We start from the raw sequence: 137,271 nt of genomic DNA, 5'->3' as shown, positions 1-137,271 counted from the left end.
GAAATCTAATGCTATGGGTATTGATGGTATCTCTGCTTACATGATTAAATTATGTTGTCCTAATATAGTTCAGCCAATTACTCACATTATTAATTGCTGTCTGGAGACTGGATACTTTCCAGAATTATGGAAAGTGGCTTTAATTCATCCTATTCCCAAAATCGACGAGGTAAACTCTCCACAAGACCTAAAACCAATAAGTATTCTTCCAACATTATCTAAAGTCTTAGAAAAATGTATCTATAATCAAATCTTTAATTTTATAGTAAAAGAAGAGATATTATCTGAAGATCAATCTGGTTTTCGCAAGGGATGTAGGATATAGCACAACAACAGCTCTAGCTTCTGTTATCGATGATTGCCTGATTGAACTTGACAAAAACCACGCAAGTATTGTAACTCTTTTAGATTATTCAAAAGCTTTTGATACTTTGGACCACCAACTCCTCTGCACAAAATTGGAATATTATGGGTTCGATCAAATTTCTGTTTCGTTTTTTAAATCATATTTACAAAATCGACATCAACAAGTTGTAACCGAGTCTGGTAAATCTAAAATTGGCTTAATAACATCAGGCGTACCGCAAGGCTCGGTCTTAGGCCCATTTCTTTTTACTATATATACTTCCCAATTGTTGCAGATACCTTCAGTATCTAAAAAGAGAGCCTTTGCAGATGACACCCAAATGCAGCATCATTTCCTACCTAACGAAGTTGATATAGCATCTAACCATATAAATAATGACTTACAAAATATAGCAAATGTTTCATCTGATATTAACCTCCAACTGAATATAAATAAATGCAAAGTTATTTGCTTCGCTCCCCGAAAATTTAAAAATGTTGTTTTTGACAATATTAATGTTAAATTTGATAACATAAAACTACCAGTTTTACATACTGTAAGAAATTTGGGATTGGTGATTGATGACGATTTTCGTTTTAAGACCCATATTTCTAACATTATTAAAAAATCTTATGTAGCATTGAAACTTCTTTATTCAAATTACCTTTTACTCAATTTTAAATTGAGGAAGAAATTATGTGAGTCTCTTGTCTTGTCATATATAAATTATTGCCTAGTAATATATTACCCATGTCTTGACAGTATTGATAAATACCGTCTTCAAAAAATCCAAAATAATTGTTGTCGTTTCATTTTTGGTTTGAGGAAATTTGATCATGTGTCTCAGAAAATCTGTGAGCTTGGTTGGATGAAAATTGACAAATTGTTTCAGTATCACCTATCTATCTTTGCTTTCAAGTTATTTTCCTCTAACTCTCCGCCGTACTTGCGTTGTAAATTTCATACAAGAAAAAGTATGTTAAACTCAAGTCTCCCATTAAGGAATCTTAAAGAACTGTCAATGCCAAAGCATTACACATCTATCTTTCAGAGATCTTTCACGTACAATATTATCAAAGTTGACAATAAATTTTTATTAGAGTTTAATTCAAGTTCTTCCATCAATTGTTTTAGGAAAAAAATTAAAAAATGCTTGATTAATACTTAGGTTTAAGTTTATTATTGTGGTTCTCTTGCTTGTTGTTAACTTTTTGTTATTATTATTATTATTATTATTTGTATAAATTTAGTTTCTAATTATGGATTATTTAATTTAATTTAATTTAGATTTAATTAGTTTAAATTGTTTAATTTGATCATTACCTAGCTGACTCCTGTCTAGATATTTAATCCGTTTTTCTGTACAAACTGTTTGGTTAGTTTTATTTTCTTGTAAATCTAAGGTTAAGTGGAATAGCCTATGGCTAGACTTCGCCTATTATTATTTAATAAAGTCCTATTATTATTATTATTATTAATTATATTATTATTATTATTATAAACCAAATAACTCTTTAAGTTTGTGCTAGGATGCTGCAAGAAGAGATTATGTGCTGGATCGTTTCAGGTTTTGCTTTGCAGAGGCGACAGCAGTCGTTTTTTATGTTCGGATCTTTGATGATGTATTTTTTGTAATTCTTGGTATTGATTACTTGGTCTTGAATAGCAAACACAAATCCTTCTGTTTCGGCATACAAACCTGATTTTTTTAACCAAATCAATGACATCTTCTTATTAACATGAGTTTCTTCTAAGTCTTTGTAGAATTTTCCATGTAGTTGTTTTTGTTTTAGCCCACTTATTATTTTATCTATTGTGTGGGGGGTGTGGATTTCTTCGGTGTTCGACAGATTTAAGGGTGTGTGGTTCAAATCTGCTCTTGTGATGGTGCGAAACATTTCATTTCTTTCCGCTCGTTTCAAGAAATACTTCTTCAAATCTGAGATTTGTCTCTGACATAAGTTTTCTAGGTTCTGGAAACCTCTTCCTCCATTCTGTCTTGGTAATGAGAATCTTTCAATCGACGATTTTGGATGATGCCTTCTATACTGTGTGAAGATTTTCCTTGTTGCGATGTTTAAATTTTCAAGATCAGTTTTGGACCATTTAATGACTCCAAAAGAATATGTTAGCAGTGGAACGCAGAATGTATTTACTGCTTTCATTAAATTTTTTCCATTTAACTGTGTCTTCAATATTAATTTTAATCTCGCTACGTATTGATCTTTCAACTGTGTTTTCGTTTTGGTATGATTGATGTGGGAGGATTGACAGAAACCCAGATATTTGTATGTATCGTTTCGTTCTTGGGCTTCAATTATTTCCTTATTCTGTGTTATATGTGGTACTTGGTGAAACACGCCTTTTCTGATTGCTTGGGTCTTACATTTCTCAATACCAAAAGACATACCAATATCACCGGAAAATTGTTCAGTCAGATTTAATAGGTTTGTTAACTGATTTTGTGTACTTGCATATATTTTTATGTCAGCCATATACAGCAAGTGACTTATTCTGTTTTCTCTTTGTTTGTTAATGCTTATATTGAACCAATAATTGCAGCTGTTCAGGATATCGGAGAGGGGATTTATTGCTAAGCAGAACCATAACGGACTAAGAGAATCGCCTTGAAAAATTCCTCTTCGGATCATTATTGGATCTGACTGAATTGTTTGTTCATTTAAGGTTAATTGGAGGGTGGTCTTCCAAAATTCCATGGAACATTTGAGAAAAGTGCAGATTTTAGTATCAATTTTGTATAATTCCAGAATTTTGCATAGCCAGGAATGAGGGACAGAATCGTAAGCTTTCTTATAATCAATAAAAGCAGTATATATGTTTCGGTTTTCTTTTCTAGCTTGTTCACAGATGATGGAATCTATGATTAATTGCTCTTTGCAACCAAAAGATCCTTTAATACATCCTTTCAGTTCTTCATTAATGATGTTAGAGTTAAAACAGTGTTGATACATTTTTTGTGTAATGCATGAGGTTAATATTTTATAGATTGTCGGTAAACATGTGATTTTGATGGATTTTTTGCGTCGTTATCTTTAGGTTTTAAGTATGTTACACCATGACATAAGAATGTTGGAAAAGAGGATGGGTCAAGAAGGAACTGATTTAAGTGATGTAGTAAATGAATATGTACACAATTTAATTTTTTATCCAAAAATTATGGATTTTGTCTGGTCCTGGTGATTTCCAGTTGTGTGTCTTATTGATGGTATTTATTAATTCGGCAAGTGTTATCTGATGATTATTATTATTATTATTATTATTTGAAATTGAACAACAGGTACATGACCCAATTACAGTCCAATTATTAATGAAACTGATATTACCGGCAGCTAATATAGCACAGCTATCATACTGTGGTGCCCTAAAGGTATATTATTCAGCTAGCAGGTGAATATTAAAACTGTTAAAACAGTTCAAAGGTATCACAAAACTGGTGGTAGTTGTTGCACATCTCGCTAATGGGAGAGTATTTCAGTACATTAAGACGAGGAGTGGGTAGGTAAAACAAGTTTGGATGACGTAATGTTAATAGCTGTGAGTGGAAATTAATCTGACCGAGTAAAGGAGGGCAATCAATATTTGAATTAATAAGTTTTTTCAAAAAATTTAGCGAGGCTTTGATGCGCCTAGATTGCAAATCCTGAAACCCAAACCTCTCAAGCAGTAAGTTTTGAGGGTAACCCCTAGGAGGATAAACTCCATCCAGTCTGAAAACCAGGAATTTCAAAAAACGCCTCTGAATTTTTTCAAAGATATCAATGTGAATATTCGCCGACGGAGCCCATACAACACTACCATACTCTAGCTTTGATCTTACAAAGGCAAAAAATAGAGATATAAATGTACTTATGTCTTTAAAATCTTTGCAGGATCTAATGATGAATCCTAAGTTCTTGAGAGATTCATTAACAACGGCATCATAATGCAACGAAAATGTAAGTTTGGGATCAAACATAATGCCCAAATCTTTGATGTAATGAACGCGTTTTAAGACTGTACTGCTGATGGTATAGTTATTGGTTATAACAAAGTTTTTGTTTGAGAAGGTCATTACATGGCATTTATCCAAATTAATGGGAAGGTTATTACAAGCACTCCAGTTATAGAATTCAATGATATCTTTTTGAAGTAAATAGCAGTCATAGTTGGAAGATACGCGCCTAAACATTTTTAGATCATCAGCAAGCAATAATACTTCGGAACCGATTCTTTTTACTACATCATTAATGAAGATGGCAAAAAAGAATGGTTCTAAAACAGAACCTTGTGGAACGCCAGATAAGACAGGAACTTTGTCAGAAACATGACCAAGGTACTTAACACATTGCATTCTTCCCGTTAAATACGATTTAATCAGCTTCACTAAGCTATCAGAAAATCCAAAATTGCGTAGCTTAATTAATAAGATAGAATGATCAATCCTGTCAAACGCCTTTGAAAAGTCAGTATACACCACATCCAGTTGCTGTTTAAATTCAAACGACTCAGATACATATTGGGTGAAACAAACTAAGTTGGTAATAGACGACCTTCCTTTGATAAACCCATGTTGTGAATTACTTAAGCAGTTGCGTACATGAAAGAATAAGAACTTATGAAGAAAAATTTCAAAAACTTTTGAAAAATTAGATATGAGTGAGATGGTACGATAGTTAACAATTTCATCGCGTTTACCCTTTTTAAAAACAGGAGTAATAATAGAATATTTCCACATATCAGGAAATGATAAAGTTTTAATTATTAAGTTAAATATAATAGATAACGGATAAGCAAAAACGGCCGCACAATCATTAAGTAAAAAACCAGGAATATTATCATAACCAGAAGTTAAGTTAGGCTTAATTTTTTTCAACGCCGCATAAGTATCTGACTCATTTACAAAGGCTAGATGAATGGTAGTATTCACGGACCCATCAACAAACTTATTCGAATTGACATTGGCAGCGCTAGTGAACCCTGAACTAAAGTGATCAACAAAAGCATTAAGGATATCTTTTGGATTATCAATTAATCGATTTAAGTAATTCATCTGCAAAGGTATTCCAGATTGTTTCTTTAAGTTGCTAATGTGACTCCAAAATTTATTAGGATTTTCTTTAATATCAGTTTCCAGATTCTCAAGATATCTGCGATGTGCCAACTTGATGTCATTCTTTAATGAAGAGCGAATAGTCTTAAAATTGCGAATGTTATATTCAGATCTGTTGGTTCTAGACAAACGCCATAATTTGGACTTCAATTTAAGTTTCTTTCTAATGTCATAGGAGAACCAAGGTGGATACGAGCTTAAACGAGAGGAACGAGACTTGGGAACATGTACATCCAAAAGGTTGTTTAATTTACTATAAAAACAGGAACATGCTAAGTTAACATCAGTGATGCTTTTAAGAAAGGACCAGTCAATGCATAATAGATGCTCATACAACCCAGTAACATCAGCTCTGCGAAAATTCCAACGCTGCAAGGAGGGATGACCGTTAATGGTTATAGCTTTAGATTCACGATTTTTAAAAGAAGCTAACAACGTTGGGTGATGTGAATCCTCTTCCAGAAGAGGATCTTCACAAGAGCTAATAAAACAATGAAAGTTAGACAGAACCAGATCAAGATATCTCCCAGATTTATTAGCGATATTATTATATTGATTAAGTTCAAAAAAGTTCAAAAAAGACATCAACGAAGATAATTTACTATTGTCACATTTATCACACAAAGAATCTTTGTCATAATCAGGAAGATTGAAATCACCAATAATTATTACACGTTGGTTGAATAGTTCTTCTAGATTACCCAGTAAATTGAACAGTAGTATGTATTCATCAACCGTAGATTTAGGTGGAATATAAACAATGAAGATTTAGAAACTGAAATAGCCAACACTACATTTAGCCCCAAGAATGTCTGTGAAAATAAGCATGTCAAACCCTTTAGACGCCAGGTCAAGTTGGATAGTTGAAAATTGCAACTTGGACGCAAGAAGAACTCCTCCTCCTCTAGTTACATTAGTTTTATCAAAATTTCTGTCTGATCTGAGGACTATATAATTGTTAGGGCAAAATTCAGAGTTAAGCACAGAACTAGAAAGCCAAGTTTCTGTAAGGCAGATAAAATCAAAATCGCAAGACAATAAAGATTGATAAAGTTCATTAAATTTAGAGTTAATACCACGAGTATTTTGATAATAAAGTGTGATAAATGCATCCTCAACAGTTTTAACTACAGAAGGAGAGACAACAACAACAGAATTGTCGGTTGATATGTCGCTACTAGACTGCAATGATGATAAATTTAGGGAGTGGAATGAATCTGCAAGGAATAATTGCTATGAAGATAAGCCAAAAACATCACATTTTATTTTGTTAATAGCAGCACTATATGAATGGCAGTTATCTCGGTCCCAAGCAGCATGATCATCATTTATTTGATCGTGATTACCAGACGATTTCATGTTGGTACAATTTATACAACGCAGCTTCTCGGCTTGACACTCTTTAACACTATGGTTCCCAGCACAGCGAGGACAGATAACATTACTTTTGCAAGAGCTGGATGAATGGTTAAAACCATTACAAGTGAAACACCGGAAAATATCAATACCACAAAAGATATAACATCTGTCTAAACCTATTAGGCAGTGCCCTATGCTAATGGCTTTTTTATAGGAGGCGATGTCTACTTCAACAATTACTTGAAAACGGTCAGACTTATGTTTCACAGGCAAAAATTTAATCAACTTGTATACATTCTCTTCATCGTTGCTAAAAATAAACTCATTTTGTTTGACCAAAAAATCCAGGACACTTGATTCACTAACATCCTTGGAAATTCCAGCAATTCTGATACGAGGCTTAAGTGTACTAACTTCTCTTATATCATACGCTCCCGCAAGTTTATCATCAGCTAGACGTTTAAATCTAGTTATATCCTGACATCCAAGAAGAATACCGCCATCTTTAAGATTTTTTACTTTGCTAACAATGGATGCAATAGAATCAATATTTGCCATAATGTCAGATTTAGTCTTATTGATGGTCTGAGATTTATCTTGGGGACGAACAATAACTGTATTATTTATGCTCTTAGCTACTGTTTCCGCATAAGTTTCCCTGGCTGAAGTAGCAGAAGACGTGGACACATGATCAGGAGTTTTATTCGAGCTACCATTATCTCTGGCAAGTTTTACATCTTCCCGGAGCTGAGTATTCTGATTACTTAATTGCTGGATCTCAGACTTAAGAGAATCAATTCGCTGAATAAGTGGCTGCAATTCCTGATTTATAATGTTGGTAAACAAATGTTTTAATTCAGCAACAGAAACGGTAACTATTTCGTCATCAGCAGAATCAGTTTGTATACCAGTAGATGAAGTATTTTTTTTCAGTATACAAAATGAGCACAGCCAATTATTAAGTAACTCTTTTTCATCCATACTTTGATAACTTTCTACTGTTAAGCCACCGCATTTTATGTGATAATAATGATTCGATCTTCCCAACGCCACACTTTTTCCTCCCCTTTTCTCCCTTTTTTTCTAAACACCATCATTTTTGTTTTTTCTACATTTACCTCCAGTTTCTTTCTTTTAAAGTATCTTTGCAGATTTTTTTTCATCTCATTCATTCCACATTCATCCTTCGCCAATATTACCAAATCATCTACAAATGCCAAACACCATACTTTTTCTCTCCCCACCACAATTCCTCCCGGTTGTACTTCTCTAAATATTTCCTCGATATCGCTTATGTAACAAGCAAACAGAATGGGACGACTTAATGCGCATCCCTGTCTCAATCCTTTCGTCGTCCAAAACTTTCTATTCCTCACACTCTCACACTAGTCACTGTCTCTCTATAGATCTCTCTTGCTGCTACAATTAACTTTTCACTCAGTCCTCTTCTTCCCATGCATTCCCGCAAACATTCTCTGTCCACCGTATCAAACTCGGCTTTTAGGTCTACAAACAGTGCATATACCCGCCCTCCTTCCTTTAGCAACTCGTTTTCTATTAGATGATGCAGGATATACATTGTCCATAGCCCCTCTACCTCTTCTAAATCCCGCTTGACTTTCCGGTAATATACTCTTTTCGTTCATCTCTGTCACCAACCTTTCATTTAACACCATTGCGTAGAGTTTATATGCCGTATTTAGGAGAGTTATTCCCCGATAATTCTCTACTTTTTCTTTACTACCCTTTTTATGAATTGGGCATATTTGTCCTACTCTCCATGCCCTGCCAAAACCTTTACCCGTCCACACATCATTCATTAACTCGCTCAATCTTTCAATCATCCCATCCGTCCCAAATATCCACACTTCGTTTACCAACCCATCCCTCCCCGGTGCTTTTCCCCTTTTCAGTCTTCCTACTTGTTTTCCTACTTCCTCTACTCGAATCTTCGCTTCCCTTTCTCTACCACCAATCCCGGTTTTACTATCTTGCACTACAATTCTCTTTTCTTTTCCATTCAACATTTCCATAAAATGTTTCTTCCACTGTATTATAGGTATGTCTTCACTAATCGTGATTTTGTTCTTCCGTTCTTTATTTATATACTGCCATACCTCTTGCTCAGTTCTTATGGCTTTAATTTTTTCTTCTTCTTCTTGCTGTATCTCTTCTTTCTTTTCTTTGCATCGTTTTCTATAATTATTTTTTGCTTGCCAGTACTCTTCTTTTATACCTTTCCCCTTTTTCCACCTTCGTAAACATTTTCTTGCTTCTGTTTTTAAATCTCTGCATCTGCTATCCCACCATCAGTTTCTATTTTCTGAATTTGTCGTTACAATTTCTTTTCTTATGGCTGCTTTTTCAATTTCTCTTTTTAATTCTTCCATTTTCTTTTCAGTTCCTTTTTCTTTAAATTCCACTTCCAACATTTTTTTTTTATAATGCTCAATTCCTTTTTCATTCCATACCCATATCTTCTTCTCTTTTCCTACTTCATTCCTTAAGCATCCGCTCTCTCTACTTATGCCCCTCACTTTTACTTCTAGTGGCATGTGATCGGAGTCCACTCTTTCTCCTATCTTGAATGTTTCTATCTCTTCTTCTGCTAATCCGTTTACTATTACCATTGTTTAAGTATATTATAGTTGGACAACCTATACGGATAATCACTTTCCCATGTAGAAAAGAATGAACATATATTTTACATCTCACTCGCTTCACTATGAAGTGGCGGTACCTTACGAAAGGGAGTAAAAATAGTCCGTAAGTACGTGATATCGATAAGGTAGTAAACGGACGTATTAGTCAGTACGTTGTACGGGTAGCAGTCACAAAATAAGCAAACGTACGTGTTGAGGACTTTACATATATGTAATAAATATATCGTAATATGTAACGCAGTAAATCCTCGAAATCGAATAATAAAAAAATCAAAAAAATAAAAATTGGAAAATCTAAAATTTAAAAATCGAGAAATTGAACAATCGGTTAATTCAAAAATCCAAACATCGAAAAACTGGAAAATCGAAAAATAAAAAAAATTGGACAATCGAAAATTTAAAAATTCCGAAAATTGAAAAATTGAAATATAGAAGAACTGAAAACTCAAAATATCGAAAAAAAACTAATAAGTAATTTAAAAATTGAAAAGTTAAAATTGAGAAATCGAAAAACTGAAAAATCACAAAATTGAACGAAATATCCAAAAATTAGGAAATTAAAAAATTGAGAAACAGAAAAGTCAAAAAAGCAGAGTCGAAAAATCGCAAACTTAAAAAATCGAAAAATTGAAAAATCAAAAACATGAATAATCGAAAAATTGAAGAACTGAAGAACTGAAAAATCGAAACTTTGGGAAATGGAGAAATGGGAGTATATAAAAATAAGATTAATTGAGAAATCCGAAAACTAAAAATTCAGAAACGTCAAAATTTGAAAAATAAAAAAATATTGAAGAACTGAAAAATTGAAAAATCTAAAATTTAAAACATTGAAAAGTTAAAATATCCTAAAACTGAAAAATGGAGAAATCCAAACATCAACAAATCAAAAAAATAAAAATTCGAAAATATAAAATTTAAAAATCGAAAAAGTGAAAAATCAACGAATCGAGAAGTCGAAAATTGAAAAAATTGGAAAATTGAAAAATCGGATAAATCAAAAATCGAAACATCGAAAAATCTAGAAACCGAAAAGCAAAAAATCGAAAAACCAACAAATCGAAAAATGGGAACATCGTAAAATTCAAAAATTGAGACATCCAGAAATCGAAAAATCAAAAGACCAAAAAATCTAGGAGTGGAAAAATCGAAAAATTGGGAAACCGAAATAGGCCAAATATATGGAAAAATTGATAAAGCGAGAGATTGAACAATCAAAACATCGAAACATCCGAATCTCAATAAATTGAGATCTCAAAAAATTTAAAAATTCGGAAATTTGAAAAATTAAAATATAGAACTGGAAACTCGAGAAACCGAAAAATCTAGAAATTTAACAATTAAAATAAGGAAAAGTTGAAAAATTGAGAAATTGAATTATAAAACAATCGAAAAATTGAAAAATCGAAAGTATAAAAAATGAAAAACTGAAAATCCAAAAATAAAAAATCGAAAATGTAGAAGTCGAAAAATCAAAGAATCGAAGTATTGAAAAGTATCAAAACTGAAAGAAAATCGAAAAACCAATAAAGCGAAGTCGAAAAATCGAAGAATTGAAGAACTGAAAAATCGAGAGAAGTGGGAAAATCAAAAATAGAAAAATTTAAATACTGAAGAACTGAAAAGTCAAAAAATCGAGAAATCGAAAAATCTAAAATTTAAAACATTGAAAAGTTAAAATATCCTAAAACTGAAAAATGGAGAAATCCAAACATCAAAAAATCAAAAAAATAAAAATTCGAAAATATAAAATTTAAAAATCGAAAAAGTGAAAAATCGACGAATCGAGAAGTCGAAAATTGAAAAAATTGGAAAATTGAAAAATCGGATAAATCAAAAATCGAAAGATCGAAAAATCTAGAAACCGAAAAGCAAAAAATCGGAAAACCAACAAATCGAAAAATGGGAACATCGTAAAATTCAAAAATTGAGACATCGAGAAATCGAAAAATCAAAAGACCAAAAAATCTAGGAGTGGAAAAATCGAAAAATTGGGAAACCGAAATAGGCCAAATATATGGAAAAATTGATAAAGCGAGAGATTGAACAATCAAAACATCGAAACATCCGAATTGAGATCTCAAAAAATTTAAAAATTCGGAAATTTGAAAAATTAAAATATAGAACTGGAAACTCGAGAAACCGAAAAATCTAGAAATTTAACAATTAAAATAAGGAAAAGTTGAAAAATTGAGAAATTGAATTATAAAACAATCGAAAAATTGAAAAATCGAAAGTATAAAAAATGAAAAACTGAAAATCCAAAAATAAAAAATCGAAAATCTAGAAGTCGAAAAATCAAAGAATCGAAGTATTGAAAAGTATCAAAACTGAAAGAAAATCGAAAAACCAATAAAGCGAAGTCGAAAAATCGAAGAATTGAAGAACTGAAAAATCGAGAGAAGTGGGAAAATCAAAAATAGAAAAATTTAAATACTGAAGAACTGAAGAGTCAAAAAATCGAGAAATCGAAAAATCTAAAATTTAAAACATTGAAAAGTTAAAATATCCTAAAACTGAAAAATGGAGAAATCCAAACATCAAAAAATCAAAAAAATAAAAATTCGAAAATATAAAATTTAAAAATCGAAAAAGTGAAAAATCAACGAATCGAGAAGTCGAAAATTTAAAAAATTGGAAAATTGAAAAAGCGGATAAATCAAAAATCGAAACATCGAAAAATCTAGAAACCGAAAAGCAAAAAATCGGAAAACCAACAAATCGAAAAATGGGAACATCGTAAAATTCAAAAATTGAGACATCGAGAAATCGAAAAATCAAAAGACCAAAAAATCTAGGAGTGGAAAAATCGAAAAATTGGGAAACCGAAATAGGCCAAATATATGGAAAAATTGATAAAGCGAGAGATTGAACAATCAAAACATCGAAACATCCGAATCTCAATAAATTGAGATCTCAAAAAATTTAAAAAATCGGAAATTTGAAAAATTAAAATATAGAATGGAAACTCGAGAAACCGAAAAATCTAGAAATTTAAAAATTAAAATAAGGAAAAGTTGAAAAATTGAGAAATTGAAATATAAAACAATCGAAAAATTGAAAAATCGAAAGTATAAAAAATGAAAAACTGAAAATCCAAAAATAAAAAATCGAAAATCTAGAAGTCGAGAAATCAAAGAATCGAAGTATTGAAAAGTATCAAAACTGAAAGAAAATCGAAAAACCAATAAAGCGAAGTCGAAAAATCGAAGAATTGAAGAACTGAAAAATCGAGAGAAGTGGGAAAATCAAAAATAGAAAAATTTAAATACTGAAGAACTGAAAAGTCAAAAAATCGAGAAATCGAAAAATCTAAAATTTAAAACATTGAAAAGTTAAAATATCCTAAAACTGAAAAATGGAGAAATCCAAACATCAAAAAATCAAAAAAATAAAAATTCGAAAATATAAAATTTAAAAATCGAAAAAGTGAAAAATCAATGAATCGAGAAGTCGAAAATTGAAAAAATTGGAAAATTGAAAAATCGGATAAATCAAAAATCGAAACATCGAAAAATCTAGAAACCGAAAAGCAAAAAATCGAAAAACCAACAAATCGAAAAATGGGAACATCGTAAAATTCAAAAATTGAGACATCGAGAAATCGAAAAATCAAAAGACCAAAAAATCTAGGAGTGGAAAAATCGAAAATTTGGGAAACCGAAATAGGCCAAATATATGGAAAAATTGATAAAACGAGAGATTGAACAATCAAAACATCGAAACATCCGAATCTCAATAAATTGAGATCTCAAAAAATTTAAAAATTCGGAAATTTGAAAAATTAAAATATAGAATGGAAACTCGAGAAACCGAAAAATCTAGAAATTTAAAAATTAAAATAAGGAAAAGTTGAAAAATTGATAAATTGAAATATAAAACAATCGAAAAATTGAAAAACCGAAAGTATAAAAAATGAAAAACTGAAAATCCAAAAATAAAAAATCGAAAATCTAGAAGTCGAAAAATCAAAGAATCGAAGTATTGAAAAGTATCAAAACTGAAAGAAAATCGAAAAACCAATAAAGCGAAGTCGAAAAATCGAAGAATTGAAGAACTGAAAAATCGAGAGAAGTGGGAAAATCAAAAATAGAAAAATTTAAATACTGAAGAACTGAAAAGTCAAAAAATCGAGAAATCGAAAAATCTAAAATTTAAAACATTGAAAAGTTAAAATATCCTAAAACTGAAAAATGGAGAAATCCAAACATCAAAAAATCAAAAAATTAAAAATTCGAAAATATAAAATTTAAAAATCGAAAAACTGAAAAATCAACGAATCGAGAAGTCGAAAATTTAAAAAATTGGAAAATTGAAAAAGCGGATAAATCAAAAATCGAAACATCGAAAAATCGAAAAACCGAAAAGCAAAAAATCGAAAAACCAACAAATCGAAAAATGGGAACATCGCAAAATTCAAAAATTGAGACATCGAGAAATCGAAAAATCAAAAGACCAAAAAATCTAGGAGTGGAAAAATTGAAAAACCGAAATAGGCCAAAAATATGGAAAAATTGATAAAGCGAGAGATTGAACAATCAAAACAACGAAACATTCGAATTTCAATAAATTGAGACCTCAAAAAATTTAAAAATTCGGAAATTTGAAAAATTAAAATATACAACTCGAAACTAGAGAAACCGAAAAATCCAGAAATTTAAAAATTAAAATATGGAAAAGTTGAAAAATTGAGAAATTGAAATATAAAACAATCGAAAAATTGAAAAATCGAAAGTACAAAAAAAGAAAAACTGAAAAATCAAAGAATCGAAGTATTGAAAAATATCAAAACTGAAATAAATGTCCAAAAATTGAGAAATCGAAAAACCAATAAAACGAAGTCGAAAAATCGAAGAATTGAAGAACTGAAAAATCGAGAGAAGTGGAAAAATCAAAAATAGATTCTTTGAGAAATCAGAAAACTGAAAATTTAACGTAAAAATTTGAAAAATTGAAAAATTTAAATACTGAAGAACTGAAAAGTCAAAAAATCGAAAAATCTAAAATTTAAAACATTGAACAATTAAAATATCGCAAAACTGAAGAATCGAGAAATCCAATTCAATTTAAAAAATTAAAAAATCGGGACATTGAAACATTGGAAAATCCAGAAATTGAAAAGTTCAAAAGAAAAATATCGAAAAACCGAGAAATCCAAAAATCGAAACATCGAAAAATTCAAAAACTGAGACATCGAGAAATCGAAAAATCGGAGGATCGAGAAATGGAGGAATCGGAAGCCGAAAAGGAAAGTTAAAAATTGAAAATTTGATAAATTGAGAAATTGAACAATCAAAACAACGAAACATCTGAATTCGATAAATTGAGAAATTAGAAAATTGAATAATCGAAAAATTTTAAAAAAGAAAAACTGGAAAATCGAAAATTAAAATTAAAAAAAATCGAAAAATTGAAATATAGAAGAATTGAAAACTCGAGATATCGAAAAACCTAGAATTTTAAAAAATGAAATATTAAAATATCGAAGAGTTGAAAAATTGAGAAATCGAAGTATAAAACAGTCGCAGAATTGAAAAATCTAAAGTTTACAATAAATTGAAAATCCAAAAAGTAAAAAATCGAGAAATCAAAAAAAAATCCATCAACTCAAAAATCGAAAAGTCGAAAAATTGAAATATTGATAATCTCGTAACTGAAAGAAATATTCAAAAAATTGAGAAATTAAAAAATTGTAAAACTGAGAAATCGAAAATCAAAAAAAGCAAAATCGAAAAATCGTAAGCTTAAAAAATCGAAAAATTGAAGACTTGAAGATGTGAAAAATCGAAAAACCGAAAATTTAGAAACGTGAAAATTTGAAATATTTAAAAACCGTAAAATTGAAGAGGACAAAAATTGAGAAATCGTATCTTTGAAACATCGAAAAATAAAAAAATCGAGAAATGGAAAATTTGAAGAATGGAAGAATTGGAAAAGCCCAAAATTGAAATATTGAAAAATTGAGACATTTAAATTTGAAAAATCGAGAAATCGAAAAGTCGAAAAATCTCAATATTCTGAAGTTTATAAACTGCACATTTTATTTATTTATTTATTTTATCTTGTTTTCGAAATATAATAAACATTTCAAACAATGTCTGTTACTTATTTTAATATAAATTATATTCATGTGGTTGACAAAATTAGATGTAATATTAGTCTGATTTTGACCTTATTCTAGATTTTACTAGGGCAGAACGGCGTATCCTTTTTAAATTTTAGAAGTTACGGAAACTAGTTCAAGAAACAATTAGTTATCTCGTATTTTTGGAACAAAATCTACCAAAACGTCGGATAACAGCAATTGTTTTTCATAAAAACAAACAGTCTTCAAAGCAGCCTTTAACAACTCGATATTACAAACATGCCTCTTAAGTTCTTAATGCGTGTTGTCTTGTAATTATTTGTAATGTCATTCTGTTATTTACTTTGAATATATATTTTCATTTTGTGTTAATATTTTTGTAACACCACAAATCTAAATTTTACTAAATCTTGTAAAACTAAACAATTATACCAGTTTAAAAACCCTTGGAAAGTTTCTGTCAGTCTTCAGATATAGTCAAATAAAAATAGGCGTCAAATTCATTTAAATACAATTCTTTCGTATCACGTTACAACGCGTTGCTTCATATTTTTAATGTCAAGTATATTTTCATATTTTGTACATATACGTTTATACACATTACTGTTTACGGAACAATGTTAATTATGGATTTATGGATAACTCCTCGTATAAGAGCAGAATGAAGGGTGTTTGCCTTTGCTAATGTTTGATGGCGCCATCTGACGTAGAGTAAAATAAACCTAATACATTGCCTCACTGTAGTGAAAATGCGCGTTGATGAAAAATTTGTCCCACGCCTCCTGGATTCCTTGTCCTAAAGCTCACTATTTAGTCGAAGTAAAATTTGTATTAGATTGTCCAACTATAATATACTTAAACAATGCTTTACGTAGTCTATTACCGATTCCCCTCTTTTACCAATCCAGGTAAATTCCCCCTCCTCGTCCCCTTCCTTCACCCCATTCAAGACTTCCCAACCTCTTTCTTCAATTAATTCCCATAGCAATTTTCCGTCTTTGTTTTCTACTTTATCTTTCAATTTTCGTGTGTTTTCCCCGTCTTTTTCCCTGCTTTTGTTCCCTATTCTGGCATTAAAGTCCCCTCCTAACAATAGAAATTCTTCTTCGGACTCTTCGATTTTTTCTTGTATTTCTTGTTTCGTGTTTCTCATTCCTCTACTATATATTGTGCAGATTCTCCACCTTTTTACTTCCCGAGCGTAAGCAAAGGAAGTATTGTAATCGAGTCCGTCGGCCGACTCTCTACTTTTACGTTTTCTCGATCTTTCATGACCCCTAGAAGACGAAGAAATAGGTCTCCCATTTCCGTCTGTCTGTCCGTCTGTCCGTCTGTCCGTCCGTCTGTCCGTCTGTCCGTCTGCCCCCGGATTTTTATTAGACAGATAATCTCCGAAAGTACTCGACCGATTGTTGTGAAATTTTGTACTTATATTAAGAATATCATGTAGATGGTAAAACGCTAACCAAAATTTGTCTAATCATCCCCACCACTAATGCGATGACGTCACTTCAAAATTGTACATAGTAAATGGGTTTTCAATTGTATAAAATAACATAGTCCTACACATGTAGTTTACAACTCTGAATCGACTTTTCACCCGAAACGTCCAGATTTTTGGAAAAAAAATCAAAATTATAAAACAACATTTTGAAATTTAATTTTTAATCTGCTAACCAGAATGCTCTGAAATGTTGCAGATGTTTTAAGGCTATAAAGAGCATCATAAATCTTTAGTCAAAATATATTTGTTTATCCCCTCCAAAAACTTGATGACGTCAGCTCGAAAGTTTGCCGAATAAATCATATCTAAAATATACAAAATATGATGAGCCTGTACTTGTCATTTATCACTCCATTCATATTTTTTGGATTTGCGTATACAGAGTGACTCAAAAAAAATAATGAATGCGTAAATATATTTTATTGATTTAATCAGGAACTACAAAACGGAATGCACTGACATCTTGCAGATGTTTTAAGGTTATAAAGAGCATAATAAATGTTTAGTCAAAATATATTTGCTTATCCCCTCCAAAAACTTGATGACGTCAGCTCGAAAATTTGCCGAATAAATCATATCTAAAATGTACAAAATATGATCAGTCTGTACTTGTGATCAATCACTCCATTCATATTTTTTGGATTTGCATATACAGGGTGATTCAAGAAAATAAATGAAAGCGTAAATTTATTTTACTGATTTACTCAGGAACTACAAAACCGAATGCTTCGAAATCTTGAAGATATTTTAAAATTATCATAAGCATGGTAAATTTTTGATCAAAACGTATTTGGTCGTTCTCCCTAAAAAATTTATGACGTCACCACAAAATTTTGCCGAATAAATCCTATCTAAAATGTACAAAATATGGTGAGTCTCTTCTTGTGATTTATCATTCCATTCAAATTTTTTCGATTTGCATATACAGGGTGACTCAAAAAAATTAATAAATGCGTAAATTTATTTTATTGATTTAATCAGGAACTACAAAACCGAATGCTTTGAAATCTTGCAGATGTTTTAAGGTTATAAAGAGCATAATAAATTTTTAGTCAAAATATATTTGGTTATCTTCTACAAAAAACTGATGACGTCAGCTCAAAAGTTTGCCGAATAAATCGTATCTAAAATGTACAAAATATGATGAGTCTGTACTTGTGATTTATCATTCCATTCATATTTTTGGATTTGCATATGCAGGGTGACTCAAAAAAATTAATGAAGGCGTGAATTTATTTTATCGATTTAATCAGGAATTACAAAACCGAATGCTTTGAAATCTTGGGAATACTTTAAAGTTATTATAAGCATGGTAAACTTTTGTTCAAAATGTATTTGTTCATCCCTCCTAAAAAAATTGATGACGTCACCCTTAAATTTTGCTGAATAAATCCTATCTAAAATGCAAAAAATATGATGAGTTTGTACTTGTGATTTATCATTCCATTCATATTTTTTAGATTTTCTTAAGAGGTGGTTCAAAAAAATTAATGAAGTCAATTATGACCCACCACTGACCCGGAAATGACCGGCATTCAGGCAAGACTTCTATCATTACGGGTACTAAGACCAAGTAATGATATGCATTGATTAGATTAACAGAACAACTTTCGAGATTCTAGAATTACAGCATACAAATTAGTCTGCTATTATTCTCTAATCTCACCCCATCCCCAAAAGTCTAGCGTAACTACCGACCATTTATCCGCGCATCACTTGAAAATTGACCTACACTACTCTGACCTACTGGTGCTAACCTAATCTGACTAACATGATCAGACTGTTCAAGAAACTTACGAACAATATGACATGTTCCTAACAAAACAGCTTTTTGAATTTTGATAATTATTGAATCATTCAAATGCAAAGACTTTAAATTCTCAACTAAGCTATTTGGAACTACACCTACATTAGAGATAACTAGAGGTACAATTGAAATTTTTTTAAGATTCAACATGGATTTCATTTCTATCGATAACTGTAGATATTTTGAAATCTTGGTGTGGTATGTTTGAATAATGTTGTTTGTGTTGGGAACAGCAATGTCAATGAGAATGGCTTCGTTCGTGTGTTTCTTGATAAGTATGATGTCTGGTCTGTTAGCTGTAATGTTTAAGTCTGTAAGTATTGTGCGATCCCAGTATAATTTGTATTTGTTATTTTCAAGGAACGGAGATGGAATGTAAGTGTAATAGTGTGTCGTATCTTCGATTAAGTTCATAAGTGTTGCTAATTCTTTGTGGATGATTTTGGCGACGTTGTCGTGTCTAGCTTTGTAGTCAGTTTGTGCTAGGATGCTGCAAGAAGAGATTATGTGCTGGATCGTTTCAGGTTTTGCTTTGCAGAGGCGACAGCAGTCGTTTTTTATGTTCGGATCTTTGATGATGTATTTTTTGTAATTCTTGGTATTGATTACTTGGTCTTGAATAGCAAACACAAATCCTTCTGTTTCGGCATACAAACCTGATTTTTTTAACCAAATCAATGACATCTTCTTATTGATATGAGTTTCTTCTAAGTCTTTGTAGAATTTTCCATGTAGTTGTTTTTGTTTTAGCCCACTTATTATTTTATCTATTGTGTGGGGGGTGTGGATTTCTTCGGTGTTCGACAGATTTAAGGGTGTGTGGTTCAAATCTGCTCTTGTGATGGTGCGAAACATTTCATTTCTTTCCGCTCGTTTCAAGAAATACTTCTTCAAATCTGAGATTTGTCTCTGACATAAGTTTTCTAGGTTCTGGAAACCCCTTCCTCCATTCTGTCTTGGTAATGAGAATCTTTCAATCGACGATTTTGGATGATGCCTTCTATACTGTGTGAAGATTTTCCTTGTTGCGATGTTTAAATTTTCAAGATCAGTTTTGGACCATTTAATGACTCCAAAAGAATATGTTAGTAGTGGAACGCAGAATGTATTTACTGCTTTCATTAAATTTTTTCCATTTAACTGTGTCTTCAATATTAATTTCAATCTCGCTAGGTATTGATCTTTCAACTGTGTTTTCGTTTTGGTATGATTGATGTGTGATGATTGACAGAAACCCAGATATTTGTATGTATCGTTTCGTTCTTGTGCTTCGATTATTTCGTTATTCTGGGTTATATGTGGTACTTGGTGTTGGACGCCTTTTCTGATTGCTTGGGTCTTACATTTCTCAATACCAAAAGACATACCAATATCACCGGAAAATTGTTCAGTCAGATTTAATAGGTTTGTTAACTGATTTTGTGTACTTGCATATATTTTTATGTCATCCATATACAGCAAGTGACTTATTCTGTTTTCTCTTTGTTTGTTAATTCTTATATTGAACCCATAATTGCAACTGTTCAGGATATCGGAGAGGGGATTTATTGCTAAGCAGAACCATAACGGACTAAGAGAATCGCCTTGAAAAATTCCTCTTCGGATCATTATTGGATCTGACTGAATTGTTTGTTCATTTAAGGTTATTTGAAGGGTGGTCTTCCAAAATTCCATGGAACATTTTAGAAAAGTGCAGATTTTAGTATCAATTTTGTATAATTCCAGAATTTTGCATAGCCAGGAATGAGGGACAGAATCGTAAGCTTTCTTATAATCAATAAAAGCAGTATATATGTTTCGGTTTTCTTTTCTAGCTTGTTCACAGATGATGGAATCTATGATTAATTGCTCTTTGCAACCAAAGGATCCTTTAATACATCCTTTCTGTTCTTCATTAATGATGTTAGAGTTAAAACAGTGTTGATAGATTTTTTGTGTAATGCATGAGGTTAATATTTTATAGATTGTTGGTAAACATGTGATAGGTCTGTATTTTGATGGATTTTTTGTGTCGTTATCTTTAGGTTTTAAGTATGTTACACCATGACATAAGAATGTTGGAAAGGAGGATGGGTCAAGAAGGAACTGATTTAAGTGATTTAGTAAATGAATATGTACACAATTAAATTTTTTTATCCAAAAATTATGGATTTTGTCTGGTCCTGGTGATTTCCAGTTGTGTGTCTTATTGATGGTATTTATTAATTCGGCAAGTGTTATCTGATGATCGTTCATTGGTGTAACTGTGGATAGTTTATGGGATATATGAGGAATCCATTTGGCAGATTGGTTAAATTCAAATTCTTCAGACCAAAGTTTTGACCAAAATGTTGTTACATCCTGTGAACTTGGAAGTTCACCGGATAATTGAGTTTTGTTTGAATTAGTTAAATGTTGATAGAATAGTTTTTCGTTGTTTAAAAATTTAGTGTTATGAATTTTTCTGAGATGTGATTGTTTGTATCTTTTAAGTCGTTTGCTATATAAGGAAAGTTTTTGTAATAGGGTATCTTTAATTTGGGATAATGTTGTGTTGTACTCATTGTAATCAGTTTGATGAAAATTATTGTTGGTCAGTATCGAATGCATACATGTCATGATATGTGGTGTTTTAACTCCTCTAAGGTACTGTGTTATTTGACCTAGTTGTTTTCTAATGTTATTAATTTTATAATTTAACCGTGTTTCCCAATGAGGGGTCGAAGGTATACGATTGGTGTTTGTATTTATTATGTTATCTTTACATGTGTTAATTTGAATACAAGTTAAAGCTGCACAGTAGATAATTGTATGAAGTTTTTCAAAAGAGATCGAGTTTGTGAGATATTTTGGTAAAATGAAGGAGTTCATTATTTCTACAATTGCTAGAAACTTTTTAGAATAATACTGGCGGGGAAGTGAATGTCTATCATTTGGTTTTAATTTGGAACATGTTTCGAAAGTTAATTTAAATTTGTCTTCAATTTCATTTTGGAAATTAATGTGAAATTTAAAATTGTTGTTTACAGTTTTGATTAATGTGTCTTCGTTGTTGTAGTATGTGTTTTGTAGATTATCTGTGATGTTAATTTCGTTTTGGATTGTTCTTGATAAATTGTTAAATGATTTGTCAGTTAATGTTTGGGATCTGTTTGATATTGTGTTTGTAATTTGTGTTATGGTTGTGATCTTATTTTGAGGTGTTTTGTTTAATAAATCTTTAGTAAATGCGTCAGTCGGTGTCTCTGGTGTATTTGATAGACTACTGTTACTATTTTGTGGTATAATTGGTATCTTATTTTGAGATGTTGTTTTTGACAAATTGGTGACAGATGTGTCAGTTAGTAATGTATTTGGTGGTGTCTTGTTGATATCTTCAGGAAGTGGATTAATGGTTTTGGAAACTTCATTTTTTAATTGTTCTAGAGTAAGTTGAGGTATGTAGTTATTTTTAACAATAGCTCTACGTTGATCTGCTAAATTTTGAATGGTAACTGGAAAATTTGGGTACTCACGGCTGAAGGCTTCGTGTAGAGCTGTACGATAATTACTTACATCAGTTTCATTGTTTGTAATTTTATAATATAAGCGCATAATATGTAAATTCATGTCTAGAGACCACTTTTTACGCTTTTTTATTTTATTGATTAAATTAAAGGCAACACTTATTATTAGTATTACACCCCAACCAACCCAATTTGGTAGACACAAAATTTGTTAAAGGAAAAACTCGGTTGAAACATAAGGGTAGCACGCTTATTTACATCGACTTTAACATTACAGACCTGCATTTGTTTTATGCGCTCACTTGATTCCGCGAATGTGAAATAGACATGTTTATAATCAACCAATTGTGAATTTCACCGTCAAGAATTAAAATAAAACCCAATGTTTTATATAATAAGCGGAAGTCGAAGCAATAAAACCGATGGTCGTTTTGTTTACAGTTTCTCTGTTTGACTCTCACGTATGCTGTTACGCCTGTCATCTTAAATTAAGAATGTTTATACATACACGATTTTCAGTTGCCTCTGATACGTATACGTGAGTAAATTGTTTCGTTATTTTATTTATTATTACAAATCAATATTCAAAACGACCCAATTCATTTTCCCGAAAATTTGAGAATATAATAATTTTATTCTTAGTATTACACTACATCTATCCCAACTGATATACGTGTCCTTGCAAAAATGTTGATGACGTCATCGCAATTTTTTTTAAATTCCCACTACAAAAATGTAATGAGAAAAAAAACACAATAGGCATGCAGTCGTCAAGTTTCCGACAGCGAGGGAAGTACTGTCTAAACTCTTTAGACCAATTTTTTTATTTACAATCAGTTTTCTTTCAACTAAGCCTTCCATTTCTATTGCCCCCTCTCCTATTTCTTTTATATCTTTCTTCACTCCTGTTATGATTCCACCTTTTGCTCTACCCTTGCGTTTTTCTTTTTTTGCCCCTTGCAATTTCCACTGAAATTCCTTTGGCAACACGTCTTTCAGTTTGTTCCACTCTCTCTCTAGTATCCATGTTTCTGTTAGTCCCACAAAATCAAAATTTTTCACGTATTAAATAAACATATTTCTGTACGAGTCAAGGATGTTTATGTAATTTGTGCATTTTTTTCCAAATTCCGTGGACGCTGCAGTTTGGCCGTGGATCAAATCGCTCATGTGACACTAACACAATTTCCACCAACTTATGACATATTTTGATAAACCATCTGTCACACTATGGCACTTAAACTTTACTTCGGACCATACGAAGCCCACGGGGTCATAAGACACAAAACCCAGAAACTAATCGGAGTTGTAGGTAACCACACCACCATCTTCCAATTAGACAAACCCAGTTGAAGTCTTTTTTTCTGTAGATGAATTGGTCACTCGCGGCTACAACGTCCAGCTCATCCCAACTAAGCGCCTCAACAGTCTCATCATCCACTACAAAGACAAAGAAATCTACCGTTGCGATATTCGCTACCTCATGTTCAACATTCAGTACGAGGAAGATCCGGTGGCCCAAAATGTGGTGACAGCCGTAGAGGAGGCAAAAGCTTTGTTCGATGCCGAGCACAATCCTGCTTTTGATATCGACAAAAATATCATAATTACATCATGCACCCAAGAGCATTTTTGTGAGAAATCAAGCGAGCCCCAAACGGGCTATGAACACTTGCTAAGACCTGATCCGAAGACGCGAAATGAGGAGCCTCAGCCGTCGGCTAAGCCGCCGCCGAAAAGACTCTCGTTCGGGACACTTGCAGAGGACGCAGAGTCGGCAAGTTTATATGAACAAACTACTAAACCAATAAACGATGAGGTATAACAAGGTTTTCTTTTTATTTCCGTCGGCCGACTCTCTACTTCGACATTTTCTCGAGTTTTCATGACCCCTAGAAGACGAAGAAATAGGTCTCCCGTTTCCGTCTGACTGTCCAACTGTCCGTCTGTCCGTCTGTCTGATGATTCTTGAAAATTTTGTATTTATATTAGGAATATCATGTAGATGGTAAAACGCTGACCAAAATTTGCCTAATCATTCCCTTCCAATAATGGGATGACATCACTTCAAAATTGCATATAGTAAATGGGTTTTAGATTGCATTAAATAACATAGTCCTATACATGTAGTTTACGACTCCGTATTGATTTTTTACCCGAAATGATCAATGATCAATTTTTAATCAAAATATATTTACTTCAACTTCAATCGTTTCGAAAATTTCCACAAAATTTAAACTTTGTCGAGTAAACGAATCACGGAACCTGATAAATTAAAACTTCGGTCGGAAAAATATCCACTTTCGTTCCTGTTCACAGTACCAACACAACACATTTTTACTAATATTTATTAATAATAAATTAGAAATTCGCGAAATTGCTCTACTTTTACGCCAAAAGGATGCGACGATCTTGTCGCCATCAAACAGAAATTAAAACTGAACACAAAGGGCCGAAAAACGCGACTTTTAGAAAGGTAGGTCACGTGACAGTGACGTCATCGCACGTCACGATGAGATTGCAAAAATTATTTTTCATATTTTGGGCCGGAAATTAAGACATTTTCAGGATTAACTTAACAATATTTAAACAAATTCCTTTGTTTTTAATACCATCGTGTTTTTAGCAAAACGGTTTTCGGTTTGATTATCATATATTAATAGTTACTTACCATATTGAGCATTATAAATAATATTAATTATGTCTAAATTTTATTTAATTATATCGTGAAAATGTATAGCTTTGAACGATCAACTTCAACCGGTTCGAAATTTTTTTCCAAAATTTAAACATTGTCGAGTAAACAAATCAAGCCAAACCGGAGCTCCAATGTTGCTGCCATCAGACCGAAATCTAAACTGAACACAAGGGGCCGAAAAATGCGACCTTTGAACAGGTAGCTCACGTGACAGTGACGTCATCGTACGTCACGATGAGATTGCAAAAATTATTTTTCCTATTTTGGCCAGAAAATTGCACATTTTCGGAGTTAAAAAAACTGAAAAATGAAACTTGAAATATCGAAACATTTAAAAATTGAAAAATCGAAAAAATTGTGAAAATTGAACAATGGGATAATTGGAAAATCGAAAAATTGTAATATTGAAACCTGAAAACCCTGATTAATTAAAAAACGAGAAAGTGAAATATTGAAAAAACGAAAAACAAAAACTTCTATAAATTAAACAATCAAAAATACAAAAAAAATTCAGTTCACAATACAAAAATTTTAAAATGATAACCGAAAAACTAAAAAATTAAGAAATTGTAAAAAAGAAACATGGAAAAATTGAAAAATTGTAACATGGAAAAGGTCGAAACACTGGAAAACCGAAAAATTTAAAAATCGGGAAATAGAAGATTTGAAAAAAATACAGAAACTGAAAAATCGCGTAATTGAAAAGCCAAGAATCGTTCACTTGAAAAAAAATCCTAATTATAATTATTTGAAAAGAGTGAAAAATTAAAAATCGAGAAATTTAAATATGAAACAATTACGAAATTGTAAATTTGAAAAAAAAATAAAAACCTAATATCGAAAATTTGTAACATTGGAACCTGAAAACGTGATAAATTAAGAATTGAAAAAATAAAGAAAAATTGAAAAACCGAAAAAATGAAACTTCAAATATCAAAAAATTTTAAAATTGAAAAATCTAAAAATGAAAAAATGAGAAATTAAACAAGTGGATAATTCAAAAATACAATTGAAAAATCGAGAAATTGAAAAATTAGAAAAAACGAAAAACAAAAATTTCATTAAATTAATTGATCAAAAATACAAAAATTTTTAATTTCAAAATCCAAAGATTTTAAAATGATACTCGAGATATCGAAAAATTGTAATATTGAACCCTCAAAACCTTGATTAACGAAAAATCGACAAAACGAAGCAATTCTGCAATTTTTCGGTATAAAATTTTTCAAATTCTCGATTTTTATTTTTTTTCAATTTTCTCGATTTGTCATTTTTTAATTGTTCAACGAAAGGACAAATTTTTTCGAACCGAAATTTTGAATTGACTTGAAAAATCAAAAAATTGAGAAATCGAAGAATTGAAAAAATATAGAAAACTTGAAAAAACGAAAAAATGAGACTTAAAAACTGAAAAATGAAACTTGAAATATCGAAAAATTTAAAAATTGAAAAATCGAAAAATGAAAAAATTGAGAAATTGAACAATGGGATAATTGAAAAATCAAAAAATTTAAACATTCACAATTGGAAGAATTGAAAAAATAAAGGAAACTTGAAAAAAACGAAAAAACGAGAATCAAAAATTGAAAACTGAAACTTGAAATATCGAAAAATTTAAAAATCCAGAAATAAAAAATTTGAAAAAATACAAAAACTGAAAAATCGGGTAATTGAAAAGCCAAGAATCGTACACTTGAAAAAAAATCCTAATAATAATTATTTGAATAGAGTAAAAAATTAAAAATCGGGAAATTTAAATATGAAACAATTACGAAATTGTAAATTTGAAAAAAAAAATAAAAAAGTAATATCGAAAATTTGTAACATTGGAACCTGAAAAAGTGATAAATTAAGAATTGAAAAAATAAAGAAAAATTGAAAAAACCGAAAAAAATGACAATCAAAAATTGAAAAATGAAACTTGAAATATCGAAAAATTTTAAAATTGAAAAATCTAAAAATGAAAAAATGAGAAATTAAATAAGTGGATAATGGACAAAACAATTGAAAAATCGAGAAATTTTAATGCAGAAACCTGAAAACGCGGATTAATTAAAAATCGAGAGATTGAAAAATTAAAAAAAAAGGGTCCGTTAACTTGGCACCACCAAGTTAATGAATTTTACTCAAAAGCTAGCACCTCGTTGTTCTAACCTAGCACCAGCTAGCACCACCAATCAAAAAGCTAGCACCACCTAATTATTGAAATAAAAGCCTTTTACTTTCGGGGGGGGGCAAGTTAACGCTAGCCCCCCGACATTATTTAATTCTCATGAAAAGTTGGTCCGAGGTAGTTTAGACCTAGCACCAGCTAGCACCACTAGTCTCATAGCTAGCACCACTCTGCAAGTATTAAAAAAAATTAAAAACCAAAAAAAAAAGTAGCCCCCACTTTTTTTTCTTTAATAGTAAAAATCAGTAGGTTAATAGTCTAGAGCTAGCACTCGCTGGATCCATTAAAAAAAAGTGTATTTTTATTCAATAAAGCCATGTAATAAAGGGTTATTTTCGGGGGGGGCTAAGTTAACGCTAGCCCCGCAATATAATTTAAAGACAATGAAAAGCTAGCACCTAATAGTTTAGAGCTAGCACCAACTAGCACCATTAGTCTTATAGCTAGCACCATTAAACAAACTAAATAAAATAATTGAAAAGCCCTGAAAAAATAACTCGCATCTATAATTCCCAATAGTGGCCGGAAATAAACTATCTTTGAAAATTAATACATTACAATCATCCATTACTTATAAAAAGTCATCTTTTCTGCATTTAAGAGAACTTAATATCTACATTATCTACATATTTAATTAAATTATATCACTTGCGTTCAAATCGTTCTTCATTTATTTCAACACACTAAAAATTAGGCCATGATAAATGTGATCATTTAATTTTTTTCCACAGTCATACATTTGACTGACATTACGTAAATAACAAATTTGAAATAACAAACGAGACTATAAAATTGAAGTCATTTGTAATTTATAAATCCGAGGTTAATGACGAAAACCTTTGTAAACTCTAAATTCCTAGAAATATTATTAAAATAATTTAAAATCCTAGAAACTTAACAGACAATGTGTCTAGAAGTCAAGTACAAATTATGAAGTTTTACTATCCGTAATAATAATCCGTATTTTGGGGCAAGCGTCTATTCTTTAGTTTCGCGCTTAGTAATACTTCAGGTATACGGACAAAATAGCATTTGTGAACAGTTTGGTGGGCCTTGTAGATCCCTACTACACTTATACAATGAATATTTGTTTGAATAACACGCTTTAGAAGCAGCTTATTTTCAAGTTAATGCAAATTCATTACTTATTACTAACAAACACATTATTCATTTTAATAAGAACTAATTTAGTTTTTTGTATCGATAGTGGTTTATTGGAGTTAACACTTTAACCATAGTTTTATATAGTAAATTTGTAATAAAGAAGCTCTAACTTTGTTGTTGCGACGGTAATATTGTTATAAGATCGTAAAATTAGCATCATATTGTCCAGTAGTCGTCTTGTAGTGCAAACTGTCGTCGTCAAAACGGACTTTTCTTAATCAAGGAAACTGTAATTCTTCCATTAGTTCTACTCCGTGCCGATATACACGGTGAGTCACTAAACGGGTGCTCCTCGATATCTCAAATAACTGCACAACCTTAGTGTTTGATTTTTTTTTTCCAATCACTAATAATAATAATAATAATATAATTAATGAGATAGTGAGGACCGCGCGTTTAGTGATTCGGAATTGGAAAATGGTACAGCCAACGAGCTGTGAATTTAAAAACCGGCTTTTTTTTCTAGTAGTGATAACTATGGATGGTTCTAATTAACATTAAAGTTCGTATTAGTTTTCAGAAAGGGATTGTGAAGACACGCTTCTTTCAGAGCGTAGTCAGACATCTACTCCCCTCAATGCCGGGTCGGATATCCCTAATTACAGACACTGCATACTGTCGGTACTTTTCTACTATGACTAGGGGACAGTAAATAAAATAAATAATTTCCAGAAAACATATATTGTAGGTAAATATTTAAAAATAAGTTCGACTTAACTGTAACTCCATTTTTTTCTTTTAAGTAAATATAGGGTCATTATTTTTATCTGTTCACACCTGAATCACAGTATAGATATCTATACTGTGCCTGAATACTTTGATGTAGGCAACATGTAATACACATCAGAAGCATCTTTGATCAATCTGTTAATCTTTTTAAACTAATAATTACAGCACAAAACAACAACACAAAAATCATACTATGTCATAAATGACAACAAAGATGAATACAACTAATAATGGAAAATTCAAACAAAATAGAACGTAATTTATTCAATCCTTTGACGAATATAAAGAAAAGAAAATAAATAATATGTTTCTTAATAATAGGGTGGTATGGTTCAAAATGCTCGCCTTTTCTATCTTCACACAGCGCTATCCTGTGTTCAAAATTTCTACGTAGTCTATTTAGAATCTCGGGTGTTAAATTAAGATCTGTACGACACCACACGATCCTTTTGCGCAAATGATCTTCATTTTGAATTGGAAGGGCTGAAGTGGTATGGATGAAATCAGTTTGCCCTCAGGACGTTAAAAACCGAACTCTGAGTAATCTGCATTTGTCTTCCGATCTGCTTTTGACTCACGTGAGGATTTTCTCTATAATTTCAAACAAGGCAGCTTCATTTTCTGGCATTGTTACTGTAAGATGCCTAACTTTAGTTTTCTTAAATTGATCAACTTCTCTTAAGCTTTTTTCGAGTTTAATAAATGTTTGGTTAGAAGGAATTGTATCGCCTGGCATATAGATGAACGACAGCCTCAAAATTTCCATAACATTTTGCCAAAGTTAAAAGCATATTGGTTTTTTTCGGAATTCAAAAACGTTGTTAGCAAAAGTTGAAAATAATTTGACTGCTACAAGAAATTTAAGAGGAAGTTATTTATGAAAAGTAAAATGTGTTGCCTATTCAGACTTATCCAGGTGTGAACAGATAAAATAATCACACTTTAACTTAAATTTGTTTTACGGCAGCTATAAAGTAATACAAATTTACAACTAGTTCCAACTTACTCATCTAATGTAATAGAGGTTACCACTTTAATAATACTTGTGATTTAAAAAAGAGATAGAAAGAAAATAGGAAAATACTGGGTACAGCTTAACAAAAAAAAATGCACTTATAAAAACAACATTCGTGATTCCTTTACAAAACTATAATGTATAAAAAAAGCAACATGCAACATAATAAATGTCAAACATCTTCAAGTTTTCGTTGTGAAGAAATGCATATCCTACAAAAGGTCCAGAAGAGCTGGGTTTCGACTCCCTCGGTATCCAGTAGCACTGCATTAATTATAATTTTGATTTTTATGGAAAATTTGTTAAGAATATCCGGTAAACGTGACGTCAGTTCATTTGTGTGAGTATGTACACTTAATGGTTAGACTAATAAATATGGACTTTTTAAATCTATAATTCTTTATAAATTTCTGGTTTTACATGAACCACATCATTGTTGTACAATATGTTGGTCCACACAATTTGTTAGTTAATATATATTAACTATGAGATATGTCAGAAAATAATTTGCATTTTAACCAATAGACACTATATTTCGTCTATTTCGAAACTAAAGAATAGACGCTTGCCCCAAAATAGGGATTATTACTACGGATAGTAAAAATTAATAGTTTGTACTTGACTTCTAGACACAATTTTTGATAACTTTCTAGGATTTTAAATTATTTTAAAAATATTTTTAGGAATTTAGCGTTTACAAAGGTTTTCGTCATTAACCTCGGATTTATAAATTACAAATGACTCAAATTTTATAGTCTCGCTTGTTGTTTCAAATTTGTTATTTACGTAATGTCAGTCAAATGTATGACTGTGGAAAAAATTAAATGATCGCATTTATCATGGCCTAATTTTTAGTGTGTTGAAGAACGATTTGAACGCAAGTGATATAATTTAATTAAATATGTAGATAATGTAGATATTAAGTTCTGTTCAATGCAGAAAACATGACTTTTTATAAGTAATGGATATTGTAATGTATTAATTTTCAAAGATAGTTTATTTCCCGCCACGATTGGGAATTATACGAGTAGATGCGAGTTATTTTTTCAGGGTATTTCAATTATTTTGTTTAGTTTGTTTAATGGTGCTAGCTCTAAGACTAATGGTGCTAGTTGGTGCTAGCTCTAAACTATTAGGTGCTAGCTTTTCATTGTCTTTAAATTATATTGCGGGGCTAGCGTTAACTTAGCCCCCCCCGAAAATAACCCTTTATTACATGGCTTTATTGAATAAAAACACACTTTTTTTTAATGGATCCAGCGAGTGCTAGCTCTAGACTATCAACCTACTGATTTTTACCATTAAAGAAAAAAAAGTGGGGGCTACTTTTTTTTTGGTTTTGAAATTTTTTTTAATACTTGCAGAGTGGTGCTAGCTATGAGACTAGTGGTGCTAGCTGGTGCTAGGTCTAAACTACCTCGGACCAACTTTTCATGAGAATTAAATAATGTCGGGGGGCTAGCGTTAACTTGGCCCCCCCCGAAAGTAAAAGGCTTTTATTTCAATAATTAGGTGGTGCTAGCTTTTTGATTGGTGGTGCTAGCTGGTGCTAGGTTAGAACAACGAGGTGCTAGCTTTTGAGTAAAATTCATTAACTTGGTGGTGCCAAGTTAACGGACCCAAAAAAAAAGGAAAAACAAAAATTTCATTAAATTAAATGATCACAAATACAAAAATTTTTAATTTAAAAATCCAAAGATTTTAAAATGAAACTTGAAATATCGAAAAATTGTAATATTGAAACCTCAAAACCCTGATTAATTAAAAATCGACAAAACAAAGCAATTCTGCAATTTTTCGATATAAAATTTTTCAATTCTCGATTTTTATTTCTTCATTTTCTCGATTTGTCATTTTTTAATTGTTCAACGAAAGGACAAATTTTTTCAAACCGAAATTTTGAATTGAATTGAAAAATCAAAAAATTGAGAAATCGAAGAATTGAAAAAGTAAAGAAAACTTGAAAAAACAAAAAATGAGACTCAAAAACTGAAAAATGAAACTTGAAATATCGAAAAATTTAAAAATTGAAAAATCGAAAAATGAAATAATTGAAAAATTGAACAATGGGATAATTGAAAAATCGAAAAATTGTAATATTGAAACCTGAAAACCCTGATTAATTAAAAATCGAGAAAGTGAAAAATTGAAAAAACGAAAAACAAAAACTTCTATGAATTGTTAAACAATCAAAAAGCCAAAAAAAATTAATTTCAAAATCCAAAAATTTTAAAATGAAAACCGAATAACTAAAAAATTAAGTAATTGTAAAAAAGAAACCTCAAAACCCTGATTAATTAAAAATCGACAAATCGAAGCAAATCTGCAATTTTTCGGTATAGAATTTTTCAAATTCTCGATTTTTGTTTCTTCATTTTCTCGATTTGTCATTTTTTAATTGTTCAATGAAAGGACAAATTTATTCAAACCGAAATTTTGAATTGTATTGAAAAATGAAAAAATTGAGAAATAGAAGAATTGAAAAAATAAAGAAAACTTAAAAAAACCGAAAAAATTAGACTTAAAGACTGAAAAATGGAACTTGAAATATCGAAAAATTGAAAAATTGAAAAATCGAAAAATGAAAAAATTGAGAAATTGAACAATGGGATAATTGAAAAATCAAAAAATTTAAACATTGACAATTCGAAGAATTGAAAAAATAAAGGAAAATTGAAAAAACCGGAAAAACGAGAATCGAAAATTGAAAACTGAAACTTGAAATATCAAAAAATTTTAAAGTTGAAAAATCTAAAAATGAAAAAATGAGAAATTAAACAAGTGGATAATTAAAAAACAATTGAAAAATCGAGAAACTGTAATATAGAAACCTGAAAACCCTGATTAATTAAAAATCGAGAAATTGAAAAATTAAAAAAGAAACGAAAAACAAAAATTTCTATAAATGAAATAATCAAAAATACAAAAATTTTTAATTTAAAAATCCAAAGATTTTAAAATGAAACTTGAAATATCGAAAAATTGTAATGTTGAAACCTCAAAACCCTGATTAATTAAAAATCGACAAAACAAAGCAATTCTGCAATTTTTCGATATAAAATTTTTCAATTCTCGATTTTTATTTCTTCATTTTCTCGATTTGTCATTTTTTAATTGTTCAACGAAAGGACAAATTTTTTCAAACCGAAATTTTGAATTGAATTGAAAAATCAAAAAATTGAGAAATCGAAGAATTGAAAAAGTAAAGAAAACTTGAAAAAACGAAAAAATGAGACTTAAGAACTGAAAAATGAAACTTGAAATATCGAAAAATTTAAAAATTGAAAAATCGAAAAATGAAATAATTGAAAAATTGAACAATGGGATAATTGAAAAATCGAAAAATTGTAATATTGAAACCTGAAAACCCTGATTAATTAAAAATCGAGAAAGTGAAAAATTGAAAAAACGAAAAACAAAAACTTCTATGAATTGTTAAACAATCAAAAAGCCAAAAAAAATTAATTTCAAAATCCAAAAATTTTAAAATGAAAACCGAATAACTAAAAAATTAAGTAATTGTAAAAAAGAAACCTCAAAACCCTGATTAATTAAAAATCCACAAATCGAAGCAAATCTGCAATTTTTCGGTATAAAATTTTTCAAATTCTCGATTTTTGTTTCTTCATTTTCTCGATTTGTCATTTTTTAATTGTTCAATGAAAGGACAAATTTATTCAAACCGAAATTTTGAATTGAATTGAAAAATTAAAAAATTGAGAAATCGAAGAATTGAAAAAGTAAAGAAAACTTGAAAAAACCGAAAAAATGAGACTTAAAAACTGAAACATCAAACTTGAAATATCGAAAAATTTAAAAATTGGAAAATCGAAAAGTGAAAAAATTGAGAAATTGAACAATGGGATAATTGAAAAATCGAAAAATTTAAACATTGACAAGTCGAAGAATTGAAAAAATAAAGGAAAATTGACAAAAACCGAAAAAATGAGAATCAAAAATTGAAAAATGAAACTTGAAATATAGAAAAATTTTAAAACTGAAAAATCTAAAAATGAAAAAATGAGAAATTAAATAAGTCGACAAATTGTAATGTAGAAACCTGAAAACCCTGATTAATTAAAAATCGAGAAATTGAAAAATGAAAAAAAAACGAAATACAAACATTTCTATAAATTAAATAATCAAAAATACAAAAAATTTTAATTTCAAAACCTAAAGATTTTAAAATGAAACTAGAAATATCAAAAAATTGTAATATTGAAACCTCAAAACCGTGATTAATTAAAAATCGACAAAACGAAATTTATTCAAACCGAAATTTTGAATTGAATTGAAAAATCAAAAAATTGAGAAATCGAACAATTGAAAAAGTAAAGAAACCTTGAAAAAACCGAAAAAATGAGACTTAAAAACTGAAAAATGAAACTTGAAATATACAAAAATTTTAAAATTGAAAAATAGAAAATGAAAAAATTGAGAAATTGAACAATGGGATAATTGAAAAATCGGAAAATTGTAATATTGAAACCTGAAAACCCTGATTAATTAAAAATCGAGAAAGTGAAAAATTGGAAAAACGAAATACAAAAACTTCTATAAATTAAACAATCAAAAATACAAAAAAAAATAATTTCAAAATTCAAAAAACTAAAAAATTAAAAAATTGTAAAAAGGAACATGGAAAAATTGTAACATCGAAGATTTGAAAAAATACAGAAACTGAAAAATCGGGTAATTGAAAAGCCAAGAATTGTACACTTGAAAATAATGCTAATAATAATTATTTGAAAAAAGTGAAAAATTGAAAATCGGGAAATTTAAAAATGAAACTATTACAAAATTGTAAATTTGAAAAAAAAAACGTAAAACCGAAAATTTGTAACATTGGAACCTGAAAAAGTGATAAATTAAAAATTGAAAAAACGAACAATTGTAAAAAGATGGAAAATCGAAAAATGAATAAGCAACTTGAAAAATCGCAAAATTAAAATAGCTGCAAATTATAAAATCGAAACATACAAAAATTTTTCTGAAAAATAAAAAATCGAGAAATCGAAATATCAACAATTTAAAAAAAACAAAAATTAAAAAATCTCGAATTGAGTAAATAAACGAAACAACTTGAAATTACGTACTTAGAAGTACTTTATTTTTAATTTTTCATTTTCTCAATTTTTCGTTTTTTAATTTTTCAACAAAAGGAGAAATTTATTCAAACTGAAATTTAAAAAAATTAAAAACTGAAAAATCGAAAAAGAAACATTGAAAACCGAACAATTTAAAAATTTGGAAATCGAAAAACTGCAAAAATAAAGAAACTCAAAATCGATTAATTAAGAGGCCAACAATTAGAAAAGGAAAAACTGATTAATTAAAAATCGAGAAATAGAAAAATTCGGAAAACAAAATTTTCTAGAAATAAAAAAATCAACAAATTGTAAAAGTGAAAAGTTGAAGAATGTCAAAATAAACATCGAAAAAACTGTAAAATTCAAAAATCGAAAATTGAACAATAAAAAAAATTGAAATACCGAAATGTTAAAAAATAGCGAAAGTAAAAAATCGGATAACTAAAAAATCAACAATCAGTAAAAAAAAACAATTGAAAAATCAAAAAAAAATATCTTAACTCAGTCTTAACTTAGCAAGCACTAGCCCCGCCCACCCGCCCTCTTCTTATTTTAACGACTAATTTTGTTTCTGTTGAGTGTACGATGCAATCAGAGCAGATAAAAAACATTGAAATGGAGGCCGGGTGGGTGGGTGGGGCTAATTACGTATTCTTCCGCAGAGTGGCAGGAGGGTAAATAGGTGGGGTTAACTATATACAGGCTTATGTAGCTAAGATGACCCATTTGTGTTTTAAAATAGGCAACCCATAACACCGATGCCACTTGAGCCTGGATTACAAAAGATGTTTCAAAATTGAATTGATGATTATATTGTGTCATATAAATAAATAAATAATAAATAAATAAACTTTATTTCCAACAGGTTTTACACCCACTTACAGGAAATAATTTTACACCCACTTACAGGAAATAATAAAATTAAACTATATATAATATAATTACAAAGACGTCCTTAGAAATTTGCATTTCATTGTACAATCTGTACATATATAAAATAAGTGAATTTTTATGCTAATTCGTTCGTGCCCTCGGTCAATTGAAATTTTACGCCCAATTTAGGAACCTGCTTGTGCAAAATTTCCACCAACGCACTCCTGTCTATAATACTACGAATAAATTCGTGAATTTTTCCAGCCACCCAGCTGCACCGCCCGACTTAAAACTAATTGATTTTAGCAAAATTACTCAAAGCAGGTTTTATTTTGATATTACGACTAATTGATATTTTATTACCTACCATTAACGGCCCTATAAGTAAAAAGCAATTCTCCGCTGGTCAATTTCATGCATGATGGCTAGTTTTATGGTTCCTATACTTTTACAACTTGCTTTCTGTAAGTACCTAAATTCATTCATTTTTGGTGTAAGAAAAACAAACCAAATTAAATTTCAGATTCTGTTGCATCTTCCACATCGTGGTCTTACTTGTTTCAAGGTTAGAAAAGTTTTCGGAAAATTTTTACTGTACAGTTTTTATTGGTTTGTTTTGTTCACGACAGAAGACTGGCCCGCCAGCTGCAAAGGAATACAACAATCCCCGATTGACATAAGAACAAGAGAAACCGTCAGGAAATCTTTCCCGAATATTCAGTTCAGTGATGCCATATATCAGGAAAAGATGGCGACTGTGACTAATACTGGTCGTTCAGGTAATACGCTTCTTTGTTTCTAAGAAGTAGTTAACTAATTATTGGAAAATATGTAGTCAAAGTCAAATTTCTGAACGACAACTACAGCCCGACTGTCTGTGGGGGTGGACTTCAAGGGAAGTACGTTTTGGACTCTTTCCACTTTCACTGGAGGTCTGAACATAGTATTGATGAATACAGGTACGCATTGCAGGTTTTATGTCGTTTTTGTTTGTTTTTCAACTACCCGTTTAGAAATTATAAATATTTAAACAAATTTTATTTATCAGCTGAATGATTCTAAGTAGTGTAATAAAACGCAAGATTAACTAATCTCCGTTCCACTTTGAGTTAGCAGCGTATAAATGTTTAAAGTTCTTCCAAAAAAAAGTTCTCGAAAAAATGGCATTATGAGTTCCCAAGATTCTTCTAAATTCTAAAAAAAATTACACTAAGAGTTCCCGAGATTCTTAAAATTACTTTAAAAGCGAATTGTGAAATCCTTTTTTCAAATTTTTTCAAAAATTAAACACCAGTGGACAATGACACTTTTCCAAACCCTTTCAAGATTAAAACATTTGGGGACTCCGATATTATTTTACGCTTTCGAAAAAAATAACATTATGAATTCCCAAGATTCTTCTAAATTCAAAAAAATTAACACCGAGTCCCCGAGATTCTTAAAATTACTTGAAAAAACACCAGCGGAATTTTCAGTGTATTTTTGTTAGAGTTTACTAACAAAAATACACTGATTCCCCGAAATTTTTAAAATTACTTTAAAAAAACATCAGCGGATTGTGAAATCCATTATTCAAATTTTTTCAAAAATTAAACACCAGTGGACAATTACTTTCTTTCAAACCCTTTCAAGATTAAAACACTATGAGCCCTCGAAGTTCTTTTAAACTCTTTAAAAAGTCACTATTAGTCCCCGAGTTTTTTAAAATTACTTCAGAAGTAAAACATTAGGGAACCATGACACTTTTTCAAATCATTTCAAGATCAAAACATTAAGGGACTCCGAAATTGCTTTAAGGTCACCGAAAAACAAGACATTAGGAGCCCTCGAGGTTCTTTTAAACTCTCTAAATTATAACATTATGAGTCCTAGAGATTTTTAAAGTTACTTCAAAAGTGAAACACCCGGGGACACTCTTTCCAACTCTTTCAAGATTAAAATTCTAGGGGACTCCGACATTATTTTAAGCTCTCGAAAAAATGGCATTATGAGTCCCCGAGATTCTTCTAAACTCTAAAAAAATACACTGAGTCCCCGAAATTTTTAAAATTACTTTAAAAAAACAGCGCATTGTGAAATCCTTTTTTCAAATTTTTTCAAAAATTAAACACCAGTGGACAATGACATTCTTTCAAGCCCTTTCAAGATTAAAACACTAGGAGCCCTAGAAATTCTTTTAAACTCTTTAAAAAATATCACTATTAGTCCCCGAGTTTTTTAAAATTACTTCAGAAGTAAAACATAAAGGAACCATGACACTCTTTCAAACCATTTCAAGATTAAAACATTAGGGGACTCCGAAATTACTTTAAGGTCATGGAAAACAAGACATTAGGAGACCGCGAGGTTCTTTCAAACTCTCTAAATTATAACACTATGAGTCCTAGAGTTTTTTAAAGTTACTTCAAAAGTAAAACACCCTGGGACATTGACACTCTTTTCAACTCTTTCAAGATTAAAACTCTGGGGAACTCCAAGATTCTTCTAAACTATAAAAAAAATTACACTGTGAGTCCCCGAGATTCCTAAAATTACTTAAAAAAGCACCAGCGGATTCTCACATTCTTTTTTAAATTTTTCAAAATTAAACACCAGCGCACCTTGGCACACTTTCAAACCCTTTCAAGATTAAAACACTAGGGGACTCCGAGGTTATTTTAAGCTCACCGAAAAACAAGACATTAGAAGATCTCCAAGTTCTTTTTTTTTAAACTCTTTAAAATATAACAGTACGAGTCCTCGAGATTTTTAAAATTACTTCAGAAGTAAAACACAAGTCGACTCTGACACTCTTTCCAAGTCTTTCAAGATTAAAACTCTAGGGATCCGAGATTATCTTAAGCTCTCGAAAAAAATGACATTATGAGTCCCAGAGATTCTTCTAAACTCTAAAAAAATACACTATGAATCCTAGAGATTTTTAAAATTACTTCAGAAATAAAACACCAGGGGATACTGAGCACTGACATTCTTTCCAACTCTTGCAAGATTAAAACTCTAGGGGACCCTGAGATTAGTTAAAGTTCTCAAAAAAAAATGGCATTATCAGTTTCCAAGATTCTTCTAAATTCAAAAAAAATGACACTATGAGTCCCCAGATTCCTAACATTACTTAAAAAAACACCAGCGGATTGTGACATTCTTTTTTAAAATTTTCAAGATTAAACACCAGCGAACCTTGGCACTCTTTCAAACCCTTTCAAGATTAGATAAAACACTAGGGGACTCCGAGATTACTTTAAGCTCACCGAAAAATAAGTCAGTAAGAGCTCTCGAGATTCTTTTAAACCCTTTAAAATATAACACTTTGAGTCCCCAAGATTTTTAGAATTACTTCAAAAGTAAAACAGCAGGGGACCGTGACACTCTTTCCAACTCTTTCAAGATTAAAACTCTGGAGGACTCCGAGATTATTTTAGCTCTCGAAAAAAATGACATTATGAGTCTCCGAAATTCCTCTAAACTCTAAAAAAATTACCATATGAATCTTCGAGATCCTTGAAATTACCTAAAAAAAAACAGCACAGGATTATTGCATTCTTTTTTTAAATTTGTTCAAGAATAAAACACCAGGGGACCATGACACTTTTTCAAACCCTTTCAAGATTAAAACACTAGAGGACCCCGAGATTATTTTAAGCCCACCGAAAAACAACACATTAGGAGCTCTCGAGGTTCTTTTAAACTCCTTAAAACTTAACACTATATGAGTCCCTGAGATTTTTGAAATTTCTTCAAAAGTAAAACACCAACACTGACACTCTTTCCAACTCTTTCAAGATTAAAACTCTGGGGGACTCCGAGATTATTTTAGCTCTCGATTAAAATAACATCAGGAGTCTCCGAGATTCGTAGTTACTTCAAAAACACCAGCGGATTGTGACATGCAACTGTTTCGAAATTAAAACACTAGGGGACTCCGAGATTATTTTAAGCTCATCGTAAAATTAGTTATTATGAGCCCCAGGATTCTTTTAAATCCTAAAAAAATAAGACTAGGAGCCCCAGAGGTCCTTTTAAACTCTTTAAAAAATAACGCTAGGAGTTCCCGAGATTCTTAGAATCACTTCAAAACATCAGGGGACGGTGACATTTTTTAAACTGCTTGAAAAATAAAACATTAGAGGCCATAGATATTTTTCTAATAAAAAAAAAAATTGGGAGACTCCGACATTTTTCACACTTTTCAACCTATTTCATAACTAAAAAAACTTTTTCAAATTGGAAGAATAAGTTGTTATTGGTTATCCTATTTTTTTTTAAATAATTTCAATGTATTAACTATTATTTTGTAATAGACCATTTTCAAAATTCTCAGTAATAAAAAATCTATTTACCGAAACTTTCCGAACACGTTTCGTGCAAGTAACGAAGAAGTGTTGGAGTCAGTACAATTTATGGGTAGTACCTTTAACTATGGCAGAATTTGAAATAGATTTTAAAATATGATGTCACAAAAAATGCAGAAAAATGAAATTGAAAAATGTGAATATTCAAGACAAAATCGACATATGACAAAATCGTGATAAATAAAAATATTTTAGAACCTACAGACTTCAAATTTTTGTAGTACTACTAGATAAAAACCAAAACGTTTTTAAAATTATGAAAATTCAAAAGAAGCAACACTAATTGGTAAGGATAAATCTTCATAACCATGAACAATTTTACCGAAGGTACCCCTTGGAAGGACACTTTGTACACCACTCCGAAAACTACCCTAATCTTGAAAGTGCGATGTCACACCCAGGTGGAGTGGCCGTATTTGCTGTCTTTTACAACGTAAACAAACAACCCAAAATTTCACACCAAAATTTAACACTACTGACGTTTTGTAGACACTGAAAACATCAATACCGAGTCCAGCCTTCAGCTTTGTGCACGAAATCGAAATGGTGGCTAGAAGAATAAACAAATCACTTGTCTCAAACAACCCCATAACCTTAGCAGACTTCCTCCCGCAAAACCTTAACGACTTTTATCGTTACAACGGTTCTCTAACCACCCCGAACTGCAACGAAGGCGTTATTTGGACGATATTTAAAAAACCCCAGAACATTCCGGTATCACAGGTGGGTAGCAAAAATCGAGGAACTAAAGCTGATGGTGGTTTTTCAGTATAAGAAACTGGTCGACATTCGGGACGAAATGGGAGATAGATTGAGAAGTAATTACAGAGATCCACAAGCAGTGAATCGAAGAACAGTGTGGGAGTCGTGTGGAAATGATAATATTTACTACTAAATCTCTGGTTTCTGTACTCTGAATTCTGAATAAAGTGAAATAGTATTTTTTGATCCGTAATAGTACCCATTTCGCACATATTACAACTGACATCAGTGAGAAATGATATGCGAACAATGACCACGTTTCCGAACGGTAGTAAAGATAAAAATAGAAATAATTTATACTTTCTGAAAAAAAAACAACTTTATTACAATACAAAAAAGATTGAGTGCGACTTAATTGTCTGTTATGTAGATTTTTCGGTTTTACATGTTGTTTGTATGAAAAATTATAAATTTAAAAATATATTTGACGTCTTATTACATTTAAAACGTGACTGGGTCCTCTAAACGCTTAATTTGTTTTGTCACTTGATTACAAGCCACTGAAAGTGTATCAGGTTTTGTTTAATACATAAAAATGCTTATTTTTGTGTTTATAACATTCGTCCAAATTCTTTGGTGTAAGTTATACCTAGTTGATAAATATTTCTCTTTCACGAATAAAAGCAAATTTTAGGTTCAGGTGCCTCAGAGTGGTCGTATGAAAATCAAGGTATAAACAAACACTAACGGAGCGTGACATAACGCGTTAACTCACTCGTAATTTACATAATTTTATCTACGACTTACTTAGTTACACGTTTTTTTTTTAATTTTATTCTGTGTTGCAGACGCATGGCCCCCTACTTGCAAAGGCCAAGAACAGTCCCCAATTCAAATAATAACGAAGAACGCCGTGGACTCATGTCTGAAGAATTTTCAATTCAATCGGGCCACTTCTGAAAAAAAGAAGGCGAATGTGACCAATACCGGACATACAGGTACGTACTGAAAAAACACAACTAACTAATGAAAAAAATAGTTGAGGTTAGATTTGTGGATGAATCGAATCCTCCGACTGTGTCTGGAGGTGGTCTTGACGGGACCTACGTTTTTGACAGTTTTCATTTTCACTGGGCTGCTGAACATGTGATAGATACACACAGGTAGAACTACTATTTTACTATCAGCAAGAGTTTTGTTATTAATTTTGATAAGGTATCCTTTGGAGGGTCACTTCGTCTACTACTCTCAGAAGTACCCAAATTTGGAAAGTGCTCTTAGTAACAAAGGAGGAGTGGCCGTTTTTGCAGTTTTTTACCAGGTGACTATATCAAACCCACGGTCCAGTTTATGGAAGGTTTGTTTTTCAGAAAGTACCATTCGTGTTCTGGAATTCGGCTTTCAATTTCGTTCGAGATATACCACTGGTGGCCCATAAAGTGGATCAACCCGTGACTGCACGAAATCCTGTAGTTCTGAGAGATTACTTCCCCAAAGATTGTGGCGGGTTTTACCGGTACAATGGTTCTTTGACCACTCCAGATTGCAACGAGGTTGTTGTTTGGACGGTGTTTAAACGCACACGAGCTATATCAAAGGTCTGTTATTAAATTGAAACAAAACAAAATTCTGTTGGTTTTTCAGTTCAACAAGTTGGTGCAAATCTGGGATGCGGAGAATGACCCTGTGAAAAATAATTACAGAGATTTGCAGCCACTGAATGGGAGACGAGTCTTGGATTCGTGGTGCTAAGAATTTTTTGGTGCTTTTTCTTGTTAATAAAGCATAATCGAAGTAAATAAAAATTGTTTGACTACAATGATATTTATATACAACTATCAATACTATAAAAATTTAAATTTAAATATTCCATGTTTGATTTTCACTTTTGACATTTTTCAAATTTTCATTATATAATTTTTCGTTTTTTTATTTTTTATTTTTCAATTTTACAGTTTCTTGACTTCTAAATTTTTCAATTTATCGAGTTGCAAGTTTTTTATTTTGCAATTTTTCCATATTACAGTTTCTCATTTTTCGATTTTTCACATTTTCGGTTTTTAATTTTTGTCATTTTCAATTTTTCGTTTCCTCAATTTTTCAAGTTCTCGATTTTTATTTTTCATTTTCTCGGTTTTATGTCACAAATTTTTATTTTTTCAATTTCTTGTTGCTTCTTTCGATTTTTCAATTTTTCGTTTCGTCAATTTTTCGAATTTTCAGTTTGTAAATTTTATTTTCTCAATTTATATCACAATTGTCCGTTTTTTCATTTCCTTTATTTTCTGTGTTTTTTTTTTGATTTTAAAATTTTTCATCTGTTCAATTTTCCAAATTTTGAGGCTTTGAATTCTCAGTTCGTCCATTTTTCAATTTTTAAATGTTTACTTTGCAGTTTTTGGATTTCCAGTCTTCCGATTTTCAAATTTCTTTAATTTTCAATATTTCTATTTCATAATACATATTTCTTTTTTTTGACTTTTCACTTTTTTGATTCTTAAGATTTTTCAAGTTTTCATTTTGTAATTTTTCGTTTTTTATTTTTGATTTTTCAATTTTACGATTTCTCAATTTTCAATTTTTCGGTTTGCATTAGTTTTTCAATTTTGGCAATTTTTCAATATTAGTTTTTCATTTTTCTATTTTTCAATTTCACAATTTTTAATTTTACCTTTTCCAATTTTTTGTTTCCGATTTTTATTTCTCATTTTCAAGATTTTTTAATTTTCACTTTTTCGATTTTATATCACAATTTTTCGTTTTTTCGTTTTCTGTATTTTTTGTTGTTTCTTTCGATTTTACAATTTTTCCTTTATTCAATTTTTCAAATTTTCAAGTTTTTATTATACTTACACTTTTTAGTTTTTTTATTTTTGATTTTTCAATTTTACAGTTTGTCGACTTCCAAATTTTCCAATTTTTCAATATTACAATTTCTTATTTTTCCATTTTTCATATTCTCAGTTTTTAATTTTTCCCTTTTTCAATTTTTCGTCCCCTAAATTTTTCAACTCTCCGATTTTTATTTTGCATTTTCCTGATTTTTTAATTTTCATTTTTTCGATTTTATATCACAATTTTTTGTTTTTTCATTTCCTTAATTTTTGTTATTTCTTTCGATTTTCCAATGCATCGATTTTCCAATTTTTAAATTTTTCAGTTTGCAGTTTTTGGGTTTCCACCTCTTTTTTACTTTTTGGATTTTCAATTTTTCCTTAAACTTTAAGATTTTTCCAATTTTGGGCAGTTTTATACTTCGATTTCTCTTTTTTTTCAACTTTTCGATGTTTTAATTGTTTTTTTTTAATTTCTCAATTTTTTTTATTTCTCATTTTATCAGTTTCTCAATTTTTTTTTTTATTTCTCGATGTTTCGAGTTTTGGATTTCTCGGTTTTTCGATGTTTCGATTTTTCAGTTATCCGATTTTAAATTTTTTTAGTTGTCGATTTTTCAGTTTTTCGATTTTTAAGTTTTAGATTTTCAAATTCTTCTTTTTCGGTTCTTTGATATTTGGATTTCCGATTTTTCAATTAATATATATATTTTTTTATTTTCCCGTTTCTCGAATTCGCAGTTTCGATTTTTCAGTTCTTCAATTCTTCGATTTTTGTATTTTTCGGTTGGCCAATTTTTTAATTTCTCAATTTTGGATATTTGTTTCTGTTTTGGAATTTTTCAAAATTTCTATTTTTCGACTTTTTGATTCTTTAGTTTTTGTTTTTTTAAACATTAGATTTTTCAATTTTCGACTATTTTATATATATTTCGATTTCTGAATTTTTCGAGTTTTCAGTTTCTTCAAATTTTCATGTTTCATTTTCACTTTTGACATTTTTCAAGTTTTCATTATATACTTTTTCGTTTTTTTATTTTTGATTTTTCAATTTTACAGTTCCTTGACTTCTAAATTTTCTCATTTTTAATTTTTGTCATTTTCAATTTTTCGTTTCCTCAATTTTTCAAGTTCTCGATTTTTATTTTTCATTTTCCCGATTTTTTTAATTTTCATTTTCTCGGTTTTATGTCACAAATTTTCATTTTTTCAATTTCTTGTTGTTTCTTTCGATTTTTCGATATTTCGTTTCGTCAATTTTTCGAATTTTTAGTTTCTCAATTTTTCGTTTCCACAATTTTTCATGTTCCCGATTTTTATTTTTCAATGTGGCGAATTTTTAATTTTTATTTTCTCGATTTATATCACAATTGTCCGTTTTTTCATTTCCTTGATTTTCTGTGTTTTTTTTTTCGATTTTACAATTTTTCATTTGTTCAATTTTCCAAATTTTGAGGCTTTGAATTTTCAGTTCGTCCATTTTTAAATTTTTACTTTGCAGTTTTTGGATTTCCGGTCTTTCGATTTTCCAATTTCTTTAATTTTCAATATTTCTATTTCATAATACATATTTCTTTTTTTTTTTTCACTTTTTCGATTCTTAAGATTTTTCAAGTTTTCATTTTGGAATGTTTCGTTTTTTATTTCTGATTTTTCAATTTTACAATTTCTCGACTTCCAAAATTTTCAATTTTTCGGTTTGCATCAGTTTTTCAATTTGGCCGTTTTTCAATATTAGTTTTTCATTTTTCGATTTTTCAGTTTCTCAATTTTTAATTTTTCCCTTTTCCAATTTTTTGTTTCCGATTTTTATTTTTCATTTTCCCGATTTTTTTAATTTTCACTTTTTCGATTTTATATCACAATTCTTCGTTTTTTTGTGTCCTTTATTTTTTGTTGTTTCTTTCGATTTTACAATTTTTCGTTTATTCAATTTTTCAAATTTTCAGGTTTTTTCAATTTTTCTTAAAATTTTCAAGTTTGATTTTCACTTTTTACATTTTTCAAGTTTTTATTATACTTACACTTTTTCGTTTTTTTATTTTTGATTTTTCAATTTTACAGTTTGTCGACTTGCAAATTATCCAATTTTTCAATATTACAATTTTTTATTTTTCCATTTTTCACATTCTCGATTTTTAATTTTTCCCTTTTTCAAATTTTCATCCCCTTAATTTTTCAACAAGTGTTTATAAAAAAAAAACATTTTCAAAAATGGAAATTGTGTTTTTTCAAATAGAACACCCGGTATCTTATTACTGCATCTTGTTGTATTTTTTGTTCTCTCTTTGGTCAAAAAGAGACAAGAAAGGGAATTAAAGAAAACGAAAACGACAAAAAACTACATGAAAAGTAACAAAAAAAAGAACAAAGTGGGACAAAAATAGTCAGAAAAAATGACGAAAAAAAAAACACCGACAGGTGAAAGCCAATGAAAAAAGGGAACAAAAATGTGAGAAAAACAGGAACCAAAGGTTCACAAAAAAATGGGACCAAAAATTTTAAGAAAAAAAAAGACAAAAAGTTAACAAAAACTGATTAAAAAAACAACATAAAAGGACAAAATATGACGACAAAAAAAGGTACAAAAATTATGAAGAAAGAAAAAACTGACAAAAGTGAAAAAGCGGGAAAAAAGAATAAGGTAAAAATTGAAAAAAAGGACAAAAATTTAGGTGATAAGTAGGGACAAAAAAAAAGAAATGGGGACAACAGAGGGCATAGAACATTGGCACAAAGGGGCAGAAAACCGACAAAAGGGAGCCAAAAATTCGACGAAAAATGCAATAAAAGAACGATAAAAACTTGACAAAGGGGCCCAAAACGTAACTAACGACAAAAAAGGCGGAAAAAAATGCCACAAAAAATGAAAAAACTGACAAGGAGAAAGACAAAAAATGGAACACAAATTTTGACAAAAAATGCACAAAAGTTCAACAAATGATTTACATGTATTTTTCTTTATACTGATTTCCGTAATTTTTCCGTATATAAATGATTAAATCATTTTAAATAAAAAATAAATAAACAATACTACAAGAGGGACAAAAAGTCAACAAGGAAAAAGTAACAAAAATTCTTCAACAAAAAGATGAGAAAAAACAGACTAAAAGTTCTCAAAAATGCGCAAAAATGGCCACAAAAAAATTAAAAAATGATGACAAAAATGAAAATGCAATAAAAAAGGGGACGCAAAATTGTCAAAAAATAGGGACAAAAAGAGGACAGGAAAAAACAAACAAAATGACAAAGACATTTAAAATACAACACTCGGTATTACATCTCATTCTGGTTCTTATTCTTTGTTGGACGAAAAAGAAACAAGAAGGGCATTTAAAAATATACAACAAAAATATCGCAAAAGGGCAATAAAAGTGCAAAAAAGACGGCAAAAAGGGCGAAACCAAGAGCAGAATAATGTCAAAAACGATGAAAACAGTGCCATGAAAAATTACTAAAACGGAGACAAAAAAGACTAAAAGTAACAAAAATTTTCAAATATTCATTTCTTTTGAATAAAACACACCGTATTTTATTTATGCATCTTATTGTTTTTTTTTTCTGTAAGATGCAGTAATAAAAAACCGAGGTTCCATTTAAAAAAACTGAAATATTGATTTCTGAAAATTGTAACATTTTTAATTTTTTTATGGACACTCGGTATATTAAAATTTTATCTAATGGACACCACAATAAAGCGCATCCCGATTTTAATTTTGCATTTTCCTGATTTTTTATTTTTCATTTTCTCGATTTTATATCACAATTTTTTGTTTTTTCATTTTCTTAATTTTTGTTGTTTCTTTCGATTTTCCAATTTTTCGTTTATCCAATTTTTCAAATTTTCAGGCCAATCGATTCCAATTCGTCGATTTTCCAATTTTTAGATTTTTCAAATTTTCGACAGTTTTATAGTTCGATTTCTCAATTTTTTTTCAACATTTCGATATTTCAGTTTTTCTTTTTTAAAATTTTTCATTTTTTTTTATTTCTCGATTTATCGAATTCAGATGTTTGGATGTTTTGATTGTTCAATTTCTCAATTTTTTTCTATTTCTCGATGTTTCGATTTTTGGATTTTTCGGTTGGCTAAATTTTTAATTTCTCAATTTTGGATATTTGTTTCAGTTTTGCGATTTTTCAAAACTTCTATTTTTCGACTTTTTGATTTTTTATTTTTCGGATTTTCAGTTTTTCGTTTTTTAAACATTAGATTTTTCGAGTTTTCAGTTTCTTCAAATTTTCATGTTTGATTTTCACTTTTGACATTTTTCAAGTTTTCATTATATACTTTTTCGTTTTTTATTTTTGATTTTTCAATTTTACAGTTTTTTGACTTGTAAATTTTTCAATTTTTCGAGTTACAATTTTTTAATTTTGCAATTTTTCGATATTACAGTTTCTCATTTTTCGATTTTTCATATTCTCAGTTTTTAATTTTTGTCATTTTCAATTTTTCGTTTCCTCAATTTTTCAAGTTCTCGATTTTTCTTTTAATTTTCCCGATTTTTTTAATTTTCATTTTCTCGGTTTTATGTCACAAATTTTCATTCTTTCAATTTCTTGTTGCTTCTTTCGATTTTTCAATTTTTCGTTTCCACAATTTTTCATGTTCCCGATTTTTATTTTCTCGATTTATATCACAATTGTCCGTTTTTTCATTTCCTTTATGTTCTGTATTTTTTTTTTGATTTTACAATTTTTCATTTGTTCAATTTTCCAAATTTTGAGGCATTGAATTTTTAATTCGTCCATATTTCAATTTTTAAATTTTTACTTTGCAGTTTTTGGATTTCCAGTTTTCCAATTTCTTTCATTTTAAATATTTCTATTTCATAATACATATTTCTTTTTTTTTTATTTTTCACTTTTTCGATTCTTAAAATTTTTCAAGTTTCATTTTGTAATTTTTCGTTTTTTATTTTTGATTTTTCAATTTTACAATTTCTCGACTTCCAAAATTTTCAGTTTTTCGTTCCTTCAATTTTTCGGTTTGCATCAGTTTTTCAATTTGGCAATTTTTCAATATTAGTTTTTCATTTTTCGGTTTTTCAGTTTCTTAATTTTTATTTTTTTCTTTTTCCGATTTTTATTTTTCATTTTCCCGATTTTTCAATTTTCACTTTTTCGATTTTATATCACAATTTTTAGTTTTTCATTTTCTTTATTTTTTGTTGTTTCTTTCGATTTTACAATTTTTAGTTTATTCGATTTTTCAAATTTTCAGGCCAATCGATTCCAATTCATCAATTTTCCAATTTTTTAATTTTTCATTTTGTAGTTTTTGGGTTTCCACCCCTTTTTTACTTTTTGGATTTTCAATTTTTTTTCAACTTTTCGATGTTTTAATTTGTCTTTTTTAAAATTTTTCAATTTTTTTCTATTTTCGATGTTTGGACTTTCAATTTTTTTAAATTCTGGAGTTTCGATTTGTCGATTTTTCAGTTTTTCGATTTTTAAGTTTTAGATTTTCGAATTTCTCTTTTTTGAATCTTTGATGTTTGGATTTCCCCATTTTTCAATTTTCCAATATTTCAATTGTTTTCCGATTTTTCAATTAATATATTTTTTTTGATTTTCTCGTTTCTCGAATTCGATTTTTCAATTTTTCAATTCTTTGATTTTTGGATTTTTCGGTTGACTAAATTTGTAATTTCTCAATTTTGGATATTTGTTTCAGTTTTGGGATTTTTCAAAATTTCTATTTTTCGATTTTTTATTTTTTGATGTTTCGATTTATCGGTTTTTCGTTTTTTTACTTTTCGGCTTTTTGATTTTTGAATTATCCGATTATTCAGTTTTCCAATTTTTAAAATTTTCAAGTTTTGACGTTTCTGAATTTTCAGTTTTCCGATTTCTCAGTTAGTCTATTTTTTGAATAATTATTATTATCCTTGGTAAAAAAAATTTATATCCTTATTAATATTCGTTGAACGCAAAACTAGCTAAAAATAAACCATTTTCGTAATGAAATTTTTTGGAAGCGGCAAGTAATCGCAGTTGAGTTAATTCGACGAAATCGTCTAAAACTGTACTGATTGTGACATTATTTATGTCCTTGTCAAGGATTCTTTAATAATTTATGGTAAAATTAAATATTCCACTAAGTTTGTCTTTGTTTTCTTGACGTCAATTGCCAACGTTACGGTATTAACAATTTTATACAGCGTGTGTATAAATGTTTGTGTAAGATTGTTAAAAAAAAAAAATAAGTCGCGAAATGTACACATTATGTGTATTATTGGTTGCATAACCAACCAAACTTTTTAGAAATTAAAGATCAATAAGAATAGCATACTAAAGTCGGAATAATATTTTTCTTTTTGCGTTTAAATTACTAAACGTGGTTATAATAAATAGTTTTACATAAAAATAAACACAGTATTTCTAGAGATAATATATAAATCCTACTGACCACGCCATCTTCGTTCCACTTACGAATTAAACCATTTTCGAATACTTTATTTGTTCCAATGTACTTAAACGAAAAACCCAACAAGGACTTTTTACTTCATATACTCATTGTTACCATTAATGGTTCGCTGAATAAACTATCATCCAACTCATTTATTGTTTATCCTTACCAGTTATACCAAAAGTAGAAAATAATGGCCTCCTACCCTCCAATTGTTCGACATCAACAATGTAACACTTATCTTCTTGTTGTTACAAAATCATAAAAGATAAAAACACGCATTTGCGATACAACAAAGGTAATTTTATTTTTTAAAATTCGCGTGCCATTGAAAACGATTAAATGATTATAAAACGCTAGACTCATTTTCGTTTTTATTAGTAGTGATCTGTTGTTGGCTGACGATGGCACTTCCTGCAAACCTATTTTTTTTGCAAGTTTTCTTCAGTGAGTATTTTTCGATATCATCGAGTAAATCAGCAAACGTGACTTTTGTCACTACTCTCTGCCAAAGTTATCAAAATTTCTCCTAAATTATGATAATATCAAGTGAAATGTAGACAAATGCTAGCAGTTTCGTTCAAACCGCATTTTTAAATGTTAAAAAATAATATGGGCAAAATTAATATAAATTATTTTTATTTTCAGATGCATATGCACATGAATGGACATATCAGAACCAAAGTAAGTACCAACACTAGAAAGTAGTTGTGTTTTTCAGTTTATTTGTCAAAAATTACTAATCAAGTCATAAAAGAAGATTAGCTTAATCTAAATCCATTATACCACATTACGAAATTATTATTCAATCTTCAACAATGAAAGTAATTGTTGTTATTACATTAATCGCAATTCACATAACAATGAACGCAAAAGTGGATTATTTTTCACAAAAAAATGCTCGAAGGTTATTTTAACAGAACTTCCCTGGCCTCTCAAGTATGGTTTTTTGAAAATAGAAAAACCGGAAAATCGAAATATCCAGAAATCGAACAATCGGAAAAATTGAAAAACGGAAAAATCGAAATGCGAAAAATCAAAAAATTGAAACGTCAAAAAATTAAAACTTCAGAAAATCGTAAAATCGAAAAATGTAAAATTTAAGAAGTCGAAAAATTGAAAAATCAAAAAAAACAAAAATTAAAAATTTTAAAATTCCAAAAATTGAAAAATTTAATTATTGATAAACTGAAAATATCGAAAAATTGAAAACCGAGAAATCGAAATATCAAAAAATCGAAAAACTGAAACACCGAAAAATTCAAAAATTTGAAAATAAAAAAATCGAAAATTGAAAGATCGGAAAATTGAGGAATCGAAAATTTTAAGAATCTAGAAATCGAAGAATCGAAAAATTGAAGAATCCCAACACTGAAATATCTAAAAACTGAGTAATCGAAAAATTGAAAAGTAGAAGAAATTAAAAATCGAAAAATGAAGAATAAAAAAATTGAAAAATCGCCAAACTGAACATCGGGAAGCCGAAAAATTGAAGAATCGGAATAATGAAAACTCCCACAAGGACGAAAAATGGAAGAATCGAAAAATTGGAAGGTCCCAAAACCGAAACGTAGAAAAATTGAGAAATCAATAAACTAAAAAGCCGAAAAATCGAAATGCGAAAAGTCGAAAAACAGAAATATCAAAAAATCAAAACATCAGAAAATCACCAAATCGAAAAACGTAAAATTTAGAAAGTCGAAAAATTGAAAAATAAAAAAAAAATAAAAAATATAGAGTCCGCAAATTTGAAAAATAGATTTAATGAAAAACTAAAAAATCGAAAAATCTAGAAATCTAAAATTTAAGAATTTGAAAAATTAAAATATCGAAAAATTGAAAACCGAGAAATCAAAACCACAAAAAAGGAAAACATTGAAAAATTCAGAAATCTAAAATTTAAGAAACGAAAAATTTCAAATTTGAAAAGTCGAAAAATTGAAAAACCAACAAATCGAAAAATTGAAAAATCTAAAATTTGTAAACATCGAAAGAGTGAAGATGTGAATAACTTAAAAATCGAAACATTGAAAAGGCGAGACATCGAAAAATGGGAAAATCAAAAAATCGGTTAATCCAGAAATTGCGAAATCGAAAATTAAACAATTTGGAAAAATCAAAAACTTGAAAATTGAAAAATCGAAAAACAGAAGAGTTGAAAAAGCGAAAAATCGTAAACAACTGACATATCGGAAAATTGAGTAATCGAGAAATTGAAAGTCAAGAAATTGAAAAATTGAAATATTAAAATTAAACAATCGAAAAGTCGAAAAATCAAAAACTAAAAAAATAAAATAATGAAAATTCCAGACATCGAAAAATTAATAAATAGAAGCAAAATTAAAGAAACGAAAAATTGAATAATCCCAAAATTGACACCGAAAAATTGAAAAATCCGGAAATCGAAATCTAAAGTCGAAAATGTAAGAAATCGAATAAATGAAAATTGAAAAACCTGAAAAATCGAAACATTGAAAAGTCGAGGAATCGAGAAAGGCGACAACCAAAAAATCGATTATTAGAGGAATTGAGAAATCGAAAAATCAAAAATTTAAAAATAGAAAAATTGAAAAATTGAAGAGCCGAAAAATTGAAAAATCGAAACACTGAAACATCGCAAGATTCAGAAATCGAAAATTTGAAGAGTTGAGAAACTGAAAAATCGAAAAATTGAAAATAGAGAAATTGAAAAATTGAAATATTAAAAACTAAACAATCGAGAAATCAATTGATTAAAAAAATTCAAAGAACCAAAAAATTGGTAAATCTAAAACTTAAGAATCGAAAATTTCCAATTCCAAAAATCGAAAATTCAAAAAATCGAAAAGCCAAGAAATGGAAATTCCAAAATTTAAAAAATCAAAAAATTAAAAAATCGAAATAAGAAACTGAAGAATTGATAATCTGAAAATCGGAAAATTGAAAAATTCCAAAACTGAAATGATGAAAAATTGGGAACTTGAAAAATTGAAAAATCAAACAATCGAAAATTTGTTAAATCTAAAATTTAAAAATTGAAACATCGAGTCGAAAAAATGAAAATTTAATAAATTAAAAATTTAAAAAGTCAAAAATCTGAAAATTGAAAAACCGAAAAATCCAAATAGGAAAAGTCGAAAACTCGAAAAACCGAAATGTCAAGAACTCTAAACATCAGAAAATCGTAAAATCGAAAAACGTAAAATTTAAAGTCGAAAAATTTAAAAATCAAAAATAAAAAAGTTAAGAATTCCAAAGATTAAAAATAGTAATTTCGAATAAATGAAGAATCAAAAAATCGGGAAATCTAAAACTTAAAAATTTGAGAAATTTAAATATCGAAAAATTGAAAAATTCAAAAATCTAAAATTTAAAAATCGAAAATTCGAAAAATCGAAAAATTAAATCGAAATCAAAAATCAAAAATCCAAAAACTTGCAATTTAAAAAACAATCGATTAATTGGAAAATGGAAAATTTAAAAATTCGAAAAACTGTAAAATAGAAATATCAAAAAACTGAAAAATAAAAAAATCAAGAAATCAAAATTTTAAATATTGAAAAATTAAAATATCGAATAATTGAAAAGTCCGGAAATTGAAATATGTGTTCCCAAAATTGAAATGTAAAAAACTTGAAAAAACGAAAACACGGCAAATCGGGAGAGAAATCGAAAAATCAAACTCGAAAAATTTTAAAAATCGAAAAACCGAAATGTCGACAAACTGAAAAATCGAAAATTTGCAATATTTGAAAATTAAACAATCGAAATATAGAAACATGAAAAAATTGAAAAGTTGATTAATCTAAAATATAAAAATCAAAAAATTGAAAAATCGAGAAATTGAAGAATCCAAATAATAAAAATTCCAGACATTGAAGAACTGAAAAATTGAAAATCCCAAAACTGAAAAAGAAATATTGAGAAAACTAAAAAGGGAGAAACTGAAAAATCAAAAACTTGAAAAATGAAAAACTGAACAATTGAAAAACTAAAAAACTGAAACATTGAAAAGTCGAAAAGTGGAGAAATGGGAAAATCAAAAATTTCTTTAATCGAAAAAGTGAAAATTCGAATTCAAAAATATGGAAATTGAAAAATCAAAAAATTGAAGAATCTAGGAATTAAAGAATCGAAAAATTGAAAAATCGAAAAATTGAAGAATAAAAAACTGAAAATTGAAAAATTGAGAAATCAGAAGTTGAAAAATGAAAAAATCGAAAAGCCGAAAAATCGAAAAATTGAAGAATCGAAATAATGAAAACTCCCACATCGAAATTTTGATAAATAGAAGATAAATTGAAGAAGGGAAAAACTGGAAAGTCTCAAAAATGAAACAGCAAAATTGAGAAATAAAAAAATTGAAAAACCAAAAAAATCAAAAATTAAAAATTTTAAAACTGGAAAAATTGAAAATAGAATTATTGAAAAACTGAAAAATCCAAGAATCTAGAAATCTAAAATTTAAAAATTTGAAAAATTAAAATGATCAAAGTGAAACATCGGAAAATCGAGAAATCGAAAAATAGAAAATTCGATAAATTGAAAAATCGTAAAACTGTAACATCGGAAAATTGAGAAATCGAAAATTTGAAGAATCTAGAAATCGAAGAATCGAAAAATTGAAGAATCCCAACACTGAAATATCTAAAAATTGAAAAGTAAGAGAAATTGAAAATCGAAAACCTAAAGAATAAAAAAATTGAAAAATCGCCAAACTGAAATATTGAAAAATTGAGAAATAGAAAGTTGAAAAATGGAAACATCGAAAAGCAGAAAAATTTAGAAATCGAAGAGTCGAAAAATCGAAAAATCGAAAAACCGAAATATCAAAAAATCAAAACATCAAGAAACCGTAAAATCGAAAAACCTAAAATAAAAAAGTCGAAAAAATGAAAAATCAAAAAAAAAATAAAAACATTAAGAATTCGCAAATTTGAAAAATAGATTTAAGTATTGAAGAACTAAAAAATCGAAAAATCTAGAAATCTAAAATTTAAGAATTTGAAAAATTAAATATATGGAAAAATTGAAAACCGAGAAAACAAAACAACAAAAAATGAAAACATTGAAAAATTCAAAAATTTAAAATTCAAAAAACGAAATATTTCAAATTTGAAAAGTCAAAAAACTGAAAAATCAAAAAAGTAAAAAATTGAGAATTCAAAACATCGAAATATTGAAAAGTTGAAGATTTGAAGAATCGAAATAATGAAAATTCCAGACATCCAAAATTTGGTTAATGAAAGAAAAATGAAAGAATCAAAAAATTGAAACATGCCAATACTGATTAATTGAGAAATTGAATCGAAATAATAAAACTTCGAAAAATTGAAAAATGGAAGGAAAATTGAAGAATAGAAAAATCTCAAATGGGAAACAGGAACATCGAGAAATCAAAAAGTTGAAAAATCTAAAATTTGTCAACATCGAAAAAACTGAAGATGTGAAAAACTGAAAAATCGAAACATTGAAAAGTCGATGTATCAAAAAATAGGAAAATAAAAAAATCGGTTAATCCAGAAATTGCGAAATCGAAAATTCAACAATTTGGAAAAATCAAAAACTTGAAAATTGAAAAATCGAAAAATAGAAGAGTTGAAAAAGCGATAAATTGTAAAAAAACTGACACATCGGAAAATTGAGTAATCGTAAAATTGAAAAATTGGGAAATCGAAGTCGAAAAAATGTAAAAAACGAAAAATTGAAAAATAAAAAATTTGAAGAGTTGAAAACCTGAAAAATCGAAACATTAAATAGTTGAAGACAATCAGAAAATCTATTAATCGAGAAATTGAAAATTTCAAAAAGTCAAAAATTTGAAAATTGAAAAGTCGAATAATTAAAAAATCACAATTGAAGAGGCAAAAAATTAAACATCGTAAAACTGAAACAACGGAAAATTGTGAAATCGGAAATGAAAAAATTGGGAAATCGAAAATTTGAAGAATCAAGAACATGAAGAATAGAGAAATTGAAAAATCTCAACAATGAAATATCTAAAAATTGAGTAATCGAAAAATTGAAAGTCAAGAAATTGAAAAATTGAAATATTAAAATTAAACAATCGAGAAATCGAAAAGTCAAAGAATCGAAGAATCAAAAACTAAAAAAACCTAAATAATGAAAATTCCAGACATCGAAACATTAATAAATAGAAGAAAAATTAAAGAAACGAAAAATTGAAAATCTAAAAGCTTCAACATCGCAAGATTCAGAAATCGAAAATTTGAAGAATTGAGAAACTGAAGAATCGAAACATTGATAACTGAGAAATTGAGAAATCAATTGTTTAAAAAAATTCAAAAAATCGGAAAATTGGTAAATCTAAAATTTAAGAATCGAAAAATTGAAAAATCAAAAAAGTAAAAATCGGGAAATCGAAAAGTCGAAGAATCAATCAAATCGAAATAATGAAAATTCCACACAATCAAAAATTGAAAAGTGGAAGAATAATTGATGAATCAAAACATCGAAAAATCCCAAAACTGAAACCTAAAAATTGGGAAATCAAAACGTAAAAAAACGGGAAACCGAAGTTGAAAAATCTAAAATGTAAAAAATCCAAAAACTGAAAAAATTTCAAAAGTAAAAAATTTTACATTTGAAAAATGGAAAAATTGAAAAATCGAAAAATTGAACATTCGAAAAATTGAAAAATCGTAAACCTGAAACCTCGGAAGATTGAGAAACCGAAAATTTGAAGAATCAAGAGAAAATCGAGAAATCGAAATATCAAAAAAATCGAAAAATTTGAAATTTGAAAATCGAAAAATTGAAAAACCAAAAAAGTAAAATATCGAAATTCCAAAATTGAAACATAAAAAACTGAAACATTGAAAAGTCGAGAAATAGAGAAATGGGAAAATCAAAAAATCGGTTAATCGAGAAATTGAGAAATCGAAACATCTTAAATATCGAAAAGCCAAAAATTTTAAAACTGAAAAACCTAAAAATTTAAAAATCGGAGAATTGAAAAATCGCAAAATTAAAATATCGAAAATTTGGGAATTTTTATATCTACAATTTTGTTTTATTTTTTAAAAAAATCCAGATTCAAAAATTCAACACTCATTCAGAAACTACAGTTTAGGACTATGTTACTTTATACATACATACTGGGTTAGCGTTTTCCCATCTACACGATGATACAAAATTGACAAAAACCGGTCTAGTAGTTTTGGAGATTATCTGTCTAATAAAAATCCGGACAGACAGCAGACAGACAAACAGATGGGAAAAAAAAGCTTCAATATTAACACTTTTTTGTTTAATTTTCGCAGAGCTCTGGCCTCCACAGTGCAAAGGACATTCACAATCCCCTATAGAACTACCCTCTAAAAATGCCGTCAAGACTCATTTCTCCGACCTCAACTTCGACTCGACCGTCTACACCAAAAACCCCATTATTTTGATAAATTCAGGACACACCGGTAGGACCAAGAAAACTCAGAACCATTAATACAAAAACCAATATTTTAGTTGAAGCTAGGTTCGCCAATTCCAGCATGCACCCCACAGTTTCCGGAGGTGGACTCAGCGGAGAATATGTCCTGGAAGGTTTCCACTTCCACTGGCCTTCCGAACACAAAGTACCAGGTCACAAGTTTCCCCTAGAGGGCCACTTCGTCTTCTACGCCAAAAAGCACCAAAGCATCAAAAACGCCCTCAAAACGAAAAACGGGGTTGCTGCTCTGGGGGTGTTCTACAAGGTGTGAGGTCAATTCTTGCTTGGGGTTGTTTCAGGCGAAAATTTTGGGTTTCAGCTGCAGAAAGGCAACAATCCAGCCTTTGCTTCTCTTAATAACGTAGAGAACATTGCTCATAGGGTTGATGAGGGGATTTATTCGGATTTTGATGTAGCTTTGGCTGACCTTTTGCCCATTGGTAGTAAATTTTATCGATATTACGGTTCTTTGACCACTCCGAACTGCAACGAAGTCGTGGTTTGGACGGTGTTCATGAAGCCGTTGCATATCGGGAAGCAACAGGTGAGGGTTATTTTTCGATTGGTTTATCTTTGAATTGCAGTTTTAGTTTAACCAGCTGAGAAAAATTTGGGATAAACATAATAAACTGTTGAAATTTAATAACAGGCAGATTCAGAAACTAAATGGGCGGAAAGTGTATGTTGGAGTCTAGAATGTTACGTCGTTGCTACTCTAAGATTAAATATGTAGGTACGTTTTGAATACTACTTTTTCCCAATGTATTTTCATGTATACAACATATTGATATGATACGTATTGCTGTTTTTATTTTTTATTAAAAATTATTCCAGCTGCTGTGTTCTTTTTCTTCTGTAGTCTGTTGCACATTATCTAGTAGTTGTTATCCTCATGTTTTCTATTTCCCTTTTCTCATTTCCTCGATTAGGCCCTATTTTGTCTTTCAATCTTCTCACATTCCAGATGCGATGTTTATAACTAGTCTTTATATCACTGAAATTTCGATTTTTGTATTTTCCGGCTTTCTATATTTCTAATTTGCGATTTTCGAATTGTGATGTTTCATTTTCCAAGTCGGTGATTTTCGATTTTTCGAATTTTCAGTTTTTGAAAATTCGAATTTTTTGACTTTCTGAACTTTCGGTTTTTCGTGTATTTGATTTACCGAATTTTCGATTTCTCAAATTTCAATTTTTTGAATATTGATTTTTTTTATTTTGAACTATTTTGGTATTTTCGGCTTTTCGATTTTTAAATTTTTCGAAATTTCATTTTTCCCGATTTTTCAACGTCTCAAATTTTCGATAATTTTATTTCTTGATTTTTTGATGAACCGATTTTCGAATAATCGAATTTTAAGTTTTCGAGAATTTGGATTTTTTGACTTTCCGTATTTTCGGGGCTTTTGATTTTTCGAATTTCTAGTTTTCGACAATTTTTTGACTTTCCGATTTTCCGAATTTTTTGTTGTTCGACGTCCGATATTTCGATTTTTAATTATTAATTTTCCGACATTCGATTTTTCCATTTTTCAGTTTTCCGTGTATTTGATTTACCGAATTTTCGATTTTTCAAATTTAAATTTTTTTAATATTTGAATAATTGATTTTTCAATTTTTTTAAATTTGTTTTTAAGATTTTCGACTTTCCGAATTTCGGTTTTCAATTTTTCTCTGCGATTTTTCAACATCTCGAATTTTCCAATTTTAGGTCTTTCGATTTCTGGAGTGTTCGAATTTTTAATGTATAAATTTTCAATTTGCCGATTTTCGATTTTTCTGTTTTCGATTTTTTATATTTAGGTTTTTTGACTATTTGATTCACAAATTTTCCAATTTTCGATTTTCGAATTTCCGTTTGTGCGATTTTTCAATATCCCGAATTTTCTAATTTTACATCTTTGGATTTTCGATTTCTCCAGTTTTCGATTTTTCGATTTTTCAGATTTTCAATTTTTGACAATTCGGAATTCTTTGACTTTCCGATTACCGAATTTCCCGTTTTTCGATTTTTCGAACATTTGATTTATCGAATTTTTGACTTTTCAACTTTTGACTCTTAATTTTTTTCGGCTTTCGTTTTTTCAATTTTCGAATTTCCGTTTGTTCGTCAATTTTTCAAAATCCCGATTTTCGAGTTCACGATTTTTCACCGTCTCGATTTTTCAATTTTTCCATTCGACAGCTTTTAGACTTTTCAATTTTTACTTTTTGATTTTTCTCAATTTCACGAGATTTCCATTTTTTGATTTTTCGATATTTCAGTTTTCAGTTGCCGATTGGCGATTTTGGAATTTTACATTCATCGAATTTTCAGTTTTTTTACTTTTCGATTTTTAGGTTTTCTACTTTCGATTTATGGATGTTTGATTTTCGATAGTTCGAATTTTTGATTTTGATGTTTTTAATATTTGATTCATCGAATTTTCAGTTGTTCGATTTTCGAATTTCCGTTTTCTTCGATTTTTCAACATCTCGAATTTTCTAATTTTAAATCTTTCGATTTTCGATTTTTGGTGTTTTATTTTTTAATTCGGCGATTTTCGATTTTTCAAATTTTCAGTTTTCAGCAATTCGGAATTCTTTAACTTTCCAATTACCGAATTCTCCGTTTATTGATTTCTCGAGTATTTGATTTATCGAATTTTCGAATTTTGATTTTTCAAATTGTCCAAATTCAATTTTTTGATATATAATGAATAATTGAATTTTTTATTTTGAACTATTTTGGTATTTTCGGCTTTTCGATTTTTCAATTTTTTGAATTTCGAATTTTCGTTCTTTCCGAATTTTCAACATCTCAAATTTTCGATCTTTCCATTTTTCGATTTTTTGATGCACCGATCATCGAATTTTGAGTTTTCGACAATTTGGATTTTTTATTTCTGATTTTCGGAATTTTTTGTTTTTCAACTTTCTATTTTTCCAGTTTTCGGCTTTCCGATTTTTAGTTTTTTGAATTTTATTTTTCAGATTTTCGATTTTCGGTTTTTCGATTCTTCAGTTTCTCAATTTTTGAAAATCGCTGTTTACGAGTTTCTCATCTTTCATTTTCCAATTTTTTTGAATTTTATTTTTTAGATTTTCGATTTTCGGTTTTTCGATTCTTCGGTTTCTCAATTTTTGAAAATCGCTGTTTACGAGTTTCCAATTTTTCCATTCTACAGCTTTTAGATGTTTCAATTTTTAGTTTTCGGTTTTTCTCTGCGATTTTTCAACATCTCGAATTTTCGATCTCTCGATTTTCGATTTCTGTAGGTTTCGATTTTTTGATATTTCAGTTTTCAGTTTGCCCATTTTCGGTTAAAAAATATTAATCATCAATTTTTCGAATTTTCATTTTTTTTAATTTTCGTTTTTTCATCTCCCCGATTTTAGAATTTCCTTTTTTTCGATTTTTCAACATCTCGAATTTTCGAATTTTAGATCTTTCGATTTCTCGAGTGTTCGATCTTTTTAATCTTTAAATTTTCACTTTGCCAATTTTTGATTGTTCAGTTTTCGACTAATCGAATTTTTCAATTTTTTGATATTCGAATTTTCAATTGTTTTGCCTCCCGATTTCTCGATTTTTTATATTTCGAATTTTCTAATTTTGCATCTTTGGATTTTCGATTTCTGGAGTTTTCGGTTTTTTGATATTTCATTTTTCAATTGGCCGATTTACGATTTTTCAAATTTTTTATTTTCGACAATTCGGAATTTGATTTATCGAATGTTTTATTTTCGAATTTTTGCTTTTTCAGTTTTTCGAATATCCGTTGCTTCATTTTGTCAATTTTTCAAAATCCCGATTTTCGAGTTTTACGATTTTTCAACATCTCGGATTTTCGAATTTTAGATTTTTCGAGTTTTCCATTTTTTGATTTTCGATATTTCAGTTGTAAGTTTGCGGATTTTCGATTTTTGGACTATTTTATTTATCGAATTTTCGAATATTTTATTCCCGACTCGAATTTTTGGAATTTTCAGTTTATTATTTTCCGATTTTAGGTTTTCTACTATCGACGTTCAAATTGCGATTACTCGATTTTTGGATTTTTCGACTTTCGAATTTTTGATTTTCAATTTTTTCAGTAGTATTTGATTAATCGAATGTTTGGCTTTTCGATTTTTCGGTTTTCCATCTTTCGTTTACTCAATTTTTAAAAACATCGATTCGGTAATTTCTGAGTTTTCATTTTTTGAACTTTCGGATTTTCAATTTTTTCATTCTACAGTTTTTAGACTTCTATTTTTTTTTTCGATTTTTCCCTGTGATTTTTCAACATCTCGAATTTTTCAGTTATAGATCTTCCGATTTTCGATTTCTAGAGTTTTCGATATTTCAGTTTTCAGTTTTGCGATTTTCGTTTTTTGGAATGTGTTGCATCGAATTTTCGATGTTTCCAATTTTCATTAACTATCAGAATTCTTCGATTTTCAATTTTTTATTTTCCGATTTTCGAATTTTTAAATATGATTCATCGAATTTCAGATTTTTTGAATTTCTTTTTTTTTTGGATTCTCGTTTTTCGTTTTCGAATTTTCCATTATCGATTTTTCATTCTTCCATTTTTTAAACTTAATTTTTTTCACGTTTCGATTTATTATTTTCGAGTATTCGAATTTTCGATTTTTCAAATAAACTTGTTGAGGATTTTGGCTTTTTAGATTTTCCGTTGTTCGAAATCTCGAGTTTCAAATTTTCCATTGTTCATTTTCGAATTATCAATTTTTCTAATTTCGATTTTCCGACATCTCGAATTTTAGACCATTCGATGTATCGATTTTTAATTTGCTGATTTTCGATTTTTTGAATATTTGATTTATCGAATTTTCGAGTTTTGCTTTTTCATATTTTCGAAGTTGATTTTTTTTAATATTTGATTAATCGAATGTTCTATTTTCGAATTTTCGTTTTTTCAATTTCTCGAATTTCCGTTTCTTCATTTTCTCAATTTTTCAAAATCCCGATTTTCGAGTTTTACGATTTTTCTATTTTTCCATTCGGCAGCTTTTAGACTTTTCAATGTTTACTTTTTGATTTTTGTTTACGATTTTTGAACATCTCGAATTTTCGAATTTTAGATTTTTCGATTTTTCGAGAATTATATTTTTTGATTTTCGATATTTCAGTTTTCAGTTTGCCGATTTTTGGAGTATTATATTCATCGAAGTTTCGAATTTTTAATTTTCGACTACTCAAATTTTTCCAATTTTCAGTTTTTTTACTTTCCGATTTTTCGGTTTTCTAATTTCGATGTTCGAATTTTCGAATTCCGATTACTCGGTTTTTGAATTATTCGACTTTCCAATTTTCCGATATTCGAATTTTCGATGTGTCTTTTTTCAATTCGCGGATTTTCGATTTTTCGAATTTTCAATTTTTGACAACTCGGATTTTTTGAATTTTCGGTTTAATGACTCGATTTTTCGAATTTTCGGTTTTTTGAGTACTTATTTGACTTATCAAATTTTTGCTTTTGATTTTTCATATTTTCGATTTTCAATTTTTTAAAAATTTGATTAATCGAATGTTCGGCTTTTCGATTTTTCAATTATTCGAATTTTTGATTTCTCGAATTTGTTTTTCAGATTTTCGTTTTTTCGAGTTTTCGGTTTTCCATCTTTCGTTTACTCAGTTTAAAAAAAAAATCGATTTTGAGTTTTCATTTTTAAAACTCGGTTTTTCAATTTTTCCATTCTACAGTTTTTAGATTTCTATTTTTTTACTGTTCGATTTTTCCGTGATTTTTCAACATCTCGAATTTTTCAATTTTTCCATTCGGCAGCTTTTACACTTTTCAATTTTTACTTTTTGATTTTTGTTTACGATTTTTGAACATATCGGATTTTCGAATTTTAGATTTTTCGATTTTTCCAGAAGTATATTTTTTGATTTTCGATATTTCAGTTTTCAGTTTGCCGATTTTTGGACTATTATATTCATCGAACTTTCGAATTTTTAATTTTCGTCTACTCAAATTTTTCGAATTTTCAGTTTTTTTACTTTCCGATATTTCGGTTTTCTACTTTCGATGTTCGAATTTTCGAATTCCGATTACTCGATTTTTGAATTATTTGACTTCCAATTTTCGATTTTCAATTTTTTTAATAATTAATCGAATTTTCAATTTTCCAATATTCAAATTTCTCGAGTTTTCGATTTTTCAATTCGCATATTTTCGATTTTTCCATTCAATTTTTGACGACTCGGGTTTTTTGAATTTTCGGTTTAATGACTTGATTTTTCGAATTCTCGATTTTAGATTTCTTGAATTTGTTTTTTTACATTTTTGATTTTTCGAAAATCCGTTTTTTCGACGTTTCGGTTTTCCATCTTTCGTTTACTCAATTTTAAAAAATTTCGATTTCGTATTTTTTGAATTTTCATTTTTAAAACTTCCGATTTTTCAATTTTTCCATCCTACAGTTTTTAGACTTCTATTTTTTTTACTTTTCGATTTGTACGTGTAATTTATCAACATTTCGAATTTTTCAATTTTAGATTTTCCCAATTTTCAATAACCAAGTATCAGAATCCTTCGATTTTCAATTTTTAATTTTCTGATTTTCGATTTTTCCATTCTTCCATTTTTTAAACTTAATTTTTTCGATTTTTCAAATTTCCTTTTTGAGTTTTCAGACTTACCTTTATTCTACTTTTCAATTTCTAGAGGTTTCACTTTTTCGAAATCTCAAGCTTCGAATTTTCGGAACGCAAAATTAAATTTCACAACTTTTCGAAGAAGCGGGATTAAAACTTTCCTGGTCCTTGAAGTACAGTCCAATACATCAAGGACAAGGAAAGTTTTGTCGAAATAACTTCGACTAGGGATAGGGATTATTTAAATAACCAATCAAGTACATGTTACATTATAACGCAGTGACCAAAAAGTTTTCGGATTAGGATAGGCTGTGGAAAAATGTTTCCATTTCTCTGATTGGTTAAACCTTACGCGCCAAAAACCAAACTTGTCAAATTAAATTTCGAATAAGGTTATGTTGAATTTAATCTTGTACCCATTCCCAACCTTGCCAGAGGTATTTTATTTAACGCTGCTGCCAAGATCATGCTGCAAATGTCATAAATAAACCTGCAAATCAGAGTGTACTGATGGTCCGTTATTGTTAGGGAGCGGAACACCCGCGTCCGGCTACTAAAAATAACGTTCCAGCTCCAATTACTCAACTTACCTTCTAACCTCAAATATTTTTTTTGTGTGTGTGGTTTTCAAATTCACCGATTGTCATTTTTTCGAATTTCCAGTTTTCAACAATGTAGGTTTTTTGATGTTCCGATTTTCCGGTTTTTCGATTTTTCGACTTTTGATATTTCGAATTTCAATTTTCCGACATTAGATTTTCTGAATTTTCAATTTTTCTACATCCGATTTTGCAATTTCCGTTTTTTTGACTTTCCGATTTTTTGCTGCGATGAATTTTCAATTTCCGACTACTCGAATTTTCAAATTTTTTACTTTCCGACTTTTCATTTCAGGATTTTTTAATTTTTCGACTTTCTATTTTTCGAACATTCGATTTTTTCATTTGTTAAATATTTGGTTCGAATTTTCGGTTTTTCACTTTTCAATCTTTCGATTTCTCAATTTATTGATATTTCATTTTCCAATTCGCCGATTTACGATTTTTCGAATTTCCAGTTTTCGACAACTCGGATTTTTTTGACTTTCCGATTTTCCGAATTTTCGGTTTTTCGATATTTCGAACTTCAATTTTCGGACAATCGATTTCTCAAATTTTCAATTTTTTGAATTTGTTTTTCGACTTTTCGATTTTCGGTTTTTCAATTCTTCGTTTTCTCAATTTTTGAAAATCTCTATTTTCGATTTTTCCTCTTTTCGACAGTTCGGGGTTTTTGACTTTCCGATTTTCTGAATTTTCGGTTTTTCGATTATTCTAATTCTCGATTTTTGGATTTTTTGAATTTGTTTTACGATTCTTCGTTTTTTCAATTTTTGAAAATCTCTATTTTCGAGTTTTCGATTTTTCATTTTACCAATTTTCGATTTTTCAATTTTTCCATTCTACAAGTTTTAGACTGTACAATTTTTAGTTTTCGACTATTCGAATTTTCAAGCTTTTTATTTTCCGACTTTTGATTTCAGGATTTTTTAATTTTTCGAATGTTTTATTTTCGAATTTTTGGTTTTTAAGTTTTTTAATTTTTCGAATTCCGAATTTCCGTAGTTTCTATATTTTGAATTTTCGATTTTTGGATTTTTTGAATTTATTTTTCAACTTTTTCAATTTCCGTTTTTTAGACTTTTCGATTTTCGGTTTTCCTATTCTTCGTTTAGTCAAGTTTTCAAAATCTCGAGTTTTGAGTTTTCAATTTTTCATTTTTGAAATTTTCGGTGTTTCAAATTTTCCATTCCACAGTTTTTAGACTTTGCAATTTTTACATCTCGAATCTTCGAAATTCTGATCTTTCGCTTATTTATCGATTACTTTAATCATCACATTTTCATAATTTTAGATTTTTCAGTTTTTGACTTCGAATTTTTCTGTTTTTTGACATTCGAATTTTCAGCCGTTTTACTTACCAATTTTACGAGTTTTCAACTTTCCGAAATTTCGAATTTTCGATTTTTCAACTTTCAATTTTTTGGTTTTTCGAGTATTTGATTTATCGAATTGTCGAGTTAAATTTTTTGAATATTTGATTAATCCGAACGTTATGTTGTCGAATTTTCCACTATTCAAATTTCAATTTTTTCGATTTTTCGATTCTTCGTATACTCAATTTTCCAAAATCTCGCATTTCAAGTTTACGATTTTTCATTTTTCGATTTTTCAATATTTCCGATTCGAATTTTCAATTTTTTTTTTATTTTTTAATTTTTCGAATTTTCAATTTTCGAAATTCGAAACATCGCTTTTTGGATTGCTTGAATTTCTGCTTTTCAGATTTTCGACTTTTCGATTCGTTGTTTACTCATTTTTTCAAAATTTCGATTTTCAAATTTTAGATGTTGCATTTTTAGAAATTTTCGATTTTTCATTTTTAGCAATTTTCGATTTTTTAGTTTTTTCATTCTAGTTTTTTGACTTCAACTGTTACTTTTCGATTTTTCTCTGCGATTTTTAACATTTCGAATTTTCAATTGTAGATTTTGCGAGTTTTCGATATTTGAGTTTTCATTTTCCCGATTTTTGGAATTTTCGATCTTTCGAATTTAGAGTTCTCGATTTTTAAAAGTTGTTTTTTTTGATTTTGGCTTTTTCAATTTTTCAACTTTTCCATTCTATAGGGTTTGGACTTTTCAATTGCTCGTTTTCGAATTTTCCATTATCGATTTTTGCATTCTTCCATTTTTTAAACTTAATTTTTTTTCATTTTTCGATTTATTATTTTCGAGTATTCGAATTTTCGATTTTTCAAATTTCCTTTTTGAGGATTTTGGCTTTTTCGATTTTCCGTTGTTCGAAATCTCGAGTTTCGACTTTTCAATTTTTCATTTTCGAACTATCAATTTTTCTAATTTCGATTTTCCAACATCTCGAATTTTAGATCATTCCATGTATCAATTTTTAATTAATTTGCTGATTACCGATTTTTGAATATTTGATTTATCGAATTTTCGAGTTTTGCTTTTTCATATTTTCGAAGTTCAATTTTTTTGATATTTGATTAATCGAATGTTCTATTTGCGAATTTTCGGATTTTCGTTTTTTCAATTTTTCGAATTCCCGTCGTTTCATTTTCTCAATTTTTCAAAATCCCGACTTTCGAGTTTTACGATTTTTCAATTTTTCCATTCGGCAGTTTTTAGACTTTTCAATTTTTACTTTTTGATTTTTCTTTGCGATTTTTGAACTTCTCGGATTTTCGAATTTTGGATTTTTCACTTTCCGATTATTCGGTTTTCTACTTCCGATGTTCGAATTTTCGAATTCCGATTACTCGATTTTTGAATTTTTCGACTTTCCAATTTTCGATTTTCAATTTTTTTCAATAGTTGATTAATCGAATTTTCAATTTTCCGATATTCGAAATTCTCGAGTTTTAGATTTTTTGATTTTTCGATGTGTCTTTTCAATTCGCCGATTTTCGATTTTTCGAATTTTCAATTTTTGACAACTCGGATTTTTTTTACTCCGATTTTCCGAATTTTCGGTTTAACGACTGCCGAATTTTCATATTTTTGGTTTTCAATTTTTTGAATATTTGATTAATCGAATGTTCGGCTTTTTGATTTTTCAATTATTCGAATTCTCGATTTTGGAATTTTCGAATTTGTTTTTTCAGATTTTCGATTTTTCGGTTTTCCATTTTTCGTTTACTCAATTTTTAAAAATTTCGATTTTGTAATTTTTGAGTTTTCATTTTTCGAACTTTCCGTTTTTCAATTTTTCCATTCTACAGTTTTTAGATTTCAATTTTTTTTTATTTTTGATTTTTCCCTGATTTTTCAACATCTCGAATTTTTGAATTTTAGATTTTTTAATATTTCAGTTTTCAGTTTGGCCATTTTCGCTTTTTTTTTTAAATGTGTTTCAACATCGAATTTTCGATTGTTCCAATTTTCAATTACTATCAGAATTCTTCGATTTTCAGATTTTCATTTTCCGATTTTCCAATTTTTAAATACATAATTTGATTCATCGAATTTCGTTTTCTCGAATTTTAGATTTTTCGAATTTACCTTTTTTGGATTTTGGTTTTTCAATTTTTTTTTCCAATTTTTCCATTCTACAAGTTTTAGACTTTTAATTTTTTTTCATTTTTCGATTAATTATTTTCGAGTATTCGAATTTTCGATTTTTCAAATTTCCTTTTTGAGGATTTTGGCGTTTTTTTTGTTCGAAATCTCGAGTTTCGACTTTTCAATTTTTCATTTTCGAACTATCAATTTTTCTAATTTCGATTTTCCAACATCTAGAATTTTAGATCATTCGATGTATCAATTTTTAATTTGCTGATTAACGATTTTTTGAATAAGAATAAGAATAAGTTTATTGCACAACTACAGCAGCGTACAAAAAGTTAGAATTTTTTTGCATATCTGATTTATCGAATTTTCGAGTTTTGCTTTTTCATATTTTCGAAGTTGATTTTTTTTAATATTTGATTAATCGAATGTTCTATTTTCGAATTTTCGTTTTTTCAATTTCTTGAATTCCCGTTTCTTCATTTTCTCAATTTTCGAATTCCGATTACTCGATTTTTGAATTATTTGACTTCCAATTTTTTTTTTGAATTTTTTTAATAATTAATCGAATTTTCAATTTTCCAATATTCAAATTTCTCGAGTTTTCGTTTTTTCAATTCGCATATTTTCGATTTTTCCATTCAATTTTTGACGACTCGGGTTTTTTGAATTTTCGGTTTAATGACTTGATTTTTCGAATTCTCGATTTTAGATTTCTTGAATTTGTTTTTTTCCATTTTTGATTTTTCGAAAATCCGTTTTTTCGACGTTTCGGTTTTCCATCTTTCGTTTACTCAATTTTAAAAAATTTCGATTTCGTATTTTTTGAATTTTCATTTTTAAAACTTCCGATTTTTCAATTTTTCCATCCTACAGTTTTTAGACTTCTATTTTTTTTACTTTTCGATTTTTACGTGTAATTTATCAACATTTCGAATTTTTCAATTTTAGATTTTCCCAATTTTCAATAACCAAGTATCAGAATCCTTCGATTTTCAATTTTTAATTTTCTGATTTTCGATTTTTCCATTCTTCCATTTTTTAAACTTAATTTTTTCGATTTTTCAAATTTCCTTTTTGGGTTTTCAGACTTACCTTTATTCTACTTTTCAATTTATAGAGGTTTCACTTTTTCGAAATCTCAAGCTTCGAATTTTCGGAACGCAAAATTAAATTTCACAACTTTTCGAAGAAGCGGGATTAAAAGTTCCCTGGTCCTTGAAGTACAGTCCAATACATCAAGGACAAGAAAAGTTTTGTCGAAATAACTTCGACTAGGGATAGGGATTATTTAAATAACCAATCAAGTACATGTTACATTATAACGCAGTGACCAAAAAGTTTTCGGATTAAGATAGGCTGTGGAAAAATGTTTCCATTTCTCTGATTGGTTAAACCTTACGCGCCAAAAACCAAACTTGTCAAATTAAATTTCGAATAAGGTTATGTTGAATTTATTCTTGTACCCATTCCCAACCTTGCCAGAGGTATTTTATTTAACGCTGCTGCCAAGATCATGCTGCAAATGTCATAAATAAACCTGCAAATCAGAGTGCGCTGATGGTCCGTTATTGTTAGGGAGCGGAACACCCACGTACGCGTCAAAGTGCGGCTACTAAAAATAACGTTCCCGCTCCAATTACCCAACTTACCTTCTAACCTCAAATTTTTTTGTGTGTATGGTAAGGTAGAAAAAAAACACTGAAACACTTAAGCAATAGTGTCATTCAAAAATAGTCCATCCTTACAATAAATAAATAACAGTTTTAAAATACTCTTACACCACCCCCGTTCCATCCGGTTGAGTATATTAATACTAGATAAGATTTCAATAGTTTCAGCAACAGAGGTAACACGCAACAATTTACAATACAATAATGGTGCGGTAAACTATTTACATAATTACATTTAATTTAAAAATTATTCAGTGCCTTTAAAATCTATACCAACCTAAAATAAATTAACTGACACTAGAATAAATATTCTCTCTTGACCGTTTTCGAAATTTACAATGCCATCGCATCGTCCAACAGATGGGAGAGCTCTTTGAGGTGCTGAGCCTTGCTGCCGGTGGCGGGGCTGGCGGCGGTGGGTCTGCCAACGTAGCTGCAAAACAAACACTTCAAAATCGCCCCAACAGAAACAACAAAAAACACAACTAAATCGTTGGCTATTTACTTTCAGGCGGGGAGTGTTGTAGTGGCCACATCACTACATTTTTTTTAGTTAGTGGCAACAGAAAGCAACAAAAAGTGAAGATACGACTGCAGCTCTCACCTAACGACTCTAGTTTCTGCTAACGTTTCAGTCTCCGGTTTCGGTGGAGGTTTAGGTTCCTTGTTTGAAAACAACTTAGCGAACCAACCTCTACTCTCCTTCTCCGTACTGAAACAGTTCAACGAGCTAGAATCTTATCTTCACGCCGACTTTCTAACTAGGAGGGTCAGGGTCGCTACTTACACGACGTCTCGGGAGCCGGTCAGAGCCGTCTCGAATCTGGGCTGGACGTAAAACCAAGGACCTTGGTTCTTGTGCTCTTCTTGGGCCCACGAGAGCTGCGCGTTGGGGTACTTGGCACACTCGCTCTTGATCAAGTCGTACGGGAATGGAGAAATCTTCACAAGAAAAAATATATTTAAGGTCGCACTAAATTATACAACGTACCTGTTCGACACGCGTGATCGCAATATCGTTCTCCAACTTCCTATCCTCCCTCGCTTTCTTCAGATCATAGTAAACCTTCCCCGAGCAGAAAATCACCTTCTTCACGTTCTGCGGACTCTGGCTGGCCACGCTCGAATCCGGGATGATCCTCTGGAACTTTTTTTTTCAAATTTTCAGTTTTCGACAATTTGGATTTTTTTGACTTTTCGATTGTCCGATTTTTCGATTTTTCGATTCGTTTTTTGAATTTTTGAAAATCTCTATTTTCGAGTCGTCGATTTTTGATTTTTCAATTTTTCCATTCTACAGCTTGTAGACTTTCCAATTTTTAGTTTTCGATTTTAATTGAAATTAAAGTTTTTTTACTTCCCCATTTTTGATTTAGTTTTTAATTTTTCGAATTCTCAGTTTTCCACATTTCGTGATTTTTTGATTTTCCAAATTTTCGGTTTTTCTAGTATTTGATTTATCTGATGTTGGATATTTCGAATTTTTGGTTTTCCGAGTTTTCAACGTTTGGAATTTTCGATTTTTCGAGTTTCCAGTTTCCATTCTACAGCTTTGACTTGTCAATTTTTATTTTTGATTTTTCTGTACAATTTTTCAACATCTCGACATTTCGAATTCTGGATCTTTCGATAATTCAGTTTTCAGTTTGCCGATTTTCGATTTTTGTAACAATATATTCATCTAATTTTCGATTTTTCGAATTTTCAATTTCCAACTATTCGAATTTTTTGAATTTTCAATTTTTTTACTTTTCGATTTTCGATTTCAGGATTTTTTAATTTTTCGACTTTCGATCTTTTGATTTCTCGTATTGATGTTTCGTTTTCAAATTCATCGATTTTCGATTTTTCGATTTTGGATATTCCGAATTTCAATTTTCCGACATTTGCTTTTCCGAATTTTCAATTTTTTGACATTCGATTTGTGGATTTTTCGAATTCGTTTTTCGGCTTTTAAAATTTCCGTTTTTTCGACTTTTCGATTTTTCAGTATTTCCATTCTACAGCTTTTACACTTCAGTTTCTTTCAATTTTCGATTTTTTGCTGCGATGAATTTACTTTTTCGATTTTCGATTTTTCCATTTGTTAAATATTTGATTCATGGAATTTTCGATATTTCGAATTTTCGGTTTTTCGACTTTTCAATCTTTCGATTTCTCAAATTATTGATATATTTCATTTTCCAACTCGCCGATTTTCGATTTTTCGAATTTCCAGTTTTCGACAATTCGCATTTTTTGACTTTCCGATTTTCCGAATTTTCGGTTTTTCGACTTTTCGATTTTCGGTTTTTCAATTCCTCGTTTTCTCACTTTTTGAAAATCTCTTTTCGATTTTCCGAATTTTCAATTTTTGAGTATTTGATTTCTCGAATTTTTGATTTTTGATTTTTCATATGTCCGATGTTCAATTTTTCGAATTTCCAATTATTCGAATTCTCGATTTTGGATTTTTCGAATGTTTTTTCAGATTTTCGACTTTTCGAATTTTCGAGCTTTTGATTTCTCGATTTATTGATGTTTCATTTTCAAATTCACCGATTGTCATTTTTTCGAATTTCCAGTTTTCAACAATGTAGGTTTTTTGACGTTCCGATTTTCCGGTTTTTCTTTTTTCCGACTTTTGATATTTCGAATTTCAATTTTCCGACATTAGATTTTCCGAATTTTCAATTTTTCTACATCCGATTTTTGGATTTTTCGAATTTGTTTTTCGACTTTTGCAATTTCCGTTTTTTCGACTTTCCGATTTTTTGCTGCGATGAATTTTCAATTTCCGACTACTCGAATTTTCAAATTTTTTACTTTCCGACTTTTCATTTCAAGATTTTTTAATTTTTGACTTTCTGTTTTTCGAACATTCGATTTTTTCATTTGTTAAATATTTGGTTCGAATTTTCGGTTTTTCACTTTTCAATATTTCGATTTCTCAATTTATTGATATTTCATTTTCCAATTCGCCGATTTACGATTTTTCGAATTTCCAGTTTTCGACAACTCGGATTTTTTTGACTTTCCGATTTTCCGAATTTTCGGTTTTTCGATATTTCGAACTTCAATTTTCGGACAATCGATTTCTCAAATTTTCAATTTTTTGAATTTGTTTTTCGACTTTTCGATTTTCGGTTTTTCAATTCTTCGTTTTCTCAATTTTTGAAAATCTCTATTTTCGATTTTTCGAATTTCCTCTTTTCGACAGTTCGGGGTTTTTGACTTTCCGATTTTCTGAATTTTCGGTTTTTCGATTATTCTAATTCTCGATTTTTGGATTTTTTGAATTTGTTTTACGATTCTTCGTTTTTTCAATTTTTGAAAATCTCTATTTTCGAGTTTTCGATTTTTCATTTTACCAATTTTCGATTTTTCAATTTTTCCATTCTACAAGTTTTAGACTGTACAATTTTTAGTTTTCGACTATTCGAATTTTCAAGCTTTTTATTTTCCGACTTTTGATTTCAGGATTATTTAATTTTTCGAATGTTTTATTTTCGAATTTTTGGTTTTTAAGTTTTTTAATTTTTCGAATTCCGAATTTCCGTAGTTTCTATATTTTGAATTTTCGATTTTTGGATTTTTTGAATTCATTTTTCAACTTTTTCAATTTCCGTTTTTTAGACTTTTCGATTTTCGGTTTTCCTATTCTTCGTTTAGTCAAGTTTTCAAAATCTCGAGTTTTGAGTTTTCAATTTTTCATTTTTGAAATTTTCGGTGTTTCAAATTTTCCATTCCACAGTTTTTAGACTTTGCAATTTTTACATCTCGAATCTTCGAAATTCTGATCTTTCGCTTATTTATCGATTACTTTAATCATCACATTTTCACAATTTTAGATTTTTCAGTTTTTGACTTCGAATTTTTCTATTTTTTGACATTCGAATTTTCAGCCGTTTTACTTACCAATTTTACGAGTTTTCAACTTTCCGAAATTTCGAATTTTCGATTTTTCAACTTTCAATTTTTTGGTTTTTCGAGTATCTGATTTATCGAATTGTCGAGTTAAATTTTTTGAATATTTGATTAATCCGAACGTTATGTTGTCGAATTTTCCACTATTCAAATTTCAATTTTTTCGATTTTTCGATTCTTCGTATACTCAATTTTCCAAAATCTCGCATTTCAAGTTTACGATTTTTCATTTTTCGATTTTTCAATATTTCCGATTCGAATTTTCAATTTTTTTTTTATTTTTTAATTTTTCGAATTTTCAATTTTCGAAATTCGAAACATCGCTTTTTGGATTGCTTGAATTTCTGCTTTTCAGATTTTCGACTTTTCGATTCGTTGTTTACTCATTTTTTCAAAATTTCGATTTTCAAATTTTAGATGTTGCATTTTTAGAAATTTTCGATTTTTCATTTTTAGCAATTTTCGATTTTTTAGTTTTTTCATTCTAGTTTTTTGACTTCAACTGTTACTTTTCGATTTTTCTCTGCGATTTTTAACATTTCGAATTTTCAATTGTAGATTTTGCGAGTTTTCGATATTTGAGTTTTCATTTTCCCGATTTTTGGAATTTTCGATCTTTCGAATTTAGAGTTCTCGATTTTTAAAAGTTGTTTTTTTTGATTTTGGCTTTTTCAATTTTTCAACTTTTCCATTCTATAATAGGGTTTGGACTTTTCAATTGCTCGTTTTCGAATTTTCCATTATCGATTTTTGCATTCTTCCATTTTTTAAACTTAATTTTTTTTCATTTTTCGATTTATTATTTTCGAGTATTCGAATTTTCGATTTTTCAAATTTCCTTTTTGAGGATTTTGGCTTTTTCGATTTTCCGTTGTTCGAAATCTCGAGTTTCGACTTTTCAATTTTTCATTTTCGAACTATCAATTTTTCTAATTTCGATTTTCCAACATCTCGAATTTTAGATCATTCCATGTATCAATTTTTAATTAATTTGCTGATTACCGATTTTTGAATATTTGATTTATCGAATTTTCGAGTTTTGCTTTTTCATATTTTCGAAGTTCAATTTTTTTGATATTTGATTAATCGAATGTTCTATTGGCGAATTTTCGGATTTTCGTTTTTTCAATTTTTCGAATTCCCGTCGTTTCTTCATTTTCTCAATTTTTCAAAATCCCGACTTTCGAGTTTTACGATTTTTCAATTTTTCCATTCGGCAGTTTTTAGACTTTTCAATTTTTACTTTTTGATTTTTCTTTGCGATTTTTGAACTTCTCGGATTTTCGAATTTTGGATTTTTCACTTTCCGATTATTCGGTTTTCTACTTCCGATGTTCGAATTTTCGAATTCCGATTACTCGATTTTTGAATTTTTCGACTTTCCAATTTTCGATTTTCAATTTTTTTCAATAGTTGATTAATCGAATTTTCAATTTTCCGATATTCGAAATTCTCGAGTTTTAGATTTTTTGATTTTTCGATGTGTCTTTTCAATTCGCCGATTTTCGATTTTTCGAATTTTCAATTTTTGACAACTCGGATTTTTTTACTCCGATTTTCCGAATTTTCGGTTTAACGACTGCCGAATTTTCATATTTTTGGTTTTCAATTTTTTGAATATTTGATTAATCGAATGTTCGGTTTTTTGATTTTTCAATTATTCGAATTCTCGATTTTGGAATTTTCGAATTTGTTTTTTCAGATTTTCGATTTTTCGGTTTTCCATCTTTCGTTTACTCAATTTTTAAAAATTTCGATTTTGTAATTTTTGAGTTTTCATTTTTCGAACTTTCCGTTTTTCAATTTTTCCATTCTACAGTTTTTAGATTTCAATTTTTTTTTATTTTTGATTTTTCCCTGATTTTTCAACATCTCGAATTTTTGAATTTTAGATTTTTTAATATTTCAGTTTTCAGTTTGGCGATTTTCGCTTTTTTTTTAAATGTGTTTCAACATCGAATTTTCGATTGTTCCAATTTTCAATTACTATCAGAATTCTTCGATTTTCAGATTTTCATTTTCCGATTTTCCAATTTTTAAATACATAATTTGATTCATCGAATTTCGTTTTCTCGAATTTTAGATTTTTCGAATTTACCTTTTTTGGATTTTGGTTTTTCAATTTTTTTTTCCAATTTTTCCATTCTACAAGTTTTAGACTTTTAATTTTTTTTCATTTTTCGATTAATTATTTTCGAGTATTCGAATTTTCGATTTTTCAAATTTCCTTTTTGAGGATTTTGGCGTTTTTTTTGTTCGAAATCTCGAGTTTCGACTTTTCAATTTTTCATTTTCGAACTATCAATTTTTCTAATTTCGATTTTCCAACATCTAGAATTTTAGATCATTCGATGTATCAATTTTTAATTTGCTGAAAAACGATTTTTTGAATAAGAATAAGAATAAGAATAAGTTTATTGCACAACTACAGCAGCGTACAAAAAGTTAGAATTTTTTTGCATATCTGATTTATCGAATTTTCGAGTTTTGCTTTTTCATATTTTCGAAGTTGATTTTTTTTAATATTTGATTAATCGAATGTTCTATTTTCGAATTTTCGTTTTTTCAATTTCTTGAATTCCCGTTTCTTCATTTTCTCAATTTTTCAAAATCCCGATTTTCGAGTTTTACTATTTTTCAATTTTTCCATTCGGCAGCTTTTAGACTTTTCAATTTTTACTTTTTGATTTTTGTTTACGATTTTTGAACATCTCGAATTTTCGAATTTTAGATTTTTCGATAATTATATTTTTTGATTTTCGATATTTCAGTTTTCAGTTTGCCGAATTTTCGAATTCCGATTACTCGGTTTTTGAATTATTCGACTTTCCAATTTTCGATTTTCAATTTTTTTAATTATTAATAATAATTAATCGAATTTTCAATTTTCCGATATTCGAATTTTCGACGTGTCTTTTTTCAATTCGCGGATTTTCGATTTTTCGAATTTTCAATTTTTGACAACTCGGATTTTTTGAATTTTCGGTTTAATGACTCGATTTTTCGAATTTTCGGTTTTTTGAGTACTTATTTGACTTATCAAATTTTTGGCTTTTGATTTTTCATATTTTCGATTTTCAATTTTTTAAAAATTTGATTAATCCAATGTTCGCTTTTCGATTTTTCAATTATTCGAATTTTTGATTTCTCGAATTTGTTTTTTCAGATTGTCGTTTTTTCGAGTTTTCGGTTTTCCATCTTTCGTTTACTCAATTTTAAAAAAATTCGATTTTGAGTTTTCATTTTTAAAACTCGGTTTTTCAATTTTTCCATTCTACAGTTTTTAGATTTATATTTTTTTACTGTTCGATTTTTCCGTTATTTTTCAACATCTCGAATTTTTCAATTTTTCCATTCGGCAGCTTTTACACTTTTCAATTTTTACTTTTTGATTTTTGTTTACGATTTTTGAACATATCGGATTTTCGAATTTTAGATTTTTCCAGAATTATATTTTTTGATCTTCGATATTTCAGTTTTCAGTTTGCCGATTTTTGGACTATTATATTCATCGAATTTTCGAATTTTTAATTTTCGACTACTCAAATTTTTCGGATTTTCAGTTTATTTACTTTCCGATATTTCGGTTTTCTACTTTCGATGTTCGAATTTTCGAATTCCGATTACTCGACTTTTGAACTATTCGACTTTCCAATTTTCGATTTTCAATTTTTTTAAATATTAATAATTAATCGAATTTTCAATTTTCCGATATTTGAATTTTTCGAGTTTTCGATTTTTTGATGTCATTTTTCAATTCAGCGCTTTTCGATTTTTCGAATTTTCAATTTTTGACAACTCGGATTTTTTTAATTTTCGGTTTAATGACTTGATTTTTCGAATTCTCGTTCTTAGATTTCTTGAATTTGTTTTTTTACATTTTTGATTTTTCGAAAATCCGTTTTTTCGACGTTTCGGTTTTCCATCTTTCGTTTACTCAATTTTAAAAAATTTCGATTTCGTATTTTTTGAATTTTCATTTTTAAAACTTCCGATTTTTCAATTTTTCCATCCTACAGTTTTTAGACTTCTATTTTTTTTACTTTTCGATTTTTACGTGTAATTTATCAACATTTAGAATTTTTCAATTTTAGATTTTCCCAATTTTCAATAACTAAGTATCAGAATCCTTCGATTTTCAATTTTTAATTTTCTGATTTTCGATTTTTCCATTCTTCCATTTTTTAAACTTAATTTTTTCGATTTTTCAAATTTCCGTTTTGAGTTTTCAGACTCACCTTTATTCTACTTTTCAATTTCTAGAGGTTTCACTTTTTCGAAATCTCAAACTTGGAATTTTCGAAACGCAAAATTAAATTTCACAACTTTTCGAAGAAGCGAGATTAAAACTTTCCTGGTCCTTGAATACTTCAAGGACAAGGAAAGTTTTGTCGAAATAACTTTGACCAGGGATAGGGATTATTTAAATAACCAATCAAGAACATAGTACATTATAACGGAGTGACCAAAAAGTTTTTGGATTAGGATAGGCTGTGGAAAAATGTTCCCATTTCTCTGATTGGTTAAACCTTACACGCCAAAAACCAAACTTGTCAAATTAAATTTCGAATAAGGTTATGTTGAATTTATTCTTGTACCCATTTCCAACCTTGCCAGAGGTATTTTATTTAACGCTGCTGCCAAGATCATGCTGCAAATGTCATAAATAAACCTGCAAATCAGAGTGTGCTGATGGTCCGTTATTGTTAGGGAGCGGCACACCCACGTACGCGTCAAAGTGCGGCTACTAAAAATAACGTTCCCACTCCAATTACCCAACTTACCTTCCAACCTCAATTTTTTTTTGTGTGTATGGTAAGGTAGAAAAAAAACACTGGAACACTTAAGCAATAGTGTCATTCAAAAATAGTCCATCCTTACAATAAATAAATAACAGTTTTAAAATACTCTTACACCACCCCCGTTCCATCCGGTTGAGTATATTAATACTAGATAAGATTTCAATAGTTTCAGCAACAGAGGTAACACGCAACAATTTACAATACAATAATGGTGCGGTAAACTATTTACATAATTACATTTAATTTAAAAATTATTCAGTGCCTTTAAAATCTATACCAACCTAAAATAAATTAACTGACACTAGAATAAATATTCTCTCTTGACCGTTTTCGAAATTTACAATGCCATCGCATCGTCCAACAGATGGGAGAGCTCTTTGAGGTGCTGGGCCTTGCTGCCGGTGGCGGGGCTGGCGGCGGTGGGTCTGCCGACGTAGCTGCAAAATAAACACTTCAAAATCGCTCCCACAGAAACATCAAAAAACACAACTAAATCGGCTATTTACTTTCAGGCGGGGAGTGTTGTAGTGGCCACATCACTACATTTTTTTTAGTTAGTGGCAACAGAAAGCAACAAAAAGTGAAGATACGACTGCAGCTCTCACCTAACGACTCTAGTTTCTGCTAACGTTTCAGTCTCCGGTTTCGGTGGAGGTTTAGGTTCCTTGTTTGAAAACAACTTAGCGAACCAACCTCTACTCTCCTTCTCCGTACTGAAACAGTTCAACGAGCTAGAATCTTATCTTCACGCCGACTTTCTAACTAGGAGGGTCAGGGTCGCTACTTACACGACGTCTCGGGAGCCGGTCAGAGCTGTCTCGAATCTGGGCTGGACGTAAAACCAAGGTCCTTGGTTCTTGTGCTCTTCTTGGGCCCACGAGAGCTGCGCGTTGGGGTACTTGGCACACTCGCTCTTGATCAAGTCGTACGGGAATGGAGAAATCTTGACAAGAAAAAATATATTTAAAGTCGCACTAAATTAAACAAGAACGCACCTGTTCGACACGCGTGATCGCAATATCGTTCTCCAACTTCCTATCCTCCCTCGCTTTCTTCAGATCATAGTAAACCTTCCCCGAGCAGAAAATCACCTTCTTCACGTTCTGCGGACTCTGGCTCGCCACGCTCGAATCCGGGATGATCCTCTGGAACTCCGTGTTCTCGAGCATCTCGTCGAAGCTGCTCCTGGCTTCGGGATGACGCAACAAGCTCTTCGGGGTCATCAAAATCAACGGTTTGCGGAACGGCAACGCGATCTGTCTTCTCAAAATGTGGAACAGATTGCCGGGGGTGGTGCAGTTGGCTACGATCCAGTTGATGTCGTGGAGCTGGCGCACGGCGAATTCGTCACTCTCTGGTGGGAAGTAGTCGGGGTCGTCGGACGACATCTGCAGGAAACGCTCCAGACGCGCGCTGGAGTGCTCGGGACCCATGCCTTCGAGGCCGTGCGGCAGGAGCATGACGAGACCGCTTTGACGCACCCATTTGGCTTGACCTGAAGAGATGAACTGGTCGATGATGCACTGGGCCGTGTTGTTGAAGTCGCCGAATTGGGCTTCCCAGATGACGAGGGCGTTCGGGTTGGTCATCGAGTAGCCGAGCTCGAAGCCCAGTACTCCGAACTCGGAGAGGGAGCTGTTGCAGACGGTGTAGGGGGCTTGGTCGGGGTACAAGTTGCATAGGGGCCTGTCAATGAAAATTTCGTGTCATTTGAGGTAATTCGTCGGGTGAGAATTAGTTTGATCTGGAGACCAGCGCGCGCTCAAGCCAATGTCGACTCTAAGCGCTCCGCAATTTCTTTTTCATTTGTGAAAAAGTTGTTTATAAATTCTCAAAAATTCAGAGATGTAGATTTCGACGTGTCGATTTCAAAAATATAGCGTGGTTATGGTGACAGGGCTACATTTTCGAAATACTTGTTGTGACATTCGAAAGTTTCATTTTTTACTTCGCCGATTTTTAATTACTTAAATTTTCAGTTTTCGAGAATCCAGACTTTTTGACTTTCCGAATTTTCGGTTTTCCGAGTATTTGATTTATCAAAGTTTTTTCGATTTTTCAACAATTCGGATTTTTTGATTTTCTAATTTATTTTACTTTTCGAATTTCCGTTTCATCGACTTATCGGTTTTCGGTTTTTCGATTCTTCCTTTTTACATTTTAACAATTTTCGATTTTTACAATTTTTCCATTCTACAGCTTTTAGGCTTTTCAATTTTTAATTTTTCTGGGTCTTTTTTCAACATTTCGAATTTTCGAATTTTAGATCTTTCGATATTTCAGTTGGATTTTTTGACTTTCCGATTTTTGGACTTTTCGAATTTGTTTTTTGATTCTTCGTTTTCTGAATTTTTGAAAACCTCTATTTTCGAGTTGTCGATTTTTGATTTTTCGAATTTTTGATTTTTCAATTTTCCCATTCTACCGCTTGTGGACTTTTCAATTTTTAGTTTACGATTTTTCTATGCAATTTTTCAACATCTCGAATTTTCGATTTCTAGACTTCGAATTTTTACTTTCTGATTTTTGATTTATGAACTACTTAATTTTTCGAATTTTCAGTTTTCGACAATTCCAATTTTTGGACTTTACAATTTTCTGAATTTTCGATTTTTGGATTTTTCGATTCTTCGTTTTCTCAATTTTTGAAAAATCTATTTTCGAGTTTTAGATTTTTCAATTTTTCCATTCTACAGCTTTGACTTGTCAATTTTTAGTTTTTGACTTTTCTGTTCAATTTTTTAACATCTCGAATTTTCAAATTTTAGGTCTTCCGATAATTCAGTTTTCAGTTTGCCGATTTTCGATTTTTGGAACAATATATTCATCTAATTTTTGATTTCCAACTATTCCAATTTTTTGAATTTTCATTTTTTTTACTTTTCGATTTTTGATTTCAGGATTTTTTAATTTTTCGACTTTCGATCTCTTGATTTTTCGATTGATTTATTGATGTTTCATTTTCAAATTCACCGATTTTCGATTTTTCCAGTTTTCAAAATTTGGATTTTTTGACTTTCCGATTGTCCGGTTTTTAGATATTTCCAATTTGTTTTTCGACTTTTCTAATTTCAGTTTTTTAGACTTTTCGATTTTTCGACATTGTATTTTCCGAATTTTCAATTTTTCGACGTTCGATTTTTGGATTTTTCGAATTTGTTTTTCGGATTTTCCAATTTCCGTTTTTTCGACTTTTTTCAATATTTCCATTCTACAGCTTTTACACTTCAGTTTCTTTTGATTTTCGATTTTTTGCTGCGATGAATTTTCAATTTCCGAATTTTCAAATTTTTTACTTTCCGACTTTTGATTTCGGGATTTTTTAATTTTTTGACTTTAGATTTTTCGAACTTTCATTTTTTCCATTTGTTAAATATTTGATTCGTGGAATTTTCGGTTTTTCGACTGTTCAATCTTTCGATTTCTCAATTTATTGATATTGCCTTTTTCCAATTCGCCGATTTTTGATTTTTCGACTTCCGATATTTCGAATTTCAATTTTTGGACTTTTCGAATTTGTTTTTCGACTTTTCCAATTTCCGTTTTTTTTACTTTTCAATTTTCCGACATTAGATTTTCCGAATTTTCAATTTTTCGACATTCGATTTCTGGATTTTTCGAACGTTTTTCGACTTTTCCAATTTTTCCGTTTTTTCGACTTTTCGATTTTTCAATTTTTCCATTCTACAGCTTTTACACTTCAGTTTCTTTTAATTTTCGATTTTTTGGTGCGATGAATTTTCAATTTCCGAATTTTCAAATTTTTGACTTTCCCATTTTTTGATTTCGGGATTTTTTAATTTTTCGACTTTCGATTTTTCGAATTTCGGTTTTTCAACTTTTCAATCTTTCGATTTCTCAATTTATTGATATATTTCATTTTCCAATTCGCCGATTTTTGCATTTTTCGAATTTCCAGTTTTCGACAATTCGCATTTTTTGACTCCCCGATTTTCCGAATTTTCGGTTTTTCGACTTTTCAATTTTCGGTTTTTCAATTCTTCGTTTCCTGAATTTTTGAAAATCTCTTCGATTTTTGGAATTTTCAATTTTTGAGTATTTGATTTATCGAATTTTTGACTTTTGACTTTTCATTAGTTCGATGTTCCGTTTTTCGAATTTTCAATTATTCGAATTCTAGATTCTGGATTTTCCGAATTTGTTTTTTCAGATTTTCGATTTTTCGAATTTTCGATCTTTTGATTTCTCGATTTATTGATGTTTCATTTTCAAATTCACCGATTTTTGATTTTTCGAATTTCCAGTTTTAAACAATTTGGATTTTTTGACTTTCTGATTTTCCGGTTTTTCGACTTTCGACATTTCGAATTTCAATTTTCCGACATTTGATTTTTAGAATTTTCAATTTTTCGACATTCGATTTTTGTATTTTTCGAATTTGTTTTTCGACTTTTCCATTTTCCGTTTTTTAGACTTTTCGATTTTCCGACATTAGATTTTCCGAATTTTCAATTTTTCGACATTCGATTTTTGGATTTTTCGAATTTGTTTTTCGACTTTTCGATTTTTCAATTTTTCCATTTTACAGCTTTTACACTTCAGTTTCTTGTAATTTTCGATTTTTTGCTGCCATGAATTTTCAATTTCCGAGTACTCGAATTTTCATTTTTTTTACTTTCAGACTTTTGATTTCAGGATTTTTTAATTTTTCGACTTTCGATTTTTCGAATGTTTTATTTTTGAATTTTCAGTTTTTAGATTTTTCAATTTTTCGAATTTCGACCGTTTTTCGATATTTCAACATCTCCAATTTTCGATCTTTCGATTTCTCGGTTTTTCTATATTTTGAATTTCAATTTTCGGACATTCGATTTTTTAATTTTTTGAATTTGTTTTTCGACTTCTTCAATTTCCGTTTTTTCGACTTTTCGATTTTCGGTTTTTCGATTGTTCGTTTTCTCAATTTTTCAAGAAAATCTCCATTTTCGAGTTTTCGACTTTTGATTTTTCAAATTTTTCCATTCTACATTCAACATTTCAATTTTTCAACATCCCGAATTCTCGAATTTTAGATCTTTCCATTTTCGATTTTCGATTTTTGGAATATTATTTTCATCGAAGTTTCGGTTCCGACTATTTGAATTTTTCGAATTTTCAATTTTTTTACTTTCCGATTTTTGGTTTCTTGATTTTTAGTTTTTCGACTTTCGATTTGTTAAATATTTGATTCGTACAATTTTCGATTTCAAGATTTTTCGAATTTCCTTTCTTTGGATTTTGGTTTTTTCTATTTTCCGAAATGCCCACTTTCGACTTTTCGATTTTTCATTTTTCGAATCTTCAATTTTTATTGATTTTTCCATTCTTTAGTTTTTAAACTTTCCCATTTTTACTTTTAGAACTTCCGATTTTTTGTATTTTTTTTATTTTGGCATTTTCGAAATCTCAAGATTCAAATTTTCGATTTTTCAATTTTTTACTTTTCGATTTCTAAAGTTCTCGTTTTTTGATTTTCGAATTTTCATTTTCCGACTATTCGAATCTTTCGAATATTCAATTCTTTTACTTTCCGATTTTTGATTTCCGGATTTTTCAATTTTTCGGATTTTCAGTTTCGATTTTCGATATTTTGAATTTCCAATTTTTCGAGATTCGATTTTTGGAATTTTCGGCTTTCCGATTTTCCAATTTTTCGAATTTGTTTTCCGACTTTTCGAATTTCCGTTGTTTCGACTCTCCGGCTTTTCGATTTTTCGTTTTCTCAATTTTTGAGAATCTCCATTTTCGAGTTTTGGATTTTTCATTTCTCGAATTTTTGATTTTTCAATTTTTCCATTCTACAGCTTGTAGACTTATCAATTTTTTTGTGCAATTTTTCACCATCTCGAATTTTCGAGTTTTAGTTCTTTCCATTTTCGATTTTTGCAATATTATTTTCATCGAATTTTCGGTTCTGACTATTTGAATTTTTCGTATTTTCAATTTTTTTACTTTCCAATTTTTGATTTCTTAATTTTTAGTTTTTCGACTTTCGATTTGTTAAATATTTGATTCGTGCAATTTTCGATTTCAAGATTTTTCGAATTTCCTTTATTTGAATTTTGGTTTTTGTGATTTTTCGAAATGTGGAGTTTTGACTTTTCAATTTTTCATTTTTCGAATCTTCAATTATTATTGATTTTTCTAATCTTTAGTTTTTAAACTTTTTAATTTTTTTACTTTTCGAATTTCATATTTTTTGGATTTTTTTTATTTTGGCATTTTCGAAATCTCAAGTTTCGGATTTTTGATTTTTCAATTTTTTATTCTATACAGATTTTAGACTTTTCAGTTTTTTACTTTTCGATTTCTATAGTTCTCGTTTTTCGACTATGCGAAATCTTTCGAATATTCAATTTTTTTACTTTCCGATTTTTGATTTCCGGATTTTTTAATTTTTCGGATTTTCAGTTTCGATTTTTCGATATTTCAACATCTCGAATTTTCGACTTTCGATTTTTGGAATTTTCGGCTTTCCGTTTTTCAATTTTTCGAATTTGTTTTTCGAATTTTTGATTTTTCAATTTTTCCATTATACAGCTTGTAGACTTCAATTTTTCTGTGCAATTTTTCATCATCTCAAATTTTCGAGTTTTAGTTCTTTCGATTTTCGATTTCTAGAGATTTCGTATTTTTTTATTTTTCGGTATTCGACTTTTTGAATATTATTTTCATCGAATTTTCAATTTCGGGCTATTTGAATTTTTCGATTTTTCGAATTTCGAATTCTCCAAGTTTAGATTTCACGATTTTCGACCATCCTTTTCTTGAATTTTGGCTTTTTCGATTTTTCGAAATCTCCAGTTTCGACTTTTCGGTTTTTCATTTTTCGAAGATTCGATTTTTCAATTTTTCCATCCTACAGGTATTAGACAATTTTTATTTTTCGATTTTTCTCTGCAATTTTTCAACATCCCAAATTCTCGATTTTTTTTTATTTTTCGATATTTCAGTTTTCAGTTTGTCGATTTTCGATTTTTGGAATATTATTTTATTAATCGAATTTTCAGTTCCGACTATTTGAATTTTTGGAATTTTCAATTTTTTACTTTCCAATTTTTGATTTCTTAATTTTTAGTTTTTCGACTTTCCATTTTTCGATTTGTTAAATATTTGATTCCTGGAATTTTCGATTTCAAAATTTTTCGAAACTTTGAGTTTCGACTTTTCGATTTTTCATTTTTCGAATCTTCACTTATTATTTATTTTTCCATTCTTTAGATTTTTAAACTTTTCAATTTTTTTACTTTTCGAATTTCCGATTTCTCGATTTTTGGATTTTTCGAATTTTCGATTTTTCACCTTTCAAATTTCCGATTTTTCAATTTTTTAATTCTATACAGATTTTAGACTTCTCAGTATTTTACTCTTCGATTTCTATAGTTCTCGTTTTTCGATTTTCGAATTTTCATTTTCCAAGTATTCGAATCTTTCGAATATTCAAGATTTTTACTTTCCGATTTTTGATTTCTGGATTTTTTAATTTTTCGGATTTTCAGTTCGACTTGCTAAATACATATTTGTTTTTCTATTCTTCGTTTTCTCAATTTTTGAAAATCTCCATTTTAGAATTTTTAGATTTTACATATTTCGAATTTTTGATTTTTCAATTTTTCCATTCTACAGTTTGTAGACTTTCCAATTTTTCTGTGCAATTTTTCATCAACTAGAATTTTCGAGTTTTAGTTCTTTCGATTTTCGATTTTTGGAATATTATTTTCAACGAATTTTCATGTTCCGGCTATTTGAATTTTTCGATTTTCGATTTTTCAAATCTCGACTTCTCGAATTTTCGATTTCACGATTTTCGAACTTCCTTTTCTTGGATTTTGGCTTTTTCGATTTTTCGAAATCTCGAGTTTAGACTTTTCGATTTTTGAATTTTTCCATTCTACAAGTTTTAGACAATTTTTACTTTTCGAACTTTTGATTTCCCGATTTTTGGATTTTTCGATTTTGTTTTGGATTTTGATTTTTTTTTGAAATCTCGAGTTTCAACTTCTTTATTTCTAATCTTTCAAATTACAGATTTTTCAATTTTTTCATTCAACACGTTTCAGAGTTTTCAGTTTTTATTTACCACTTGTTCGATTTTTCGATAATTTGGATTTTTCGACTTTTCCATTTTTCATCTTTCAAATTTCCGAATTTTCAGTTTTTACTTATCGGTTTTTCGATTCTCCCATTCTTCAGTTATTAAACTTTTCAATTTTTTTAAATTTCGATTTCTTTGAAATCTCGATTTTGGAGGTCTCGAATTTTGATTTTCAAATTATCAATTTTTCTCATTTCGATTTTCCAACATCTCGAATTTTCGAATTTAGACCGTACAATGTTTCAATTTTCAATCTCCCGATTTTCAATTGTTTGAATACTCGATTGATCGAATTTTCGAATTTCCGATTTTGAAAAATTTTATTTTTGTAAAAGTTGTCTGAAAATTCTCAGAAAATTCAGGGATGTAGATATCGACGTGATGATTACAAAAATATAGCGTGTTTATGGTCAGCGAGCAATATTTTCGAAATATCCGGTGTGAAATGGTCGAAAATGGGCCAAATTTCATTTTTGAAAAAGTCGTCTAAAAATTTTCAAAAAATTCCACGTGTCGATTCCAAAGTAGTCCTGTTTTTTGTATTACATAATTGTCTATTTCCATGTCAAAATCGAGTGAAACATGTGAAATATGACATTATGCTTCTAAATACGAGCATTTAAAGATGTACCAAAAAAAATTCATTACAAAAAATCAAGTTACTTCTGAACGTTTAGAGTCGACATTCGCTTGACCGCCCGCTGGTCTTAAGATCAAACAAGTTCCCACCATCTTCCGCACCGAACCTACCTGTAAGTGGCCTTATCCACCGTCTGGTGGTGCAAAACGTGGTGCCGATGCGAGAACGTGCCTCGCTCCACGTCCTGCCCCGACAGCCTCACATGAATACCCTCCTTCAACAGCGACCCAAAAGCCATCGCTTCGCCCAGAGCCCAGTCGCAGGTCCTCGCCTCGACCATCTCCATCCTCGACTTCAGGATCCTCTCGATACCCTTGTGGATGACGAACTCGGCGGCGTTGGGCGGCGGCGACGAGAACCTCTTCCCTATGTGGACGAGGGTGTCCTCCTTGACGCCGGTGGTGCCAGCCTTGAGAGGATCCTTCCCTTCGAAGAAGCCCGACCAAGGGCTGTCCAACCAGTCCTTGTACTTGATGTGGGTCTCTTTGCGGGCGCTGTCCAACGCGTCCTCGCAGATCTTCTCGTACTTGCTCTTCACGTCCTTGACTTCGTCGGGGGTTACGACGCCTTCTTTGATCAGGTTTTCGGCGTACTTCTCGAGGGCTGATTTCGTGTTGCGGATCTTGCGGTACATGAGGGGTTGAGTGAACATGGGTTCGTCGATCTCGTTGTGGCCGTTGCGTCGGTAGCACACGATGTCGATGACGACGTCTTTGTGGAACGTGGAGCGCCATTCGGCCGCCATGTTGCACACGTGCATGACGCTCTCGGGGTCATCGGAGTTGACGTGGAAAATAGGCGCGTTGACGACGCGGGCCACATCTGCGGGAGGTATCAATACCCTCGATTAAGCTCCAGGTATGACCCAGAAGACACATAAGAGGCATGGATGTGACAGGTACATACCATGTGTTTCTTTTATTTGATACAACCCCTAAATTTCTTTTATTTCTAAAGATAAACATATAGCTCTTTGAGCAATTTTGTATCATTTTAAAAGATCACTTATGTGAATAAATGACGTGAGTGTCAATTTTTCAAGCTACTAGATTGTCATTAACAAATATGAATATTTCGTCTGTTTTATTGAATAACTTTTTAAGTATGATTTTAGAATATGAGTTGCTTATGACTTTTTACAAAAAATCAATATTTCCATTTATGGAGAAATATACCTAGTGTTCCATAAAAAAAAATAAAATTGACGTCATTTCCAGTTCTACCGGAAGTTATAATAAAAATGTGAGGTTGCCATCACATAGTTCCTTTAAAATAATACAAATTTGCTCAAAGAACTATAGGTTTTTCTTAAAAATAAAAGAGTTACAGGGGTTGTATCAAATAAAAGAGACACCCTGTACAAAAGGACAATAGTATATCGCATGATCATATCTTATCTTTTTTTTTAAAAAATTTATATTTACTTACTTAACTTTGGCCAATTTTTTGATATCACGATTTTTCACTTTTCGCCAATTAGACGTAACTAAACGCGCCGTTAAATACGTGACTGGCCTTAATTTTTTCAAAATTTCAATTTCTCGATTTCCAAATTTTTCAATTTTTTGTTTCCTCAATTTTTCAAGTTTTCGAATTTTATTTTTCGTTTCCCCGATTTTTTAATTTTCATTTTTTCGTTTACTCAGTCCTTTTAAGTTTTCAATATTTCGTTTTTTCAATTTTTGCAGTTTTCGTTTCTTCAATTTTTCAAGTTCTTTATTTCCAATTTTTAAATTTTTCAATACTTTTTCGTTTTCTCATTTTTGACTTTCCAATTTTACAATGTTGCTATTTTAATTTTTTTTATCCGAAAAGTTGAAAAATCGAAACATTGAAAAATCGAAAAGCTAAAAAACCGGAAAAAATTGAAAAATTGCAAATAGAACTGAAGCAACGAAAAATAGGAAAATCCAAAATTGTAAAATGGAAAAATGGTGGAAAGTCAAAATTGTAAAGTTGAAAAACTATAATACTGAATGATTGAACTGAAGATAAATTTTTCTATTTTTCCAATTCTCGGTGTTTTGGTTTCATAATTTTGCGTTTTCGCACTTTTTTCAAATTTTCAATTTCCCAATTTACAAGTTTTTCAATTTTTCGATATTATAATTTTGTATTTTTCAATTTTTCAGTTTCCTCAATTTTTCAAGTTTTATTATTCATTTTCTCGATTTTATATCGCGATTTTTCGTTTATTCAACTCTTGAAAGTTTCAATTTTTGAATTTCTCAAATACCAGATTTTCCGATTTTTTTTTATTTTCAATATTTCGATTTTCCAATACATGTTTCGTTTTTTCGATTTTGTAGATTTTCGATTTTTGAATTTCCCAATTTTTAATCATTTGATTTGTAATTTTTCAAGTTCTTCATTACTAATTTTTAGATTTTTCATTTTTCCTTATAAACCATTTCGTTTAATGATTTTCGATATTTTCATTCTATAATTTTGCAATTTTTCCATTTTTTTTTTTCGAAACAGTTGAAAAATCGAAAAACTAAAAACCGGAAAATTACAAAAGATTGAAAAAGCGAAAAAACTAAAAACTGCGAAATTGTAAAGTGGAAAAATTTTACAATCGTCAAAATTGTAAAGGTGAAAAACTGTAATACTGAAACATGGAACTGAAAAAAAGTTTTCAATTTTTCCATTTTTCAGTGTTTTGGTGTCCTAATTTTCCGCTTTCGCAATTTTAATTTTTTCAAATTTTCAATTTCTCAATTTCCTAATTTTTCAATTTTTCGATTTTTCAGTTTCCTCAATTTTTCAAGTTTTATTTTTCATATTCCCGATTTTTTTTTCATTTTGTCAATTTTACGAGTATATCACGATTTTTCGTTTTTTCATTTCCTTTTTTTTTCATGTTTCTTTCGATTTTATAGTTTTTCGTATATTTAATTCTTCAAATTTTCAATTTTTGAATTTCCCAAATATCAGGTTTTCCAACTTTTTTTATTTTGTAGTTTTTCGATTTTTGAGTTTCTCTATTTTTATTTATTCGATTTGTAAATTTTTCAAGTTCTCTATTACTAATTTTTAGATTTTTCAATGTTTTCCCTCTATACTTTTTCGTTTAATGATTTTTGATTCTTCAATTCTACAATTTTGAAATTTTGCCCTTTTTTTTTTCGAAACAGTTGAAAAATCGAAAAAAAGGAAAACTGCAAAATCGAAAAAGCGGAAAATCGAAAAATAAAAAAATCCAAAAATTGTAAAATTGTAGAATCGTCAAAATTGTAAAGTGGAAAAACTAACATTAAAAGATTGAAAAATTGAATTTTAATTTTTCAATTTTTCCATTTTTCAATGTTTCGGGATCATTTTTCGTCTTCCGAACTTTTATTTTTTCAAATTTTCAATTTCTCGATTTCCAAATTTTTCAAGTTTTATTTTTCATTGTCCCGATTTTTTAAAGTTTCATTTTCTGTATTTTATATAACAATTTTTCGTTTTTTATTTCTTTTATTTTTTCAATGTTTTTTTCAATTTCATAATTTTTTTTTACTCAAGTCTTCAAATTTTCAATGTTTGATATTTCAATTCCTCGATTTTCCAATTTTTTAATTACTCGATTTTGCAATTTATGAATTTCTCAATTATTAGATTTTCCGATTTTTTTAATTCATCATTGATTTTTTAATTTTACAATTTTGCAATTTTCCATTTTTTATTCGAAAAGTTGAAAAATCGAAAAGCTAAAAAACCGGAAAACTGAAAAATTGCAAATAGAAGAACTGAAGCAACGAAACATAGAAACATCGAAAAACTAAAAATCGAAGAATTAGAAAGAAGAAAAAACGAAAAATTTTTCAGTGTTTTGGTTTCATAATTTTCCGTTTTCGCACTTTCGTCTTTTCAAATTTTCAATTTCTCAATTTACAAAATTTTCAATTTTTCGTTTCTTAAATTTTTCGATTTGCAATTTTTTGATATTATAATTTTGTACTTTCCGAATGTTTCAGTTTCCTCAATTTTTCAAGTTTTATTTTTCATTTTCTCGATTTTAAATCGCGATTTTTCGTTTATTCAATTCTTCAAATTTTTAATTTTTGAATTTCTCAAATACCAGATTTTCCGATTTTTTTTTAATTTTCAATATTTCGATTTTACAATACATGTTTCGTTTTTTCGATTTTGTAGTTTTTCAAGTTCTTCATTACTAATTTTTAGATTTTTCAGTTTTCCTTCTAAACTTTTTCGTTTAATTAATTTAATTGGAAACTAGAAATCGAGAAACTTAAAAATCGAAAAATTGGAAAGAAAAAAAAACGAATCGAATTGAAAAATTGGAAAAAAATTGCGAAATCGAAAAAGCGGAAAACCGAAAAATTGTAAATCGAAGGCCTGAAGGAACTAAAAATCGGAACATTGAAAAACTAAAAATCGCGAAACTTAAAAAAATAAAAATCGAAAAATAAAAAAATCCAAAAATTGAATTTTAATTTTTTCAAATTTTCAATTTCTTGATTTCCAAATTTTTCAATTTTTATTTTTCAGTTTCTCAATTTTTAATTTTTCAAGATTTATTTTTCATTTTCCCGATTTTTTTAAGTTTTATTTTCTGGATTTTATATCACAATTTTTCGTTTTTTCATTTCTTTTACTTTTTGAATGTTTCCTTTAATTTGATCATTTTTCTTTTACTCAATTCTTCAAATTCTCAATGTTTGATTTTTTAATTTCTTGATTTTCCAATTTTTTTAATTCATCATCGATTTTTTAATTTTACAATTTTGCAATTTTTCATTTTTTATTCGAAAAGTTGAAAAATCGAAACATTGAAAAATCGAAAAGCTAAAAAAATATTTTTCATTTTCTCGATTTTAAATCGCGATTTTTCGATTATTCAATTCTTCAAGTTTTCAATTTTTGAATTTCTCAAATACCAGATTTTCCGATTTTTTTTAATTTTCAATATTTCGATTTTACACTACATTTTTTCAATTTTTCAAGTTCTTCATTACTAATTTTTAGATTTTTCAGTTTTCCTTCTAGACTTTTTCGTTTAATGATTTTTTGATTTTTTTAATTCTATAATTTTGCAATTTTTCCATTTTTTTAATTCGAAACAGTTGAAAAATCGAAAAACCAAAAAACCGGAAAAACACGAAAAATTGAAAAACCGAGAAAACGAAAAACTGCAAAATGGAAAAAGCGGAAAATCGAGAAACTTAAAAATCGAAAAATTGGAAAGAAGAAACAACGAATCCAATCGAAAAATTGGAAAATCCAAAATTGTAAGGTGGAAAAATTGTAGAATCCTCAAAAGTGAACAACTGTAATACTGAAACATTGAACTGAAATAAAATTTTTCAATTTTTCCATTTTTCAGAATTTTCCGTTTTCGCAACTTTAATTTTTTCAAATTTTCAATTTCTCAATTTGCAAATTTTTTTCAATTTTTTTGTTTCTTCAATTTTTCGATTTTTCAGTTTCCTCAAATTTTTAAGTTTTATTTTTCATATTCCCGATTTTTTAATTTTCATTTCCTTTTTTTTCTTTCGATTTTATAATTTTCCGTTTATTCAATTCTTCAAATTTTCAATTTTTGAATTCCCCAAATATCAGGTTTTTCCCATTTTTTGTATTTTCAATATTTGGATTTTGCAATACATATTTCGTTTTTTCAATTTTGTAGTTTTTCGATTTTTGAGTTTCTCAATTTTTAATCATTCGATTTGTAAATTTTTCAAATTCTGCATTACTAATTTTTAGATTTTTCAATGTTTTCCTTCTATACTTTCTCGTTTAATGATTTTTGATTTTTCAATTCTACAATTTTGCAATTTTTCCATATTTTTTTACTCGAAACAGTTGAAAAATCGAAAAACTAAAAAACCAAAAAAATTCGAAAAATTGCATATCGAAGACCTGAAGCAACAGAAAATCGGAACAACATTGAAAAACTAAAAATCGATAAACTTAAAAATCGAAAAATTGGAAAGAAGAAAAAACGAATCGAATCGAAAAATTGGAAAATTCAAAATTGTAAAGTGGAAATATTGTAGAATCGTCAAAATTGTAAAGGTGAAAAACTGTAATGCTGAAACACTAAACTGAAATAAAACTTTACAATTTTTCCATTTTTCAGTGTTTTAGTGTCCTAATTTTCCGTTTTCGCAACTTGAATGTTTTCAAATTTTCAATTTCTCAATTTGCAAAATTTTCAGTTTTTCGTTTCTTCGATTTTTCAGTTTTATTTTTCATATTCCCGATTTTTTAATTTTCATTTTGTTGATTTTACGAGTATATCACGATTTTTCGTTTTTCATTTCCTTTTTTTTCATGTTTCTTTCGATTTTATAATTTGTCGTATTCTTCAAATTTTCAATTTTTGAATTTCCCAAATATCAGGTTTTCCCATTTTTTTTTATTTTCAATAATTGGATTTTACAATTTCGTTTTTTCAATTTTGTAGTTATTCGATTTTTGAGTTTCTCAATTTTTATTCATTCGATTTGTAAATTTTTCAAGTTTTCCATTACTAATTTTTAGATTTTTCAATGTTTTCCTTCTATACTTTTTCGTTTAATGATTTTTGATTTTTCAATTCTACAATTTTGCAATTTTTGTACTTTTTTTATTCGAAACAGTTGAAAAATCGAAGACCTGAAGGAACTAAAAATCGAAAGACTGAAAAACTAAAAATCGTGAAATTTAAAAAAATAAAAATCAAAAAATAAAAAAATCCAAAAATTGTAAAATTGTAGAATCGTCAAAATTGTAAAGTTGAAAGATTGAAAAACTGAATTTTAATTTTTTAATTTTTCAATGTTTAGTTTCATAATTTTTCGTCTTCCGAACTTTAATTTTTTTCAAATTTTCAATTTCTCGATTTCCAAATTTTTCAATTTTTATGTTTCAGTTTCCAATTTTAAATTTTTAAGTTTTATTTTTCATTTTTCCGATTTTTTTAAGCTTGATTTTCTAAATTTTATATCACAATTTTTCGTTTTTTCATTTCTTTTATTTTTTCAATGTTTGATTTTTCAATTCTTTGATTTTCCAATTTTTTAATTATTCGATTTTGCAATTTATGAATTTCTCAGATTATCAGATTTTCCGATTTTTTAAATTCATCATTGATTTCTTAATTTTATAATTTTGCATTTTTCCTTTGTTTTATTCGAAAAGTTGAAAAATCGAAAACTACAAAATCAAAAAATTAAAAATCAAAAAACTAAAAAACCGGAAAAATTGCAAAATCGAAAAATTGGAAACCCAAAAATTGTAAAATCGAAAAATTAAATATATACCTAGAAATTGAAAAATTAAAAATCGAATAAATGAAAAATTCTTAAAATCCGTTAATTGAAAATTGGAAAAGTTCTAAAACCGGAACATTGAGAATGTGAAAAATTTTAAAGCTGAAAAATCATGAATTTGAAGAGCCTAAAATTGAAAAAACGAAAAACGAAAAATTTTAAAACTGAAAAATCGAAAAATTACTATTAAAAATTTCACACTGAAAAAATAAAAATTGAAAAAATAAATAAAATAAAAAACCAAAACGAAAATTTGCAAATCGAAAAATTGAAGAAACGAATAACTGAAAAAATTTAAACTTAAAAAAATATATACATATATAAAATCGGAACATTGAAAAATCGAAAAATTGTAAAAATAAGTAACAGAAAAAACAGAAAAAAAAATTCCAATGGAAAATTTGAAGAAATGAAAAATTAAAGAATCGAAAAATTAGAAACTTAAAAATTGAAAACACGAGAAATTTTAAATCGAAAAATCGAAGAAATGAAAAATTAAAGAATCGAAAATTTAAGAAATTAAAAGTTGAAGTATTCAAGTTGGAAAATCGCAAAACTGAAAAAGTTAAAAATGGAAACTTAAAGAAATGAATAGAAAAAATGGAAATTGAAAAATATATATAAAATCGAAAGATGGAACAAAGTAAAAATTGTAGAAATAAGGAATATAAAAAAACCAAAAATAAAAATTGCAAATCGAAAATTTGAAGAAATGAAAAATTAAGCAATCGAAAAATTGGGCAATTAAAAATTGAAGAAACAAAGAAAAAACGAAAAATTGAAAAATTGTAAATCGAAAAATTGAAGAAACGAAAAATTTAAAATTCGAAAATTTGAGAAATTAAAAATTGAAACATCCTAAAGTTGGAAAATCGGAAAACTGAAAAATTGTAAAAAGAAAACTCGAGAGAAATGCATCCCGTAAAATTGAAAAAAATGAGAAATTGAAAAACTGCAAACGGAAAAACTGAAGAAACCAATAACAGAAAAAATTGAAATTGAAGAAAATATGTATAAAATCGGAAGATGGAAAAACGTAAAAACAGTAAATTGAAAATTTGAAGAAACAAAAAAATAAAATGTTGAAAAACCGCAAATCGAAGAATTGAAGAAAAGAGAAATTAAAAAAACAGATAATAATAAAATCGGAGGATCGAAAAATTATAAAAATAAACAAATTTAATCAATGCATATCATTACTTGGTCTTAGTACCCGTAATGATAGAAGTCTTGCCTGAATGCCGGTCATTTCCGGGTCAGTGGTGGGTCCACAACAAAATAAAAAACCGAAACCAAAAATTGCAAGTAAATTAAAGAATCGAAAAATTGGGAAATAAAAAATAAAAATTGCAAATCGAAAATTCGAAGAAATGAAAAATTAAGCAATCGAAAAATCGCAAAATCCAAAAATTGAAGAACAAAAAAATTTTGAAAAAACGAAAATCGCAAAATTGATGAAATGAAAAATTGAAAAAACAAAAAATTATAAAATGGAAGATCGAAAAATTATAAAAATAAACAAAATAAAAAACCGAAACCAAAAATTGTAAGTCGAAATTTGAAGAAGTGAATTAAAGAAACGAAAAATTGGGAAATTAAAAATTGAAAACGGGAAATTTTTAATCGCAAAAGTGCAAAATCCAAAAATTGAAGAAACGAAAAATTGTAAAAATAAAGAATATAAAAAACCAAAAACAAAAACTGCAAATCGAAAATTTTATGAAATGAAAAATAAGGAATCGAAAAATTTAAAACTCGAGAAATTTTAAATCGAAAAATTGAAGAAACAAAAAAAATGAAAAATTGAAAAATCGAGGAAATGAAACATTCAAAAAATTATAACTGAAAAAACAAAATCGGCACATTGAAAAATCGAAAAATTTTTAATATACAGAAAATAAATCATCGAAAATTTGAAGAAATGAAAAATTTCAAATTCGAAAATTTGAGAAATTAAAAATTGAAACATCCCAAAGTTGGAAAATCGAAAAACTGAAAAATTTAAAAATGAAAACTACAAGAAATGCCTCTTGTAAAATTGAAAAAAAATGAGGAATTGAAAAACTGCAAATCGAAAAACTGAAGAAACGAATAACAAAGAATTGAAATTGAAAAAAATTTGTATAAAATCGGAAGATGGAACAACGTAAAAATTGTAAAAATAAAGAATATAAAAAACCAAAAACAAAAATTGCAAGTCAAAAATTTGAAGAAATAAAAAATTAAGGAATCCAAAAATCGCAAAATTTAAAAATTGAAGAAACAAAAAAAATAAAATGTCGAGAAACCGCAAATCGAAGAATTGAAGAAAAGAGAAATTAAAAAAACAAATAAACATAAAATCATAAAATCAGAGGATCGAAAAATTATAAAAATAAAGAAAATAAAAACCGAAACCAAAAATAGCAAATTGAAAATTTGAAAAAAAGAAAAATTAAAGAATCGAAAAATTGAGAAATTAAAAATTGAAAACACGACCAATTTTTTATTGCAAAATCTAAAATTGAAGAAACAAAAAAAAAAACGAAAAATTGAAAAATCGCAAATCGAAAAATTGAAGAAACGAAAAATTTAAAATTCTAAAATTTGAGAAATTAGAAATTGAAACATCCCAAAGTTGAAAAATCGGAAAACTGAAAAATTTAAAAAAGAAAACTCGAAGAAATGCATCTCGTAAAATTGAAAAAAACAGAGAAATTGGAAAACTGCAATTCGAAAATTTGAAGAAACGAATAGAAAAAATGGAAATTGAAAAAAATATATATAAAATCGGAAGATGGAACAATGGTAAAAATTGTAGAAATAAAGAATATAAAAAAACCCAAAAATAAAAATTGCAAATCGAAAATTTGAAGAAATGAAAAATTAAGCAATCGAAAAATCGCAAAATCCAAAAATTGAAGAACAAAAAATTATTAAATCGAAAATCGAAAAATTATAAAAATAAACAAAAAAAAAACCGAAACCAAAAATTGCAAGTCGAAAATTTGAAAAAATGAAAAATTAAAGAATCGAAAAATTGGGAAATTAAAAACTGAAAACACGAGAAATTTTTAATCGTAAAAGTGCAAAATCTAAAAATTGAAGAAACAAAAAAAAAACGAAAAATTGAAAAATCGCAAATCGAAAAATTTCAAATTCGAAAATTTGAGAAATTAAAAATTGAAACATCCTAAAGTTGGAAGAAATGCTTCTCGTAAAATTGAAAAAAATGACAAATTGAAAACTGCAAATCGAAAAACTGAAGAAACCAATAACAGAAAAAATTGAAATTGAAAAAAAATATGTATAAAATCGGAAGATGGAACAACGTAAAAATTGTAAAAATATAGAATATAAAAAACCAAAAACAAAAATCGCAAGTCGAAAATTTGAAGAAATGAAAAATTAAGGAATCCAAAAATCGCAAAATTTAATTTTTAAATTGCAAATCGAAAAAATGAAAAAACCAAAATTGGAAAAGCAAAGATTTATAAAATCGAAACATCGAGAAATCGAATAAGTGAAAAAACGAAGAAAATAAAAACCGAAATGAAATATGGCAAACCAAAAAATTAAAAATTCGAGAAACTCAAATCGAAAAATTGCAAAATCTAAAAATTGAAAATTTTTAAAACTGAGAAAACAAAAAAATAATAGTAAAACGTAGCGATGTACTAATGCAACATTATGACGATGTACCAGCAAGCACGTCCCTAGTAGAGGGAACGCAGACATACGCAATACGTTCGTAGACACAGTCAACTTACTCACTGGGCAACACCTACCTGTACAATACGACGAAGACCTCGAGTGTCTCGGATCCGTGGTAAACCCGATCTGGTTGTTCACCACGATGTGTATCGTCCCATGGGTGGTGTAATCAGGCAGATCCGACAAGTGCATCGTTTCGAAAACGATGCCTTGTCCACAGAAGGCCGCATCTCCGTGCAACAATATAGACATAACCTTCTTGCCCTCGCCGTCACCTCGATAGAACTGTTCGGCTCTTGTTTTCCCTTGGACAACAGGATCGACAGCTTCGAGATGGGAAGGATTGGCCACCACGGCCAACCTGATATTTTTGTTGGTGACGCGGTTCAGCCGCTCGATGTAGGTACCCAAGTGGTACTTGACGTCACCGGAGCCGTCGTCGGCGGCTTCCAACCCGGCGAACTGGGTGAAGAGTTGATGGAGGGGTTTGCGACAGACGTTGGCGAGGACGTTGAGACGACCGCGGTGGGGCATACCCATGACGATGCTCTCCACGCCGAGCTCGGTCGACTTGTCGATGACTTGTTTCATGGCGGGGATGAGGATCTCGCAGCCTTCGAGACCGAAGCGCTTCTCGGAGGACCACTTTCGGGCTAAGAAGGACTCGAATCTGGAGAAACGTAGCGTTCGTTTGGTTTCTTCGATTCTTGGGTTAAAACTCACCCGGTGGCTCGGGTCAATCGCGCCAAGATTAGTCTCTTCTCGTCGGCGCCGATCTCCATGGCTCCCGGAGTCTCCAGCCGCTGCCTGATCCAGTTGCACTGTTCCAAGCTGTTGATGAACATAAACTCGACCCCGATATGTCTACAATAGGTCAGTTCCAGCCTCCTCAGGATCTCCCTCAGAGGCAACTGCTTCTCTTTACCACCAATGAAGGTGGTCGACGGTAATTTGAAAGTGCGGTCCATGTCGTCATCCTCTGCACCACGCAAGAATTAGCCCAAATCACAGAAAACCGAACCCAGCAACTTTACTTTATTTAAAACCGCAACCAAAAATAAAAAAAAGAGTGCCGAAGAAGCGATAAAATAAAGTTGCTTTCACTTAAACGGTCGTCGTACGAGTCAGCTTGAAACATTTCGGACGTTTTAGGGTGTTAATAAGCGGAAGAAAGTCAAAGAAACGTACAGAAAAATCTACAGCAGTCGCTTTATCTACAGGGTGTGTACTTATCTCTCGTCTCCCTCCACAAAAAATCTTTTTACAATATAAAGTAAGTTGCTCTTACAAAAACAAAAATCAGAAGCCTTACGTTTCATGAACTGCTCGACCTGGCGCTTCAGCTCTTCAGAGTAGGTCCTGGACGGGTTGTCTGAGTTAACAAAATGAAACACGCCAAACAAAATTAAAAAAAAAAACACAAAAAATAAAAAGGGGGCTAAACGAAAGTCGGAAAACTACGCATGCAACACTGGCGACACGTCGTAGGTGTCGTTAAATCAGTGCTTTTTAGTAGTTAGTGCGCTCGATTAGTTATAGTGTGATGAAAAAAAGCCTAGTTTTTCTCTCACAGATGTCGCGAGTGGTGTGTGGGTGTGGTAAGTCGGAGGTTATCAAATTAGTTCTTACCGAAACTGTAGTGGGAGTAGAGCAACTCCTGGGGCGTCCTGTCGTCCAAGTCGGCACTGTTGATGCCCAGAGGGTCCAGTTTAGCTATGTGATGTCCTCTGATCTAAAATCGAGCCAACACCTCTATCTACACCATGTATTGTCACAAGTTTTTGGTATTCTGATAAAGCCATAGGTGCCGATGATGGGGTGCAGAGCAGTAAGATAGCAGAAAACGCGTCGTATTTTTGGATTTATACAGTTATTTCGTTATTATGAAAACAGTTCCAGTTTTATGTAACATTAATTATTTTTATTCTTTGTGTTGGCAGAGTTTCATATTTGTTTCCAAAATTAAACAAGTCATAAATAATTCCTCGTTTACTATAAGCCACATTGTAAAAGTCTCACAAACAGAAATGTGTTTAGTTTTGTGATCGATATACACAGTTATGACAAAGTAATGCACAAAATTCATAAAAAATTAAAAACATTTTTGAGCGGTATTACCGCTTGCTTATACAAAAGTCTAGAAAAAAGTTAAACATAAATCGGCTCATTCTTTAATTTTCATGAGCTATATGTTTCAGCAAATCTAAAAAACATGAATGCAATGATAAATTATTATAAGTAAAAACTCATCACATTTTGGGTAGAATTTATTCTTGTTATCGAAATAAGTCTACACATATTAAGAAAAAAAGGCAAAATGTAGCCCCGCCCACCCGCCCTCTCTCAATTGTGATGATTTTTTTTATTCGTCGTAAGCCAAGGGGGAGGAGCCTGATTGCAAAATCCATGTTTCCTTTCAAAAATTTACCATTTTAAATGTGTTTTAAATTTCTAAGTATTCTAAGTATTTTGCCTTTTTTCTTAATATATGTAGTATTATTTGAACAACACGATACTCAAAAATATCTTTTTAATTTCTAAGTAATAAGTATTTTGCAGTTAAGCTCCGCCCCCTTGGTGCACAGTGAATAAAAAAAATCATCACAATTGAGATGGGGTGGGTGGGCGGGGTTTATATTTCGCCTTTTTGTTTTAGAATGTGTAGACTTTTTTTCGCAACATGAAACTTAACATTTAAAATGGAAAATTTCTATAAGGAAATACCGATTTTGCAATTAACCTCCGCCCCATAATTGCAAAATCCGCATTTCCTTGCAAAAATGTACCATTTTAACCATATTTTAAGTTTCTTGTTGTGAAAAAATGGCTATGTATATTAAGAAAAAGAAGGCATAAGACAACTTTAAAACATCTCCTGATTAAATCAAAAAAATAAATTCACGCATTTATTAATTTTTTTGATGAGCCATTCTATTGGTCTACGAATTCCAATCCATCTTCCCTAAAATTGATTATCCAAAAAAACCTTGCATTCCCGTCATAATTTTGTGCATAGTTTATCATAATCCTGTATACTTTTTTTTTTAATATGTATTTATAAAAACGTTTTTAACGTGAAACATTTTATTTGTACAATAATCACACTGGCCGCACAATTTTCGTATGATTGCCAAAAAGTAGACAAGAATTTTCAAAAAGTCCCTAGTTTTGAAGACAAAAAAACTCAAGATAATTGAAGATATTTTGAAGAAACTTCACTATCAACAAACATGACAAATATACAAAATTTTGTAAAAAAACAATTCGGCGTAGACTTTTTTGTTTTTTTTTTGAATATTCAAAAAATCTGTTTGATTCAATGAAAACAGTTAATCTTTGTTTTTTTTTTAATATATGGAGTTTTCTTTCAATAACAGGATAGTTAACCAAGTTTTCAGAAAAGAAGATTTAGTATATTAAGAAAAAAATGAACAAGATACAAGCCCCGCCCACCCACCCCTTCTCAACTGTGACGAATTTTTTATTCATTGTGAGCTGAAGGGCGGGATTTAGTTACAAAATGCTCATTTCTCTACAAGAAATTAACATATGAAATTCATCACAATTGAGATTGGGGTGGGTGGGTGGGGCGCAATCTTTTTTTTTAATATATAGAGTGTTCTTTCAACAACAAGAAAGCTAACCATGTTTTCAGTTTCTCTTTGGGAAAAGACGACTTGGTACATTAAGAAAAAAATGGACAAAATACAAGCCCCGCCCACCCACCCCTTCTCAATTGTGATAAATGTTATATTCATCGTGAGCTGAAGGGCGGACTTTAGCTGTAAAATCCTCATTTCTCTACAACAAATGAACATATGAAATACATCACAATTGAGAATGGGGCGGGTGGGTGGGGCTTAATCTTTGCTGTATTTTTAATATATAGAGTTTTCTTTCAATAACAGGATAGTTAACCATGTTTTCAGTTTCTTTTTGGGAAAAGAAGACTTGATAAATTAAGAAAAAATGGACAAAATACAAACCCCGCCCACCCACCCCTTCTCAATTGTGATGAATGTTTTATTCATTGTAAGCTGAAGGGCGAAGTTTAGCTGCAAAATCCTCATATCTCTACAAGAAATTACCATATGAAACTCATCACATTTGAAATTGGGGCGGGAGGGTGGGGCTCAATCTTTGTTTGTTTTTTTTTTAATAAATAGAGTTTTCTTTCAATGACAGAATAGTTAATCATGTTTTCCGTTTCTTGTTGGGAAAAGAAGACTTGATATATTAAGAAAAAATGGACAAAATACAAACCCCGCCCACCCACCCCTTCTCAATTGTGATCACTGCTTTATTCATCGTGAGCTGAAGGGCGGAGTTTAGCTGCAAAATCCTTATTTCTCTACAAGAAATTACCATATGAAATTCATCACAATTGAGACTGGGGCGGGTGGGTGGGGCTTAATTTTTGTTTTTTTTTTTAATACATAGAGTTTTCTTTCAAGAACGGGAAAGCTAAACATGTTTTCAGTTTCTTTTTGGGAAAAGAACACTTGGTATTTTTAGAAAAAATGGACAAAATGCAAGCCCCGCCCACCCACCCCTTCTCAATTGTGACGAATGTTTTATTCATCGTGAGCTAAAGGGCGGAGTTTAGTTTGCAAAATCCTCATTTCTCTACAAGAAATTACCATATGAAATTCATCACAATTGAGACTGGGGTGGGTGGGTGGGGCTTAATCTTTGTTGTTTTTTTAATACATACAGTTTTCTTTCAACAACGGGAAAGCTAAACATGTTTTCAGTTTATTCTTGGGAAAAAAAAATTCCTACATTAAGAAAAAATGGACAAAATACAAGCCCCGCCTATCCACCCCTTCTCAATTGTGACGAATTTGTATTCATTGTGAGCTGAAGGGCGGGATTTAGTTACAAAATCCTCATTTCTCTACAAGAAATTAAGATGTGAAATTCATCACAATTGAGATTGGGGCGGGTGGGTGGGGCTTAATCTTTGTTTGTATTTTAACATATAGAGTTTACTTTCAATAACAGGATAGTTAACCATATTTTCAGTTTCTTCTTGGGAAAAGAAAACTTGGTATATTAAGAAAAAATGGACAAAATACAAGCCCCGCCCACCCACCCCTTCTCAATTGTGACGAATGTTTTATTCATCGTGAGCTGAAGGGCGGAGTTTAGTTTGCAAAATCCTCATTTCTCTACAAGAAATTAAGATATCAAATTCATCACAATTGAGATTGGGGCGGGTGGGTGGGGCTTAATCTTTGTTTTTTTTTTAATATATTGAGTTTTCTTTCAACAACGGGAAAGCTAAACATGTTTTCAGTTTCTTTTTGGGAAAAGAAGACTTGGTATATTAAGAAAAAAATGGACAAAATACAAGCCCCGCCTACCCACCCCTTTTTAATTGTGACAAATGTATTCATCGTGAGCTGAAGGGCGGAATTTAGTTGCAAAATGCTCATTTCTCTATAAGAAATTACCATAAGAAATTCATCACAATTGAGATTGGGGCGGGTGGGTGGGGCTTAATCTGTTTTTTTTTAATGTATTGAGTTTTCTTTCAACAACGGGAAAGCTAAACATGTTTTCAGTTTCTTTTTAGGAAAAGAAGACTTGGCATATTACGAAAAAATGGACAAAATACAAGCCCCGCCCACCCGCCCCTTCTCAATTGTGACGAATGTTTTATTCATCGTGAGCTGAAGGGCGGAATTTAATTGCAAAATCCTTATTTCTCTACAAGAAATTACCATAAGAAATTCATCACAATTGAGATCGGGGCGGGTGGGTGGGCCTTAATTTTTGTTTTTCTTTTTTAATATATACCGTTTTTTTTTCGACAACAGAAAAGTTAACAATGTTTTCAGTTTCTTTTTGGGAAAAGACTTGGCATATTAAGAAAAAAATGGACAAAATGCAAGAAATGAACATATGAAATTCATCACAATTGAGAATGGGGCGGGTGGGTGGAGCTTAATCTTTTTTTTTATGTATATAGTTTTCTTTCAATAACAGGATAGTTAATCATGTTTTCAGTTTCTTTTGGGGAAAAGAAGACTTGGTATATTAAGAAAAAAATGGACAAAATACAAGCCCCGCCCACCCACCCCTTCTCAATTGTGATGAATGTTTTATTCATCGTGAGCTGAAGGGTGGAGATTAGTTGCAAAATCTTCATTTCTCTACAAGAAATTACCATATGAAGTTCATCACAAGTGAGACTGGGGCGGGTGGGTGGGGCTTAATCTTTGTTTTTTTTTTCTTAATATATAGTTTTCTTTCAATAACAGAATAGTTAAACATATTTTCAATTTCTTGTTGGGAAAAGAGTTTGTACATTAAGAAAAAAATGGACAAAATACAAGCCCCGCTCACCCACCCCTTCTCAATTGTGATGAATTTTTTATTCATCGTGAGCTGAAGGCGGACTTTAGTTGCAAAATCCTCATTTCTCCACAAGAAATTAACATATAAAATTGATCACAATTGAGATTGGGGTGGGTGGGTGGGGCTTAATCTTTGTTTGTATTTAATACACAGAGTTTTCTTTCAACAATAGGATAGTTAACCATGTTTTCAGTTTCTTCTTGGGAAAAAAAGACTTCTTACATTAAGAAAAAATGGACAAAATACAAGCCCCGCCCACCCACCCCTTCTCAATTGTGACGAATGTTTTATTCATCGTAAGCTAAAGGGCGGAGTTTAGTTTGCAAAATCCTCATTTCTCTACAAGAAATTAACATATGAAATTCATCACAATTGAGATTGGGGCGGGTGGGTGGGGCTTAATCTTTGTTTTTTTTTTTAATATATTGAGTTTTCTTTCAACAACGGGAAAGCTAACGATGTTTTCAGTTTCTCTTTGGGAAAAGACGACCTGGTACATTAAGAAAAAAATGGACAAAATAGAAGCCCCGCCCACCCACCCCTTCTCAATTGTGATGAATGTTATATACATCGTGAGCTAAAGGGCGGAGTTTAGTAGCTGCAAAATCCTCATTTCTCTACAAGAAATGAACATATGAAATTCATCACAATTGAGATTGGGGTGGGTGGGTGGGGCTTAATCTTTGTTTTTTTTTTAATATATGGAGTTTTCTTTCAACAACGGGAAAGCTAAACATGTTTTCAGTTTCTTTTTGGGAAAACAAGGCTTGGTATATTAAGAAAAAAAGGGACAAAATACAAGCCCCGCCCACCCACCCCTTCTCAATTGCGACGAATGTTATATTCATCGTGAGTTGAAGGGCGGGGTTTAGTTGCAAAATCCTCATTTTTCTACAAGAAATTGCCATATGAAATTTAGCACAATTGAGATTGGGGCGGGTGGGTGGGGCTTAATCTTTGTTTTTCTTTAACATATGTACAGTTTTCTTTCAACGACAGAAAAGCTAAACATGTTTTCAGTTTTTTCTTGGGAAAAGGAGACTTAAGAAAAAAATGGGCAAAATAAAAGCCCCGCCCACCTTCTCAATTGTGACGAATGTTGTATTTATCGTGAGCTGAAGGGCGGGGTTTAGTTGCAAAATCCTCATTTCTCTACAAGAAATTAACAGATGAAATTCATCACAATTGAGATTGGGGTGGGTCGGTGGGGCTTAATCATTGTTTTTTATATATATAGAGTTTTCTTTCAACAACGGGAAAACTAAACATGTTTGAAATGTCTCATTGGGAAAAGAAGACTTGGTATATTAAGAAAAAATGGACAAAATACAAGCCCCGCCCACCCACTCCTTCTCAATTGCGATGTTTTATTCATCGTGAGCTGAAGGGCGGAGTTTAGTTGTAAAATCCTCATTTCTCTATAAGAAATTACCATATGAAATCCATTACAATTGAAATTGGAGCGGGTGGGTTAGGTAGGATAGTTAAACATGTTTTCAATTTCTTGTTGGGAAAAGACGTCGTACATTAAGAAAAAAAATGGACAAAATACAAGCCCCGCCCACCCACCCCTTCTAAATTGTGATGAATGTTTTATTCATGGTGAGCTTTTCTATGTCAAAATTTTCTTCCAATATTTTTGCTGCTTCCAAATTCTTTCCAATAACATTAACTTTTCCAATTAACTCAAAATAATCTAATTTTATTAGTGTTTGATTATTTCGAAGTTCATGAAGTTTTAGTTAATTTTTGTTACATGTTTTCAATTTCATTTTGTCGGCCAGTGTTACACAACGTCCAAATTAAAAAAATCAAATTTAATGATATACAACACCGAAATGTTCCCCACTAAAATTACGTAAACACAACTCCTTTTCGAAATTTTGTTCTCCAAGCAATTAAATCAAAGCATAAACACTTCTTTCGTCGATAAAAACGAAAACACCGAAAAAAGTTCCCCTAATAAAAAAATAAACAAACCCAATTAACCTTGACATTTTAATAACCCACTTATCAACGACGTCGCTCATCAGCACCTAAAGACAACATAATCAAACGTCACAAATTAACTACGCCGCAGTAAATAAAGATAAACCCAAATGCATACACCAAACTCACTTTATCAAAACTCGAGTCTAAAAACACATTTACATAAAACCTGATAATCGCGTCTAAAGTTCAAGCACAAAAATCATCCCAACGAAAAAAAGTGACTCCGATTTTCGATAGCCGACTCAACTTTTCTCTATAGTACCACTCTGACCATCTACTTGCCTTTAATACAATTATTAGTGACAGGCAAGAGGCGAAGTTAACCCTACACCGACACACAAACACACAAAAAAAGCAGAAGCACAAATAAAGCGTGTTATTCTGGTTACGATAGTTCATGTTTCAAACTGTTACGACCCTCTTTTTTGAAAATTACGAGGCGTCAGCCTCACATCGAGAAGATCAAAGATACAACTTTAAGAGGTTTTGGGTCGTACCTAGTTTATGCTGACGCGTTATTTCATCAGGTGGAGAGCCCTTTCTATCGGTAATTGTCGTTGTACGATCGCCATACATGATACCCAATGGATCCAGCTGAGCTACCAAATGGCCGCGCGCCTGATGGTGGCATATTAAAAGTGTCATTTTTATACCAATCAGTGTATTTCTATGGTTTGTTAAGGTTCACCCGGAGGAAAAGGCGGATGGGTGGTGCTCATTTTATGCAGTCCGATAAAAGTCAAGTTTGACGTTAAGTTGAACACCAGCCATCCGCAACACCTTCATCACTTTTAATAAAGCAACGATCATCTTGCCAATCGAAAACAAACGAAAATAAAAAATACAAGCTGAAAATAGCCCGAGATGGCCTGGACGCGTGCCAAGGAAGGAAGCGTTTTGTTTTCGCGATGGATGGCATGTTGTTGCTCCATTGGCACGCGATTCTCCCTCCGTTCGAAAAAATAATTCGGTAATAACTATGCAACAATGTCCGAAGCTAGTCCTGTTACCTGGTAACTCCTGATGATCGCTTGGACTGCCAAGTGATCATCGATCACCTTTTCGCTGACGTGGCCACCGCCGGTCGCTCCAGCCAAGGCCGGAAGGAAGGACGTTGCCAGGACTTCGTTCTTGCCGAGGGGGGCTAGGGATGGGGGGGATTGGTAGCCGACACCGCCGGCGGCGGAGTTGCGGAAGAAGGAGTCCCATGACTAGAACACAAAAAAAAAAAATTAAATTTGGCATATTATAAAAGGTGGAAAATTACGTAGTACGCAGCAAGTGTTCACGTCACTATGTATCTAAGTAATGTGGGGGGCTTAAGTTATCTAAATACTTCCTTCAATAAAGTATAATTCGTGGATATATTAAGATTAAAAAATGGTTTCTAGGTTCATCTAGAAATTTCTGAGAGTAAGCTATTTAATAAGTATTAGCCAAACATATTGCCAGTCCATGAACGAAAACAACAATTATATAACCCCAAATCTACCAGTTTCTAACATCATAATCGACACAATAGCATTCATTCATTCTTCCGGACAACTTGTATAAAATTCAATTGGGATGCTAATAATTAATTTAGGGTAGGATATTTTGATTTTAATAAATACATTATTACTTAAATAAAATGTTTTTACAAGATTAATAGCGACAAAATCAGTTTCATCTTAACAAGTACTAGGCCCGCCCACCCGCCCCCTATTTTTTCAGAGGATATGTCATTTGCCAAAATAAGATTTATGTTAGCAAGTACTAGCCCCGCCCACCCGCCCTTTATTTTCTCAGAGAGTAGTACTTGTTAAGATAAGTCTTATTTTGGTAAATAACATTTCCTCTAAGAAACTAGGGGCCGGGGGGCGGCGCTAGTACTTGCTAAGGCTGATTTTGCCTCTATTAAACTTCCCTCGCCTCGATTTTTGCTTCAATTTTTCAATTCATCAATTTTTCATTTTTTTGTCTTCAGTTTTTCAATTTGCATCTTTTGGAGTTTTCAAGTTTAAAATTTTCAATTTTCCAACTTTTGATTTTTTTCAATTTTTCTATTTTTAAATTTTTCGGTTTTCTATTTTCGTTATTTTTTCACTTATTCGATTTTTCAGTCTTCGATTTTTTTGTTTTTTCAATTTTAATTTCCTGTTGCTCGTTTACTCAATTTTTCCATTTGCAATAATTCTTAGAGTTTTCGATTTTTAATTTCTCATTTTTTGGATTTTTCAATTTTTCGATTTGTAATATCTCAATTTTTAATTTTTTTGTTAGTACTTGCCTCATAAGACTGATTTTGGCAAATCACGTACGTTCTAAAAAGATAGAGGGCGGGTGGGCGGGCCTAGTACATGCTACGATAAAAATAATTTTGGCAGATCACATACCCTGTAAGAAAATAGAGGGTGGGTGGGCGGGGCTAGTACTTGTCACGATAAGATTGAATTTTTCAATTCTTCAATTTTTATTTTTTTTATTCAGTTTTTCGATTTGCAACTTTTGGAGTTTTCAAGTTTAAAATTTTCAATTTACCAACTTTTGATTTTTTTCAATTTTTATATCTTTAAATTTTTCGGTTTTTTATTTTCGCCATTTCTTCACTTATTCGATTTTTCAGTGTTCGATTTTTCTGTTTTTTCAATTTTAATTTCCTCAGCTTCTCGTTTAATCAATTTTTCCATTTGCAATTTATAGAGTTTTCAATTTTTAATTTTTTTGTTAGTACTTGCGTCATAAGACTGATTTGGGCAAACCACATACCATCTAAAAAAATAGAGGGCGGGTGGACGGGCCTAATACATACTAAGATAAAACTAATTTTGGCAAATCACATACCCTGTAAGAAAATAGAGGGTGGGTGGGCGGGGCTAGTAGATGTCACGATAAGAATGAATTTTTCAATTCTTCAATTTTTCTTTTTTTTTCTTCAGTTTTTCGATTTCCATCTTTTGGAGTTTTCAAGTATAAAATTTTCAATTTTCCAAGTTTTGAATTTTTCAATTTTTATATTTTTAAATTTTTCGGTTTTTTATTTTCGTATTTTTTCGCTTATTCGATTTTTCAGTGTTCGATTTTTTTGTTTTTTTAATTTTAATTTCCTCAGTTTCTCGTTTACTCAATTTTTCCATTTGCAATTTTTAGAGTTTTCAATTTTTAATTTCTCATTTTTTGGATTTTTCAATTTTTCGATTTGTAATATCTCAATTTTTAATTGTTTTGTTAGTACTTGCCTCATACGACTGATTTTGGCAAATCACATACCCTCTAAAAAGGTAGAGGGCGGGTGGGCGGGTCTAGTACATGCTAAGATAAAACTAATTTTGGCAAATCACATACCCTGTAAGAAAATAGAGGGTGGGTGGGCGGGGCTAGTACTTGTCACGATAAGATTGAAATTTTCAATTCTTCAATTTTTCATTTTTTTCAGTTTTTCGATTTGCATCTTTTGGAGTTTTCAAGTGTAAAATTTTCAATTTTTCAACGTTTGATTTCTTTCAATTTTTATATTTTTAATAATAGTATTTCCGTTATTTTTTCACTTATTAGATTTTTCAATGTTCAATTTTTTTGTTTTCTCAATTTTAGTTTCTTCAGTTTCTCGTTTACTCCATTTTTCCATTTGTAATTCTTAGAGTTTTCGAGTTTTAATTGTTCACTTTTTGGATTTTTCAATTTTCCGAGTTGTAATTTTTCAGTTTTTTATTTTTTGTTAGTACTTGCCTCATAAGACTGATTTTGGCAAATCACATACCCTCTAAAAAGATAGAGGGCGAGTACGCGGGTCTAGTACATGCCAAGATAAAACTAATTTTGGCAGATCACATACCCTGTAAGAAAATAGAGGGTGGGTGGGCGGGGCTAGTACTTGTCACGATAAGATTGAAATTTTCAATTCAATTTTTCATTTTTTTTCTTCGGTTTTTCGATTTGCATCTTTTGGAGTTTTCAAGTATAAAATTTTCAATTTTCCAACTTTTGATTTTTTTCAATTTTTATATTTTTAAAGTTTTCGCTTTTTTATTTTGGTTATTTTCTTCACTTATTCGATTTTTCAGTGTTCGATTTTTTAGTTTTTTCAATTTTAATTTCCTCAGTTTCTCGTTTACTCAATTTTTCGATTTGCGATTTTTAGAGTTTTCGATTTTTAATTTCTCATTTTTTGGATTTTTCAATTTTTCGATTTGTAATTTTTTAATTTTTAATTTTTTTGTTAACACTTGCGTCATAAGACTGATTTTGGCAAATCACATACCATCTAAAAAGATAGAGGGCGGGTGGGCGGGCCTAATACATACTAAGATAAAACTAATTTTGGCAAATCACATACCCTGTAAGAAAATAAAGGGTGGGTGGGCGGGGCTAGTACTTGTCACGATAAGATTGAACTTTTCAATTCTTCAATTTTTCATTTTTTTTTCAGTTTTTGGATTTGCACGTTTTGGAGTTTTCAAGTTTAAAATTTTCAATTTTTCAACTTTTGATTTTTGTCAATTTTTATATTTTTAAATTTTTCAATTTTTTACTTTCGTTATTTTTTGCTTATTCGATTTTTCAGTGTTCGATTTTTTAGTTTTTTCAATTTTAATTTCCTCAGTTTCTCGTTTACTCAATTTTTCGATTTGCGATTTTTAGAGTTTTCGATTTTTAATTTCTCATTTTTTGGATTTTTCAATTTTTCGATTTGTAATTTTTTAATTTTTAATTTTTTTGTTAACACTTGCGTCATAAGACTGATTTTGGCAAATCACATACCATCTAAAAAGATAGAGGGCGGGTGGGCGGGCCTAATACATACTAAGATAAAACTAATTTTGGCAAATCACATACCCTGTAAGAAAATAGAGGGTGGGTGGGCGGGGCTAGTACTTGTCACAATAAGATTGAATTTTTCAATTCTTCAATTTTTCATTTTTTTTTCTTCAGTGTTTCGGTTTGCATCTTTTGGAGTTTTCAAGTATAATTTTTTCAATTTTCCAATGTTTGATTTTTTCAATTTTTTTATTTTTAAATTTTTCGGTTTTTTATTTTCGTTATTTTTTCACTTATCCGATTTTTTTGTTGTTTCAATTTTAATTTCCTCAGTTTCTCGTTTACTCAATTTTTCCATTTGCAATTTTTAGAATTTTCGATTTTTAATTTCTCAGTTTTTCGATTTTTCAATTTTTCGATTTGTAATTTTTCAATTTTTAATTTTTTGTTGTACTTGCCTCATAAGACTGATTTTGGCAAATCACATACCCTCTAACAAGATAGAGGGCGGGTGGGCGGGCCTAGTGCATGCTAAGATAAAACTAATTTTGGCAGATCACATACCCTGTAAGAAAATAGAGGGTGGGTGGGCGGGGCTAGTACTTGTCACGATAAGACTGAAAATAAGACTATTTAGAAAATCTAAACTCAGCTGCGCCAACCTCTTGTGTCCATGAAATCGAGAAAATGAAAATCAAAAAATCGAGAATATGAAAAACAAAAATCAAGAACGAAAATCTGAAAAATCGAAAATTTGAAAAACTGAAAATGAAAAAACGAAAAATTCTAATATCGTACCGAAAAATTGATGGAATTTGGATTTGGATTCCCAAAACATTGATTTTTTTTACAACCTTGTACGATTTAACATGATCGCTGAAATAGTCAGGTTGATTTTATGCTCGACGATTGCAGCAACCTTCGACATAAAAAATCAGAAACTTCATTAAAAAGCGTGCTCAATCGAGTGAGCAGTATTCGGCTATAATTAATTAATTATACAGGTAGTAGTAAGTACGTTAAGAATACATGAAATTAAGCACAATGAAAGACAAGTAATTAAAATAACAGTTTTCGGCAATTAAAACGTTGAACTTTAAATTTATAATCTTATCGTCGTTTTACATTTTACTACAATGAACTAGAAAAAATTACACGGTAAGTAGATTAGAACTAATTAACATAGCGCAAACGTAGCGATAATAGTTTTAACACTACGTGTCCGAGAAAAGAAATTACGATTCCATGGTCTTTGTAATTAGTTTGAATAATGAAAATAGGAAAAACTACAGTTCACATTTACACCATTGAAACAAGATGAACAAAACAAATACTTCATTCTTTCCATAAAAGAGAGATTCCAGAACCAAAGAACTTAAAAAAATTTTGACAATTAAAAGAAAACCGCCACAAGCTGGATTTGTCGAGTTACCAACGCAAGAATAAAATTGACGACTCACGGATAATTATGTACAATAAACGTTTTGTGTGCAACCGTTTCAGTCGCACACGTGGGATCAATTATATGCATCCTTTTTTATCTTTTTATGCAACAACTCTAAAAAAAGGAAGCACTAATAACATACAATTACTGTTTGTACCATTTAATTGTCGTTTGTCTTTTTTTAATTAATACCCTTTGATATATTTTGTGCCAAAAATATCTGATGCTTATAGCTTTAAAAATTTAGAAATTTTTTTACGTACGCAACGATATTTAACATTCGGGATCCATCGCCTGTCTTTCCTAATGTACGATCCATAAATCATAGAGATTATTTTACCAATTTATGCGATTAAATTCTTGTAGTAATAAAAGATTTATGATTTAGCATGAGTGTGAAAACTTAATGATTTATTAACAAAAGTCAGGTATAAATAACTTGAATTAAACATTCAGATTTTCTCTCGAAAAGTAGCAGATCTCCCTAGAAATCGTCACTGAATGGAAAATTTACTTTACTCGCATTGAAAATTGTTTTTTTCTTTTCGTTTGTAATTTATCCAATTAAGTAGTTAAACTTGAAAAATCTAGCTCGTAAAATTATTGTTTTGTTTATAAATACGTATTACAATTGCTGTTTATTTTTATCCGGTAAGGAAATGTTGTTTTGCCAAATATTGCATAGCATGACTCACTTCGCTTCGATCTGCGTCACAGTCACGTTCGTCATGCTATGATATTGATATTTAGTCGATTGTCGAACTTTTTTTTTTTTTTTCAAAAATTGACGATCGGTATTCTGTAAAACGAGGTAAATTTTGATAATTACCGACGTGTTTTATTACAGTTGTGGCAAAAAATAAGAAAGGACAATAAAAATGTCTCGGAGTTATCACCGATGTCGTACTTGATTTACTTACTTGGAAATATATACATGACTTTTAAAATTTTATCTTGCACCTCAAACCTGCAATGTGTATAAAAAAACATGAGATAATCTACCGCAGTATACACTTGGATGCTACTTTTTGTGTGTCTTTGAAAAGCCATTGCTTCCATTATTTTTTTACCGTTTTTGAACATAAATATAACATACGCAGATTTTTCGAAACCCCTGTAAGTTAAATGATTTTTCAGTTTTATATTTTTACAATTTCTAGGTTTCTCCATGTTTTAATGAATCCATTTTTCTGTTATCAAATTTTCCAGTTTTTCTATTTTTAAGGTTTCGATTTTTCATTTTTCAATTTTTGATTTTATAGTTATCAGATTTTTTATCTCTTTTATCTGAATGATATTTCAATTTTACGCTTTATCATTGTTCGATTTTTCAATTTTATAATTTTAGAAAATTTCAAATTTTTGAATTTAAATTTTTCAAAATTTCAATTTTAATTTTTCAATTTTTCGGTTTTGGAATATTTCGATTTAGATTCTTCCAATTTTTTATTTTCCATTTTCTCAACTGTTCGATTTTTCAATTGAATAATTTCCAAATATTTAATTTTTGCAATTTTTACATTTTCACTTTATTTTACAACTTTTCGTTTTTAAAAGTTATCCGATTTTTCAATTTTGGATTTTGCACTATTGTGATTTTTCAATTTTACATTTTTTAGATATCTCAGTTATTCGGTTTTTATTAATCAATTCGTCAATTTTCAATTTGTCAGTTAACCAAATTTCACTGTTTCGATTTTCGAATTTTTTGATTTTTAATCTTTCAAAATTTCGATTTCCAATTTTGCAAATTTTTGATTTTTAATTTCATAATTTAGTATTTTTCGATCTTTCAATTTTGTTATTTTTGCATTTTAATACTTTTAGAATTTACAATTATCACATTTAACAGTTTTGTGATTTTACAATTCGTCAATTTTTTGATTTTACAGTTTAATAATTTTACAATTTTTCGTTTTTAAAAGTATCCAATTTTTCAATTTTCGATTATTAGATTATTTTGATTTTTCAATTTTACATTTTTACAATTTTTTGGTGTCTCAATTATTCGGTTTTTATTTTCAAGTTTTTCTAATTTTTCGAGTTTACAATTACCCAATTTTTAATTTTTCAAAATTTCGAGTGTTTTTAATGAATCAGTTTCTCAATTTTTGATTTTCCAATATCAGATTTTCCAGTTTCCCGATTTTTCAATGTTTCGGTTTTGCAATCCTTCGACTTTTCAATTTTTCTATTTTCCATTTTTCGATTTACTAATTTTAAAATTTTACAATTATACAGTTTAATAAATTTTCGAGACTACAATTATCCAATTCTTAATTGTTCAAAATTTCAATAATAATTTTTCAATTTTTTTCCGTTTATTTTACAATTTTTCGTTTTTTAAAGTTATCCGACTTTTCAAATTTTGATTTTGCAATTTTACATTTTTACAATTTTTTAAGGTCTCTATTTTCCACGGTTTAGATTTTTTAATTTCCTTGTTTTGTAGTTTTTGTATTTTGCTTTTCCCTGATTTTTCAACTTATAAATTTTAAAATACACAATTTCTCAGCTTCATAATTTTGCAATTAATTTTTTGATTTTTCCACTTATTTGGCAATTTTTCTTTTTAAAGGTTATCCGATTTTTCAATTTTTGAATGTCTCAATTATTCGGTTATTAATCAATTTTTTAATTTTTAATTTTTAATATTCGAATTTCACTGTTTCCATTTTCTAATTTTTTGATTTGTAATTTTTACAAATTTTTATTTTTATTTTCCGAGGTTTTGATTTTTTCATAGTTTTGTAATTTTTCTATTTTTCAGTTATATATTTTTATACTTTTTCGAGTTCTCTATAATTGTACAATTTTTAATGAAAGGCTTTACTATATTTAATTTTTCAATATCGGATTTTCTAGTTTCTCAATTTTTCTATTTAATAATTTAGGAATTTTTCATTTTTACAGTTTAATAATTTTTCGAGTTTACAATTATCCAATTTTTAATTTTTGATTGTTCAAAATTTCGATTTTAACTTTCCAATTTTTGGATCTTTCAATTTATTTTCCAATTTTCCGAGTAGTTTTTAATTAATCAGTTTCTCAATTTTTGATTTTCCAATACCAGATTTTGAAGTTTCCCGATTTTTCAATTGTTCGATTTTTCAATTTTTTTATTTTTCCGTTTATTTTACAATTTTTCGTTTTTAAAGTTTATCCGATTTTCAGTTTGGATTTTACACTATTTTGTTTTTCAATTTTACATTTTACAATTTTTGGATGTCTCAATTCCTACTCAATTTTCAATAGTCCGAATTTCATTGTTTCGACGTTCGAATTTTTTGGCTTTTCGATTTTTACATTTGGTTATTTTTCTATTTTCAATTTTTTATTTTGCAAGTTCGTAATTTTGCATTTTTTTTTTATTTTCAGATTTATCCGTTTTTTAATTAATCAATTTTGCAATTGTATATTGTTTCGTATTTTTTTCTTTAATCCCAATTTCACTGTTTGGATTTTCAATTTTTCAACTTTTTGACTTTTCAATTTTACAGTTTTACAGTTTTTGAGTTTTCAGTTTTATATTTTTAGATTTTACCGAGTTCTCAATTGTTCAGTTTTTAATGAAAGATTTTTCAATTGTTGATTTTTCAATATAGGATTTTCTAGTTTTTCAATTTTTCGGTTTTGGAATCCCTTCGATTTTTCAATTTAATAATTTAGAAATTCTTCACTTTTCTTGTGTAATAATTTTTCGAGTTTACAATTATCCAATTTTTAATTTCTAATTGTTCAAAATTTCGATTTTAATTTTTCAAATTTTGGATCTTTCAATTTAATTTCCAATTTTTCGAGTAATTTTTAATGAATTAGTTTCACAATTTTTTATTTTCCAATATCAGATGTTCCAGTTTCTCGATTTTTCAATGTTTCCGTTTTGCAATCCTGCGACTTTCAATTTTTCTATTTTCCACTTTTCAATATACTAATTTTAAAATTTTTCAATTTTGCAGTTTAATAAATTTTCGAGTTTACAATTATACCATTTTTAATTGTTCAAAATTTCAATTTCAATTTTTCAATTTTTTTATTTTTCCGTTTATTTTACAATTTTTCGTTTTTAAAGGTTTTCCGATTTTTCAGTTTGGATTTTACACTATTTTGATTTTGCAATTTTACATTTATACAATTTTTAATGTCTCAATTATTCGGTTTTTATTAATCAATTTCTCAATTTTCAATTTTTCAATACTGTTTTCATTTTCGGATTTTTTTATTTTTAATTTTTAAAATTTCGATTTTCTAGTTTCCAAAGTTTTGATTTTGTAATTTCATAGTTTTGTAGTTTTTGTATTTTGCTTTTCCCTGATTTTTCAACTTGTCAATTTTAAAATATAAATTTCTCAGCTTCATAATTTCGCAATTTTTTGATTTTTCAGTTTTATGTTTTTACAATTTTTCGAGTTCTCAACTGTTCAGTTTTTAATCAAAGGTTTTACAATTTTTGATTTTTCAATACAGGATTTTCTAGTTTCTCAATTTTTGATTTTCCAGTATCAGATTTTCCAGTTTCTCGATTTTTCGATGTTTCGGTTTTGCAATCCTTCGACTTTTAAATTTTTCTATTTTCCATTTTTCAATTTGCTAATTTTAAAGTTTAATCCATTTTCGAGTTAACAATTATTCAATTTTTAATTTTTAATTGTTCAAAATTTCGATTTTAACTTTTCAATTTTTGAATCTTTCAATTTTTTTTCCAATTTTGGAGTAGTTTTTAATGAATCAGTTTCTTAATTTTTGATTTTCTAATATCAGATTTTCCAGTTTCTCGATTTTTCAATGTTTCGGTTTTGAAATCCTTCGAATTTTCAATTTTCAATTGTTCGATTTTTCAATTTTGCAGATTAATAAATTTTCGAGTTTACAAGTATCCCATTTTTAATTGTACAAAATTTCAGTTTTAATTTTTCAATTTTTTTCCGTTTATTTTACAATTTTTCGTTATTAAAAGTTATCCGACTTTTCAATTTTCCATTTTAGACTATTTTGATTTTGCAATTTTATATTTTTACAATTTTTGAATGTCTCAATTATTCGGTTTTTATTAATCCATTGCTTAATTTCCAATTTTTCAATGTCTGAATTTCACTGTTTCCATTTTCGAATTTTTTGATTCTTAATTTTTAAAAATTTTGATTTTCTATTTTTCCAAGGTTTTGATTTTGTAATTTCACAGTTTTGTGGTTTTTGTATTTTGCTTTTCCCTGATTTTTCAACTTGTAAATTTTAAAATATACAATTTCTCAGCTTCATAATTTTGCAATTTCTTTATCATTCAATTTTAAGTTTTTACAGTTGTTCGAGTTCTCAATTGTACAGTTTTTAATAAAAGATTTTACAATTTTTGATTTTTCAATATAGGATTTTCTAGTTTCTCAAGTTTTCAATTTTTCGGTTTTGGGATCCCTTGGATTTTTCAATTTAATAATTTAGAAATTCTTCATTTTTGTAGTTTAATAATTTTTCGAGTCTACAATTTTCCAATTTTTAATTTTTAATTGTTCAAAATTTCGATTTTAACTTTTCAATTTTTGGATTTTTCAATTTATTTCACAATTTTTTGAGTAGTTTTTAATGAACCAGTTTCTCAATTTTTGATTTTTCAATGTTTCGGTTTTGCAATCCTTAGACTTTTCAATTTTTCTACTTTCCATTTTTCAATTTACTAATTTTAGAATTTTGCATTGTTTAAAATTTTAATTTTAATTTTTAATTTTTTTATTTTTCCGTTTATTTTACAATTTTTCGTTTTTAAAAGTTATCCGACTTTTCAATTTTTGATTTTGCAATTTGACATTTTTACAGTTTTTGAAAGTCTCAATTATTCGGTTTTAATAAAAATTGAAAAAATTAAGCAATTGATTAATAAATCAATTGCTTAATTTTCAATTTTTCAATATCGGAATTTCACTGTTTCTATTTTCGAATTTTTTGATTTTTAATTTTTAAAAATTTCGATTTTTCAGTTTTATGTGTTTACAGTTTTTCGAGTTCTCAATTGTTCAGTTTTTAATCAAAGATTTTACAATTTTTGATTTTTCAATATAGGATTTTCTCAAGTTTACAATTTTTCGGTTTTGGAATCCCTTGGATTTTTCAATTTAATAATAATTTAGAACTTCTTAATTTTTCTAGTTTAATAAATTTTCGAGATTACAATTATCCAATTCTAAATTGTTCAAAATTTCAATTTTAATTTTTCAATTTTTTTATTATTCCATTTATTTGACAATTTTTCTTTTTAAACGTTATGCGATTTTTCAATTTTTAAATGTCTCAATTATTCGGTTGTTATTAATCAATTTCTTAACTTTTAATTTTTCAATATCCGAATTTCACTGTTTCCATTTTCGAATTTTTTGATTTGTAATTTTAAAAAATTTTTATTTTTCATTTTCCAAAGTTTTGATTTTTTAGTTTCATAGTTTTGTAATTTTTCTATTTTTCAGTTTTTTATATTTTTATAGTTTTTCCGAGTTCTCAATAATTGTACAATTTTTAATGAAAGGTTTTCCAATTTTTTATTTTTCAAAATCGGATTTTCTAGTTTCTCAATTTTTCAATTCTTCAATTTAATAATTTAGAAAATTTTCATTTTTGCAGTTTGATAATTTTTCGAGTTTACAATTATCCAATTTTTAATTTTTAATTGTTCAAAATTTCAATTGTACACTATTTTGTTTTTCAATTTTACATTTTACAATTTTTGGATGTCTCGATTTCTTAATTTTCAATAATCCGAATTTCATTATTTTTTTTTATTTTCAGATTTATATTGTTACAATTTTTCGAATTCTCAATTATCCGGTTTCTAATCAGTATTTATAATAACAATCTCACTGTTTGGATTTTCCATTTTTTTGAATTTTAATTTTTCAAAATTTCGATTTTCAATTTTTCAACTTTTTGACTTTTCAATTTTACAGTTTTACAGTTTTACAGTTTTTAAGTTTAGATTATCAAATTTTCCAATCTTTCGGTTTTCCAAATTTCTCAATTTTTCAACTTCTCGGTCGTAGACAAACAAAAAAAATTATAGGGTGTGTAATTTATTCGACTATACTTCAAAGGCGAGCGAAGTCCTATCGAGATAACCTTCAACCTTTGTTTATTTTTTCTTTTCCGTAATGTTTCTGGACTGTAAAAATATATAAGGTGTTTCATTAGCAAAAAACCGAACTTTGATCTGTAACCTTCCTGTACATTTGAAAGTAATTGTAAATTATAACTCTAATAAATGAGTTCTATTTTAAGTAACCTTTCTTGTGATGCCGAGTTTATGAAGTTTACCTTCGTACTTTATTGTATTAACTATTAAATATTTTATTTTATATTTTCCAATTAAATAATTTTTAATTGAGTATGGTCTTGGAATTAACATAGGTAAGTCTATTATTAATTTTAAAGTTTTAACATTAACAAGGACCAAAATAAAAAATATTGTTTGTTAAATTTAAAATGCAGAATTAGTGCTATTTCTAACATCTTCTTCCCATTTATTAATAAGTTTAAATTTATGATTATTTTATGATTTAAATGAAAAACTTTGAAGCTGTAGATTTTTTTAAAAGTTTACAAAAATAATGTTATATGTATTACTGAATCGTTGAGACAGCCTGTATAAAGTATAAAAATACGTTTGTTGCGGAGTGTACATTTCCGGTTAGAAGTGTCAGTCTATTTGTAGTCTGACAACATAACCTCTCATTTCCAAGAATTCCAAATGTGCACAGTAAATTATTACAACTAATCATGCTACATCTAACTGTATGGTCGCAATTCGGAAACGAGGCCATTAAGCCACGTTTTATATTAATTAACGCACTCCCAAGCCTGTTCTAAAGGTATTTACAACAAAAATTTTCCACAACTTTTTACCTCTTTTCGATAGTTTCATATTAAACTACCAGCTTATGACGATACTCACAGCATGGACGCTAGCCGGATCCGCCAACCACGCATTATACATATCTTCGACATACTGGCTGGAGCTCCCATTGAGGAAAGGCTCGGAAGCAACAGGTACATTGTAGTTCCTCGTCGAAGCACAACTAATCCCCGGCACTGCATTTTTCGTGAGGAGCCACCCAGCGAACTGTCCTTGGCCCCCGAAGTAATTCACCAGCGCCCTGGCCCGATACATCTCTACAAACCTAACCTCAAAATTAGAATTTCCTCTAATGGGGCGACCTTGCGCGCACGATTGCCTCCGCGACCATTACGTTCAAAGACAACGCAATTGAGCAAAACTTCCACCGGACTTCCAATGCAGTCACGTGAAAACTAAATTTAAATCGGATTTTTGGCTGCCGTCAATCGGACCCGGACGTAAATACCAAATAACGCCAAAACCGGGCAACATGTGCGCAAAAGGGGGCTGATGGGGCTGCGACGGGAGCGATGGGTGTTTTCGGGTGGAAAACGCGGCTTTGGGAAGGTTCGGGCCGGGAAAGCGGGATCGATACCAGGAGGCTGCGGACGGGGGGATTATGTAACGGAAAAACGTGGAAAATTTGGGGTGACGAGGCGGGGTTTTCGCGGGGGCGGCGTGTGGCTGGCGAAGGGGTGGGTTTGGCGGCGGTTAGGGGGCTCGGGTCGTAATTACTTGCGTAATATTGGGAGAATTTTACCTTCGTCTAACTCTAGTGAGCACCGGATTTGTACTGCCAACCGCGGCTGTAAAAACCACTAGAATGCGTGACACTGACAGGTGACAGGGCCGTATTGCAGGTATTGTGCAACGCCCAGTGACATTGACCCAGTGCGCCGGGCAAACTCTAATACAGATCAATTTAGGTTTAAAGAGCAAGTTTTGAACCGTAATCCACTTTCGTTTACTATATCTAATATTATTAGATTTTTATCATTGGTTGATGCTTGTGATAAGGTTATTTTATGAGTACTAAAATACAAAAGTACAAAAATGGAATCCCCTAAAACATCGTTATGTTATTATGTTGTGCGATTTCTTGTCTTTTCGTGTTTTTCGTACTTTGTTGAAATTAGTTCGCTTCGGAACTTAAAGGTGTGAACAATATCTATATGCTATTAGAAAAAAAAAATTAAAGCTAACAATTTTTTTATAGAAAATATTAAAAAACTCACTTGTGTTGAGATTTTAATAACGATTTTATTAATTTTCTGCTTATCTACGAATTTTTGGAACGATTTTTGTGAAGTGAAACGTTTAAATGCATAAATTATCTCAAACAGATATAGTTATGCAACCAATTATACACACAGTGATTTTACTTATTGAAATTTTCGTTTCCGATCAAGTCCTTTTCTGAAAACGTTAATTTGAATGCATTTTCTCTTCAGAGATTTTTATCCTTGAATCTTAAGGTCGTTTTCGCAGAACAAAGGCCGAAAGTCATTTCTGGAGGTCAGAATTTACAAAAAAACTTTCTTATGTAATTTTTGAAGGTGATCGAAATTTTCGTAAGCGTGTAGCTTATTAAAAAAAAAAAAGTGCGAAACGAACATTTTTAAAACGACTTTTTTTAAAAGTCCTTGCAATTGCCATTTCATGGCCGATTTTGAAAAAATTGTATAAGTTTTTCAGCGTGTTTTTGCTCCCGAAGGAAGATTTTAGAAATGTTGGGTGTGAAATTCATTGTTTTAAAAAATTTCTAAAAATTGACAAATTTATAGGGTCAAATAAAAAGAAACATTTTTTCGTAAGTCTTATATTTCGTAGGACGCTTCTGAAAAAACATTAGAAGTTTTTGGAAATATCATGCCGAAAACAACTTCTAAAAGTCGCAATCTACCAAAAAATATAGGAGTATTTAGGTAATTTTCGCAGGTTGTCGAAAGACGGTCAAAATTTTGGAAAAGAAGTATTTGACAATTGAGTTTTCAAAAAAGTTGTCTAGAAATCCAAAAAAAAAATTTAGATGATGGATCTCGACGCGATAATACGAAAAATATAATCCTGGAGCAAGATTTTTGAAATAATCGTTTTGAATACCTATATATTTTTTTTAAGTTCTTACAACCAAATTTCAGAAAATTGATTTTTTGGAGAATTTGTCTAAAACTCCACAAAAAAATCTTGGAAATATATAGATCTGCTGGTCGTGCTGATTAGAAAAATATAGCGTGTTTATACTTTATAGACCAGGGGCAAGCTTTTAGAAACATTCGTTTGAAATTCATTTTTTTAGTCGTTTATGAAAATTACCATACTTCAATGAGCGATTCTGACTCTGTAAAAATGGTGTAGAAGTTTACGAAGAAATGATGCCGAAAGTACAATTTCTGGGGGTTAAGTCTACAAAAAATATTGATATTTTTTTATTATTCGTCCTTTTGGTCCTTTTCGTACTTTTCGTCCTTTTCGTCCGTTTCGTCCTTTTTCGTCCTTGTTGATCCTTTTCGTTACTTTTTGATACTTGTTGATCTTTTTCGTACTTTTTGATCCTATTCGTCATTTTCGTGCCTTATGATCCTTTTCGTCCTTTTTCGTCCTTTTTCGTCTTTTTTGAACCTCTTCGTCCTTTTCGTCGTTTTTCGTCCTTTATGATCCTTTTTATCCTTTTATCCTTTTTATCTTTTTTTTTCCTTTTTATCCTTTTTATACTGTAATCTTTTTTATCCTTTTTATCCTTTTTATCCTTTTTATCCTTTTTATCCTTTTTATCCTTTTTATCCTTTTTATCCTTTTTATCCTTTTTATCCTTTTTATCCTTTTTATCCTTTTTATCCTTTTTATCCTTTTTATCCTTTTTATCCTTTTTATCCTTTTTATCCTTTTTATCCTTTTTATCCTTTTTATCCTTTTTATCCTTTTTATCCTTTTTATCCTTTTTATCCTTTTTATCCTTTTTGTCCTTTTCGTCCTGTTCGTCCTTTTCGTCCTTTTCATCATTTTCGTCCTTGTTGATCCTTTTCGTTACTTCTTGATACTTGTTGATCTTTTTGGTCCTTTTTGATCCTCTTCGTCCTTTCCGTCCTTTTTCGTCCTTTCTGATCCCTTTCGTAATTTTCGTCCTTTTTGATCCTATTCGTCATTTTCATCCTTTATGATCCTTTTCGTCCTTTTAGATCCTATTCGTCATTTTCGTCCTTTATGATCCTTTTCGTCCTTTTCGTCTTTTATGATCCTTTTCGTCTTTTTTCGTCCTTTTCTTCTTTTTCCGTCCATTTCGTCCTTTTTGATCTCTTTCGTCATTTTCGTCCTTTTTGATTCTTTTCGTCATTTTCGTGCTTTTTGATAATTTTCGTCATTTTCGTCATTTTTGGCCCTTTTTGTCCTTTTTGGTCCTTTTAGCCCTTTTCGTCCTTTTTCCTCTTTTTCGTAATTTTTCGTCCTTTTTCCTCTTTTTCGTAATTTTTCGTCCTTTTTCGTCCCTTTCGCCTCTTTCGTCCTTTTTCGTCTTTTTCGTATTTTTCGTCCTTTTTGGTCTCTTTCGCCCCTTTCGTCCTTCTTCGTCCTTTCCATCATTTTTCGTCCTTCTTGTTCCTCTTCGTCTTTTTCGTCCTTTTTGATCATTTTCGTCCTTTTTGATCCTTCTCGTCTTTTTTTATCCTTTTCGTCCTTGTCGTCCTTTTCGACCTTTTCGTCATTGACGTCCTTTTTGATCCTTTTTATCCTTTTTATACTTTAATCCTTTTCATCTTTTTTATCCTTTTATCCTTTTTATCCTCTTTATCCTTTTTATCCTTTTTATCCTTTTTATCCTTTTTTTTCCTTTTTTCCTTTTTATCCTTTTTATCCTTTTTAACATTTTTGACCTTTTCGTCCGTTCCATCCTGTTCGTCCTTTTTATCTTTTTCGTCCTTTTCATCATTTTCGTCCTTGTTGATCCTTTTCGTTACTTTTTGATACTTGTTGATCTTTTTGGTCCTTTTTGATCCTATTCGTCATTTTCGTCCCTTATGATCCTTTTCGTCCTTCTTCGTCCTTTTCGTCCTTTTCGTCCTTTTTGATCCTTTTTGTCCTGTTCGTCCTTTTCGTTCTTTTCGTTTTTTTCGTTCTTTTCGTCCCTTTCGTACTTCTCGTCATTTTCGTCCTTTTCGTCCTTCTCGTCATTTTCGTCCTTTTCGTCATTTTCGTCCGTTTCGTCCTTTTTCGTCCTTTTTGGTTCTTTTCGTCCTTTTTCGTCTTTGTTAATCATTTTCGTCATTTTTGTCCTTTTTGATCCTTTTAGTCCTTTTTGATCCTTTTCGTCCTTTTCGACCGTTTCGTCCGTTATGTCCTTGTCGTCCTTGTCGTCCGTTTTAATCCTTTTTTGGTTCTTTTCGTCCTTTTTCGTCTTTGTTAATCATTTTCGTCATTTTTGTCCTTTTTGATCCTTTTAGTCCTTTTTGATCCTTTTCGTCCTTTTCGACCGTTTCGTCCGTTATGTCCTTGTCGTCCTTGTCGTCCGTTTTAATCCTTTTCGTCCTTTTTAATTCTTTTCGGCCCTTTTGATCCTTTTTATTCTTTTCGGCCTTTTTGATCTTTTTTGTCTTTTTCGTCCTTTTTAATCCCTTTCGTTCTTTTCGTCTTTTTTTATCCTTTTCGTCATTTTCGTCCTTTTTGGTTCTTTTCGTACTTCTTGTCCTTTTTGTCCTTTTCGTCCTTTTTCGTCCTTGTTAATCCTTTTCGTCATTTTTGTCCTTTTTGATCCTTTTGGTCCTTTTCGTCCTTTTTCGTCCTTTTTCGTCTATTTGAGCCTCTTCATCCTTTCCGTCCTTTTTCGTCCTTTTTGATCCCTTTCGTCATTTTCGTCCTTTTTGATCCTTTTAGTTATTTTCGTCCTTTTTGGCCCTTTTTGGTCCTTTTCCTCCTTTTCGTCTTTTTTCGTCATTTTTCGTCCTTATCGTCCCTTTCGCCCTTTTCGTCCTTTTTCGTCCTTTTTGTCCTCTTCGTCATTTTCGTCCTTTTTGATCATTTTCGTCCTTTTTGATCCTATTCGTCCTTTTTGATCCTTCTCGTCTTTTTTGATCCTTTTAGTCCTTTTTGATCCTTTTAGTCCTTTTTGATCCCTTTCGTCATTTTCGTCATTTTTGATCCTTTTCGTCCTTTTTGATCCTATTCGTCATTTTCATCCTCTATGATCCTTTTCGTCATTTTCCACCTTTATCGTCCTTTTCGTCCTTTTTCGTCCTTTTTCGTCCTTTTTCGTCCTTTTTCGTCCTTTTTCGTCCTTCGTCTTTTTTGAGCCTCTTCGTCGTTTTCGTCCTTTTTCGTCCTTTTTGATCTCTTTCGTCCTTTTTCGTCCTTTTTGATCTCTTTCGTCATTTTCGTGCTTTTTGATCCTTTTCGTCATTTTCGTGCTTTTTGATCCTTTTTATCCTTTTTGGTCCTTTTCGTCTTTTTCGTCCTTTTGCGTCTTTTTCATCTTTTTCGTCATTTTTCGTCCTTTTTCGTCCCTTTCGCCCCTTTCGTTCTTTTTCGTCCTTTTCGTCATTTTTCGTCCTTCTTGTTCCTCTTCGTCCGTTTCGTCCTTTTTGATCATTTTCGTCCTTTTTGATCCTTTTCGTCTTTGACGTCCTTTTCGACCTTTTCGACCGTTTCGTCCGTTTTGTCCTTGTCGTCCTTGTTGTCCTTGTTGTCCTTGTTGTCCTTGTCGACCTTGTCGTCGTTTTTAATCCTTTTCGTTCTTTTTAATTCTTTTCGTCCTTTCTGATCCTTTTCGTTATTTTCGTTCTTTTTAATCCCTTTCGTTCTTTTCGTCGTTTTTGATCGTTTTCGTCAAGTTCGTCCTTTTTGGTTCTTTTAATAATAATAATAATAAAGTTTATTGCCCAACAGAACTACACATTCCAGTTACAGGACAATTATAAAGAATATAAAAACAATGACAACAATTCAGAATCAAAGAAAAAACAAATTAATAAATTAAATGCATAAATAATCAAAGATCTCAATATAATGAAACATAAGAACAGTAACGTAACTTAAATAAAATTAAAATTCTTTTCGTCCTTTTTGTCCTTTGCGTCCTATTCGTCCTTTTTCGTCCTTGTTAATCCTTTTCGTCATTTTTGATCCTTTTAGTCCTTTTTGATCCTTTTCGTCCTTTTTGATCCTTTTCGTCATTTTCGTCCTTTTTGATCCTTTTCGTCCTTTTCGTCCTTTTCATCTTTTTAATCCTTTTTTTTCCTTTTAATCATTATTGTCCTTTTTGTTTTTTTCGTCCTTTTCGTCCTTTTCGTCTATATTTCCTTTTCGTCCTTTTCGTCATTTTTGCCATTTTCGTCCTTTTCGTCCTTTTCGTTCTTTTAGTGCTTTTTATACTTTTTATCCTTTTTGTCCTTTTTGTCCTTTTTGTCCTTTTTGTCCTTTTTATCCTTTTTATCCCTTTTAACATTTTTATCCTTTTTGTCCTTTTCGTTCTTTTCGTCCTTTCCGTCCTTTCAGACATTCTGGAAGATAGATTTCGACGAGGTGATTCGCAAAATACAGGGTATTTATACTTCTGCAACAAGATTTTAGAAATATTCGTTTTGAAAATATTCTTGTTCAGAAGTCCTAAAAATTGTCATTGTACGGTTTTGGAAAAACGGTAGCAGATTTTGAAAAATTTTGCATGATTTTGGAAAAACGGAGTAATTTTTGAAAAAATTAACGTACTTGGGCGATTGTTGTCTAAAAATTCACAAAAATGCTGGAAGATAGATCTCGACATGGTGATTCGTAAAATTGTTTTCAATAGTCCATATTTTATTGTATGATTCTGGCAAAAAGGGTAGTAGATTTTGAAAAATTTTGAACATTTTAGAAAAGTGGTAGCAGTTTTTGAAAAAATTGGGCGATAACAAATATGTGAAAGTCGGAATCTATCAAAAAAATCTTGAAGTAGCCAAATATTTGTAATGAAAAATTCGGTTTTCGAAAAAGTTGGCCAAAGATCCACAAATAATTCTGGGAGACAGATCTCGACGTGTTGATGCAAAAAATATAGCTTCTTTAAAGCCCCGAAACAAGATTTGAGAAACCTTTGCTTTGAAAGTAATTTTTTTTTGAGTTGGAGGTCTACCAAAAATATTGTTAGGATACTTTCGAAAGTCGTCGAAAAAACGACAAAATTTTTATATGAAGAGAGAATTGAAAATTTGATTGAAAAACTGTCTAAAAATGCAAAAAATTTAGGAGATAGATTTTACAAATATTCGATTTCAAAATACACTTTTTTCGAAAATCCTAAATATTTCATGAGTTGATTCTGGAAAAATGGTCTGAGTTTTCGAAGAAATGGGGCTGAAAATAACTTCCAGAGATCGAAACCTCCAAAAAAAGATCTCGATGGGTAATTTTCGAATGGTGTCGAAAAAAGTAATTAATACTGAAAACTTGAGTTTTTGAAAAAATTGTCCACAAAATCAACATTTTTGAAAAATCGTAAAATTTCGTTGGACGATTCTGGAAAAATTATAGGATTTTGATTTTTGAAGAAATGAGGCTGAAATTTTCATCATATTTATTAGTGAGACTAATTTATTCCGTAAAAACGTGTATCTACACTTAAGTTTTCAGGGCCAAGAATGTCGATTCTAAAGGTATTAAAATTGTCTAAAAACCGTGAAAAATGTTGTCTTTAATGCAACGTAGGTGTTATACGCTGATTTAACATCATTAATTTACGTAATAAGATACAGTACGTTTGTTAATCAATGAACTGCTTTTCCGTTTGCAAGTTTGTCCTTTCTACGAATGTAAGTTTTCCAGTAAAATTGACTAAAAAGGTACACCATGGTAAAAAAGCCTAGCATAGCGGCGAAAACAATGTACTTCGGATAAGGGCATTCCTCCGTCATCAAAGCAACACAAGTCAGCAATAACATAACGTAATGTTGAACCTCAAAAAAACAAAATTATCCAAGGAACCCTTATGCACGTGGTCATTTACCAGCTGCAGTACAGTCACGTACTTTTTCCACGTCATACTGTTCAAGTTGGGACCTCGTGTCACGCTTCTTAAATAGTAGTAGTACATAAACATATGAACGAAGCAGTTAACAAGACCAAACAGAAGACATGGACCTCCTGGGTACGTTGCCGGAGGATAATATTTGGTACCCATCCAACCAACCACGAGAATCATAATGTGGTGATATACGTGGAGAAAACTAATCTGGGCGTGCTTTTTGCGGAGGATGAAGAAGACCTGCAGCATTTTTAATAAACGAAAAAAAAATTGGCACTAAGGAGGACGTACGGTGTCCAGAAGATCGTACATTTTGAGGTAGACGTAGTTGAGGTATAACTTTGCAATGATGGCGTTCTCGTGGCTGTTGGAGTCATGGTCGGGGTTGCAGAAAATGGTCACTCTATGTGCAACTGGAATACCCTAAAAGATACCTTCATTCTCGTACTATGGTTCGAATTCACTTACTAATAGCATAAGACCGCCGTTGAGGAACACTTGTGAACAGTTGTAGACCACGAGGACGCTCCGTAAGTCGAAGGGTTGACGTTTTTTCATGAGCAATGGTCCCACGATGAGAATAACCACGTAGGAAGTTATGAGGGCAAAGAATTGCGGTGGTGACGGCAGTAACCAAAAGGTGCTCATGTTGTAACCTTCACACTGCTGGCCCAAATGGTTGTACGCGTGGAATTGTAACGCTTTTGGTTTTGAATTACAAATAGTCGTAAAATAAATATGGGTAAAATAGAGATAATGGGCGCTGTAAATGCAGATAAGTTCGTATATGAAATTGAAATGAAAAAAAAAAATTGGTACGGTTATAGAAACATTAATAAAATTTTGATTAATACATTCATTCAGAGGCAAAGTTCAACTAACTGACGGTGCGTCCCTCTAAAAATAAAAAAATAAATAACTTTTGCAGTTGTTAAAATTCTAGAATTCAAGCAGAATCGCACTATTTTTCTATTTTAAATTTTTTTGACAATGAACATTTTCCACTTAAAGCGTAACAGTGAAATATAGCTTCTTATCACTTACCTAGTTACTAGACTATTTAAATACGCGAGCATAAATTTGGATTAACGAAGCGTTTTTGTTATTCGCCACTGGAAATAAAAAATCACATTTGAAATGCAACCAACCAAGTCCTTGATCCCTGCAAGCTTAATATTCTTTCATAATGCATATTCAAATACAACGAATTTATTAAATTGTTTACTAGTTTTTGTACACCAAGGGACAGTTTTTTCTTGAAAACCTTGAATTTGAATCGCATATAATATGATAGAAGAATCGATAAATGGAAAAAGGCCACGTTTCAACGATAAAACAAAAACATTAAACGGCGGCTGCAGATAACAGACATACATTTGACTCTATTACAATTTCTAATTTTGTTGCCAAATTCGGCGTCATCATTACCTAGCACAATTAAAAAATCGTAGGATCTACAGAACAAAAAACAGCCGCCAACGAAATTTTTTCTGTATTTATCGTGGTTCGTTAGTCTGACATGATTTTTTACCTTGTACGTATAGATTTTTGGAAAAAGAGTCGAAAAAGTGTAAAGTGGTAAATCGCTAATCAACATTTTTCATTGTGGTCTTTATTTTGTCGCATTTTTCTCACTATCTTGTTTTTTCATTTTTTGTCATTTTAGTGGTCTTTCGTCTTTTTTTACTTCTTTTTTAGGCGTTTGTGCCGTCGTTTTTTTGTTATTTTTCTTTTCAGCTTTTCTTTTAACCTCGTCTTTTGTTTTTTTTAAGTCTCATTTTTTTGTTGTTTTTCCTTGCATTTTTTATAATTTTTTTTGCAAATTTTTGGTGGAGCTTCAGTCGGTTTTTTGTATTTTTTGCAGCCTGTTTTTGTTGGCCATCTTGCCATTTTTTAGAACTACCTTTTCATCTTTTTTTTGGGTTATTTTAGTCGTATTTTTTGTTGCGTTTGGTAATTTTTGTTGTTCAGTTGTTTGTAATTTTTAATCGCCTTTTTTCGTCGAGATTTTAAGCCTTTATTGGCCAACTTCTTTTACTGATTTTTTTATTACACTTTTATGATCTCGTTTTTTAGCAGTGTCGTTTGATCTTCTTTTAGTCGCTGATTTCATCACCTTATTTTGTTGTGTTTTTTTCACCCTTTCTTTCTCGGCGTCTTTTTAGTGATTTTTTTGTCATACTTTAGTTGTATTTTGTCACCTTTTTCTCGCTTCTTTTTTGTCGTGATTTTTTTAAGTCGCCTCATTTTTTTTGACATTTTTCGTATTTTTTTGTGTGTTATTTTTGTCTTTTTTTAACGTCTTAAGTATTGCCGTTTAATGTTTTTTTGGCGTTTTTTTAGTTGCGTTTATTTTTCACCTTTTTTTATTGCATTTCGTTGTGTCCTTTTTCAATAGTATTTTTTGTCTTATTGCTCTTTCTTGTTTTTTTTTCTTTTTGTTCTCTCCTTATTTTTGTCGTTTTTTAGTCGCATCTTTTGATGATTTTTTGTTGCACTTTTTGTGATTCTTTTTCTTGTGTCCACCATTTCGTTGTTATGTTTTTTCGTTTGCTGTTTTTTATCATTATTTTTCGTATTTTTTGGTGTCTTTTTATTCCTTTTTTTTTGGTACATTTCATTGTGTGACCTTTCTTTTATCGCATTTTCTGTGTTTTTGTCGGGTTTTTTGTAACCTATCTAGCTTTTTCTCGGATTTTTTCATTTTATGTAGCATCTTTTTAGCTTTTGTCACTTTTAGTGACCTTTTTTCTCCCTTATTTTGATCTTGTTTACTTCCCTTTTATATTCGGTTATTTATGTGGAATTTTAGGGACTTTTTCTGATGTTTTTTTGTTATTTTTGTTGTCGTTTTTCTCGGTTTTTTTTTTGTCCCGTTTTTTTTAAGTTGCCGTTTTTTGTGCATTTTTTCTGGCGTTTTTTCTATTTTTTTGTAGAGTTTTTAGTCCCTTTTAAGTCTTCTTTCTTGTCCCATTTTGTTTCGTGTGCTTGGTGATTTTTTTGTTGCATTTCTTTGCGTTCTTCGTTCAATTTTATTTTAGTTTTTTAATCGTTTTTTTTAGTCGTTTTTGCTCATCTGGCCTTTTTTTCTCGTTTATATTTTATGCCGAGTTTTTTTTAAGTCGCCTCGTTTCTTTCCCATTTTTTGATCTTCTTTGTAGATTCTTTTGATAGTTTTTGTCCCTTTTTTAGTGGCGGTTTTTCATGCGTTTTTGAGTATTTTTAGCCCATCTGAAGTCGTATTTTTTGTCACATTTTGTGTTGTTTTTTCGGTCGTGGTTTCTGTTTTTAAGCTGCATTTTTTGTCCTTTTTTCGTTACACTTTTTTGTGTTATTTTTTGTATCTTCATTTTGTTAGTCACATTTTTTGTTCGCCTTTTTTGTCACTTGTTGCGTTTTTTATCGCCTACTTCTTCGTTTTTTAGCCTGTTTTTAGTTAGTTTTTTTTGGTGATTTTTTTGTTGCATTTCTTTGCGTTCTTTCTTCAATTTTACTGCAGTTTTTTAATCGGCTTTTTTTCGTCGAGATATTTAGGTTTTTTTTAGTTGATTTCTTGTGATGATTTTTTATTTTAATTTTTGTGTTCTTTTTGCTCGCATTATTTGGTAAACCTTCTTGTCGCTATTTTTATCGCGTTTTTTATCGGCTTTTTTGTTCCGTTCTTTGGCGTTTTTTTGTCACATTTCATTGTAGACTTTATTTTGTCGTTTCTATTTTTGTCGTGTTTTTTTAAGTCGCCGTTTTCTTTGATATTTTTTGTGATCTTTTTGTAGATTTTTTTTTGTTGATAGTTTTTTGTTCTTTTTTCGTTTTTGTCCCTTTTCTAGTGACGGTTTTTCATCCATTTTTTGAGTATTTTTAGTCCATTTTAAGTCGTATTTTTTGTCACTTTTTGTATCGTTTTTGTCGTGGTTTTTGTTTTTAAGGCACCTTTTGTGCCCTTTTTGACTCTATTTTTAAGCTGCATATTTTGTCGTTCTTTTGTTACACTTTTTTGTGTTAATTTTTGTTTTTTCTTTTTGTTTGCCACATTTTCTATTCGCCTTTTTGTCACTGTTTTTAACGCCTTTTGCGTTTTTTATTGCCTATTCCTTCGCTTGTTTAGCCTGTTTTTAAGTTTAATCTGTTTTGGCGTTTTTTTGGTTGTGTTTATTTTTCACCTTTTTCATTGCGTTTTTTGTTGCATTTCATTGTGTCCTTTTTCTGTAGCATTTTTTTTATTACACTTTTTGTGATTCATTTTCTTGCTTGTATTTCTTTTGTCGCTTTTTTATCGCCTTTTTCTCATAATTTTTTTTTGTTCCGTTTTAATGGCCCTTTTTACTTCCCGAGCGTAAGCAAAGGAAGTATTGTAATCGAGTCCGTCGGCCGACTCTCTACTTTTACGTTTTCTCGATCTTTCATGACCCCTAGAAGACAAAGAAATAGGTCTCCCATTTCCGTCTGTCTGTCCGTCTGTCCGCCTGTCTATCGTCCCGGATTTTTATTAGACAGATAATCTCCGAAAGTACTGGACCGATTGTTGTGAAATTTTGTACTTATATTAAGAATATCATGTAGATGGTAAAACGCTAACCAAAATTGGTCTAATCATCCCCACCACTTATGCGATGACGTCACTTCAAAATTGTACATAGTAAATGGGTTTTAAATTGTATAAAATAACATAGTCCTACATCTGTAGTTTACGACTCCGAATTGAGTTTTTAGTGAGTGAGTGAGTGAGTGAGTGAGTGAGTGAGTAATTAAGTATTTAAGTGATTAAGTGATCACTAATCACTAATCACGAATCGCTAATCACTAATCACGAATCACGAATCACTAATCACTAATTACGACTCACGAATCACTACTCACGACTCACGAACAACGAATCACGAATAACGACTCTCGAATCACGTATCACTAATCACTAATCACGACTCACGAATCACCAATCACGAATCACTAATCACGAATCACTAATCACGAATCACTAATCATTAATCACTAATCACGAATCACTAATCACTAATCACACAAATCACTAATCACTAATCACGAATCACTAATCGCTAATCAGTAAACACGAATCACAAATCACTAATCACTAATCACAAATCACTAATCACTAATCACGACTCACGAATCACGACTCACGAATCACTAATCACGACTCACGAATCGCTAATCACGAACCACGAATCACGAATCACTAAACACGAACCACTAATCACTAATCACTAATCACGAATCACTAATCACTAATCACTAATCACGAATCATGACTCACGAATCACTAGTCACTAATCACGAATCACTAATCACTAGTCACGGATCACGAATCACTAATCATAAATCACTAATCACGAATCACTAATCACGAATCACTAATCACGAATCACGAGTCACTAATCACGAATCACTACTCACGAATCACTAATCACGAATCACTAATCACTAATCACGAATCACTAATCACGAATCACGAAATCACGAAATCACGAAATCACGATCAGTGATCAGTGATCAGTGATTAGTGATTATTGATTTTATTTGTTTGGTGGTTTGCAATCTTAGGGTTTTTTCTTCCTGATTTTCTTTTCTGATTTTTTAATTTCTAAGCTTTTGTCTCTTTTCTAATGATGGTTTTTCATCCTTTTTCAAGTATTTTTAGCCCATTTTAAGTCTTTTTTGTCACTTTTTGTGTCGTTTTTTCGGTAGATTTTTTATCGTGGTTTTTGTGACTCTATTTTTAAACTGCATATTTTGTCGTTTTTTTGTTACACTTTTTTGTGTTAATTTTTGTTTTTTCTTTTTGTTGACCACATTTTTTGTTCGCCTTTTTGTCACTATTTTTAACGCCTTTTGCGTGTTTTATCGCCTATTCCTTCGCTTTTTGAAGTTGTGCCGTTTAATCTTTTTTTTGTCGTTTTTTTGGTTGTTGCTTATTTTTCACCTTTTTTCATTGCGTTTTTTGTTGTATCATTGTGTCCTTTTTCTGCAGCGTTTTTTTGTCTTATTACTGCTCCTTGTTGTTTTTTATTGTTCTTCTTTCCTTTTTTTGTCGATTTTTTGACTCCCATTTTAAGTCCCATATTTCCTAAAAGTTATTCTGATTTTTTTTGCTGTTTCTTAGTTTTGTTGGGTCGGCGTCTGTTTTCTCATTTTTTTGATATTTTTCTCTTCACCTCTTTTTTTAATGTCGTCTTTTGTTTTTTTAAGTCTCCTTTTTGTTGTTCTTTCTTGCATTTTTTGTAGATTTTTTGGGGAGCTTCCTTCGCTTTTGTCTCGTTTTTCTTTTGGCGTTTTTATTTTTTTAATGCTTTTTAAGTGTCTGTTTTGGCTTTTTTTGAATCCGTTTTTGGTGGCCACATTGTCACCAATTTGCCAATTTTGCACTTTTTGCGTTTATTTTTCTTGTTTTCATTTCTTTTGTCTACTGTTTCGTTGCTATTTTTATTGTTTTTTGTGTTCCGTTTTTTATCGACTTTCATTTATTTCATTGTGGCCTTTCTTTTATCACATTTTTTGTATTTTGTCGCGTTTTTTTGTAACCGATTTAGCATTTTCTCGAATTTTTGTCGTTTTATTTAGGATCGTTTTAGGTTTTGTCACTTTTCAGTGGCCTTTTTTCGCCCTTTTTTTGATCTTCTTTACTTTTTTTTTTATTTGGTTATTTTTTTTAACTCTTGTCGCCTCTTTTTTGTGATTTTTTGAGCCGCCCTTTTTTTCCATTTTTTTGCGTTTTTTTTTTGAGAGTTTTTAGACGCTTTTTTAGTGACCATTTTTCATCATTTTTTGGTCCATTTTAACTCATGTTTCTTGTCGCATTTTGTGTCGTGTGTTTGGTGATTTTTTTGTTGCATTTCTCTGTCTTATTCGTCCAATTTTTGTAATTTTTTAATCGCCTTTTCGGGAATTTTAGTCTTTGTTTTAGACGTCTTCTTTTGATGATTTTTTATTGTATTTTTAGTGTTTCTTCTATTTTGCTCGTACATATTGTTTTGTGAACCTTATTAATGTTTTTTGTAACTTTAGTCGCTTTTCGCCTTTTTTCTCGCTTCTATTTTTGTCGTGTTTTTTTTTTTAAATTGCCTCGTTTCTTTGGCGTTTTTTGTGAAGTTGTTTTGTCGTGATTTTTGTTTTTAAGACGCTTTTTGTGGCTTTTTTGACTCCATTTTTAAGATACATATTTTGTCGTTCTTTTGTTACACTTTTTTTCTGTTTTTTTTTGTTTCTTCTTTTTGTTGGCTACATTTTTGTACACCTTCTTGTCACTATTTTTAATGCCTCGTTGCTTTTTTATCGCCTATTTCTACCCTTTTTTTCAATTGTTTTTAAGTAGTTTAATCTATTTTTTTGTTTTTTTAGTTGCGTTTATTTTTCACTTTCCAATTAATTATGTTTGTTCATTTTAATATGTTTATAATTATCAACAGTAGGATTTGTACTTTGGTGTTATATACCTAGCTGTAATTTTCCTATGTTTACGTATATCGTACAATAAACTTACTTACCTACTTACTTATTTACTTACTCACCTTTTTTTATTGCGTTTTTTGTTGCATTTCATTGTGTTTTTTTCTGTAGCGTTTTTGGTCTTATTGCTGCTTCTTGTTACTTCCCGAGCGTAAGCAAAGGAAGTATTGTAATCGAGTCCGTCAGCCGACTCTCTACTTTTACGTTTTCTCGATCTTTCATGACCCCTAGAAGACGAAGAAATAGGTCTCCCATTTCCGTCTGTCTGTCCGTCTGTCCGTCTGTCCGTCCGTCTGTCCGTCTGTCCGTCTGTCCGTCCGTCTGTCCGTCTGTCCGTCCGTCTGTCCGTCTGTCCGTCTGTTGTCCCGGATTTTTATTAGACAGATAATCTCCGAAAGTACTCGACCGATTGTTGTGAAATTTTGTACTTATATTAAGAATATCATGTAGATGGTAAAACGCTAACCAAAATTTGTCTAATCATCCCCACCACTAATGCGATTACGTCACTTCAAAATTGTACATAGTAAATGGGTTTTCAATTGTATAATGTAACATAGTCCTACACATGTAGTTTACAACTCCGAATCGACTTTTCACCCGAAACGTCCAGATTTTTGGAAAAAAAATCAAAATTATAAAACAACATTTTGAAATTTAATTTTTAATCTGCTAACCAGAATGCTTTGAAATGTTGCAGATGTTTTAAGGCTATAAAGAGCATCATAAATCTTTAGTCAAAAAATATTTGCTTATCCCCTCCAAAAACTTGATGACGTCAGCTCAAAAGTTTGTGGAATAAATCATATCTAAAATGTACAAAATATGATGAGTCTGTACTTGTGATCT

At 30.0% G+C, this 137,271-nt stretch overlaps 7 protein-coding genes across 13 annotated transcripts; 4 read left to right on the top strand and 3 right to left on the bottom strand.

The window, feature by feature from the left end:
* Positions 1-23,576: 23,576 nt before the first annotated feature.
* On the top strand, positions 23,577-24,184 carry LOC135130792 (uncharacterized). Its single transcript, XM_064058214.1, has 2 exons — positions 23,577-23,671; positions 23,730-24,184. Exons 1-2 carry the CDS (start codon positions 23,590-23,592, stop codon positions 24,182-24,184), a joined length of 537 nt encoding a protein of 178 aa, XP_063914284.1. The 5' UTR covers positions 23,577-23,589.
* Positions 24,185-36,522: 12,338 nt separating this feature from the next.
* On the top strand, positions 36,523-41,345 carry LOC135130791 (carbonic anhydrase 14-like). The gene is made up of 7 exons (XM_064058213.1): positions 36,523-36,565; positions 36,625-36,666; positions 36,731-36,880; positions 36,937-37,060; positions 40,778-40,883; positions 40,940-41,173; positions 41,220-41,345. The coding sequence occupies exons 1-7, from the start codon at positions 36,523-36,525 to the stop codon at positions 41,343-41,345; spliced, it is 825 nt and encodes a 274-aa protein (XP_063914283.1).
* A 336-nt stretch (positions 41,346-41,681) lies between these two features.
* On the top strand, positions 41,682-42,956 carry LOC135131010 (carbonic anhydrase 6-like). The gene is made up of 7 exons (XM_064058510.1): positions 41,682-41,790; positions 41,847-41,882; positions 42,001-42,150; positions 42,192-42,315; positions 42,368-42,473; positions 42,523-42,750; positions 42,797-42,956. The coding sequence occupies exons 1-7, from the start codon at positions 41,748-41,750 to the stop codon at positions 42,902-42,904; spliced, it is 795 nt and encodes a 264-aa protein (XP_063914580.1). The 5' UTR covers positions 41,682-41,747; the 3' UTR covers positions 42,905-42,956.
* A 7,837-nt stretch (positions 42,957-50,793) lies between these two features.
* On the top strand, positions 50,794-58,626 carry LOC135131044 (putative carbonic anhydrase 3). Its single transcript, XM_064058567.1, has 6 exons — positions 50,794-50,848; positions 51,050-51,085; positions 57,664-57,813; positions 57,863-58,092; positions 58,147-58,371; positions 58,418-58,626. The coding sequence occupies exons 1-6, from the start codon at positions 50,806-50,808 to the stop codon at positions 58,520-58,522; spliced, it is 789 nt and encodes a 262-aa protein (XP_063914637.1). The 5' UTR covers positions 50,794-50,805; the 3' UTR covers positions 58,523-58,626.
* An 11,566-nt stretch (positions 58,627-70,192) lies between these two features.
* On the bottom strand, positions 70,193-78,714 carry LOC135130790 (2-oxoglutarate dehydrogenase complex component E1-like). The gene is made up of 4 exons (XM_064058212.1): positions 78,679-78,714; positions 71,150-71,305; positions 70,946-71,100; positions 70,193-70,591 (listed from the first exon to the last, which is right to left on the bottom strand). Exons 1-4 carry the CDS (start codon positions 78,712-78,714, stop codon positions 70,492-70,494), a joined length of 447 nt encoding a protein of 148 aa, XP_063914282.1. The 3' UTR covers positions 70,193-70,491.
* A 190-nt stretch (positions 78,715-78,904) lies between these two features.
* LOC135131118 (2-oxoglutarate dehydrogenase complex component E1-like) lies at positions 78,905-121,928 on the bottom strand. 6 transcript variants are annotated; one of them, XM_064058664.1, is made up of 12 exons: positions 121,732-121,857; positions 121,029-121,254; positions 107,925-108,125; positions 100,189-100,291; positions 99,872-99,931; positions 99,283-99,538; positions 98,634-99,229; positions 87,712-88,423; positions 79,862-80,552; positions 79,655-79,809; positions 79,472-79,579; positions 78,905-79,303 (listed from the first exon to the last, which is right to left on the bottom strand). In XM_064058664.1, the coding sequence occupies exons 2-12, from the start codon at positions 121,242-121,244 to the stop codon at positions 79,204-79,206; spliced, it is 3,198 nt and encodes a 1,065-aa protein (XP_063914734.1). In that variant the 5' UTR covers positions 121,245-121,254; positions 121,732-121,857; the 3' UTR covers positions 78,905-79,203. The 6 variants fall into 6 exon arrangements, with proteins under 6 accessions (XP_063914734.1, XP_063914736.1, XP_063914735.1 ...); XM_064058666.1 differs by lacking the exon at positions 99,872-99,931 and having other exon boundaries at positions 121,732-121,928; XM_064058665.1 differs by lacking the exons at positions 99,872-99,931; positions 100,189-100,291 and adding an exon at positions 107,412-107,532 and having other exon boundaries at positions 121,732-121,856.
* Positions 121,929-128,499: 6,571 nt separating this feature from the next.
* On the bottom strand, positions 128,500-130,070 carry LOC135130992 (very long chain fatty acid elongase 4-like). Of its 2 annotated transcripts, none has more exons than XM_064058486.1 (5): positions 130,006-130,070; positions 129,430-129,662; positions 129,253-129,384; positions 128,944-129,201; positions 128,500-128,893 (listed from the first exon to the last, which is right to left on the bottom strand). In XM_064058486.1, the coding sequence occupies exons 2-5, from the start codon at positions 129,607-129,609 to the stop codon at positions 128,705-128,707; spliced, it is 759 nt and encodes a 252-aa protein (XP_063914556.1). In that variant the 5' UTR covers positions 129,610-129,662; positions 130,006-130,070; the 3' UTR covers positions 128,500-128,704. The 2 variants fall into 2 exon arrangements, with proteins under 2 accessions (XP_063914556.1, XP_063914555.1); XM_064058485.1 differs by having other exon boundaries at positions 129,430-129,858; positions 130,006-130,062.
* Positions 130,071-137,271: the final 7,201 nt, after the last annotated feature.

The sequence above is a fragment of the Zophobas morio genome, unplaced genomic scaffold (assembly GCF_036711695.1).
Source record: "Zophobas morio isolate AGI-343-1 ecotype UQ-CSIRO unplaced genomic scaffold, CSIRO_AGI_Zmor_V1 ptg000018l, whole genome shotgun sequence".
Lineage (NCBI taxonomy): Eukaryota > Metazoa > Arthropoda > Insecta > Coleoptera > Tenebrionidae > Zophobas > Zophobas morio.
The sequence above is the reverse complement of the archived record's forward strand: the minus strand, read 5'-3'. Positions and strand labels throughout refer to the sequence as shown.

What these genes read in the sequence shown, in the direction of transcription:
- LOC135130792 (XM_064058214.1), top strand. Translation starts at nt 23,590, where the DNA reads ATGGCACTTAAACTTTACTTCGGACCATACGAAGCCCACGGGGTCATA. An exon ending in GAAACTAATCGGAGTTGTAG is followed by an intron (nt 23,672 to 23,729) that starts GTAACCACACCA and finishes TTTTTTCTGTAG; the next exon opens with ATGAATTGGTCACTCGCGGC.
- LOC135130791 (XM_064058213.1), top strand. Translation starts at nt 36,523, where the DNA reads ATGGCTAGTTTTATGGTTCCTATACTTTTACAACTTGCTTTCT. An exon ending in GTGGTCTTACTTGTTTCAAG is followed by an intron (nt 36,667 to 36,730) that starts GTTAGAAAAGTT and finishes TGTTCACGACAG; the next exon opens with AAGACTGGCCCGCCAGCTGC. An exon ending in CATAGTATTGATGAATACAG is followed by an intron (nt 37,061 to 40,777) that starts GTACGCATTGCA and finishes ATTTTACCGAAG; the next exon opens with GTACCCCTTGGAAGGACACT.
- LOC135131010 (XM_064058510.1), top strand. Translation starts at nt 41,748, where the DNA reads ATGCTTATTTTTGTGTTTATAACATTCGTCCAAATTCTTTGGT. An exon ending in ATTCGTCCAAATTCTTTGGT is followed by an intron (nt 41,791 to 41,846) that starts GTAAGTTATACC and finishes AGCAAATTTTAG; the next exon opens with GTTCAGGTGCCTCAGAGTGG. An exon ending in TTTTTGCAGTTTTTTACCAG is followed by an intron (nt 42,474 to 42,522) that starts GTGACTATATCA and finishes TTTGTTTTTCAG; the next exon opens with AAAGTACCATTCGTGTTCTG.
- LOC135131044 (XM_064058567.1), top strand. Translation starts at nt 50,806, where the DNA reads ATGGCACTTCCTGCAAACCTATTTTTTTTGCAAGTTTTCTTCA. An exon ending in GATAAATTCAGGACACACCG is followed by an intron (nt 57,814 to 57,862) that starts GTAGGACCAAGA and finishes CCAATATTTTAG; the next exon opens with TTGAAGCTAGGTTCGCCAAT. An exon ending in TGCATATCGGGAAGCAACAG is followed by an intron (nt 58,372 to 58,417) that starts GTGAGGGTTATT and finishes TTGCAGTTTTAG; the next exon opens with TTTAACCAGCTGAGAAAAAT.
- LOC135130790 (XM_064058212.1), bottom strand. Translation starts at nt 78,714, where the DNA reads ATGATCTTGGCAGCAGCGTTAAATAAAATACCTCTG. An exon ending in CGATCACGCGTGTCGAACAG is followed by an intron (nt 71,101 to 71,149) that starts GTACGTTGTATA and finishes TTTCTTGTGAAG; the next exon opens with ATTTCTCCATTCCCGTACGA. An exon ending in ACCGGCTCCCGAGACGTCGT is followed by an intron (nt 70,592 to 70,945) that starts GTAAGTAGCGAC and finishes TTTGTTTTGCAG; the next exon opens with CTACGTTGGCAGACCCACCG.
- LOC135131118 (XM_064058664.1), bottom strand. Translation starts at nt 121,244, where the DNA reads ATGTATCGGGCCAGGGCGCTGGTGAATTACTTCGGGGGCCAAGGACAG. An exon ending in CGATCATCAGGAGTTACCAG is followed by an intron (nt 100,292 to 107,924) that starts GTAACAGGACTA and finishes GCTCGATTTTAG; the next exon opens with ATCAGAGGACATCACATAGC. An exon ending in GTGGATAAGGCCACTTACAG is followed by an intron (nt 80,553 to 87,711) that starts GTAGGTTCGGTG and finishes TTTCATTGACAG; the next exon opens with GCCCCTATGCAACTTGTACC.
- LOC135130992 (XM_064058486.1), bottom strand. Translation starts at nt 129,609, where the DNA reads ATGAGCACCTTTTGGTTACTGCCGTCACCACCGCAATTCTTTGCCCTC. An exon ending in ACGGCGGTCTTATGCTATTA is followed by an intron (nt 129,385 to 129,429) that starts GTAAGTGAATTC and finishes GGTATCTTTTAG; the next exon opens with GGTATTCCAGTTGCACATAG. An exon ending in TGTACGATCTTCTGGACACC is followed by an intron (nt 129,202 to 129,252) that starts GTACGTCCTCCT and finishes AAAATGCTGCAG; the next exon opens with GTCTTCTTCATCCTCCGCAA.